The 144,179-nt window shown below is 42.3% G+C and overlaps 2 protein-coding genes across 2 annotated transcripts in view; one reads left to right on the top strand and one right to left on the bottom strand.

Moving 5' to 3' along the window:
* The first annotated feature begins 29,464 nt into the window (after positions 1 to 29,464).
* Positions 29,465 to 110,816, top strand: CPXM2 (carboxypeptidase X, M14 family member 2). Its single transcript, XM_054205790.1, has 13 exons — positions 29,465 to 30,064; positions 57,298 to 57,407; positions 64,700 to 64,839; positions 79,698 to 79,782; positions 80,306 to 80,456; positions 88,654 to 88,742; positions 92,497 to 92,620; positions 94,057 to 94,253; positions 95,153 to 95,332; positions 96,312 to 96,609; positions 101,238 to 101,377; positions 101,894 to 101,993; positions 107,748 to 110,816. The coding sequence occupies exons 1-13, from the start codon at positions 29,497 to 29,499 to the stop codon at positions 107,999 to 108,001; spliced, it is 2,436 nt and encodes an 811-aa protein (XP_054061765.1). The 5' UTR covers positions 29,465 to 29,496; the 3' UTR covers positions 108,002 to 110,816.
* A 28,207-nt stretch (positions 110,817 to 139,023) lies between these two features.
* GPR26 (G protein-coupled receptor 26) overlaps positions 139,024 to 144,179 on the bottom strand; it is a 14,287-nt gene continuing 9,131 nt past the window's right edge. Inside the window, exon 3 of the mRNA XM_054206446.1 lies at positions 139,024 to 139,255. Coding sequence (XP_054062421.1) covers positions 139,024 to 139,255 — 232 coding nt within the window. The remainder of the gene's footprint in view (positions 139,256 to 144,179) is intronic.

Below are 144,179 nucleotides of genomic sequence, written 5' to 3'. Positions count from 1 at the left end.
GGCCTCCAGGAAAGCTGAGGAGGGATTCTGGGTCAGGGAGGGGACCCATGGGATGAGGGGGAATGGTTTTAAACTGAAAGAGAGGAGATTTAGATTAGATATTAGGAAGAAATTCTTTGCTGTGAGGGCGGTGAGCCCTTGGCCCAGGCTGCCCAGAGAAGCTGTGGCTGCCCCATCCCTGGAGGGGTTCAAGGCCAGGCTGGATGGGGCTTGGAGCAACCTGGTCTGGTGGGAGGTGTCTCTGCCCAGGGCAGGGGGTTTGGAACTAGATGATTTTTAAGGTCCCTTCCAACCCAAACCATTCTGTGATTCTATGAATTCCATTGAGTGCGCATGGTAAAATCTGCAGGTCTCAGTTCTGCATCTTGGTCCCATGGCATGGGAGAGGGGAGGTTCATCGAGGCATGGCACAGCATGGCTGGCTGATAACAACAACCACAGAAGCAGAACGTTGGTGGTGGATGTAAAGGAATATTTCCCACACGTTGCAAAACCTGTGCCCCTTTGACAAAAGTTGCTATTTCCTTTCATGCTGGCTGAGTCTAGAGAGTCCCTGGGGCCCGCTGGGTCTCCAAGCTGGTGAGCTCATGATACTTTTAATAATCATAAGTTATTCCCATGTGGCTGGGCTGATCGACAGACTGACAGGATCTACCTTCAGGGTAGAAATTGCTCTGAAACTGTAACAGCAGCACTGAGGGACTGGTGTGGAGAGGTGCTGGGTTTTGACGGCTCCCCCGGAGTCTGGAGGGGGAGGATTGCTCTGTGCCAGTGCAGGATGGGAGGTGGGCAGAAAAACAGAGCTAGAAACAAACCCAGCATTTCTATTTTTTGCTTTTTTCCAGGAAGCAAGCCCTCTCGGCTGGGGGCTTTTGTTGAAAGAGTTCAAAGCAATGAGATTATTTTATTTCTTTTTCTTTTAATTTTGTATATTTTGGGTGTTTTGAATCACCTGGTGCAGATTTCTGCCCGTTACAGTCACGGCAGTGCAGGTGTGACACGGCTCAGCAGTGACAGCCACCTTGGGGCTCACGGCAGTGTCCTTTGGGGGTCTTCAAACCACTGTGAAATTCTAGGGGAACCATCAACCCTGCCCATTAGGCACCAATTTCAGATGCCACAAGAAGGGGGAGCCTGTGATCTGCAGCCAGCGTGGCTCGTGGACACGGGTTACAAGCTGGGGGGAACATTGCTCTCTTCTCCACCCTCTCCGCCTTTGTGTCCGGCCCTGGATGGTGGAAGCAGAAACTGTCCTTTCCCCAGTTTGTTCCTTCTAATTTCCAACATTTTCAGCATGTGGATTTTACTGTTAATTTTATCGCTTCTTTAGCTATGCTGTTTTCTTGTTATCCCCTGAATTCCCTAGGCTTTGTATCCTAGCAGGGTGCCTGTACAGTTTGTTTATGCTGGTAAATCTAAATTATATTCCTTAACCCTATTTGTATGGAAGATTAGTAGCAAAGCGGGCTGAAGAGAGGCGGTAAGTCAATCAATGAATTAACCTCCTGGTTAAACGCCATAGCATGTGACAGGACAAATGCATCTTGATCCCTCTTTGGTTTAGAAATGTAAATTTCAACAAGGGAGATTAGTGCAGTTTATAATGACCTAGAATGTTTGCCTGAAAAAATGATACCCCAGATGCTGGCCGGCAGACAAGGATTCAGTCTCTAGAGTCTCAACAATATGCTTGCGACATGAAAAATGTGCCCTTATCAAGGAGCGAAGACTCCAGGCTCAGTATGGATTTAAATTTATGAGCATATTTCAGAGGCAGCAGAGGTTTTATTTAGTGCAGGCGACCGGCTGAAAACAATATTTAGCTTGCTTCCCAGGGCCAAGCAGAGAGGTGCATGTGCAAAATTGTACATATAAAGCTGTTCCCACGTTGCTCAAAGGGAGAAACCCAAATCCTTCCATCCAAATGACGGAGAAGACAGATCACCCATCAGCCTTGAAGAAGCAGCTGTGGCACAGAAGCTTTGCCACCTGTGGTACTGGGGAATTAGCTGTGCTGACATCTGGAGCCTGGGTAACTCTTCACTTTTGCATCTGGAAGGTGAGAAGACAGCTGATCCGTGGTGGCACCTAGATGAGCTTTTTCCTTATTAATGAGGGCTGAAGAGAGCCCTATCCCGTTCTTTGCATTCTTGAAGAAGAGAAAGTTCATGAGAATGACTGGTGAGGATCAGAGATTTACTGTAAATGTCCCCATTCCCCTGTGGATAGGCCAGCTGTGGCAGGGAACTCTTTCTGAAGACACGTTCTTCCATAGTTGTCCATCATGGATTGTCTCATGCCATCCTCTTTGGCAGGCTCACACTGTTTACTTTAGCTGCAATGTTAACTGTCTCACAGGTCAATGTGACAAGAATTTAGGCTAAGGCAAAACGTCGTCTTGCAAAAAAACCCAACCCTTAGTATTTTGCTATTCATTGACTAACCCAGATTCTTATTTATATTTTTACATGAATGTTATGTATCTTTTAGGGCGGAATTCTAAACTTAAATGCTGATGGAAGCTTATACATTCTTCCATACATTTTTAAAGCTTAAGAGAGGGATTTTAGATTTTCATCACAAATTAGAACCTTCCTTTCTACTTTTCAAGATCTTCAACTACTGGTTTCCCCAAACTCTTCAACTTTCTAGATGTGCCTTATTTCTCTCCATTAGAAGACACACAGGTTTATCCAGGATAAAATACTGGAGCTGAGTTCTCAAGGATTAATCTGACCATTTTTTTTTTTATCTTCAGTTTGCATTTTTAATGAATATAATCTTGTTAGGATACTTTTTAAGCATCAGAAGCATTATCTACATTTTAAAATGTACAAAGATGTACACTTCGTTAAATACGATGACTAAAAGTTCAGATGTCTTAAACTCTGTTCTTTATATAATTCACACTGCACAAAATTTAGAAAGGTGACTTTGATATCTGAAGCTATCCAGGACAGACAGCTCTAGGTGGAGTTTAATTATAGACTCACAAGTTCTCCTGCTTCACCAGATAACTCAAAGGGAAAGAGAGAAATAAAAGATGGGAGGATAGAAGACAATGAATATAACTCTGACAGAAAAGAGAGAAACTGTAGAAGTTTCTCTTCTTAATGGAACAGCCTTGCTAAAAATTATATGGTCCTTTAAAACCATAAGATAGTTTTCAGGAACAGAATCTTTTCGGCTTTTAGAATGAGATTATTATTACCTTTAAGTGAAATTGAATTAGTCATGTTATAAAACTGGAGATCTGTAAAAAGAGATAATAATTTAAAGGAATTCAGTCCCTAATGGAGTCTTCCTGGAGAAATAAAATCCGGTCTGGCCACAGTGAGAGCCCTGGCATCTTCAGGGAAAATGGTCTGAAGGAGTTCAAAGCAAGAGCATAATATCACATCTGCCACTGACATTCTTCAATGTCCAAACAGAGACATCCACCGAAAACCACAGGAAACTAACTATATCTAGAATTGAATTAAAGTTAGAATTAAAACCCAACAGAGTTAGAATTTTTTAAAGAAACTAAAAAAAAAATTTAGCGGAAAACTTAAAGACATAGTGATTTAGTGTGCAAGAGTCACTTGCCAGGTAGCAAGATCAAGAAGGAAACGCTGATGAAAGTAATATGGTAACAAAGAAGAATGTGGTGGATGACGATCAGGTTGTACATAAGTAAATGAGGTGTCCCTTATTCCATGCCTTTTGTGAGTCCTCAAAAGGTGAAGTTTTTATTTGTAATCTCTTTGCCTGTATCCACACTGCCACACACATCATCACCAAGTTCTGCCTGAAGCTTTGTAGATTAAATATTTCTCAACCCTTCTGCAACTCAGAAAGCATTGACTGAAACTTGTCTTCTGGTCTGAGTGGAAATCCATTGCTGCTTTACTAGAAAAGTTGCTCCTAAGATCTATTTTGAGGACTTATGCATGAGAAAAATTTCAACCATCTCTAGATACATCAGAGGCACTATACAGCAGAAAATACAGGAGAAAACTTGCGGTTTAGATCTACACTTAGATTCAACATCTGGCGATTTAAGCTAAATGAAAGCTTTTGGAAAAACAGAGCATTTGGAGCAGAAGAGCCAATGACTTCTCTGAATTTTTCTAGACTATTTTAATAATTAAACAAGTATTTATTTCCATTGCTTACAATTAGGGAAAAAAAAATCTGGCATCTTTTTAGAGGCATATTTTCTCGTCGTAAATGCATCTGTAGTTAATACAAATCAAAAACCCCACAAAGTGCCTCATGGCAATCTAGGGGAGGTTTGGAGGAGCAGACAAATTGAGATTAAAAACATGGCATAAAAAGTTAAGCCTGTTACTTAACAACTTCATAATAAAGGTCTTTGCCGCTCACATGACGTTCATAAGAATGACAGGAAAATACAGCAACTCCGTGCAGTAGTAGGTACGAAGTGTCTGTCTTGTAGATTGGGAACATTCTCCTACGTTCCTGAGAAGTGTTGCAGCACAAAGACACTCCGAACTGAGCTATGCAGAGAGATGTGTATGATATACTACACTCTATTTCACAGAGAGACCCTGAAGTAAGAATTTCTCACTTAAAGGGAGACTAATTATATGACCTTTGTATTTTGAGGATCCATCTGGAGAATTTTAATCACTCAGACAGCATGAATGGTTCACGTCAGCTCTCCTTACAATCAATTACAACGCGTAAGCAGTTTTATCGTTAGCACAAGCCAACAGAAAAGGCACCTTGATAGAAACAATGCTGTTTACACTGCATGTTGTAACATGTATTAAGATTTATCTTTTTCCTGATATTAATGAGGAAATCAGGTTCCCAATCCTGACCAACATACAGCAGCCGGGTCAATGTTAGGACAAGCCGGGACTGAGAAGCAATGCAACATATTTTCCAGTTTAAGAACACTTACTTTTATTGACTTCTTAAACAACATTTTGTGGGATACGCTGTGCTCTTTTTACACAGCAGTCCAGAGCCATAAACCTGTCCAGCATCCTTAATAAAATCATCCTGTTACTCAGGCCGCAAAGGCCAAGAAAGCAGAAGGAGCCGACACTGACTAGTGCACAGAATCACGGAATCACGGAATCACGGAATCTTCAGAGTTGGAAGGGACCTCTAGAGATCATCTAGTCCAACTCCCCTGCTAGAGCAGGGTTGCCTAAAGCACATCCCTCAGGGCTGCATCCAGGCGGGTCTTGAAAATCTCCAGAGAAGGGGACTCCACAACCTCCCTGGGCAGCCTGTTCCAGTGCTCTGTCACCCTCACTGTAAAGAAGTTTTTCCGTGTATTTGAACGGAACTTCCTATGTTCTAGCTTGTGCCCATTGCCCCTTGTCCTGTCGCTGGGAACCATTGAAAAGAGCCTGGCTCCGTCCTCCTTAAACCCACCCTTTAGGTACTTGTAAACATTAATCAGGTCCCCCCTCAACCTTCTCTTCTCCAGGCTAAAGAGTCCCAGCTCTTTCAGCCTCTCCTCATAAGGGAGGTGCTCCAGTCCCACAATCATCTTGGTTGCCCTTCGCTGGACTCGCTCCAGTAGTTCCCTGTCCCTCTTGAACTGGGGAGCCCAAAACTGGACACAGTACTCCAGTTGTGGCCTCACCAGTGCAGAGTAGAGGGGGAGAATGACCTCCCTCGACCTACTGGCCACAGTCTTCCCTATGCAGCCCAGGATGCCATTGGCCTTCTTGGCGACAAGGGCACACTGCTGGCTCATGGATAATTTGCTGTCTACCAGGACCCCCAGGTCCTTCTCCTCAGAGCTGCTTCCCAGCATGTCCGCCCCTAACCTATACTGGTGTTTGGCATTCTTCCTTCCCAGGTGCAGGACCCTACACTTGCTTTTGTTGAACCTCATTAGGTTCTTCTCTGCCCAGCTCTCCAGCCTGTCCAGGTCACGCTGGATGGCAGCACGGCCCTCCGGAGTGTCGGCCACCCCTCCCAGCTTGGTATCATCAGCAAACTTGCTGAGGATACACTCTGTCCCCTCATCTAGGTCATTAATGAATATATTGAACAAAATTGGTCCAAGTATTGACCCCTGAGGGACACCACTCGTCACAGGCCTCCAACTGGACTCTGTGCCGCTGATCACAACCCTCTGGGTTCTGTCACTCAGCCAGCTCTCGATCCACCTCACTGTCACCTCGTCTAGCCCATACTTCCTCAGCTTCCTAATGAGGATGTTATGGGAGACAGTGTCAAAAGCCTTGCTAAGGTCAAGGTAGATGACATCTACGGCTCTCCCCTCATCCAGCCAACCCGTTATAACATCATAGAAAGCTATCAGATTGGTCAGGCATGATTTGCCCTCGGTAAATCCATGCTGACCACTTCCAATAACTTCCTGTTCCTCTATGTGTTTGGAGACAACATCCAGAATGAGTCGCTCCATTACCTTCCCAGGGACAGAGGTGAGACTAACCGGCCTGTAGTTCCCTGGGTCCTCCTTCTTGCCTTTTTTGAAGATTGGAGTGACGTTAGCCTTCCTCCAGTCCTCAGGCACCTCTCCTGTTCCCCATGACCTTGCAAAGACAATGGAGAGTGGTCTAGCGATAACATCTGCCAGCTCTCTCAGCACTCGCGGGTGCATCCCGTCAGGGCCCATGGACTTATGAATGTCCAGCTTGGCCAAGTGGTCTCTGACCCGGTCCTCCTCAACTAAGGGAAAATCTTCCTCTCTCCGGACCTTCCCCCTTGCCTCCAGGGTATGGGATGTGTGAGGGACGGCTTTATCAGTGAAGAACGAAGAAAAGAAGGCATTCAGTAACTCTGCCTTTACCTCGCAAAGGAGATAAATACACTCTCTGCGGTTTGCTCTGAAGGAGCTGGAATAAAAGGTTTTGTAGGGTCATCTATCCAAGACAGGCCTAGGCATCCTGCAGGGAAGCATTGCCTTTGGACAGAGAAAGAGAGACAGGTGAGAAAGGTAAAGAAGGAGATGAGATGTGTGTGAGAGAGGCACTGAATGGAGAAACTGCAGCTTGGATGGCAGGAGAAAAGGAAGAAGATGAAAGACATTAGTGGAAGTGTTGTGAAATGCTTCTGCTGCCTCCACTCTATGGAGATTTTATAGGCAGCTGTGCATTCCTCGGTCATTAATAGTCACCAGACTCAGAAAAAAAGGTTTGTATGTCTTTTCATGGGCTTGCCAGCTAAGGAGACCAGGAAGATCACTTATCCCCTTTCTAAACGTAGAATAGATTAGAGATAACTTATCTCGGTAGCTTACAAAGGTGTTTTCAATGCGAACAGGAGACTCTCAATCTTCACTTTGTTAAGCAGAACAAACATGAAATTTCTTATTATAAGGCACCTCTTCTAGGTTTTGAGTTATGTATTACTTTTTAGAAGTTCTGCTTCTTTTCCTTTTCTCTCTAGAACTTATATTTTGCTATGGAACAGCTTACTACCAATTCCCATTAAAATTAGGGCATCAAACTACTTCTGAAGATCCTGGATTAAGAGTTTACAGCTTTTGCCAGTGATTGTTACATTCCTCCTGATTCTTCTTTCTCTTCTGATACCTCACGTTCAATAATATCCAGCTACCTCAGCCCCATGGCCTGAGATTCACTGAATTATGACTGTTTAGCTTATTAAAAGGTATAACAGGTACTCTTATGTCTACTGCTTAACAATAGGTTATTACGGGCTTTCTGTTCCATTGCCCCATCAATAGTTTTGTTTCTTATTAAAAGATTATAAGTGGTGATGTGTAGAAGGCAAAGAGCATTTTACAGCGTCAGAAATGCAAAGTAGCTGCATTCTTTTCTTCTGGAGCGGTTCAGAAAATTTCCCTAAAAGATTAACTTGGCTTCCCCATATTTATAAAGATGAATAGATTTTACTGTTCATTGTCAGAGAAGCAAATAGTGACTCAGTACTGACTCACAGATAAGAAAAGGCCACGAAAGGACAATTCAAATCTTTGGCATTATCAGGAGCTTCAGACATGGAAACTCTTGCATTACTATTGCACTAATGTTTAATATAGGTTTTAAGAAGCACAAGACAAGCAGGACTGTATCTCCAGCCTGAGTCGATCCTATATTGAAATACTGAAATTTAGCTCAGCTCAGAAGTGGCAGTATCTCACCTTCCAGACACGGCAGATCCTTAGACCTGGGCTCATGTGATGCCTTTTCTTCCCAGATGAAACTAAGACAAAAGGGAACGTATCACACTATTCCGCTTGGACCACGGGTCACGAATCAAATTAATAGCTCATCCTTGAGCTTCTAGTAAAATATTTTTTTATATACATCATATTGCCAGCTGATTTCGCAAGAAGTCCTGTGTTATTTTCTTGCATATTAGTTCGGCCTCAAGGAAAAGCAAGAAAACATTTTGTAGACTTTATCATTATTTCAAGACTTAATTTTGATCCCAGTAACTGGAGCTGAACAAAAGCATATCCCTTAATTACAACTCCATGCAAAGATATTTCATCATCCTGTAGATATACTGACACAGAGCCAAAGAGTCTCTACCTTTGTGTGTCTCTTCCAACTTCTGCTCTTCTGGTGAGAACATGATGAGGTAGGACACTAAAAGATACAAATACCTACAGATGGTCTCTGAAAATTCACGTGTAAGTGATCTAAAAGGTTATTTCTTTGTCTGCCCGTTGTCCCCTTTGCTGTAAGAACTTTCCATAGCACATTACAAGGCTTTTGCCAGCTCTGCTACAATGATGGTGATCTGTAGTGACGCATTTTGGCCCCTGCAGAGTCTGCAGGGTGGAAGTCCCTGGGAATCGCCCGGTCCCAGGTATCTGCGTAAATATGGAGACACCAGCAGCAAAAATTGTGTGTGACGATTCCCTTGTATAGCGCACCAAACCTGTTCAAACCCCAAAAGGTGAGCACTTCCCCCTATTGAACTGAAGACTTCGATTTGATCCACTTCTGCATCCAAACCTAGGATCAGAAATTCTTATTATGGGCTTAGGGATATCTATAGTAGTAGTAAAAATAGTAACACATTGCTATTTTGCAATGCATTACAATTTCATTTCCAGAGACAGACTCTGCTATGTGATGGAGATAGACACGAGTGAAGCCAGTAGGTGGTTAAAAGCAGCATTTATGGGACAAGCATTACCCAGGCCTTATGTCCCTATCGCTGATCATGTTGAAAAACATGCTGGTATAGCTGGGGGCCTTATAGAAATTTGAGTCCTATATTCCTATAGGGGGAAATTAAATAAATAATTTTCTCTTTCAACAGCTGTAGGAAATGCTTAGATGTACCCTTTAATTTCCCTCATCAATCAGTTCAGATTGTTTTTAAATGGGGATCATAGGGGAGCCATATGCTCAGAGATATTCTTAACACATTGTTCAGTCGAACAGAACTGAACTTGCTCCTTAGGAGGCTAATTTTTCACTGTAATGCTGTAGTCCGACTGAATTTCCTAGCAGCTGGTGGTCCGTTACATTGTACGATGAGGGCCATTTCAATGAATTCCGAAATAAAGTGGCAGAACAGCTCGTCTTGCTTTCTTCTAATTGCTTAAAACATCTCCATATGCGAGCGACAGCGGAAAGATTTTGCGGTAAGCAGTGATAAGGGTAGCTGATCAGATCAAAGCAGAAGATTGTTGTAAGATATTGTATTCATTATTTGAAGAAAGTCTTTCCTTTGTCACAAGACTCATAAATGTGGCTTGACCTTCTTTTTGCTCTACGAGGGAGAATGGGTCCTTCTTAGGCAGGTTCTCACCCCTCTGAGCACCCAACAAAGTCTTTGAGCTCCCCCCTCTCTTTCTCTTTAATCTGCAGGGTCCTCTTCTGTGGGGTTCAAGCTCTGCAACATTAATACTTTGAAGGAGATCATATGTGCAGGTCCTGCCTCAGATCCCTTTGTGTGTGAAAAGCTGTGTGCTTCCAAAAAGAGCAGTTATCTCTGAAAAGTTGCTGGCGTTGAAATGCCCACTGTCGTTTTGAGAGAGAAATATTCACAATTGCCCATTTTTTCCAGCCTTCTGTTGCTTATGGAGGAGGCCCTTGGAAACAGAAGGGGACGGATCTTTCCAGTCAGTTGCAAAGTCTCCAGCTCCATTCCCTAAAGCCACCCCTTCCACCCTGGGAAGGTTAAAGACCAGGGTAGATCTTCAGCCGCCACCTGGCTCCGCAGCTCTAGCCATGAATGTGGCACCCAGGCGACAGCTCTGCCGTACATCGGAAAGGTGCAAAGTCTGGTGTCAAGTCGTCTGCAACGACATACCCCAGAATGGAAAATACTCAGTTTTTCTGGTGTTATTTCTTAATGTGAAAGTAGCAAAAGTGAGTCCAAGAACATATATTGAAAGAGTCAGCAACAAAGGCAAAGCTTGTGTCCCAATCTAAGGCAAATGACTTGTTCATTTTTGGAGACGTGCAGTTGCACCCTGTTGCCTGGGCAGGGTATCCCAGGAGGGAAGGACTTGTTCTTGAACGGGAACAGGTCCCTGGAAGAGCCTCAGTGCAGTGGCTGGGAGCTAAAAGGTGACAATACCTTGAAGGAAGAGGAGAATGGGCAATCTTCAAGGGTAATGGAAATGCTGGCACTGGGCATTGCGTAAATATAACCTGCTGCTTCTTTCAGGAGCGTGTAAATCAGGATTGAATCCATTCTGAGTAAGAGATAAAATCTTATAAACTGCTGTACATAGAAGGGAAAAAGGCAAGAACACTGTTTCTTTTGCTAACGGCATGTGCTCTTTGCAGCCTCTAGTTACAGCTCTCAGCATGGGAGATTTTATACAACAACATCTGGTTACATAGTGCAAACAAAACAGCAATTTACACAAGAGCATGTGAAAAGGTTTGACATATGGTATTTATTTACGAGTTTCAAAGAGCTGCCTGTATTTAGTTTACATTCAAATATTCCCTATGTCCCATGAAAAGACCCCACGTATAGGCTGTACACATGATTGGGTCATTTTGGTGTATTTTCGGATGATGCTGAGCTAAGGCAACCTCTAATTGGCAGACTCAGATTAAGCAGAGGTGAATCAAAACTTCCACACAGTACAGAGAGATACGGCAATGTTTTCCGCAATAAATATCAGTAACAAATTCAGAACTGAGAAAAAATTATCCCAATTCATAAAAGAGGATTATGCACCAAATACATGCTATTTACTTTATTGTAAGAAACTTCTTGACGTGACATTAAGCGCCAAATGTTAATACCAAGTTTTGATCTAGAAGTGGTATGGAGAGTCCCATTAAGTATGACTACTTTTTATTGTTTAGATGGAACATATATCAGAGCACTCCCCTGCTGAGAGAAGATGAAATGTGCCTAATAATACAGGAGTCATATTGATGCCAGTCATTTGGCTGAGGTTGTGCTGAACTCAGCCACCACAAGAGTATAAACTTTCTGCGTCTTCACGCACACCGGCTCATTTCTGCTCTTGTCTTTCAAGATTCTGAGTCTATAAAGGGGTCCCAGGAATAAAAGATGCATGACTAGGTAACTTTGATGTAACCAAATTGCAGATCTATAATGTCCACTTTGTGTCCCTATGGGAAAAAGTACATCATTTTCCAGTGGCCAAGAACCCTAAGTTAGCTGATCTCAACTGCTTTACCCTGATTTCTCTCCAGATCTTAAATTCAAGCCTCAGATGGTTATTTCCAAACACTTTGTAAACGTATCAGGCTGGTGAACTTGCATAACTAAAACCCAAGCAAATATGAAAATGCTGTGGATAACATTTCCATCAAAACACATTTCTAGAATACCAACATATAAACCCTAGAAATTAGAATCATGTAAACTTCCCATCCTCAGCTCATGACATTTTCCATAGTGGAATGAGAAGCTGTGAATTTGGGATGGATTTTTGTGGTTATCCATTTTGATCTACTACACAGTTCAGGCTAGAAAGGCAGTTTTATTAGGTTATTTCTACACAAAAATTCATAACTTTTAAAGACATTCTCACTTCTCTATCACATCTGTCACCAGTTAAGTTGTTCCAATGGAGTATAGCCTTGCCATTAAAAACTCACAGCTCATTTCTGTTCTGCTTTTTATTTGTTTTATCACTTGGTTTCAGCTACTAGGGCTGATAATTCCGTCATTTGCTGAGCCAAAAGAGCCCTCTGCTGTTGGAAACCTACTTCCACCCAGGGGACTTCTAGCCCACAGTCAAGTGTTCAGTTGCACAGTGCAGAAAAACAGACTTGTTTTCGGTTTTGGAAGGCAGTATTCCTTATGCTGGCATCCTTCTTGTAGTTCTGTTCTGAAACGTTCCTAAAATTGCCAACAGTTGCGTGGGTTGGCATTGCAAACACTGGCATTTCAATTGTGGCGAAATTCAAAAATACTTTCTCCCCTGTCTCCCTTTCTCAAATTTTCTAAGGCTCAGATTTCGCCTTGAAATAGTTATTCTTCAAAACAACATCGAGAAAAATGGCTCAAGTTGAGATAATGTCTTTCGTGTGAACCAGGCAGCCACAAGTGAAGATGTGTGGGTGACACTGTTCACTCTTACAGAGAAGGCACCTTTCTGTGGTATGGTCGGTACTGTTTTGGACTATATGTCATAGCATAACCGCCACCCAGAGTAGAATAAAGACATGAAGTTTTAAAAATGTAAGATGATAGTGCCTGCAAATGCTGTCAAGGCTAGCAACAGTCCAAAGGCTGAAGCTTTCTAATTTATTTTCACAGCTCTCATAAAAATATGGCTCTCATTACAAGCGTGGAAATGGACCTTTAGCAAAAGCTCTGCTTCTGCGAAGTGAAAGCAATTTGCTGGTTCAAACTCGGGGTTTATGTTCTTTGCTTGTTAGCTATGAGAGTTATTTCTACTCCGGCTGCTGCTACCCTCATCCTGATGGCTGGACCTGGATCCCCTTGAGCCTTCCGTTGCGTCACCTGGCTGAATGCTCCGTCCTCTTCTGTGGAATTCCAGGGGCTCAGTCGTGCCGAGCAATCCACGGTGAAGCTTGCAACAGAGACACAAGGACCCTTCCTGACAGTCAGAAGGAGTGTCACAGCCTGTTAAGCCCTCTGCCCACCACAAGTGTTGAGGGACACATCAAGGAAGAGAGAGGAGTGGACGGGGCAAGCTGGCTGCAGACACATCGGTAGGGACAGTCTTTCTTCCCTCCAACAGCTTGGAGAGTAAATTCACTTAGTGGAAGCCAGGACTGGGCCATCTATTCCAGAAAACTTAGTCAGCCAGAACAAAATAGTAATTTTCTGAGCACCAGATTTACAGCAATTAATGCCTACAGCTGCTTCAGTCTTGTGTGATCAGTTCAAACTAGCATCCCCAGTGGGGATCAGCCCCAGCTGAGGCACTGATGGGTCTCAGCATAGGCCACGCTGGAGGCCGGGTGAACAAACACGTGTGGTCCTTGCAGCTGTTTTCATTATTAATGATAATGGGCATTTATGTACAATCTCACTTAAATGGATCCACCACATTTGAAATAATTTCAAGGAAACGTTCAAGAAGCTGCAAGTAAATAGGCTCCCTCGAGCCGTACAAGCTGACCTCGGTTCAGTTGCTGTCACCGGTGACACTGCAGAAATCTCCCTGGGTCTTACTTTATAAATGTGTCTTGCATTAATTGATGCCCAACCATCGATCTGAGCGATGGCGCGGTCACAAGATCGTCGTCACCTTTTCCTCATGTTCAAAGGAGACTCCAAAGTATGATCCATCAGCCCAAATCTTCACAGCGTGTTAATTGTGCACATGTGATTAATTTTATTAGTGCTCTGGATGTTGTTACCAAATCCCAGTTTGATTCTCTAATTAGCCTGTTTAGTTAATTAATTAGGCTTTTATATCCATACTGTGAGGATGTTTTCTCTAATAACTTTTGTTCCAGTTGGCCTGGCTCATTGGATTTTGACAGAGAATATGGAGGCCGCAGAGGTTTAAAGTTACTACTGATTTCCTTCCCCACATTCTTATTTTTATGAAATACAAATTATTGGTGCTTTGGGGAAGGAACAGCCCATAGCTTGAGCCGACTTGTTAACAGACAACAGAGAATTTACATGGGGAGATACATTCTAAGTAGCTTGGTCACCATAAAATGGTATTAAACATCATGTTTATTGCAACGGGTTATTATGTAATGTAACGTAAACTGTCATAATTTATGTCCTGGTTTTGAGACAGATCTTTGGCCTGATCTTGGAACGCAGCTACTGCTTGGTGTCTGCCTACACGCAGCTCTGCTCAGCGTTGTCCTGGGGAGCTCCAAACCACCGATGTCCACGTGGTGAACCCCCGTAAAGCAGAGGGCTGTACACAATAACATACTAACAGAGGAGGGAAGAAAAAAGCAAAGGAAAGGCTGAAGGATTTGGGTCTCTTCAGTCTGGAAAAAAGACGACTTTGAGGGTGGCAGAGCCCTGGCACAGGCTGCCCAGAGAGGTGGTGGAGTCTCCGTCTCTGGAGACATTCCAAACCCGCCTGGACGCGTTCCTGTGCCACCTGCTCTGGGTGACCCTGCTCTGGCAGGGGGTTGGACTAGGTGATCTCCAGAGGTCCCTTCCAACCCCTACCATTCTCTGATCTGGTGAAAACGTATATCGTGACTCACTATTCCAACAACATGAGGGAAATAATGGAAACCTGGTGTTTAGCAACACAAACCCCGAGCTGCCACCATTAATTGCTCTTGAAAGAGTCAGGAAGACTGAAGGGGTCTGACAGTGATGCTCCACAGCACATCTGCCCCAAAGCGTGCTCCGAGGTCCTGGTGACAGCTCAGCATCCTGATGGACAGACAGCACTCTTGGGGTGGCCATCAAAAGCAGACAGGGTTTCACACTCCTGCAGCTATTCTTGCTTGAAGATGGCTTCTAGGCTCTTCACAAGGCTGATTCACTGCCCGTCTGGGGGATACGGTAGCATTTTCTGTGAATCTTCTAAAAATTCCATTTACAGTTCAAATTAATCTGTCAGCCCTGGGCTTGTCACATGCTGGGGGATCCAGGAACTCAAGCAGGTCTGGACAGGAAAGATTATTTTTAGAACAACTATCAACACAATCAAGAAGCAAGAAACCCCCTGAGATAGCATCTACCCATACAGAGAGGGACACTCACACCCGCTTACTAACGACCCAGGATCGCTATTTGTATTGAGCTCATTTGCATGTTCTACTTAAAGGTCGGCTTGGCCATCGCTGCCGTTTGTTTGGTGTTATGATCTGCATTTATTTAGAGATGCAACAGTAGCAATTTGAGCTAATCCGTGTTGACCGCTATCATGCGATGGAAGTGTTAATCATTAACTATCCAGAGCCACACAGAAAGAAGAGTTAATTAATTCTGTAGGCACCCACACATATCACTCTTTTATTAAGAAAAAGCTGCATGATGACATCAGCCTTCGAGAATGTCAACAGACATTTTTAAGAGTTTCTGCTGCTTTTGTCCAAGAGCGTTCGGCTCCTCTGAGCTTTTGTAAAGGGAGTTAAATATCCAATTATAACAATTTTTACCATCCAGATCATGAGCCTAGTCTTCAGAATTAGCCCGAATTAATGATAAGTGTGGAGAAAGGAGAAGTTACACATCATTATCAGCTGCATGTTTTTCTGGACGAAAACAAATCCCTGACCTCATTTTGAAACCCTCATTAGCAGCCCTTGTAAAGGAGGTCAGCCTGCTCCGCATCCAGCCTGTCCTGGCAGCCGGGGGCTGTGCTGCCCAGGGCACACCATCCATCCGGCTCGGGCAGCCGGTGGCTTTTGCTGAGACACCTCTGCCTGATGCTGAGCAGAGGAATAGCAATCTATCTTCCATCTAAAATGACAAGTGATTGACGGCCTGCACCTCTGGGAAATCAGGGAATGTTTTGGGTTGGAAGGGACCTTAAAGATCATCCAGTTCCACCCCCCCTGCCCTGGGCAGGGACACCTCCCACCAGACCAGGCTGCTCCAAGCCCCGTCCAGCCTGGCCTTGAACCCCTCCAGGGATGGGGCAGCCACAGCTTCTCTGGGCAACCTGGGCCAGGGGCTCACCACCCTCACAGCAAAGAATTTCTGCCTCAGATCTCATCTAAATCTCCCCTCTTTCAGTTTGAAGCCATTCCCCCTCGTCCCATGGCTCCCCTCCCTGATCCAGAGTCCCTCCCCAGCTTTCCTGGAGCCCCTTTAGGGACTGGAAGGTCTCCCCGGAGCCTTCTCTTCTCCAGGCTGAACCCCCCCAGCTCTCCCAGCCTGTCCTCACAGCAGAGGGGCTCCAGCCCTCCAAATCAGCGCTGAAAAAGCCAACTAGTCCAATTTATACAAATGTGGCCCTTGTGTGATATTAAACCTAAATTCAGGAACCACAAAGCTTTCAGAAAACTAACTTTTCTCTTCCTTTTCTTTCTTATACCCACCCCTTCCCCCTCCCAAGGTCTGTTGAAGAGCCTGTCTTCTGACAGCAGCCTTTATAACGTGGTTTGCAGGCAAACACAGGCCACCTGTGCCCTCCCAGCTTCATCCACACAATTTAGTCCAGATGTGTCTCCTAACGGCCTGTATTATTGTATTATTATATGTAGGGCACAGAATATACATTACAATTATACATTTACATATATATGTAAAATACAGCCACCGTCATATAACTAAACATTTAAGAACACTACACTTCAACAACTTTATAGCAGCCTGATAAAATCACCAAGTCATCCTATACCTTTCCATAGAAACATACGCACGTAACACACTTGCTGTATGCAGAATGTTACATTTGGAGTGTAACTCAAAAATTTGCGTGCTAAATTTCTCCATTAGGGAAATATCCTAATTTCAGGGAGAAGAATAAGCAATCAGTTTTGCCTCATTTGCTTTGGAAAGCACCATTTATAGGAATCAGCTGCTACTACAGCTGGTATCTACCTGTTCTTGCTTTCTTTTGTGGCAAAGGAAAAGCACGATTATGCTTTATCCCCATTTTAGCCAAGGAAATTTGCACTGAGATGAGGCCTCAAAAGTCGCACTAACAGGAGGGAGACTCTTACGATCCCGTTTATAAACAGGATGTCTGTAAAACTGGTTGGTAGCTTACAAGTTGTAGGTTCTTCAAGAAATAATTTGGAGAACAGACTGCGACCAGGCGACGCTATCTGAAGGGATGCCAAGATTTTTCCTGCCTTCGCCTTGTTAGGACGGTGCAGCACCGGTCACAGTCAGCTTATTAATTAATCTCCCTCATATAAATTTTCAAAACCAAAATTATCTGGTAATGTTGAACCCGTGTTCAATATAAAAATGCACGTGAAAGTACAAGTGAATAATGCTACTAGCTCTTATCAGCTGCATAAAAATGCACTTTTTTTTTCCGAGGAGAATAACTAGAGAAAGTGAGTTACAGAAAGTTTAAGCAACATGGTCGGGTTCACACAGCAAGTCAGTGCCAGAGGTGAAAGCAATGCTCAGCTCTGCTATTCCTCATCTTTCTGTGCTCGTGGCTGGACCACGTGTCATTGCTGCTGCGAAAAAAAAAAAAGAAAAAACCTGGACAAAGGGAAAATACGCAAGGAGCGCTTCAGGGCCTGGGGGAAAGGGAGAAAATGAGGGGGGGGCGGAAAAAAAAAGGTTTCCCTCTCTCTTGTGTTCTAAATCTGATTTTGAAAGAGTGCGGTATCACTGTTTAAAGATGAACATGCACTTCTGATTGTCCAGAATTAATAGCTTGGGATATTTTATTTATATAAGCACAATTACAGTCCACTCCGAAGAGACCAAAATCACAACTGTCCCATTTTAAACCTTTCTTTATAGCGCAGAGGTTTATTTTCTGACAAGGAAATGAAAGAGACTGACAGACCAAGCAGAAACGTCTGTCGGCAAAGGCAGTATTACCTCAATAGATTGCTGTTGGGCTGATAATAAAACCTTCTGGTTTCATCCTATTTTCTTAGCAAAAACAGCTCTTGGAAAAATGTGAGGCGCTGAGAACACCGACGCTGTAATAAATGGAGCAAGGACCCACGTGAAATGATGGCACAGGCACTAAGGACCAAGCTACACAATAACTGGCTTGCCTGCAAGGGAACTGAGATAGAAATTCAGGGGATCGTTAATTGACGTGGCCTGAAGAAAGTCTTTTTGGCTTGCCGGAGCCCGGAGCTGGCTGCACGCCCCGGCACGGCGGGGCTGCTCGCCAGGCAGGGCTGCACCACCGGCCACTGGGCTCCCCGGCACCCCCGACACCCACGGGCTGGGCTCTGTAAACACCATCTCATTAGAGCTTTTTATAAAGCAAATTGCTGGAAATTAGAGCTGGGAGTGATGTTTGCAGGAGGTTTGCAGCCAGTGGAGTTCACGTTCCCGGCAGGTCACGGGCAGGATGAGGATGCAGTTTTGCATCTGAACCCTCGCGCGTGGTTCATCTCTCCTGCCGTCCCTGCGGTAGGTGAGCGATGGCCATGCTATTTAAGCAGGAGTATTTAAATACTAGAAAGTTTAAATCAACGGCAACCACCCCCCTTCCAATAATCTTAGAAATCGCAAGGGGTTTTTTTCCAGATTAATGATTATCTGTGGAATCTGACTGTCTGTCTGGAATTTACTGTGTCTTGCTTTGCCTTTCTCTACCCTACTGTTTTATTTTAAGCTTCTGGTGTTTGCAGGGCATTTTCAACATTGCCTTTTAAGTATTTTTTTTTTTTCCTTTTGTGACAGTCTGAGACAAGTAGGCAGGAGGAATCTACACATGATTGGGCGAAATAACAAGAAACAAATATTTTCCATTGCAATTACAAGGTTGGCCTCCTCATACAAATTATTTATGGAAAAATACAGTTAATGCCATTACCCAGATTTTCCAAGATAAAGGAAGACGAAGCTGAAGTTGCTGCGCTGTAATCCATTAGTCTGGTATGTATGATGGATCACAGTTAGACGCGAACCGTAAGTGATCCTCCAGCTGACTCCAACTTTTGAAGCTAATTTTCCACTACCAAGGTGAAGACACAACTGCTACAGCAGAAGAAAACTTTCTAGGCACATCACATCCTTCTTCCCTGCTGTGCTGGCCCTCAGGTTGCTTAGGCACAGTTCTCCGTGCAGCACTGGAGGCAATGGATGTTTGTGGATGTGGGAAGGCTCATGACATGGAGCATTTCACACCAGAAAATATGCCACTGGAAAACTCTTCGTTTGTCTGAGCGGAATCTTGAGTGTCTTAAATAACTAACACGAACTGCCGAGACTTGGGAGGAGTTGTACGGGCATGTAGGGGAGATGGCCACTGGTGAGCATCAGGTCTATCTGAGCATTCTCCTCCTCGTGGCTCAGAGTCCTTCGCCTGTGGTCACAGGCTGCTAAGCCTGGGAAGGTGGGAAGGACTTTCCCACCCTGCTCAAATGATACTCACCAAGGTCTCGTAGCAAAGAGCCTGCTGAATCAAGAACCAAAACAATTGCAATTCTCGGATTGAAGAAAGAAGTGGCTGGCAGCTCGGCTCATCATAAAAATTCAGGGAAGACGATCTGCTGCCAATGACTGTATTCATATTAATATAGGAAACTAATCACGATGCATACTCACAGCTGTTAAAAAGCCCAAAAGTTCTTAGCTGCAACCTGAACTCCACATATGGCAATTTCATTGGTAGGACAGGTATTGTGAGTGAAGTTTCCTTTTTCCTCTGCAGTAAAGATGAATATATGTGATTTAAATCAAAGGTCCCTATAAAACTCCCTTCCATTTGGTGATGTGCTGCCTACATGTCTGGAAGCTGACTCGGGAAGAGCTTTCAGCAGTCTGCCCTCCTCCCCTGCTTGTCCGCCTTGCGAGGCGTGTGGAAATCACACCCCAGAAGTGTTGATGCAGAAATGGGAGCTTTGGACCATCCTTGTCCCTCACATGAAAAGAGCAGCAGTGCCTCCCCTCGACAGACGGTGCATTTTCCCCCAGGGGAGACCTATGATACGATATTTTGGCCTAAGGCAGCAGGACTGGAAGACCTTTGCAGCCTTTGGGAAAAGAGATGCTGATGCAGAAATAGGAAAAATATCTCCAAGTTTGCAGTGAGTGTCCGGGGCGGGGCTGGGGGCACAGGTAGCACGTGCAGGCAGAAAGGATGATGAGCATAATTTCTTCTGGATCTCCATTCTGTCTCCCCTATATGGCACTTCTCTAATGACTTGGTGCCTATGGCTGCTCATCACAGTGAGTTCTGTTTTTCTTCATATCTCCTGCTCCCCTGTCCTGATGGAGTACCTTTGGCTCTCTTCCACACCCCCAAATTGCCGTCTTGGCAAGAGGATTCACACGCTTGGATTGGTCTGAAGTTATCTGTATGTTGAGAAACCAGCTAACTAAACAGAACAGAAAACCGTTAAATTCACAGTGCAGTTTTCCATCTCTGGGGTTACTAATTTGCCTGTGTTTTCACTATTCAGCCAACGTTCATACTATGTGAAGGGAATTTAATTTGCCATCTTGATTTTTCCATTCAGTTCAAACGAAATCCATCAGGGATTCCAGCACCACTAGCGACGAGGGCGCTGCAGGTGGACAGGCATCTGGGAAGACGGAGCGGACAGACAGCTTGGTGACAGTGCAACACAGTGGGACAGGCGTTTCCAAAGATGCTAATAAATACATTATCTTTCACTGTGTTCAAGGGAGTAAGGATGGAAAAATGATGCTTCTGTAACACCCTTGGCAGTTTGCATTTGTTGAAGATAATCCGGATGTATAGGAAGGGTGTGATATTTTTGATCTAATCCCAGTCTTTGAATGAGTGTTTGCAAGTGACTTCTACAGTTCATAAAACATCATGACCTCATATGACTGTAATCTCATTTAAAATACATGTAAAGTACACGTAAAACCTAAAGCTGTCACTCAGCATTAATTAATCAAAATATGTGAGTGCATGATGGAGTTCTCTGGAGGGAGAGGAGCTAAATTTTCATTTTTCCTCGTTTGCTGGCAAAGAGGCCTTCGGTAATGTTCCCTGCAAATGATCTGGAGCCTCTTGTGAGTTTCTGCCGGGATTTTGTCCGAAGCGAATAAAATACAGATGATGAATGCATTTGAAAATGCCTGTTTATATTCAGAAAAGGCATCTTATTTAATAGAGCTTCAAATCACCTGTGAAACTAGATAGGAAAGACAGTTACGGTGCGGTGTTACACCTACATAAATTTCAGGCCATCCTCAAGGCTCAGGTCTGCAGACGTCCAGTTCCCAGGTTTCCAGCCTGGCAGAAGGTCTGCTGATCTCCTTCCAAAACCACTGCAAATCCTCTGAGATTTCCCATGAAATGGAGCCCTGAGACTGTGGCCGCCGAGAAGCAGAAAGGAGGGATGAGGCAGAACACGATCACCAGTGTGAAGGCAGGTCTCGGCAGCGATGTTTGTATTAAAATCTGGGAAAGTGAAAATGAAGAATCGGGGATCCTGCTTGACTCTATAACCGTGCGGAGAAGCAGCGTGGTCATTGCTCTGCCAGCCCTCCGGGCTCAGCCGCTCCCCCGGTGCGCTGTGGTCAATGCCGTACAACACCACGGCCAAAGAAGAGGAAGCCCATCCCAAGGCAAACGTGTGGGGACCACCGGCAGGAGGGGAAGAGAACATCATAAACAAAACCAGCACGTAACAGCATCCTAAAAAATTCCAGTCACAAGTGATTTCCTGTAAAAAACATTATTATCATTATTTCTCAGATAAGCTGTTTAAGTCCTGATGGATGCTTCTGGAAATTACTCCCCACTCAGCTGACAAGCTTATCTGGCCTCAAGTGAAGCCGGATTTTTGTTTTGCTTGGACTGCGTTTGCCATAACCAGTACGAAGTAAGCAAAACCAATCTGAACTGCACTATGGGGTGTATTTAGCTAAGTTTCAATGTTTCCAAAACTAAACTTTGGTAACCCAAACGTTAATGATACTTTTTATGATATAAGTCTGTTGAAGTCAATAACATCTCTAACAGTCTTGACTCATTTAATGAGTGGAATATGCAACCACACTGTGAGAAATAAACTCCATCTTAGAGATCTTACAGTTTAAACACACAAAAGGGATTTAAAAGGGAGATGCTGGTTTCCCAAAGGTGCCTTTCAACGTAAGGTATTCTATGATTTTTTGAAACTAAATACTTAAAATAAATTCCAAAAATGCAAGGCAATTTTCACCATCCCGCTTCCTTGGCAGAATTAGTGCCCAGGACCCATGCGGAAAACTATATTAGTGCGTTTCAAACAGTTGGGCATTTGTGGTATGAGATGGCAAAAAATTCTCTGGAACGTCATAATTTATATTATGCCACATATTAGTAAACATCTGCATAGCCTTAAAGCTTCAGTGCATCTTTAGAGCCTATCACTTCAGCTTTCAAACAGTTTTATCCAACACGCTGGCGCAAGCCCTTTTTCAATGGCTATAAGTCAAGTTTGAACAAGTTTATTACATAGCTGTGAAATTATATTGGCATATCCGATAATGTACGTCTGACACAAATCTTTCATGCCTTCTGTATGACAAGTGAAAACTCATTTCAGAGCTTTTCTTTCCCATAAATTCTTGCATTTTCACTGTTTTAATAAGTGAATGCACTACGGAAGGTACTTCCAGCATATTGGCAAAATACGTGATTATGAAGATAAACAAAGCCAGCTTTTCCCATCTTCAAATAAATGCATTACCTATAAATAATGAAACTTCACTACATTACTCTGGATCTGTTTGGATTTGGACATAAGATATGCAGAGACATAGTTATCATATGGAAGATATCACATTATGTATTTAAGCACCTAAATGAATCACAGCCATGAATACTACTTGCATCTGACAGGAATAATTCCCTGCTGTTCTGTCTTGAAAACACAATCCATAAATACAGAAATTTTAAGGACTACTCTCTGATGACGCTGCATTTGCCAGCTCTATTGCCTTTAGCATGACAAAGGCTACTACCTATATATGTGTCATCTTCAGTTTCCACCGGACTTTTGCCCGTGACTTCTCAGGCTACGCTTAGGCTGTGGATATTGAAGAAATCCCGTTAAAAATGGCCTTTGAGTAGGTTTCAGACAAATTCCGCATCGCATTTCCCTGCTGCTGCCTGGGATGTGCTAAACACACTGCTCACACTCCGCATGGCACATGGACAGCAATTTTGGTCCAGGAAATACCAGACTGAAATGTGAGAGAGTCATTACTTTTTGAAATTCGAATGTTGGCAGGCAGGTGATGTCCATGGGAATTTGCTGGAAGTGGCTGCTTTCATACAAGTAAAGCGAAAAGGACATTCCAGCCGCACATCACCCGCAGCCTGGCTGGGTGCACAGCAGGGGCATTTTGCCCCATTTTCTCCAACTGTTCCATAAAACTACTGTCACCCCATCGTCTCTGGTGTCTTAATGTTGGCTTTTTTTACAGTTCAAATAGAACGTGCATAAAATTTGCCTATTTTTGAACAGTGCAAAACCCCTCTACTTTAAACTGTTGACTAATGCAGACCTACGGTCTTTCAAATGCTGATAAACCAAAGAAAAACAGTATTGGAAAAAAAAATATTATTATTTCTCCTTTTTGTACTGCTAGCATTACAGAATTTTTAATCACAAGGCAGCCTCTTCAGCCTAGTGATAATCCTGCTGGCTTTGATCCAGCAGTGCCTGCCAAATGCCAGGGCAATGTGTTGTCAACATAAAATCTACAGGCATTCTGGGGCATGAAGAAATGTAGTTCCCATCATAAAAAAGAAAAAAAAAAAAAAAAAAAAAGAACTGTTGCATTCTTTACAAAAATGCCAGAAATTCTTTTTTGGCTTTGTTTATGTCCCTGGTTAACATCGTCTTTCTTAAAATGCTGTTTCTTCTCAGCTGTTCAGCACGGAAGGAAAAAAGTAAAGAAAACTCAGAAAAAGAGTATATCTCTATTTTTCATTTTTCCAGCAGAAACGTACTGATGCAGACGTATCTGATCGAAATATTTCTAAATAATAATGATGATGGGTGCAGTCTCTGCTCCACATTCAAAGCGTTTCTGCCATGGACTGAGCCATCACCTAAGTCATCACCTGGTGACTTTGGGATGCTCAAAACATGAAAATCCCACAGTTCCATTTGTTGCTAAGTGAAGGGTTCATCTAGTGAAAATAATATCATAGCACAGGGAAGAACAAGAGAACAAGGAGCCTTTGTTTCCATGGCAATCCGAGCTCCTTCTTCAGACACGAGCACAAAGGCAATATGCTGACTGATTATCTGAAGGTCATGTTGTTCTTACGAGAAAAGTTAGAGAGAATACACTGGGCTAATTTCCCCAGTCAGGACGCAGGCTGCATTTCTAACCAGTTAAAATAAGCAGTTGCTGAAGGAAATAATTGCCTTCATTAATGTCATCTGTTTATTTTAAAATCTGTTTTCCTAAAGGAAACAGCCACCGGCTCATGAGGGAGGGGAGCACAACTGGCGGCTCTTTAGACTTACTCATATTTTGTGTCATTATTTGACGTGCTCAGAGACAAATGTTAAGATCCCGTGTGTTTTTGGCATCCCTCACCTGGTGAAATAATGACACTCCCTTTAGAGTCAAATGCCTCCTAAAAATGAGTAAAATGCCACCATATGAGAGTTTGGTTTTGTTTCCAGTCATTTTTGCAGTAAAAGCTGCTCTTTCAAGGATCTGCCTCACCAACAAGTGCAAATAGGCTTTTAAATGCCTGGACACCCCAGGGATGCACGCAGCGTACGCAGGTAAGCAGAAGGACAGCTAGCCAGTATCTGGCTCTGTTACATATGTAAGAAACAGGCATCTGAGAGACACATAAACGTTAAATGCAGTTTACTTTGTATTTCCCAATGTCAGTTTTGGGTTTCCATTTCCTCTGAGATGGTTTGACCTTGTTGACAGCAGGGGTAAGTGCTTTATGTGGAAAAGAAAACGACTGCTTAAAAAGGGTAATTCGATTTTCTTGCTCCGTTCTGTGCTCCTTGATTTACTACAGATCTGAAGTACAAAGGAACAGAAACTTTACTGGTGTTTGGAAGGAAAGTTATTTTTAGCGTTGTTTTGTTGCCAAGGCATATAGAAACCTGATGTGCTACCTCAGAAAGTTACCGTGGAACGGCAATAAAAGAAGGATGCCTATTTCTTCATCTTTTCTTTCCAACCACAAAGCTTTTCTCCGATTTAAGAGTGATGCACGTATTCCGGTGGAGAGGTTGCAGAAGTCACCAAGCAGTCTGAAGTTGAATTAAGCATAAACGTGCGATCACTGCTTGTGTAGTATACATACAAATGAAGACCTTGAAGCGGGACAGTGCTTACACATACAGCTCTGCCTCTCTTCAGTAAAAGTGCATTTGTGAATCTGAACTCCATGAAGTTACGGTTGGTGACAACTGGATAGGGAGAAACAAGGCTGCGGAGGTGGGAGGGGAAGAGCGCAACGCGTAGAGCCCAGTTCTCCCAAAGACAAACCACTAGTTCCACTAAAGCCACATATTATCAAAGTGGTGTATGTGAAATAAGAGCTGGGAAACACCATCTTGAGGCATAGGAAGGGCAGGAAAGGGTGGCTCACGTGTCCTCTTGCTGCTGGCACCTGAGCATCTCCAGCTCGGGGGTGACATGGGGACTGGTCCAGCTAAAGAGAACTCTGCCTGTGGGTAGGGGCGAGGGGGAGCTGGAAGTGTCTCTTTTTCCAGGGGCGTTGTTGAAATTGCCTCAAAATACACAGCTTAAGAAGTGTTAACTCAGCGTAGCGGGTAAGCCATCATCTTTCAAATAACTGCTTCTTGGGAACGGAGGGGGAAAGCCCTGCTCCTTTGCAGGTAACAGCATGTTGTGTTTCCCTCCAGCAGGACAAAGATTTAAAGTGAAGTGTAGAATGACTTACACGTTACCGCTGGCATCAGTTCAGGAGGGGAGGATAATGTAGTTGTTCTACAAAAATATTAGTTTGCTTTATCTCCTTCCACGTCGACTGCAAGTTTTTAAAAGCTATTGTGATACTTCACGGGCAAAAATAAGGAACAGCCCTTAGGCCATAAACATCTGAGCCTTCAATGAACTTGATAGTCCTAAGAAGAAAAAACATCTCCTTTCCTGTAAGTTGTATGTTACTAGGATTCTGACTGAGAGAAAAAAAAATGGTAAAAACATCTTGCAGTGAGGAAGACCAAAATTCTGCCTAGAGACAGACTTTTGTGGGGTCCCAGCTGGCTGGAGGCATGCAGACCCCAAAAGGAGAGGCTGGTGTGGAAGGAGCAGCAGCGCATCCATACGCACAGAAAGTCTTAACATTCAAGAGAAAGAAATACAGGGGAGCTGGTTATTGACGCAGGTCGAGACCTAGGAATAGGTATTGATAGGTATGTTTGGGTGAATCAGTCTTTCTTGAGGTAAGTACAGATGGAGAGAAAAAGAGTGAGTTGTTTGTGGTGACTACAGGAGGTGAAGGAGTGGATACAGCCCTGCCTGAAGTTCTGCAAAGTTCTTACCTGCAGAAGTGGAAGTGTGCAAGGAAACATGCTGCTCCTTGAGTCTCTCGCTGCCTCCTGCTGGGTACATCTTCATGTCTGACCATGAATTCCTCACCAAGCTTCTCTTCTGTCTCGGATGTCCCCCTGCCATGCACACTTGGGCATGGCCTCTTCTGTTCTCCTGCAACATGCAAGCCCATGTGGTGGCCTTTCACCTCAGATCACTTGGTGAGGGGGCCCTTGCAGGGACTCTTAGCTAACTGCAGCGCATGGAAACTTCACCGAGAGCTTCACTGCCTTGATGAGCTTGCTTGTAATCATAGAATGGTTCGAGTTGGAAGGGACCTTAAAGATCACCTCATTCCAACCCCCTGTCCTGGGCAGGGACACCTCCCACTAGACCAGGTTGCTCATAACCCTGTCCAACCTGGCCTTGAACTTCTCCAGGGATCTGCCAATGAATTCAGAACTTATTAGGGGTGAGATGAAAGAATGAGATGAAACACAGCTGGCACATGATTTGGCCCCTAATGTTATGGCCAACACCTCCCTTAAGCAACATGAACAAATAGCCATGAGTTGTTTGGTACACGGATAATAAGGTGCTGTGATGGGTGATCTGGGTGACATTTGGGTTGCCGTTTGTATCACTTAAATGTATATTTTGACATATATTAAACAAGTACAGGTCTGATCTCAGCAGGAGAAGATTCTTGCTGCTATACTGTATGCAGCTATAGTCACGCATTGATGTATACACAGCCACTCTGCATACTCACCTATTAAAGACACCCAAATCCAACATGACACATTGTTATAAGATATAGTATAAATAAAAAACCCGCAAACACACAGTTGTCTCTTTATAGAACCAGCCTGTTGTATGTGAAAGAAAATACATGATGTTTACGTACATTATTGAAATGTACACATGTAAAGTTGCCAAAAGGAAATAATGTAAAATTCCCCCAAATCACATTCCTCGGGTCTTTAATTAATGTACACTTGACTATATTTTATGAAAATACTTCTTATTATGCTTGGAAATGTAAATCCTCTTCTGTTTCTCTGTATCCTTCTTCACCCACTGCAATGAGTTAAATAATAATTTGCTCCTTGAGCTACCGAAAAAATAGGTCATTAATGATGTCATGGAAAAGTCTATTTTTCTATTCCTTCTCCCCACATCTGTGAACGTCCACAATATTTGCAAAAGAGTGACTGTGCTGCAAATTATACACATTTTCTGTAGCTTGTGCTACAGAAGTTAGGACCAAGGGAGGAGAGGACGGGATACTTTGGAAAGGGAGAACAGCACAGCTGTGAAATCGCTAAAACGGGATATCCAGGATATTCAGGCTGCCACTGGATCCAGAGAACAAGCAGCCTGTTTCACACACCGCATCCAGCAGGTCTCGGCTCCCACATCGCACCCACACTCGGTGCCAAGGGCGACCAAGCCATCTATGCCAGATAAAACTATCTGAAAAGTCTGATGGGAAGCAGTTTTCCACTAAAGGACTTTAAAAAAAAAAATAAATCCAATTCAGTAAAGCAGTGAAAAAGTAAAGTATCTTTTATTCTAGTTTTGGGAAATGAAAATTCCTATCTTTAAGACAGAAAAAGTCATAGTTTTCAGATTTAAAAAAAACTTAAACTGAAGAATGAAAACAATTTTGCTACCAAAAATATATTTTGATCTGTCTAAAAGGAAGGACAACAGACACCATATAATCACTAAATTGCTTTTGAGATAGTGACTGAGAAAGCAAGGATGATCATTAAAAATATGGGACTGAATTACCCACAGTCTGGAAACCAAATATACCAAAAGATATAGGTACTGCGATATGAAATTATGCTTATTATAGTATTAAAGTTATGAGAAGCACACACGAAATGTGATGGCAGAGGCAGAATAAAGTGGGGTAACAGATGTAATACGTTCTCCTAGATGACTGGACAATGGCAAGAAATACAATATACATGATGACAATAAAAGTTGGTATTTTCAACACGGGAGGACGGATTCATATTTCATGCGAGCCAACTGCGGCCCATTTCCTTCAGCACTGAAGGTTATTTTTGAGGTATTAAAAAGATGAAAGATAAGATTTTATTCTCGGACAAATTGATTCCATTAAGGACAGGGGGTTGCCTGTGTGCAGCTGCTAGCACAATACATCCCAATCTGTTTAGAAGATGTTTCAGAGAGAACAAAAGTCAGGATCATTCCAAAAAAGAGTGAGAAAAAGGGTGACGGATGAAACATGCCCCTCCTGGTTGTCAGCTGGGCTGAATCCAGGGAGCTCCCATGTACCCTGGGAGAAACCTCTTATAAATTGGTACATGCTATGTCTTGGGTTATAGTAGTTATATATAACATATATAGTTTTTATATATATATATGTAAATATATATAAAACTTATATATATAAATTAATATAAGTATATATTTTTATATATAAACTAATATAAGTTATATAAACTATTTTTAAGTTATAGATATATAAATTAATACAAACAAGGAAGGCTGAGATGGGTGCTGGAGAAGGATCCTGTATCTGTAAAAGCTAAAAATATAGTAAAATGCCCCAAAAGGGAATATAGCGGAGCATATATGGAATGAGGATTATTTGCCATGGATCCACATCACGTACGCCCGGTGTCCAAGCGCGGGCGGATGAGCCCTGCCAGATGCGGGCAGGGTTCATCCCCGGCTCCCTGTGCCCACCCCCAGCTGCACAGCATCTCCGGGGGGAGGGAAACACTTTTCTACCCAGGCTGGGAGGCAAAGGCTGGCTGCCAAGTTTACTTTTCTTTGAATAAATGCTCTCTCGGATCAGCCGCGTGCGGGAAGACTAAAGGCGCTGTTAGGGGATTTAGCTCAAAGTGCCTTGCAACTCTGTTTTTTTTGGGGAAGAAAGCAGCAAAAACAACAACAACAACAATAAAAAGAAAGGCAGGAGAGGAAAAGCAACGAGTTAACGGCGCTGGAGATCCCACCTGCCAAACGCCGGCGGAGCGGAGAGCTTTGTCCGTCTGTCTGGCTGGTGAGCCGGGGGATCACATGCGTCCCCGTCCTGCCCCCTCCCTCCGCAGCCCTCCGTCCCGCTGCGCTCCTCGCAACTTTGGCGAAACTCGCCCAAAGCGGAGGCACTTTCCGCAGGCAGGCTCCTCCAGCCCTCTGCGGCTCCTCGGGGGCTGGGAGGCGGGGGGGGCGGTTCGCCAGCTGCCAAGGCTCTGTTTTCCCTCTTGCCAAATAAAGTTCTGGGACTTGCAGAGGAGATTTCTGCACAAGCAAACGATAATGATTGCCCTGAGCAAGAAAAGCTCACGTTCTTCTCAGCTCTGCCTCGCTCTCTGCGCCTTTGGGCTGGCATTGCTGGGGGACGTGTCCCGGGCTGTCCCCATGGACGATCAGGATTATTACCTGCAGGAGATTAGCAACAGGGATCATTACTACTCCTTTCCGTATCCCGGTGAAGAGTTTTTTCCTTTCACGGAGCAACCTGGAGAGGAAGGACCTGTTCGCGCTGCAGAGACAGAGGAGCACCCAGGGTTCAAACCGAGCAGGAAAGAGTTAAAACCGAAGAAAAGCAACAAAAAAGGAAAATCCATTCTTGAAACTCCACCAGGTAACTTTCCACCTCCTCCTCCAGAGCTCGGAGTCTGCTGAATCTCATGCTGACGGTGACTTTTAGCATTAATGAATATCCAGCTAATGGCAGTCTTGGTAATAATAACAATAAATGTGCTCGTGGTGATGATGATGACAAGACATTAATTTTTAATAGCCCGCAGAACAGATCTACAGAACTTTTATAGGCTTTTTAACCCTTTCCTCATCAAGTAAAGAGATGTCAGAGTGGTAATGTATTAATTATGCTGCACTTTAACGAGTATACTGGCTTTACTTTCTTAATTACACTTGACAACTGGCTTGCTGTTAAAGCTGCTGTTCTGTAAGCAGAAGAAGAGACAGATTCCGTAGTAAAAGTGGATTGTATCTGGTGACACCTTACTTTAGCCCTTGTCATTTTCATCTAAGAGAGGTTCCTGAATTAATTTTACATCTAAACCTGTGAATTTCTTTGGGATTTCACTTTAAAGCCCTCCAGAGGAAGATATGTAAACAAAGATCTTCCTGTAAAAGCCTAAGCCACAACAAGCTCAATTTAATTATTGACCTCTAAAATAAAGGCATTAAACAGCAACAAAAATGCCTTATAATAAAAAAGGCCACCCTTAATTCCATTTTCTATTGTCTGCATTCGATTGGATGAAAATATGCAATTATAAAAGTTTGCAGAAACGTGATCAGCTTTTACCACCAGTTGTTCCCATTAAGAGCTAATTGCACCACCCTGAAGGAAGAGTCATTTCTTTCCACGTTTCCTGATGTATGGTAGGTACTTTACTGGTTTGGGACACTTAGGAGGGAGCTTGGCCCATGAACTTTAGAACTGTGAAATTTCAGGCCAGATCCCACTCTGCTACAGCTGAACTCCCTTTTACTTCAGAAGGAAACTTTTAATGTTAAAGGCTGGAGCATATGGCACAAAGTTTGCCATTTGGAGCCATTAATACATGCGGTAGAGCAAAACAGAGGAGCAAGGGTTGCAGAGCGGCTTTCACTTTTCCCGGTTACATCTAGAAGATAGTGAACAAAATATTTTCAATTTAATTTTAACAGTAACAGAAATTAATTAGCCTTTGATTAGCAAAGTCAAGGCGAGGTTGGATGGGGCTTTGAGCAGCCTGGTCTAGTGGGAGGTGTCCCTGCCCAGGGCAGGGGGGTGGAACCAGGTGATCTTTAAGGTCCCTTCCAACCCAAACCATTCTGTAATTCTGTGATTCTAAGATACGAACTTTTATAATAATAAATAGTGATAAGAAAATACCATTTCTGAAATTTGGAAAAACATTTGTGTGGCAGCCGGTTCGGATTGCCAGAGTGACCCAAGGCCAAAACCATGGAAATCAAGGAAATACACCTTGTCTAGGGGAGCAGAGACATGAGACATCTGTGCCTGTGGCTCCTGCAGGGCCTAGCAGCTAGGCAGCAGCTTCCCAAGCAGATGCTACTGCCTGGACCATCTCAAGGATTGGTTTATTAGGTTCATTATCTAACCATGGGCAACACGTGGATTTTAAAGCTACCTAATTGGGTACCTGGATTTTTCTTCTTGAGTGGTGGAGACAATGCAGATTTCCAGCCTGCAGGGGGATGTTCTGCAGTTCAGTTCTGCTTTCATCTTCCCTGTTGTTTTTTTTTCCCAATTTCCCCAGCACCATGGCTTCACGTATACTCCACCAAATATGACAGCAATGAGGACGGTATCCAATCTGTGAGGCTAATGTTCATTTATCTTCACAGCCAGGCATCTTCCTTGCTCCCCACCAGCTGCACTGAGCACCTTATAGGTGGAGGGAAGGTATCAGCCATACCAGTAACTACATTCATCATTGTGGAGCACTCATCCCTTGCAAACCTGGTTTGGTTTATGCACTGTAGACACAACGGTAGAAAATTCAAACTATATCACACTGCTGAGCTGCCAGGGAGCATACTGAGGTCTTACAGGCAGTCTGAATTTGGTCATTTCCAAATGGAATCGCATTCATTTTTCTATACAGGAAATTATGGAATTGAAAAGGGAAAAAAAATTACCTCCTCAAAGCTTCCCCAGGAAACGCTCCATTGCGTGCCAACCAATTGACTTGTGCAAGACTCATCTTCTAATGTACTGCTTTTTTACTTTCCACCCTACCCGACTCTCTGAGCCCAGGGAGTCATTTTATTTCTGCATTCAGTCAGGTGAGGTCCTTCCTCAGCATGGCCAAGCACAAGGTCAAGGGGAGCACAGAAGAGGCTGGTGATGCGCCACCAAAAGCAGCTGTAAATAGCTCAGTCCCTCCTTCCACAACAGTCGTTCACTCTTTTGGCACAGCTGACCTACCAAGCTTTCACCAGCCATGTGCATTAAGAGGTTTTAAAGTCTATGAGCTCCTAAAAAAATAGCCAGGGGTACAATAAACAACTGATTCCATCCACCAAACTTTCGTTCCTTGCTCCAACACGTGGAGGCTTGACGCCAACTCAACAAACCGGCTGTTGGGCTTACTTTAATATGGGAAAATGCAGTGTATTTCCTCGGGAGCAGCTGAACTATTTTAACTGAAATAGCCGTAATAAGGCCTAAGGCAAACACCCAGCAAAGAGAATGGTTAGCATTTGTTAAAGAAGTAAGTGAAAACAGGAGGTTTTTAGCAGGAAGGCAACTTTAACTGCAAGCAGTGTTAAAAGTTCTGGCTATAAAATTTGAAATTTCTCCTTTCTCCTCTCCCAAAGGCAGGCAAGGGCCAGGTCCTGCCGGCGCAGTGATTGCAATGCTTAGTGCCATGTCGCCATGTCACCAGGGATCAGTTTGAAATGAAGATCTGAAAATTAGGCCCCTCCCAGAGGTGCCTAAATAATAATACATATCTATCATTTCTCTCATCTGGCCTGTTAAAAGGACAGCTAGAAATAATAATAGCAGTCTCCAAACAGTTATCTATGAATAGTAACTATAAATCTGGCTGTGTATATATGTGTGATGTGTATATATGTATACATTTTATATGTGTTTATACATATATCCGGAACCGGGATTAATTTATTGGACACGCAGTAAATACAAAAATTTGCTTTTTGTGAGGCTCGCTGGCAGCTGGGCATGCGGGATTAATTAATTGTAACAAACAATAGTCTGGCTGGGAGCTGGGATGAAGGAAACGGAGGAACAGGAACGTGTGATCTGCCCTTTGGCTGAGCAGCTGGTACTGATCAGCCCCAGCTTTGAATCAAAGTTGAAATCAAACATAGCAGTCTGAAGGACACGGCACGTAACAGATGAGACAGACTCTATTTATTTAAGCTAATTACCGAAGGTGGTGAGAATATAGATATTTTCAATCTGTGAAATATTAATGTAGGAAGAAATCCTATTGATGCTGCTGGGGTTGCAATGTGGTTTTTAAAATAAAAGCATTAATAGAATTAATATTTGCAAACACTCGATTCAGATAACAGTTAAAAATACCCGTCTGCCTCCTTGCCCTTTAAATGACTTATAAATGAAGTGGTACTAGGTCACCCTTGGAAGGTAAACGGTTGGATTGACAGGTTTCTGTATATACATATTTCCATTTTCTAATTCCATCCTTGTTTGTTTAGGCCTCTATCCAAAGCCCATTCAAATCAGTGGAAAGAGCCTTGTTAACGTCAATGTTTTTCTTTTATGGGGCTTTTAATAGAGTTTAATATACGTCTCAGCTACCATCTGTGGGGCAGACCCCTACAGATGCTTTGGGGGTCTGTCTGCAGTCCCCATGAGCACTGCTCAGTGTTGCTCGTTGCTCTGGATTGTGACCGAACAGTTCCTATTGCGCCCAAGTCTGCCACAATTAAATCTGTAATTATTTTGATTTGATTTACAAAACTTATACTTGTTACAGTAGTTCTTGTTCTGGCCATGCCTCAGTTCTGGCTGCCTTTAGAAAATAAAGGGGTGATGTTTATTTATATGGCAGTGCTCAGAAGGGGTTTTAGTGCACATTTATTTTGTATTTCACAGGCCTTCCAGTGTTTGATCTCTGTGCAATCCAACGTAGCATCTGTGTACTAGTCATGGTTTCCTTTGTCTTGTCTTATCTGCTGATTTCCCCAGGCTTGATGAAACTCTTCAGATGCATCACTGTATACTTGCCTTATATTTGTTTATTTTTGTGTAATGTTGCCACCTGTTCAGCAATGTAATTCTTAAGGATTTTGGTTTGTTGGGGTTTTTGTAATTTACGTAGGGCACAGGAATCTCTTGGACGGATCAGAATCTCACAGGACCATGTGTCTGAGGAGTCGTCAGTGAGGGAAGGCAAAAAGAGGATAAAATGGCCAATGCAAGCAACCATGAAAATTATCTTGTGGAAAGAATTTGAATGTATAAAAATAGACTGATAGCACATTAAATGAGGCATTTATCAAGATATGAGATAATGAAGGCTTGGAGAGAGATCAATGAGTGAATACGGAGGAAAAGCTGAATCATAGAGACGTTACTCAGGCAAAACTGGAAAGATTTAGTTGCAAAATGGTGATGAAGACCTGAAGAGAGTGCGAAGTTAAAAACATGACAAGTTTATGGTGTTACTGGCATTTGAATGGTGAATGTGTTTACTAGGGAGAAGACAGGAGAGAGTGATCTGTAAGGCATTGAACCGATAGCTGAAAGCACTTAAGAGGTCACCAAGATACATCAGATTTCCAGCTAGAACAGAAGGAAACATAGAAGGAGAAGGTAGCCTGTGAATCCACACCGCTTGCCAAAATAGTGGCTTCGGATGGGATTAGCTAGAGCAGAGATGGAAAGGGGAGAGACTGGAAACAGCCAGGCAGGCTGAAGGCCTACCTAGAGTTTGGAGGAAGCGTAGGAGCAAAAGGAGTCATCAAAGTCGAAGTTTTCCAAAGACATTTAAGTCCAGCATGTTGAACTTTGCTGGCACGTTGAAGGGGGGGTAAAGCCTCAGAGCTCCGGCTGGGAAGAAGTCACTGGAAACGTTGGCAAGGTGCCTTGGAGTGGAACGTGAGGGCCGTAAGCCAGACGGCGCGGGCAGCTGGCGCGGGCCTGGCCGGGAGCAGAGCCAGCAGGGGCTTTCGGCAGCGTGTCGGGGAGCTTAGCGGGAAGGTGTGAAGGGAAACGGGAATACAAAAGAGATTCAGGGGGAACAGGAAACAGGCTTTGGGGTTAGGGAGCTGACTCAGGGTAAAATGAAGGTTGGGGATGACCGTGTACGTGGGCTGGTATTTAAGTGAAGGCTATGCGGTGATAAATGCCTCGTATAGGAATTAAGAAACAAGCACAGAATTACCCGTATGCTGGGTAATTACCAGCGCTGCTGTTTTCTAGCCCACGGGTATCCTCTCTCTTAAACCTTGTAGCTGGCTTCCATTCCTGAGAAGCCCAGAGAAAGTGGAGCACTCCTGTGACCTATAATGTTGATTGTCATTTTAAAGCTTTTGCTTAAACTTCTTATACTACCAACTTGTACGAACAAACTCGTTGGCCCTAGGTGCATATCCCATGAATTTTAATATGACCTGTATCGCGTCCTAATTGCCAGATGTGACAAGCAAAGATGAAAACATGTGGCTTTTAATGAGCTTGCTTTCATCTACCAGCTTCTATTTTCTCCTCAGCACTTCTACAAATATGTAGAATAATGAAATGTAACATAGGCATTCCATTTAAGAGCTCATCCTTTAAAGAATGTCACAACAAAAGAGGACAAAGGATGACTAAGAATGAATAATGAGCAGTGCCCTCAAAATTGGCCAAACCTTTTTGATTAGCATCTTTCCTTATCCATGGCTTCAATGAATAATGTAACATGAGAAAAAAAATACAAGAATAAACACATTTGATTATGCTCGAGAAAACCGGTTTCTACAATAATCCTCCTAGCAGTCTTCTCTGAATTCAAACTAATTTTTAAGGTGAGAAAAATACCTCTTTAAAAAAGGGATGGTGTCACTGGATTGATTTTAAGAGTATGAACCTAAGTCTAGACCTGTTCCTGAAATGCCAGCATATTACAAGTCACTCATCATTTGAATTCATTCTTGGTTTTTAATGTTATTCTCTGTTCAGTGAGCTGGCTAGACAGGTCAATCCGATGGTTCAAAATCATATTTCACTTATTTCTTTTAGCTTTGAAATGAAGACTTCTGTCAGCTATGTGAATTTACAATCTATCAAAAAGATGAACCAGCGGAAGTTATGGTGCAGAAGAAGAAATTTCTTGAATTTTCAGTGTTTGAGCCTTTTCTTCCTTGGATTTTTGAGTCTTGTCTAATGCATTGTCTATGTAAAAATCAGACTACCAAAAGATTTGTTGTCTGGGTACAGAGTTGAGATTTGATTGTGATATTCACAGATTTTTTGTGCTTATAGTGTTATTACACAAAGGGTGCATCAGATCTGGTCTTCCTGTCAGGCCTCTGGTGAGGTTATGTCTTGTGGCACTGCTTGCTTTATAAAGCAAGGCTTTTTGAACTGAACATATAAATACATCCCTTTAACACTAGGGTTTTGGGTACTCAAGGAAAATGGGAATAAGGAAAGCTCTAATGCAGCTGAAATTATTTGCCTTTTAAAATCCAGTGATTACACATGCAAAACACTCCATGGCTTTTACTCAACTCAACCAACCATTCACCGAGGGAATGATAGGAATAATTACTCATGTTAGAAACAGACAATCACCTTTAATCTTTCTGTCCCTGGGAGCTACCTTAGCAGACAGTTTGGTCCTATTTAATTCAGTAGGCTGTGAGTCAACGACGCATTCGAGTTTCCTGCATTTTTGCATGGGATTTCATTCAGGGATGGTTGTGGCCATCATGTCTGTGCAGTTACATCTCCAGTGTAGAAGTTACTTCTCTGTAACCTACCCGAACACACTATCCGTGCCCAGGCAAGAATAAAGTGCATGGACAATGGAATAAGGGTGTTTAGAGGACACTGTGGTCAGCACCAAGATGGGTATCTAACACTGCTGCTGTCTGGTTATTCTTCTGATGGGGACTTCTTTTCCTGAGCCATGGATGATGCTGATCACTGAGCACCAAAGCTATCTTTTACAGAAGCTTGCCTAGCTCCTCTGGATGCCTTTCTGTGGCTTTTTCTGTTGACTTCAAAAGGTGTTTGATGGGGTTTTTACATATCTGACCAAGCAATGAAAAATACCTACATTAAACCGTTAGTAAAATACACTGCAATGTTAATTCATTGCTTCTGATGCAAACACATTTCTAATTTCCTTGTATCACAGCAAAAAGAACACTTATTATTCCAGCCCTCTGTGGTTTTATCATCCCAGTGTGGGGAAGAACAGGGTGCTCTGGGTGCCTGCTGCGTGCTGGAAGGAATGGAGCACCACCAGAGAGGAGCAAGGCATTTTATTCTTCGTGCAGTCACCAGGCAGTGCTAAATCAACTTGACAGGTGTAAAAGGAAAACTGTTTCTCTTTTATACCCGTAGCTAAACATGGCAACAAAAAAAAGGTGAGAAAAACAAGAGGGGAAATGAAGAGATGCCAGATGGTGACTCTGAGAGTCAGAGTGCCTATGAAGACACCAGAGGAAGTCTGTGGGGATCATTTAAAGCATCTTTGGAGTACTTGGGTTCAGCTGTTAATCTCTCTAGGCCTGTTTCAGTTAAGTTGCAAAGGATATTCTGGGGAATCTACTATAGATATCTAAGTCCTCTTGTGGACATAAAGGTCCCTTTCAAGGTCCCTTCCAACCCAACACATTCTATGATTCTATGATTCTATGATTCTATAAAATAGTTCCTTTCTCATGGGTAACATACTGGCATTGGCAAGCCAGGATTTGTACCGTATTATCAAAGGTTAAATGGCAATGAGGAAATATAAGGGGTTTATTCCATATTTCCTCAGTGATCTGCATCATTTTTCTAAAGAAAAAGAGGCATTGAAGTGACTTTCTGATTCTCAGGGGTGTTTAAAAGACCTGTCTTACAAATAAGAATGAGGCCCAAAAGTATATTTTACTAGAACGTCTTGGAAAAAAATTATGTGAGATACTACTAATATGTCAGAGCTGGAGAAACATATTTCACTCTTGGATTGGGTGGAGTGAAAGATTTCCTATTCTGACACATGTGTGAGCCCCAAACCTGCAGCGCGTGGTCTGTGTGGGGCTGCGTGGCGGATTCAATATTGCAGGCAATGGCACAAAAGCTGGGAAGCTTCAGCGGACCGTAGTGACTCCCCGTAACTATTGCCCACGGGTGAAGTTAGGCATCTGATTTAGTAGCGAAAGCCCCCAGATACAGGATTAAACTTCTATTTACTTGTGGGTATTTACAGTATGGGAATCCTGTAAATGTACAGATCTGTAAATAGTAAATAATATAGTTCTGCTCCGGCTTTCACACAAGCATTTAGCAGGATGCTGTATTTGCAAATTTGCTGCTACATCCAACAGTCCAAACAAGGAATGTAATAAAAGTTGTTGTATACATAAATTAAACATAGTTCATGTACTGGCGGCTTACGCATCTTTTTACTTCTTTCTGCTACACACTGTATTTATTCTGTAGTTTCTAGCTACTGACATAGAGAATATTACTTTCAAATCGAATAGTGTACCTGATTAATGGAGCGCTCTCTCTCATTCTTTTTTAATTAATCACGTACAGATCTATTTTGTGTTTTATCTTTTTTTTTTTTTTTAATGAATTGCCTTCAAACTTCTTGGTTTTTTTAATGAATTGCATACAAACTGCTTGTATGGCCATACGTCAGCTGCTTGTGAAATATGTGAGGTATGTACCTGGCGATAGCGTTATTCTGCTCTAATCAACATGATTCCCGAGGACCAAGTTCAACGTACAAAGCAATTTAAATCTTCAGGAAGTCAATATTAAAGGGTTATGTGCATTTTTATATTGAAAAACTGGTAAACATACAGGAGTTTTGAAAGAGGTGTGGTCTGGTGCTTAGGACAACAGATTAAAATCTAAGAGAGAAGCTCCTCTCCTTGAAGTCTGGCCACAGGTAGTGATCGTTTTGGTAGCAGTTATTGAAACTGTAGTTGATCTTTCTCTATTTCATTCATTGTGAATTAATACAAATACCAAAATAATCATCAGGGCAGGATTTCTCATGCCCTAGCCCTTACGTTGGAGAATAACATTCATCTTAGTTCTCTGGCCCCCATTCCGCTCCTTCTGAGCTTTACAAAAGGAGGATTATCTTCTGCAGCGCAGGCTGAGAGCACCTCTGTGCCTCAGTAGCTTCATGTTCAACAACTTCCCCTGCGAGATGTGCGTTCACATCAGCAATGAGAGTGCATTAGCCATCTGGGCAATCGTTTGAAGTTAGATAAAGGGAAACATCCTGTTCCATTGCCATGTCTGGTGGCCATGTTTCACCCAGAGCCTGCAGTGTTGGACGTGTTTGCAGTGTACCGATCTGTTCGGGAAATGTGGACAGGCAAATGCTCAGTTTTGAATCCCAGTACATGGTAGACAGATCTCATCATCCAGGAGACACGCTGGATATGCCCCAAAGCCGAATGCTGGGTACTCTAATGGGACTTGGTGGAGCTTAAGCACCAGAGTCCTGTGTTCAGCTTGTTCTTTTGGTCCTCAATAGCTCATCCAGACATCCAGCTCATCCAACCAAGCTTCTGAAATCTAATTTGATTGCTTAGATTATGGGGCTTAAGCACTTCCTGTAGATGATTTCATCCTCACACTCCCATGTTGCACAAATTTATTACTTTTCTTGGCATTTTCCTTCTTTTTGGCTCTATAAGATTGATCCTCCTGGCTGAGACCTAAAAGGGAACATGAAGGGGAATCCCAAATGCCCCTGCTTGACTTCCAGAGTTTTCTTTGGCCTACAGAGGGGCTCAGAGCTCTGCAGTCTCCGTTGTCCCCAGATTTACCTTTTACGTGTTTCCTTATATGAACTCTAGAAAGCAAAACAGTCTCCCATTCCAAGGGGAGTTACGTTTGACAAGAGAGTACAGAGAGAGGCCAGGTATCTCCTTCCTCTAACACATACAAGATTTACTACAAACTGTCTGGGCGCGTTAATCATCGCGGTGTGCAGGGAGATGGTGGTGTTTGCAACGGGAGCAATTGAAAACCCTCTTTCTCATTCTTTCCCAGAAATTAGAGTATTTTTATGTTCTCCTCTTCAGAGATATAGTGTGTTAGGGTGACGGATTTATGGCTCCTCTCCACAGTCAGGGTCCTCCTAAAACATCTGTCAAATCAAGGGAAAAGTTCAAAGTATCTTAGAAGACCTGATCTCAAATCTGGACGTAAGCACTCCTTACCACCAGCATTATGACCACACCTTATGCCAGATTTGGCTTTAACACACTCTTTTTTTCCCCAAGATAATTTTCAATTGTGTAATGAGTCTGCCCCATACACATGACAGAGGAGGTCTGAACACAGGTCTGGATTTCAACCCTCCCAAAGATTTGTCATTGGCTTAGAGTAGAAATTTCGATTTCAGCCGAAGGGCCTTGCATAAGGAGGCTTGCCTAACTCTTGCATTGCCTAAAAGTAGAACTTAAAACTTCAGCCTTGGACAACATGATTTTTCTCTTTTTCCCCTTAATTGCTCGTGTACTGAGAAATTACAGAAAACATTTCAGAAACAGTTGGAATTACATTTGCCATCACAAGCTGGGTGGCAAATACCCTACCAAAACCGATAGACCCAGTTTTATCCCACAGAGTATTTAAACCGTATGTTCTTTATGCACTTAAAATTCCAAGTAAAAATTCCATTTGCCAAAAGTATGTATGAGTTAACATATGGCATATATACATATGGCTGGAGCGAAGGCTGGAATTTCCCATAGTAAGTCTGGATTCGGATCTTCTCCAGGATGCAGGTGACCCAACAGCATTGGGATGGGACACAACAGCATGGGGATGTGCCCCAGTCTTCAGTGCATGCCACTGGAGCAGGAGACTTCCCCTAAGGTGATGCGATAGCTCTTACACTGCTGGTGAATAGAGGACGAGAGGAGAGGAGAGGAGAGGAGAGGAGAGGAGAGGAGAGGACAAGGAACCAGGGCCGGTCATTGCCAGGGTCCAGCACATACCCCAGCTAAGACAAAGAGAGAAATATCTTACAGCTTTTTTGGAAGATTTTTTTTTCCTCAGGCTCCTCTGGATGCTTTTGATCCCAGCAGAGGACTGCAGTCCAAGACTCTTCCAGGCTCCTCAGATGAGTGTCTCACATCTAGTCCAGTTCCTTTGCATCAGATATTTCATTAGATGCATGTAAGTGACAGAAAGAGGCCCCAAAAAAATCTTGTTACCATCTTTTAGTGGAATAAATGATTGGGGGATCACATATAGAGGCAGAAAGCTATGAGTCTTTTTCCAAAGAGCTTTGAAAATTCTGTCAAGGTGAATCCAGGTACTGCAGAAGCCCAGAGATGGGTGGGATGCACGAAGCTCAGAGAAGAAAATGGATCAATTCCTCGGTTGCCAACTTGCAGCCCAGGAGGAATGAGGGTTGAGGTATCTGGTCACTGAAATCACAAGGTATAGCATCTATTCCCTGCCTGAATAACTGAATTCTTTATTTAAAAAGAGAAGCAAATGCAAGGGGTAATATACCCTTGATCCAGTTTTTCTGCAAAACTATTCCTTGTTGCTTAGGATCTGAAAACACTTCTACAAAAAAAATAGGGTGATGTCTGTCTGCAAGCAATACTTCAAGTCCACAATGAACAGAGAGCAAAGCTCTCAGCCAGCAGCTGAAGGCAGTCAGTGTTATTTTAAAGTATTAAATGAAAAAGGGGGCAAAAAAAGTCTTGTAGGTCTACTTTCTAAAAGATACAAATCATGATGAAGGCTAGTAGCATGTGGAATACAAAATATTACAGACACACCTGAATTGTTTCATATTGCTAATATCCAAACAGCAAATATGTACTTGGGTTTTTTTGATGCTTGAATGCTGGTCAAATGGCAATGATACTGACTGACTGACTCTTACAAGAGCAACAGAACGGGAAACTTTTCAAAGTGTCAGTTATGCAGCTAAAATGTCACAGAATCCTTTGAAAAAGCGGAGAGAAAATAGCACAGAACTATTCCTCTGCAAAACCGTTCGGTATTTCTGTTCATTAGTCCTGAATCAGATTTTTTTCCTCCCAATTAGCAAGTTGAAAAATGGGTGTTTTTTATGCTCAGGGAAGCTTGCCTCGAAGCTTTCTCTGTTCCATGGTTTTTCAAGTGCAGCATAACTATGCTTACTAAATACTTCCAGCTCCTGTGTGTGGGAAGGAGGATGGGCTCTCCAGGGCAGCAGCTGAGTTAATCATAGAATGGTTACAGATGGAAAGGACCTTAAAGATCATCCAGTTCCAACCCCCTGCCCTGGGCAGGGACACCTCCCACCAGACCAGGTTGCTCCAAGCCCCGTCCAGCCTGGCCTTGAACCCCTCCAGGGATGGGGCAGCCACAGCTTCTCTGGGCAACCTGGGCCAGGGGCTCACCACCCCCACAGTAAAGAATTTCTTCCTCTTATCTCATCTAAATCTCCCCTCTTTCAGTTTAAAACTGTTACCCCTTGTCCTGTCACTCCACTCCCTGATCCAGAGTCCCTCCCCAGCTTTCCTGGAGGCCCTTTAGGGACTGGAAGGGGCTGGAAGGTCTCCCCGGAGCCTTCTCTTCTCCAGGCTGAACCCCCCCAGCTCTCTCAGCCTGTCCTCACAGCAGAGGGGCTCCAGCCCTCCCAGCATCTTTGTGGCCTCCTCTGGACCTGCTCCGACAGCTCCATGTCCTTCTTACGTTTGTGCCCCCCAGAGATAGACATAGCACTGCAGGTGGGGTCTCACCAGAGCAGAGTAGAGATGGTGAATCCCCGCCCTCACCCTCTTTGCCACGTTTCTTTTGATGCAGCCCAGGATGCAATTGTCTTTCTGTGCTGTGAACGCACATTGCCGGCTCATATTGAGCTTCTTATCAACTCAATGATAAGCCCCAAATCATAGCCTGCACTTTGCACATTAGCCAATTCATGTCCTGCAGCGGAGACAAGGGCTCCGGTGGTGCCAACATGGGCTGTCGCTAGCATGACACTGTTCTCCAGGGAAAGGATGTCAAACCTCACTGGGCAAGGAGTATAAATTAGGGTTTATTTGGATGCTTTCCTGAGCAGCCCTCATGGGGTCCACGGTAAGTGCATTGTAAGTCCACAAGTGCATTGCCTTCAGTTTGGATCTTTGGGCTTTCAGCCTTGAGCAAGCAGACATGCTTGCATGCAATTTTAAACTCCCTAATAACTCAAATTTTGTATTATTTGAAGCTTCTGACACACTTAGATCTTAATCAGTGAAACCTCCGATGTGGTAATATTTTAGCCTGTGATTATAAGCCTTTGCTGGACCGGGGCTGAGTGGTTGAACAAAGCAGGAGAGATGTTTAGACAGAATGAATTTTGGGAATCTTTTGCGGGCCGCAGAAAGCTGCAAGGTCGTAGGAAGCTGGAATAAGGAGGAAGGACCTCTGAACACTCAGTCATTTGAGTTGGAGAGGTGCCCACCCCTTGAGATATTTGCCTGAACCTTGCTTGAACTGTTTCAACTCTTTCGCTCTGTAACATGGAGCTGGAGCTTCCTAAGAGCTTCCCTGCTGAACCTCTATTTCTTCCCTCCGATCAGCTCAGAAATATCAAGAGCCATATTCTCACGATATTTTTAGCATTTCTCTTTCTGTGGGCAGGAAGCTCAGAGGCTTGTGAAAATGCTGAGTGCCCAAAATTTAAAAGATACTAACTGAGCTTTTAAAACCACAGAATTCTGGTGCTTGCTTGGGCTTGGGGCATTTTTTTTAGAAATTATTTTTTTTTAGTTCCCTAAATTGGCTTTTCCATGACTAACGTGAGGACAGGTAGAGAGGAGGAAGTAAAATGGATGGACTGTGGTATGTGCCATTGCCTTTTGGACGATGAACGTCTGAAAGCTTAAAAGTCATCTGGAAGCTGAAATCCTTTGGGAAGTTGAGCAAAAGCTCCTGGGAAGCACAGCTGGTGAAATGTGGGAAAGGGAGAGCCTGGCTGCAGAGCGCGTGTGTGTTTTGTGAGCTCCTTAAAAATCATGCCTTTTCCAGAAATTACTTTAGGGAATAATTAATCGCCTGTGAGGGCTGGGCTCTGTGCTTGGATTTCTTCATCCGTGGTGCATTTTCCAGTGGGATTCCTGTGCTCCCCTGTGGTTTTGTGTCCTCACAGTGAGCCCAAACACCATAGACCTGTTCCCAGGGGGAGCATCCCTCCTACAACCCTCCGTGCACCCCAGGGATTTGGAGTTCCACTCCTCTGCTCTTTAGGCTTTTCCTTTCCGTTTTTTTGGGGGGTTTTTTGTGTTTTTTTTTTTAAAGGGTAGTCGCATTTCAATCCAGGCCTGGATTTGATTTTCGCAAATCTTAGAGATTTAATTGTTTCTTGAAGTTTTACTTCCTTTTGCTTTGAACTCTGAAATACTCTGCTTTCAGGGTGCTTCTCAAGGGTGCAACAGCTTGGACATAGGGTGCTTTAAAGGAAAGAAAAAAGCTCTGTTATGTGAGTTGCTAAATCTTTTGCTTTTCAGGACTTCTGGGTATATCCAAACAACCTCCAGTTATTTTCTGTGTGCACTTGGCCAATTTTTCATCCCTTCACTAAAACACTTTTCCACTGTTTGGGACTTGAAATATATCCGCCACTTTTGACTTTTTAGTACTGTCTTAGAGCTGAGCTTGAATCAACCAAGCAATTAAAAAAAAAAAAAGTCCATTAAAATTAATAATTAAGTAAAAAGCAAACAAGCTGCCTAAATTATTTTTTCTTTTACTGTGCTCTAGAAAATACAAACTGATTCCTTTTTCAGGGCTGGGAAGAAGCACAAAGTTTGAGTTCAGGTTAATTGTAACCACACAACTTTCTTCTGAAATCATTGCCTGAGCAATAGCTCCAGGCACTACGGTGACTTCTATGCTTTATGAGAAAGTGTTTGGTTTTGTTCATTTCTCTTATTATTTCATATGAAATAATAACAACAGATGTGATTTCAGAAAAGAAAAAAAAAAGGTATAAATGTCTAAACTCACTGGTAGAGCAGACACACCAGGTCTCCATAAAACTGAGACTTACACTTTATAAAAGGTTTTAAACCCAAGTTGGATAGATTTTAGGTATTTCCTGTCACAGGCTCTCTATATAGGTCAAGTATTCAGCCCAGATGTGCAACCTGGAGGAGGGTTAGGCAGCAACCGAGACCAGCCTCTGCGGGGTGACGGCTCCCAAACAAACGCCGGGGCTTGGGCAGTCGCTCCCACCCCCTCCGAGATGCTTCCTCCTGGTGAGCAGCGCCGATAGCGCTGCGAGAGGAGGAGGGATATTCATTGCAAGGGCTATAAGCACAGCTGGGTGCCTGGGTGTGATGGTTGGCTTGGCAGCCTCTGCCGAAGCCGTCAGCCTGCCTTTGAGGGTCTTCTTGCTTGTGCACGGAGGTGTCTTTGCAGCTATATGTCTACATGCAGAGGAGGCAAATTTTAAGGTCACTTCTGATTAGCGGCGTGTTCTTTGGGAAGATTTAAAATTGGCGAGGATGAGTTTTTTACAAACCAGCAGGGGAGGAATGACTCTCGGAAGGACGATCCTGTGCTATTCACCCAGGTCTAGCTGCAGATACAGGCTACTTCTATTCTACATTCTGTTGGTGAATGCGTATTTTTAATCATGAAAAAACAAAAGATGACATTTCAACTCATAGCTAAGATGACTAACAACTGTCTGCTGCCGAAAGGCATAGCTCACACTACTTCATCATGCTGGCTCTGAAGTCTGCTGGTGCCCACCAAGAGCTAAGTCAGAAAGCTTAACAGCCTACTATGAAACCCAAAACTCAATAGCAAAGTGATTCTCTCTTCATTCCCGATTTACTTGTGTCAGGCTTTGGATTGCGTCATCAAAGGAAGCTAGTGCTAGTTTCAATATCGTATACACCAGATTTTCCACCTTACAGAAAATTAAAATAAATAGTTTGGTCTATGCTAGAGCTTAACTTGATTCAAAGCTGGATAACATTAAGTAGTGCTGACTGGCAAGTGGCTGATTTCAGTCTTTCTCAAGTGTAAATTTAGTACTTGGGAAGGGAGGTAACTATAGCAGGGGTGATAAAATTTAATGGCTCATCAGTACTAATGAGACCTCCTTTACAATCTCTCAGGTTTTTCCTGCTGTCTGTGTGTGGGCTTCCTGTGTGCACTGGGGAGAGTGAGAAGTTGAAAACGGGGTGATGTCAGAGTGGTGCCACCTATTTCAGTGAAATTAGGTGTGTTTAGAGGACTGCTGAGACTGTTTGTGTGCGTTTCACCACTAGTCTACGATAGCCCCAGGTGTGTAATTCTGACCCTCGTGATGGAGCATATACAGCCCCTTTCCTACGTCCTCCCACTTGGATACTTCCCTTGTGCTCCCTGGGATCCCTTTTCTGCTCCAAAAGGCTGGCTTTGCTGCAAAATCCTTAAAGCTGGCAGAATTCTTGGTAGATGTATGTTTCCAGTGCCCGAAGTTATGGAAAATTTCTAGGTTATGTACGTTTAAGGAATTTCCTGACTATGCTGTCACTCTCTACAACTGCATAGTGAACGTGCTGTGCCTAACTATGGATATATTCACTTCTGCATAAAGTTGCTACTACAGCTTTCATAGAGGGGGAGGAAAATAATTGCACCACAAGCCAATTTTACATTCATACAACTGTTTTTATGCAGTTGTACTGTTTTTGGTAAAATACACTCCAATCGAATTGTTAAAGTGGTTAAACATCAGCACTTTAAGGTGTCTTATTTATTGGGCCAGGGCAGTATCTTAAGGTAGTAACTATTTTCTGTCTTGATTTTATATTTGTTAATGGTATTCCAAGTTTCAATGTTTATTTTTAATGGCTAGACTTAATGTTCTTATTGTAGAATCTTTGGTCTTGCAGTATACCTCAGTGATTTGATATTTTAAGCTATTTCTGGCATGGACACATTGGGCAGATATGCGTTTTTAATGGTAATTTTAGTCCTATACCCAGCCATTGTGCGAGCGGTCTGTCTCAGTTTTTTTCTCCATTGTTTGGCTAAGTCTATTTGTTTGGCTCTGGAAAAAAAAAAGGATAGTTCTCATTTTTGATGGCTGTACTCAGTTTTGTGGCTTTAGCTGGAATTACAGCAAGTCTTCATCGGGTGCTTCAGAAAAACAGCAGAGGAGACATTTTAAAATTAATAGCACAGAATTCAGCCTTAGTCAAAGCTCATAATAAAAAGTTAGGAATTTATATGATATTTTTCAGGCCGTATTTTTTTTTTGGCCACTGAAGATAATAATTTGTCTTTTTTCAGAGCAATCAAATACACGTATTCCTTTGTAGATAAAGTGGAAGACTTGTCAGGTTTGGATATAAATGAGAGGGTACCTTGTATTACCAGCATCTGGAAACCTTTCCTAGGGCTATGCCTACAGTGGTAATTAATGCCTCCATGTGCTGACGGTCTGCACAGAATACAGCTTGTCCTCGCATCGTTTCTTTTGTTAATGGCCTGGATGCCATGAGCAGGTTTGCAATAAATTCCACCCTCCTCCTTTCTCATGTCAGGTCAGCCAGGTGGTGTTCCCGTGGGCAGGAAGGAGGAAACTCCTTTCCTTTCCTCTGCCTTTCTCTTCTCCCAAAGAGATGCGGGGTAAGGGAGAGGAGGCCAGTTTAACACATGCAAGAGCTATGTTTCCGTGCCTGCCCACCTCTCCACCTGGAGGAGGCTTCTGTCTGCAGGCACGGAAGTGTATGGCTGCTTCTTCCCCCTGAGCAGAAGGACAGAGCCAGGAGGAAAAATGGGAAATGCCTCATGTGCCCAAGCACGCAGACTTTGTGCATGTGGGATCGGGCTCCTGTAGTGTCCACGTCATAAATCACGTCATCAATCGCGTCATCTCCACGACAGGCTGTACGATGGCAGCTGTAGGCAGCTCAGGGAATGTCACATATTATCTGGAATTTAGCTGAGCCCCTTGAGCCTGAAAGTTTGGCCAACAATCTCCCAGAGAACAGGCTTTTTGGAAATTCCTGCTCCCAGCTGTGCCAGGAATAATAGAAGCTCTTCCTGCTAAATGTGCTGTTTTGCTGCATCTAGAACCAGCCACAAACTGGGTTTGTGAGGGAGCAAAAAATGTGAGAAGTAATGCAAGAAAAAAATAAGAGTATACTTTCTGGATCTCAGAAATATTTGGTTTCATCTCAGGCCCGACCTGAAGGATCAAGATAATTTATTCTTTATTTGTCTTTAATTGCTGAATTTTCCCTCAACCTTGGAAGCAGGAGAAGAGACATTTTTACCTTCGCATAAAGTCTGTACCCTGCAACTTTTCAAGAAACCGCGGTGCGCAAATCCTGCCGGCTGGTGCACAGCGTTTAGGTGGCACAAAGCAAGCATGGGAGTGCTCCGTGTCTTGGTATCACAGGAGGGCCGTGTGTGTCACTGGCATAAGGTATGGTGCGGACACAACTTTGGTGGCCTTGAAACCATCGCGGGGCTTTCACTCTTGTCTGCTGCCCATGACTCCAGCGGACACGGGCTTTAAACCCACACCTTCCCTGCCCAGCACTGCGTTGCCTTGTGCCATCAGGCAGGAGATATTTGCCACTTCTCTGTAACTACCTCCCTTCTGAAAGAGCTGGTTTAGCTGTTGAAGTGTGTGTAGCGTGGGACATATGAAACACGGTTGCAGCAAATCTTCTGGAGAGACTCCTAGCAGGGAAAGGAGGGCTAGAAGAGCCAGCCTAGGCAGCAAGCTAGGATTAAAACCACCTCCCCTCCCTCCAAGCTAAGAGGCTGCCAAAACACAGCTCCTTGGCCCAGAGGCAGCCCCTGGAGAAGATGGTTGCAAAGAAGAGGCATATTTGATCATCAAAAGCAGCTCTGAGATACCAGATGGGTAACGTTTGTGGGACCCTCACTCAGACTTGGTTCTCACCCAGAGCCCATGAAAATGTTCCTCCTGATTTAAGGAGGCTTTGGGTGAGACCTCCTAACAGAGATGGATTTTGGGGCTTCTAACCAAAAGCATTTGTGGCTTTTTTTTTTCTTTTAATCTTCAACAGCAGCCATAAAGAGAAGAGCGTGTTGCAGTGCTGTGATAAATATTGCCCTTTCCTTCTGAGAGAAGTCCCCAACGTCTTAAACCCCTGTGCAGTATTTGTTGCTTGTCCTAGAAAAATGTACAGCTTTGATGCAACATTAGAGAACAATTAACGTTGTCTTAGGGTAGAAAACTTTGGCATCTATTTAGTCCTTTATTTGATCTTTGATCTGGGACTATAATTCAGTATTTTAACTTCTGCGTAGGGGATTTGTTGTAAGTGCACATTGCTTGCTTTGTTCTCTTAGCGCCCTGGGAATGGGTTTATAAGAAAAAGCAAATAAAAACAAACTGCGTGTGCTTGAAGAACCTTCATCTGCCTGTACTGCTTCAATTAACCTGGGGTGCATGGGGGCTGGTGGCCTGAATTCAGGCCTCAGAAGAAACTAGTATGTATTGCCAGCAACCCTTGAGACGTGAACAAAGTCAGAAAAGCGCTCAGACTGAAATGCACGGACCCGTTTCCAAGGAAAAGCTGGGCCCTACCAAGTATAGAGTGTGACTCATGAACATCTGCGGAAATTTCACACTTCCACGATCGCATCGTCAAAACAGCAAAATTTAGCTAGCCCGCGTTCCCCCCACAAATGTCTTCAGCCTGTAAAGATAACAAATTATTTAGAAAAAGGAGAACCTTGTTCAGTTTAATTCAGGCACCCCACAAAGGCTGTCCATCGCAGCAAAGGAATCAAAAGATGTTTTCAGCGAGTAGCAGGTCAGAAGAAATGTGCTTTTACTGTTACTTCACCTTTTAGGTGCATCGCAGTATTAAAATACTTTGCAAAATACCTGTGACCTAAATATTACTTGAGACACAGGAATTAGACTGCCAGAGTTTCCATTAAAAGTTTCTGCTGTTGGAAGATGAATTTTCAACTTCACTTTTTCGTAGGAAAAGCTCTAAAGTTAGCTGTTAGGATAAAATGTATTATAATGACCTCAATTTTTGTCCAAGTCCATAAAGATCTAAGAATAGTATGAATAATAGGATAAGTGTTAAATCTTCATCCCCCCAAATATGTGTTTAATTGTGAGCTTAACTTCCCTGCATCTGTAGTTCAAAAATTGCTTCAAAAATGTGCATCTTCTTCGTTAACTATATGTTTAAGTGTTTTGCTTAAACAAGGCCTAAATTCTGCATCTGCCCTGGGATGGTCCAGAAAAAGAAACAGGGAATCAAAACCTAAAGCTAAATCTTCCGTATTACAATGGGATTTGCCATGGGATACCCGACCATCCTGTGTTGGCAAGGTATGTGTTGAGTCCTCAGGGAAGAAGGTCTCCAGAGTAGGGACAAGTCTCTAGCCAAGTCTGATGGGCAAATGGGTTGACAGAAGGAAGAAACAAGTATTGATTACAGTGATAGGTTGTTACTAGAAATAGAAATAGCACCCTAACGCACATCACGCTGGCGCCGTACCTGCTTCCCTTCCCAGCAATGACAGAACATCTCTGTTGCTGCAGGTGCCCGCTGGCCACTGTCATCCCCCAATTTAGGCAAATTCTGGCCAAGATGTACAACACGTATTTTTGACGCTCTAAACTGACCAGTGTCACTTCAAAGATACTTCAGTGTCCTCTGGTGCTGCTGAATGCAGTGATAACTGGGGATGTGCTGCATTACTGAAAATCATACCAGCAGTGTATGTTTTCATGGAAAATGCACTCCTTACAGAAATCGGTTACACTGGAAGGGTGATGAGCTCTTCATATTTATCGTAGTGATGTTCTTCCGTTGACTTTGGTGGTGCAAGCTCAAGCCCCAGACGCAAAGCTACAGACACCAACAGCAAGAACGAAAAATCCTGGCCCTAAACCCATTCTTTGAACAGAGAAAATTCTGTGTTAACTCACCGTCACACTGCCTTCACCTCCTCGTGTCTTCTCTGAATTGCTGTACCTATGCAGTGTGACATCCTTTCTCCCCAGATGTTTGGAAGCGCAAAGGGATTCTTATGTATTTAAAAATGACAAAGCTCCTGAAGCTAAAACACATTTAGAATCACAAAAAATAAATAGTCAGAGCACATTCTGCCTCCAAACGTGAAGGAGACTGTCAGACTGCACAGGGCTGGTGTTTCTCCATTTCTAGATCCGAGTATCACGGTACATGAGGAGTTAGATAAGAACAGACTTGAGGGAAATGAAAAGGATTATAGGTATGGCTTTTAAAAATGTAAGTGAAATCAAAACATGATGCTTCTTTTTTCTTTCCATTTGAAAAACTGTACATATCCCTAAATTGATGGAGAATATCCTTTAAATAAAACAATAATTTGTCTGCTATGCCTCCAAAAGAACAGTACAGAATGATTTCCTAAATGCATCCTTATTAGATACAAAAGCTATAAAGACAATCTGTGCTTATTTGACAATCTTTATTTAGACTACAAGAAAAGAAAATAAATTAATAATATAGGCAATAAAGATGAACAGAAGTGTTTTCCTTGCCCTGCTCATACATATATCTTCTACTTATGGAATTGATATGTTTCTAAGAATGCCTGCTAATACAATTTTATCATAAAGAACAGAATACGTTGCAGCAGAGCAGCTATAATTATACTGCAGGTGTAAAGACAACCAAGCAGGCTCTGCAGAAGGTGGGTTTTTTGGCCAGAGTTTCAGTGGAAGATGCTGTATCTGTAGGGCACAGCCCACCACAAGGCTGAAATTGCTTTCGAACCTGGGCTAATTAATATCCTTGCACAGAGGGATGCTGAGACTGCAAGTTGAGTCGATGTTGGCTTGAGAAGGGAGCTCGGTAGCTCCTTCAGGTAGAGGCAAGCCGTGAATTATAACTGGTAAATTGAGATTTCAGGAGGTGAGGTTGTGACTGAAGTAATTCTCGAGTCTTTCCCCCTCCCAACTTCAAGGGACAGGCGAGTGCTGTGTTGAAGTATCAGAAATGCCTCGGTGCCCTTAGCTGGGATACAGTTGTCTGTCTGGCTGGCAGAAGCATAATTGAAAATAATGGTCAACTGAAATATTGCCATTTAACATAGCTGATAGGAAAGCTATTTCGAAATGGAAACCTTACAAGAGCGCTGTTCCAGGTACAAATGTTACTAAGTCTGAATCCAAGCCCAATCTCTTTTTAAGTCTTGGAATTAATGATCTAGACATCTTACTAATGGCTCGTTTCTAAATCATGGTTGCAAATCACAGACGAAATCATGGTTGGATATGGGCCAGGTAGAGAGAAGTGTCCATAACTCAGCCTCTTCCTTGCACCTGCAAGCTTAATGCTTGCATTTCGGTCACTCTAAAACATAAATACTCTAGCTGCATTTTGTTAATAGGTCGTTAAGTATGTGGATTTAAAGGTCTTTTAAAGTCATGGTTGAATTTCCATTATTTTATAACAATTAGTTTTTCAACCAGTCAAAGAAAATACCAAATGACAGGGTCGTTTCCAGTTGAATCTATAAGGTATGAACTGCTATGATTATTCCCGCTACCCAATTTCTGTAGGTTCTGCAAGTGTTGGAGCATGGAGAATACAAAATACTAGCACGGAGAATACCAAAGCATTAAGACAGTCTTATAGATTGTGTGGCAATTATTTTCATTGTTATAGGGAAGATTTCTTAAATAAAATATATTAAAACAATACTTTAAAAAGTGCAGTCTTTATGAATGCCATAAATCAGTTTCTTTTCCTGTATGCTTTTAAAAAATAAATTGTCCTGACACACACCAACAAAATAATTTATCTAAAATTAGATTCACAGTATGACGCAGAATTAGTATTTTTTTTGGTAGTGAAACGGCAACCTTTGGTGGATTGTGTTGTATTATAATGAGTAACCGGGAGGTAATCAGATGAGGTCATACTGAAAACTTTTCCCCCACCACCTCTGTACATTAAAGATTGATGGTTTGTTCTAATATGCTTCTCTTTTCATCCCTTTATTGATGCTGGAATTCATGTGCATGTGGAAAAAATTAATATTCCTGAAGCGTTAATAGCCAAATATTATGGCTATAAATAGAAGACATAATTTCATTTAAAGGCAAAATCAAAGGCCTTCTCTTGTGGAAAACAGCACAAATTCCATACGTCAAAGCTACTGCAAACAATAGGCTTGATGACTCCAAGAATATCATCCTGGTGCAGAGCGGCACAGACAGACACATCTAAAGGTCGCTGGTCTTTTATGGAGAATCCTGCTGCTCTGTCCCCGGTTTGGGATGGTCACGGGAGAAAGAGGGGCCAACTGCAAAAGGAATGCTTTTCATTAATTTTCAGTTGAGTGGTGGAGCAAAATATTTGATTTTTCTTACCAAGTTGCAAAACAATAAATCTTTATGTGATTCGGTAAGTTGTTCGAGTGACAGGTTAACGTCTACTTCACTACCAGAGAAAGCAAGTTAGGTGCTTCTCGTATTAATTTACATAAATAACAATAAAAAATAAATTCCTGGACACTATTGAATGGATGGTAAAGCTCCTAATGATTTCATTTGAAATATCGTAAGGCTTGAGCGCATTGAGAAAGGACAGCGTATTGTTAACAAGATATTGCCCAGTTTTCATCAAAGGTATCTATACTGCGTATCGTAGATAGCTCCTGCCTCCTCTTAGATCCTAATCTTGCTTTCATTGAAAACTCACATTAAATTGAGCATTTCATAATATTGGCCTGGTAATCCGATGTGTTCACAGACAGTACAAATTATTTATCCCTGAAAAATAAAGAGCAGTCAGGCATGTTTAACTGAGATCCGTGTGAACTTTTTGGAGCCTTAGGATTAGGCTTCAGTTTCTCTAGAAACAGAGATAGTACACAAAAATACATACAGGCAATTTTTTTCAGCTTGCAAATACCCATCCTGTAGTTTAAGGAACCCCCTCTGAAATCCACAGGCAACCCAGGAATATTGCGGTTTTATAGTAAATAGGTAACGTTTCAGTCTGAATAAACGCAAACCCACTTCTTGTACATTCGTTGGCAAGCATATGTCATGCCAGGAAACTTCAGCCAGGTCTGATGGGCAGCTGCCAGGCTCAAAAATAGGGTCTTTCCAACAGGTTTCATGAAAACAGATCGCTGTAAAGAAGAGCGTGCCCTGCAGTGCCCCTGGGGCGGCTCCGTAAGCTCTTGCTCCTCTTCGGTAGTGGAGAACAGGCTGTGAGACACAATCTGGAAGAGGTGGAGTTTCGGTGGATGTGTTGCTCACGGAGCCGGCTGTTCACTTTGTGGGAGATTTTCTACTTTTTATTAATTCCTAGCAGTACCTCTACATTGCCCCTTAGCCTTCTTAGGTGCAGTAAAACCATCGAATTAAATGATATTTTGTGAACTAAGCATGTAAAAGCAGCTTGCTTTTATTTCCATCTCAAACCAGGCAGGGGTGTTTCTGGGCGGCATTTGAGTGCCTGGGAACAGTGAGACTATCCACGGAGCAAAATATACCAAAGTGCAAAAAATTTTGCAGGATTACACCATGAGACCGATTTCCAAACCTGTCTTGAGCACTGAATTTGTTAAAGAAAGGCAGGCAGTTCCCAGCTCTTTAATTTACTCCCAGTAGAGATCTGTCAGTGCCCGAGTCTTCTGGTCCGAGTATGATGAAAGACGAAACACTCTATAGGGAAACGGGATTAAAACAATCAGCCAACGAAACAAGAATCCTCTGAGCTACTCCTTCCTCTGCCTTTCCTTATTTATCCTGTCTCTTCTCTGTTTTAGATAATTAGATTGAAAGCTCTTCGAAATGAGGAACTGTCTACATTTTGTCTCTTGTGTAAGACTAAGATCGCTGCTGGTACTTTAGAAAATACGTTAATATTTAGCATTTGGCTTTACTATTAATATGTAGCGTTGTCTCTGATGGAGATACAAATTTTGGCCCTGGACTCCTGTGAGAACTTTCCTTAGGATGAACAAAGAAATCCCAGCATGAATTGACAACAAGTAAAATTTTTCCTGAGGGATTTTAGGTTCTAACGAGCCAAGGAGGAGCATTGGCAATCTCATATGTTTTGCCAGTTTGTGCAGGGTAACGCAAAACTACATGTCAAAGTTAGACATGGCGATGATGAGATTCTCAGGTACATACACTCCTGACGTTTTGGTGAGCAATTGAAAATATATATGTAAGAGGGTTACAGGTACAGACCATGGGAGTGAGCTCTGACAATTCTCCAGCAACCGTGGCGCAAGTGAGATGGCGATCCCAGCTGTCAGGCAGGTGGTGAGGAAGGACGGTTTGGGGACTGCAGGTGTGGCCTGGGGACTGGAAATGTGATCTGGGCTTCAGACCACATTTCACACAGGAGAAGCTCAACACGAGCCAGCAATGTGCGCTGGCAGCCCAGAACCCCCCGCAGCCCGGGCTCATCCCCAGCAGTGTGGGCAACAGGGCGAGGGGGAGATTCTGCGCCTCTGCTCCGCTCTGGGGAGACCCCCCTGCAGCGCTGCCTCCAGCACTGGGGCACCAACAGCAGAAGGACACGGAGCTGTTGGAGCGGGGCCAGAGGAGGCCCCGGAGATGCTGGGAGGGCTGGAGCCCCTCTGCTGGGAGGACAGGCTGAGAGAGCTGGGGGGGTTCAGCCTGGAGAAGAGAAGGCTCCGGGGAGACCTTCCAGCCCCTTCCAGTCCCTAAAGGGCCTCCAGGAAAGCTGGGGAGGGACTCTTCTTGATCAAGGAGTGTGGCAATAGGATGAGGGGTAACAGTTTTAAACTGAAGGAGGGGAGATTTAGATTGGATATCAGGAAGAAATTCATTGCTGTGAGGGTGGTGAGCCCCTGGCCCAGGTTGCCCAGAGAAGCTGTGGCTGCCCCATCCCTGGAGGGGTTCAAGGCCAGGCTGGACGGGGCTTTGAGCAGCCTGGTCTGATGGGAGGTGTCCCTGCCCAGGGCAGGGGGTTGGAACTGGATGATTTTTAAGGTCCCTTCCAACCCAAACCATTCTGTGATTCCATGATTTATGACTAGTGCTCGGCTCCTGTCTCTGTCACCGGCCGTTTTGCAAGTTACAGCAAACCACCCACACTCAACCGTAGGAAAAATCTGGCCTCTATCCAAAACCAGAAGTGATATGGCCATGGCAGTGCAAAACCTCGTCTAACCTAACAAGTACCCAAGCTAAATAATAAGTAGGACACTGCTTTCCACCTCTGCCCTATGCAGACTTTCCAATTCCAGCTGGCGCTGACTTCGGGGTCTCTAAATTGTCCTCTGTTGTACAATTTAGATGCTCCCAAAGTGTCTCTCTGTGGTTTTGTTCACCTTCTCTGAACACTGAGAGTGAGTCTTCCCCATCTCACCGTGGCATTTTGAGGATAAATAATGGTAAGCATTGTGAAGGGCTTAAATACCATGGGGGCTGGGGTTATTTTAGAGCAGAATATTTTTTCTGATAAACATGAAGTAGCCTCTTTCCAATGTCTTCTCTTCCAAAGCCAGAGCTCCAGGCTGTAGTTTGATCCATTGCTGGCTAAAGTAATGGCATCTGCTTTTCTTTCTTCAAAGCTTTGGAGCTTAGAGAAATGCCCCCTTGTTTTCAAATTGCCCTTTTTGTGCTTAGTCATTACCTCTCTGGAGCTGGGCTGTCCGGCCTCCCAGACCCCTGTAACAGATGCTATTGTGCAACGTGAGGGACTGTGATTGAACTTTCCAGAACAGATTTTAATTAGAAACATAACTTCATACAGTAGCTTGGAATGACTACAGCGGGGGGAGGGGGGGGGGAGGGGGAAATTTCAAAACAAGAGATGAAAAAAGAAAATGCCCAAAAAGAGAGAAAAATAAAAGCCTGTTTTACTGGTATTTTGTACTCAAGAGCACTCGACGGGAAATACCGTGCATGTCCGTGAAAACCAAAGCATATAGCAAGCAGGAATAACTATCTGAGACCCTCAAAAAGCCAGATCCTCAGCTGGTGTAAATCAGCATTGCTTCATTGATTTTATGAGAGCTGCCATTTCTCATTGACCTCAGCAGTTCTGTGCTCATTTATACCAGCTGAGGACCCCAGCCAGCTTGGCACAAGTGGAATCCAGAAACTTTGAATACGTGTTTGTTTTGTGTTGAGTGGTGGGTTGTTTTTTTTTTAATTAAGTTTTAATCAATCTTTTGTTTTGTAGATTGTCCTCCACTTGGTCTAGAGACATTAAAAATCACTGACTTCCAGCTCCATGCCTCTACAGCAAAGCGGTATGGCCTTGGGGCCCACAGAGGAAGGCTTAATATTCAGGTAACATCAATTTTTTTTTCTCCTAAGTGGGAGAATGGCTTAAGGTTGTACTGTTGTATAAAGAGAACCAACGGATGGTTATTGCTTCTGACTACTTTGTCAGCTCATGTAACTCAAATGAAGGGGAAACACTGGGATTCTAGAAGTGACTAAGGCTGATGGATAACCTTTAGATTCGCGGGGCTTGCTTAGGAAAAAAAACTCCAAACTTAGTGTGCTGAGGGGGCAAATCCACACCGTACTCTAAGAGCAAGCAAAGGCAGGGGCAGCCCAGAACTGCTCCCTTCCCAGCTCCTTTAACAATCAGCTGGGAAAGAAGCTTACACTTACACGCAAGTTGCTTTTCTTTTTGTGGTTTGCCTGTGGTTAATGACAATGGCTAATTGAAAGTGTGGTTTTAAGTGAAGCATTTGCCCCAAGGCAGCTTTTCAGGGGCGATGATCACGCTACCAAAAAAAATGCTTCAATTCAGAAGTCACTAGCATACAACCTGGTTTAGCTTCCTTTATTTAATATTAAAGATGTGCTTAGGTGCCTCGCAGGACCAACTGCTATTTTCCCATTTCTTGTGTTTCTGGTTTTCACTATATTCGTGCTATTTTCTGAAGTACAGTCTTTTCCAGTGTAAAACTGTTACTTTTGCATAAAAAGTACATTTGAAACTCAAAGTCATAAACAGAATAGCAGCACCAAGTCAACAGCAGAAAAAAAAAAATCTCTAAAGTTTATTTCATTTATTAGTTATCTTTCATTATTAGACCAGTCATTAGATTTTTTTCTTTCTCCAGCTGAAGGAATTTGCTGGTTAACGAGCTAAGACTGGGACTAGGAAAGATGAGCTCTAATCAGCCATGTAATTTCACCTGGTGCCCACTGCAGTGTAATGGTGGGTGGCCACTGGAAGGAGGGACTGCTTTTGGTTGAAGAGTTAAAGTTGCGCCACTGGGCAACTGTTCTCCTTTGCTGCACCTTCTGGTGCCTCTACGCAAACAGCTCTGTGAGCTTCTCTATGGGGGAAAAAGCTGCCCCCCCCCCTTTTTTTTTCCTTGTTATTTGTTTAAATGAATTAATTTTTGTCCGAAAGCTCAGCAAACCACTTTGGTATGCAGCCCCATGAGCAGCAAAGCCAGCTGGAGGTGAGTAACAGGAGCCTGCAGCCTGCACAGAGGTGGGAATTGGGGTCTTGGGGTCTTGGGCTCTTCCTTTCCAAGCCTGGGTGCAGGTACAGGGGGTTGGGTACAGCGTGAAGTCTCATCTGCAGCCTTCACATTTAATTCCTTTTGAGATCTGAGTGAGGTGATTTGTTTATTCATATGCTCTGCTAAGAAAAAAAAAAACCCAACCCTTATGAACACAAAAATGGTGTGTGGATGATATTCATATGAGTTCTATAGGAATACTTAATTTTTTTATTATAGCTTTCTTTATATAGTGGCATAAGGCCAAGGGCTGTGATATAAACCTCTGAATTCTCTGTTGGTTGCGGTTTCTCATTTTTCCTGGTGATGTTAAAGTTTAATTTATTTAAACACAGGAATGACCATACTGGTTTAAACCAGGACTCCATCTAGCCCAGTGTCCTGTTGTCACCAGTAACGCTGACTTAAAATAGGTGGAGCAGTGTAAGAACCTTAGTTATGAATGTTTCCCCTCAATATAGTCCAGATCCTCCAGCAGGAGCTGAGGAGACAGTATCTTGCTGGGAAATAAGCTGAAGCATGGTTGAATTATACCAAGTGCATTTCCTTTGGTGTCCTGTCTCCTAGGACCTCAGAGCCTGCACTTCTCCCATCCCACCTTCACCTGCTGGGTAGGTGCCGTGCCCAGGCCCTACTGGTTACAACCATAATGCTTCTGACACTTCTGTGGCAGTGGTTTCTTTTGTTTTTATTGTGAGAATAAGGTCCCCACCTCTGCAGAGCAGGGGCTGCTGTCTCCTCCTTGGAATGCTGTGTGGAGTCTTGGGTGGAAGGACCTTCTGTCCCGTGCAAATTGGGTTTATGTTCTTCTTTGTTCAAAAGATGGTGCTTTTTTTCCTGTGAAGGAAGGCTTCACAACGTCACTCTTCTGCTTGATACAGACTGACATATTGTCATTTTCTGGAGCTGTATGCGTTCTGCATGGATTGTCTCCCCTTATTATCCAAAAGCTGGTTTTACTTTTTTCTAGGATGGAGACTTACCTGAGCCCAGGACTGTGGGAGGCTCATATGCTAGTAACCCAACAACACCTGGCTTATGGCAAAGTTTGATTTCAGTGACTCATCTGTTTTACTTTTCTTGTTTAAATGTAGCCCTTTTTCTTAAGGTCAGGTTGGATGGGGTTTTGAGCAACCTGGTCTAGTGGGAGGTGTCCCTGCCCAGGGTAGGGGGTTGGAATGAGATGGTCTTCAAGGTCCCTTCCAATCTAAACCATTCTGTGATTCTAAGAACTTCACCCCTAATAGAGATTTCTGGTAATCCTCCAATTAAGAGCTTTTACTGTTACTGAAAACTTATCTGTATACTATATATACCATAATTCCCTAAATCCCTTGCCCACTTAGAGTTAATGTTATGGCCGGCAGTGTTAAAAGTGTGGGCTTGCATTTATTTTTCTTTAGAGGCTGCTTCCTTTGGGACTAGCTTAAAATTCATAGAACGTTGAAAAAATTTTAAGGTGCTAGTAATTCTAAAGCCACTTAGAATTTGCGGACCTCTTCCCTGCCACTTGGGTTTCAGTACTTAATTGCACTTTGCATTAAGACTTCTGAATTTCAGTAGTGTTTAAAAGATAGAAGTTTATAACCAGGAACAGGTGCTAAAGGGGATTGATGTGTCAGATGGGTAACAAGGTTCTTGGTGGCTTCTGTTTGCTGCTCAAAAGGGCAGGTTGCGGCATGCTGGGGAAAGGCAAAAGGCAGAGGTATTTAAGCTGTGTTTTCATGCTGTTTAGTAGCGTTCACGAAGAAAAACGCTTGGCCCAAGTCAGGGAGGCTCCGTGAGGTCGATGTGCCGCTCAAGTTTCACCAGAGCACTCTGCTAATCTAACGATGAGCAATTTTATGGGCTGCTGCCCTCGTGGCCTGGTCTGGGTATCGCCAGAGTGCCATCACGATATTCATGTGACTATTGCGTTCCTCCCCGAAATAAGGCGAACTCCACTCTCTGCTCAATCTCATCATCTGATGCGAAGTCAGCTGAGAAGCAGCTTAGGGCTCACCCCAGGTAACTGGCACTACCTCGGCTCGCAGGGAATTCACAGAATAATTAAGTTTTTCAAAGGCTTCTGGGGTTATTTTTTTTTATTCCGTTTAGTTTATTTGAAGCGTATGAAGTGAATCAGTTGCTGTACACTGGATTCCGAAGAAGGACAGGTTTAGCAGGACTGGATAAGACCTCCTAGGTTCTGCTTCTCTTGAGACCCTGCACCGCATGGGACCTGATTTTGCTCCCAGTCCTGTGTGAATGTGGGGATTCAGCTGGGACCTCTCGAGAGACGGAGCTACTGGGGCCGTAGAGCCCCATGTTTTGGAGATCTAGCCTGCAACTGCAAAAGTGGCATAACCGGTAGTAATTTAACATCCTCAGGAAAAATCATAGCAGAAAATAATATACAGTGAGGCGCTCTGCCTTCAGGGATAAAAGTCATTAGTATCTGTCACTTGAAAAATAATTAGCAGTGGTTAAAACCTGAAAAAAAATTAGTCAAACTATGTTTCTTCCCTTTCCTCATTTTCCTGGTTGGAGAAATCCAAATTACACTGAAGATTAACCAAGTAACGCAATCACGTGTGTGCAATTAAGCAGGACGTATGGCTTTTAGTCTTTTCAGTTCCTTGTTTCCCTAGTTCCTTTTGAAAAGCTCCATTACCAAAACATGAGCAAAAGACAAAATTATTGAAGTGCTGCTTTCAGCCCGTGTGCTTTAATTCTTCTCTTTCCTACTGTCAGCGGTTGCTATAAATACCTGTGACGAGCAATGCTTTGTTTTTGTATTCCTCACAAACGTCCTGTGGTAAAATAATGTTTGTGATCACCTTTCTGGGAATGGATAAGAATTTAAGCTGAAGTGGTTTGCTATTGGGTATGTGGCTTGGTTTTTTTTTTTTTCCCCTGCTGTTCTAGCTGTCTTGTGGTAGTAAACCGAAATGTCTTTCTTCATTTTAATATATTTAGGCGGTAATATCTTTCGCCTCATTTTAATATAAGTCTTTTGGACCAGTGATAACGTAAGCAAGTGTTTGTCCAGTCTTGCACACATCTAACTCTGAAGGTAAACGTGAATTAAAATCAGAAGCCATATAATTTGTAAAGGGTTTGTAACCTTTCGATTTCCCTTCATCTTGGCTTCTAGGTAAATACTAAGCAGTTGATTTGTTTTATTTGAATTACAATTTTCAACGTTGACATTTAGAGATAACTTATTCAGGAGTGACAGGAAAAAAACACACTCTTTTCCTATATCAAAAAGGTTTTTTTTCATAAGATGCTGCATATTGAGAAATGTTTTTGCATTTGGCTGCAAGTGAAATATAAGCTAGATTAAACTTTGAGTTATTCTTGAAAATTTAGTGAAGGAAAAAAGGGTTTGCTTAAGACCTAGTCCGTCCTTCCAGTTTTCATTGTCTCCTTCTTTCTTCTACTTATGAAGGTAAAAGTCAATGTTTAAAATGTATAGCTTTAAGTTATGTATATCATAACTTGAATCGGTTATCTCCACTAACTCAATATACAATTTTTAAATTCCAGTAAGCATCTTACTGAGAAAAGGTATCTCGATCTATATTCTTTGTTGATAGCTTTTCTCATCTTTCAGGAATCAAAACTTTCCAAAGAAATTTAATAATAATTTTAACTACTAAATATTCGATTGCGTTCATAAGTGGGTTTTTTTATGGAAATGATATTTTGAAGGGGCCGTAGGGCAAATTCAAAACTTGAGGTGCCTTAAGGAAATACGCAGACTTGAAGCTTGAAAAGAGAAGTTTCAACATAAATTTATCGGAATTCTTTTCCTTTGGAAATGTTTGTAATAAGAACTTCTCATTGATTAAACTCTTCTTTCTCGCATAGTACTCTGTGATAGTTACACACAGACACCTGCTTCGTTTTGCCTAGTAAAAATATTCTTTAAGCTTCAGAGAAGCTGATGTCAGGAAATAAGAAAGTAGCAGCACAGTTTCTTTTTTCTTGCGTAGTCTCTTTGCCCCTATTTAAGACCATCGTATTTTAAGCTGTCCGTATTTGTAGAGTCCTTTAAAATCTTCATATTTGATGTAAAACTTAAACACATGCTTAGCTTTATTTAAGTCTGGTTGAAACCATGGAGACTTCAGTATGTAACTTAGGGTTGGGTTTTGTGGGGTTTTTTGGTTTTTTTTTTTTTGTCTGGGTTTTTCTTTTTTTTTTTTTTTTTTTTTTGGAAACAAGCTCTTTTTTTCTCTCTCCTGTTTCCTTCAACCTCGCTGTAACGTAGAGGAGAGTTTTACACCTTTCTGAGCATCACACCGATGGGAAATATCCTCAGTCTGAATGAGGACCAAGGATCCCAGCTGAAGCAATGAGACATAGAGGTACTTGGTCTGTAGAAATTGGTGGAATTTCGTCAGTGTGAAGGGGATTAGCAGGCTGCTGGTTCAAGGTGCTCTGCAGATCTTAACGCTTCCTGGCAAGCGTTGGCTTTAAACCCTAAGGCTACTTCAAATTCCATCTTATTTTAAAACGCAGTGAAACCTTTTCTTGAAAAAGGTTATAACTCAGGTCAGTGACCATATTTGTATTCTCATGTTTTCCCATTCTTCAGTTCCCCTTGAAGAATTTATCTTCCATTGTTAATAGAGTTTTTCTCTGTATCTTGTGCTTCAACTCTTACATGACCTTCGCTTTAAAATATCAGTTAATGCATAGAAGTAGGTGGCTTAATGTAAATTTGGTAGATGCAGGACAACAAGTAATTTTTAAGCTGCCCTGCCTCAGATTTGAATACCTGAGAAAACGAGAAGCTTTAGGATTTGAACCTTTGTCCATGTTTTGCAGCACTTCCTCCGGATGCCACCAGACTCCCACAGGGAAAAGGGATTAACAACTGCATCGTTTCTTTGCGTTAGACCCAGCTGGTGCCCGTTTGGGTAGAAACCATCTGTAAAAATGGAGGTAGACAGACCTGTCAATCTCTGTCACTGTAAGCCAGCTATGGCTGTAATATCTGCAAATACTGCTCAGTGGGAAGCGGAGGGATAATTCGGGACATTTAACTGACAGTTGTATTCTTGGGTACTTCACCAACTGAAAATGTACCACTGAGCATAAAATAACTGTATACCAGCGCTTTAAAATCTATCTTTAAGATAAACTTACAAAGTTTTCCACGCTCTCCATTTATATTTGGGAAATGATCAAGGATATCCATTCTTGGAGTTATGTGGATGGCAATGATAAATCCGTATTAAACACAGATGAAATATCATAAAAATACATGTAGCCTCAGAAAACCATATGGCAAAATCTTCTGTGCCCTCCATGGCCGTAGCCGGTTTGGTGCTGAACGCTTCCTGGGCTTTAGTAGTAAGATAAATATCCGAAGACCTCAGATGCTATGTGTCGTTAAATGCTATTTCGGATACGTTTAGAATACAGCTTGCTCAAAATACCTTGCAGCTATTTCTTTGAAAACGTTGAGAAGGCTCTTTGTGGTGGTTTTGCCTATATATATTGGGGTACATATTGGGACACAAGTTGGAGTACAGCTGGGCATTCCTAAATTTTTAACCTTTGGTATTAATTTGCTTAAGGAATATCCCTGGTGATGAAAATTAATAATTCTGGGATTGAAAATTGGTGGGAAATGGTATTACTGCTTCCATGTGGCCTACCCCCTCCTTTGCTGCTTCCGTGGGAAATGAGATAGTGCTCCAGTACTGACCAGTATTTACACGGGTTGGAGCTGGCTTTTTAGGACTTCCAGAAGACCGTGTGGATAATTTGTTCTGCATAAAGGCTCTACCAGGCCACAGGCACAGACAGGTGGACTGAACTGAAGCTCTGTTTATGCTCTCTCACTCCAACTTAAGTTTATACATAATAGTTCTTAGTTTTTGAAGGGACTTTTCAGAATTTCCCTCCCCGCTCCGAGGAAGAAAATATTTTGGTTGCTCCATATAGATGTTGAGTGTGACAGTCTCGGGGGTCTTAAAGTGGAGCCAAAGGAGTAAGTGGAATGAATGATGACTTCATCTGTTCTTTCCTTTTTCCCATGAAAGACCTTCAGTTTCTTGGTTCTGATTTATGAAGACAGTTTTGCCTTCTTTTCAGGCAGGTGTTAACGAAAATGATTTTTATGATGGTGCTTGGTGTGCAGGAAGAAATGACCCGTATCAGTGGATTGAAGTAGATGCTCGAAGGCTAACAAAATTCACTGGAGTCATCACACAAGGAAGAAACTCTCTCTGGTCGTAAGTACATGCTTACTTTTCTACATGAGATTCTGAGCTTTCTGACCAAGGAATTCATATTGTATTATCTTTTGGGTTTTCAAGGAAAAAATAAAGAATAGAAATGCTCTGTGATATCAAGTAACGGAATGGAGGAACAGTAAAAGGTGAAGTGCATATATATATGCCATAAAATACAAATTTAAAGGTAGTAGACTTCCATAGTCACTATCTACATCTGGCAAAGGAAGCAACACAATTCACTCAGATCATATGCCCTCATACTCACCTTGTCAAATTTGCTTGTGTTAAACTTCCTAATTCTTTTCCAACATTAAATTTGATTAGTTTATCATCTTAAAGAATGACCAGTGACCTCTGAGATTTTCTAAGACATAGACAATCACCAAATAAATGGTAAAATTCTGAAAAGACGTGATTTTTAAATGAACTCTTGAAACAAAATTTGATCTGATAGTACCGATGACATCCAACACTGAAATCATTTGTGAGCTTTTTGGTTACTGCTTGTGTTACAGAATGAGTATATGGCACTGAGAAATAAGTGGCTTGCACAGACTTGTGTGCATTTACTCATTAGTGACCTTCTGAGTGTAGGTGCCCAGATTGCTCTATAAGACAGCCAGTGTGAATGAGGCGAGAATTGTATAGGAGGAATGCAGCAATCAGCTGGCAGCAACAGGAACTGGAGGTGGTGGTTTATTTGTTTTCCTGATCTTTACACTGTTTGTTCAGTCTCTTAATTTCTTGTTGAGTCTCACTGCATTATGTGAGCAAATAATCCCACTTGTACTGCTAAACCTTGTCACCAAGTATGCAGGAGATGCCCAGCCTTAGATCCGTTCTGGTCAGATTGCACAGAATCACAGAATGGTTTGGGTGGGAAGGGACCTTAAAGATCATCCAGTGCCACCCCCTGCCATGGGCAGGGACACCTCCCACCAGACCAGGTTGCTCCAAGCCCCATCCAGCCTGGCCTTGAGCCCCTCCAGGGATGGAGCGTTGACAACTTCCCAGTGCCTCACCACCCTTACCATAAAGAATTTCTTCCTGATATCCAACCTAAATCTCCCCTCCTTCAGTTTGAGACTGTTACCTTGTGTCCTATCATAACACTCCCTGATAAAGATTCCCTCCCCATCCTTCCTGTAGGCCCCCTTTAGGGAAGGCTGCTCTAAGGTCTCCCTGGAGCCTTCTCTTCTCCAGGCTGAACCCCCCCAACTCTCTCAGCCTGTCCTCACAGCAGAGGGGCTCCAGCCCTTTGATCATCTTCGTGGCCTCCTCTGAACCTGCTCCAACAGGTCCATGTCCTTCTTGTGTTGAAGGATTTGATTCTATCTTGATTTCTCACTTAAGAAAATGAATGTGCCATATAATTAAAGGCAAACCAGAAAAATACCATTATAGTTAAGAAAAAAAGAAGGGAGTCTTTTCTTTCCTTCTATAATTTAATTTTCTGGAGTTTTTTTATTTCTCTTAATATTACTGCGGGAGCAGGAGTGTTTTTGGCAATAAGGTTTCTATATTTATTCTACATTGTTCTGTGTTAGGTAGATAATTGCTGTAGAAAAGTCTTATTCTTTTCTATATTCATACTCTTGACACTGCTGTTCCTATCAACACCAGTGCTGCACTGCTTCGTTGTAGTGTTGCTATTTTTAGTTCAGCTCTATTGCGAGTTTACAGCAGGATTTGACACTCTATTTATAGTTGGTATTCATAGTTGTCGTCTCTTTTTTTTTGGTTTGTTTTTTAAATTACTGAATCTTGCTTTTGCCTTCTTCCCCCGTGAAGAGTTGTTGGGCAGAACCCTGAGGGTCAGCAGGAAGAGTGGGGTTGGTTCTGGGAGAGCGGGTCCAGGTTCCTCCTGGCTTGTTACTCAGATTTGTGGAGAATCAGGCACATTTCTGCCTCGTAGGAGCAAAGATAGTTCCAGCTGGACTAGGTACATACTGGGGTGGGCTGATATCTCCTGGAAGACATGTTCTGTAAGGCTGGCCCATGGAGGGGCCAGGGGAGTAGGGAGAAATAGTCCCAGGAAGGGGTGACCTCCTTCGCTACTTCCAGCTTGCACATGAGGGACTGCCATGGAAGTGGGTTTTCTTGTCAGGGTGTGATGGCCTCCATCTCGCTTGGTGTCTGTTGATACAGCCTTGGCTGTGGGACTCCCGTCCCTGGAGTCCACTTCATTTTTCTCTCTCTCTTCATCAGATTGAACAGATAAAATCAGTGTAGTCAACGTTTCTGTGCTCTGCTTCTGCATGTGTAAGTCCTTAGGTGTCAAAAATAACTTGGAGATGCTCATGCTTTCTAAAAAGTTTAGGCTGATGTGTGCAGCCCCCACTGCTGGGGCAAGAGTGGTGTCCTGGGCTTTCCAGAGTCTCAGCACCTGGGAACAGCATGGCCATCAACCACGTTGTTGCTTCTGAAAGGTGATCCTCTCAGTATGACTTTCTACCCCGATTCCTCCAGCAGTCAAGAAAGTGAGAAGAAAGGAAAAATGAAATCCTGGTGTAGAGAAGAGCTACACAAAGGGAAATTGAATCCAGACAACAGCAGAGACACCGAGCTTGGAGCAGAAGTTGCCTTAGGGTGGGATTCAGAGGCACTGGTGGAAGCTTTGGTGCTTGTGGCAAACTCAAGAGACAATGACCTGACCACAGTCATAGGGCTTGCACGCAGTAAATGGCCTTTTGTGAGCCAGACCAGGAGAAACAGGCTGGTAGGACTTTTACTGGTGTGGGCAGGTTCTTTTTTGATGGTTTTGCTACAATGGGCACTACAATCAAAGGAGACTCATTAACTTCCTTCTCTTCTACTCAGCTACTGACTGTGATGGTATCAAAAAGGACTATTTATGATATTAAAGTTTGTACAAAAAGATGCCATTCTGTTACCTGAGGCATCTTCCCAACTTCACGAGTTTATATGACCAGAATATACTGCTTTCATAACTAATAGAAACATATGTTGGAGAAGAAGCTTATTTCAGGTAGGAGAGCCAAAAAACACCCCTCTGATCTCTGTTGTATTAGAAACAAAAGCCTGCTAAGCTTGAGGGCCAATGTAAGATTTTGTTTTAGCCTTGGAGAATTTCCCAGCATTTGATTTTAAAATAAAAATAAAATTAAAAAAAAAAAATCAAGACACTGGGATATATGCTAAGTTCAACAATGTTATGATGTGATAGTAACAAAGAATCAGAAAATCAACCTTTTATTTTTCTTTTTCCCTCTTTGTATTGAACAAGAAACTTCTGCAAAGTGGAAAACTTAACTGAAAGTTCTCTCTGAGCTTGTGCCTAGATCAGATTTGTACCTGTCTTGGTCCCTTTAGCTGCCTGCTGCCGATTTAATGAGGACATGTAAAATGACAAGGGAGGGCAGGCAAGGACACCCTGCCCAATCCTGCAGCAAATAACTTTGCCTTTCATTGCAGGGCTGCAACGTTTGAGTTATTGGCAGTCTGGCCTCTGGTTCTGCGGGTATTTCTGATGCTGTAGCCAGAGCTAGTGTAGTAGTGGTGGGAGCTACACTTTGCTCCTTTACAGCAGCACTGGAAACTCTAGTTCTGCTGATGTCCTTCTCCACCCAGAGACAGTCTATTCACATCAGCCTGGCTTGTTGTCTTTTTTTTTTGTTGTTGTTGGAAATTTATAGGATAATAATGGATGAATTGAAGGTTACACTTGACTCAATACAAAGAACATAAAAATGCATGGGATTGTCACCTACTGTGTGCTGGCAGAAACTGTTTCACCTCCGTTGTTCCTTTCCCAGTCTCACTTGAAAAGTTGCTATTTCTTGTCTGTCGTCCCCTGTGGCTCTGCGTGCCCGTCCAGGGCGCTTCTGCTTGAGACACGAGAGCCTCGAGGAGGAAGAAGCCAAGGTGCAGAAACAGCGCTTAAAAACACAGATGACTCGACAGAAGGAAACCATGCTTGGTTAGGAGTGAATACTTGAATTGTTTAATAATTTCCTTTTTAAGGGGGAAAAAAACCAAACCAAAACAAACCTTCTGAGTCAAATTTTGTGCTCAAACTGCCTGGCTGTGAATTCCCTGATAGTCACATGGAATCAAGTGTTTCTACTTTTCTTTTTGCTTCCTCTAACAAGCAAAAACCAGGCCTTGACCAAAAACTCCTGAATTTGGGGAGTTCTTCCTTTTATCAGTCAAAGTAAGCATGGGGACTCAAGGGCTGTTGCTGTTCAGGCACCTCCGGCATTCTTGGGAAACCTGAAATCCTGGCAAAGTGCTCTTTTACCGTCATAAATGGCAAACTCTGCTTACATTATCCAGAAAATCTGCAGATGTTTAAATTTCTCAGGTAAAGTGGGGCCCAGCTGTGAGAACCAGGACTCCTGGTTTTTATATTTTTTTTACACTGAAGACAGCCAAAACTCAGAGGTGCCACAAGTGTGGGTTGATGTGAATAAGAGCTAACACCTTGAGACTGGGCAGAACATCAGTTTCTTTGTACGAACAGAGAACATCTGGGAATCAGTGTCTCTGGGCAGATACCGCGCTGTTTCTCTATGAATATCTAGTAGCTGATAGATGGATATTAGAGACTCGTAGAATCGCCCAGGTTGGAAGGGACCTTTCAGATCATCTAGTCCAACCATCAACCTAACTCTGACAAAAACAATCACTAAACCGTATCTCTAAGCGCTATGTCTACTCGTCTTTTAAATGCTGCCATAGATCAGTGACATCTCTTTGCAGAGCTATTTTGTTTGCCTTCTCAAGATAAAGTTGTGGGAGTGATGTGACCTTTTAGAAAGGCACGTGACATCCTCTTCTGAGAGGTGGATGGTGCCATAGCTGGCCTACAGGAGGGTTTATGGCTGAATATTTGGGGAAGAAATACAATATATAATTCTTTGTATTGTTGCCAATACAGCCTTCAGTGTTATGAACCAAGCAGCTTTAAACAACTGTCCAAGGGACACTGGAAGCATCACTGTGGGATTGTGCCATATATTTAAAGCAATGATGTGATAGTTTAAAATATGCATCTCTTGACAGAGGGAGAGAAAATATTAATCACTCTTAGCAGTTTGGCAAGAATCTGAAAAACATAGGAAATGTGTTTCCCACAACCCAAACAATCTTTTGATAACTCAGCACTGTCTTTTGTATCAAGAGAAAAGCCACGTCTAAATAGACTCAGCGTGTACTGACTAATATAAAGCCTCAGACTGTTTCAGTGCAGAGGATGTTTTGATTTTTAGAAGAGGATGCAATGTTTCAGTGAGTAAGATGTATTTGTGACAATGCATTTTATTAAAATTAATCTTTCAAGCATGTTAAATTATGCACTATCACTGCATGTCACGAAATAACAAAACCAAGAAAAAGTGTGGATGAAGTAATCTGTGCAGAATGCTCGAATTCCAAAGCAAAATTCTGACATCTTTAAAAAAAAAAAAATCAAAATAGACTTATTTCCACAGTGTGTTTTCTTTAAGGCCTTTCAGCCTCATGAAAATACTGAAGATATTTTAATTTTATGCAATATATTGGTCTTTAAGGAAAAAAAAAAAAAGTAGGGGCGGCAATTTTCAAATTCTCATTTGGAAAGAGGTTAATCCATGTGCCTTGCAAACCGGCAACAGGGCTTAAGAGGTTAGTTGGTTAGAGGAGACAATAAATCAATAGCGGTGCTGGCTGGAAGGAATAGTTACAATGACTTACACATATTGCTTGCTTCTAAACTGTCCCACTTTTAAACTGGCCATTTTAGTTCATCGCTCTTGAAGCCATGTTTTGACTGGGAGCTGGTGTAGACACCATGACACACTCCCTACTGTGTCACTTGTTGGACTTCCTTGTGCCACTCCGTAGGGATAGCAAGTTGTAAATATCCAGCAGATTTGATTTGTGCGTCTGATGGTGCTTGTGCTAAAAATCAGATATTTGTGTTTGAATAGGGGAATAATTTTACATTTTTCTATAGTACACCCTCACCCTCATCCTCCTCTGTGAGCGGTGTGACCCTTCGTGGTCCCCCAACATCCCTTCTGAGAAACTGTCCTTAGGGAACCTTAGGTCTGTAGCAAGCTGGGTACCTTCCGGAGATGCAGGTGAGGAGAAATTTAGGTCAGTGCAGTTGCTTCTAATTTTGGCCTTACAGCATTCTGCTCTTTGTTTTGTCACAAAATGAATGCGTTGTCCCGAATTTTAATTTATTACCCCAAATTTAATTTATGCTCACTGGCAATTCCTGAGGAAATGAGATTTGCTTTTATGGACAGTGTGTATGTGAGGATTGCAAGGTGGTAAACTCCCTTGCTTGCCAGAGGATAAAAATCCTTGCTTCCTCCCAAGTTCATCAGCCATTCATGGTATTAAAAACATGGTCTTAATAGTAAGATTGGCCTCAAGAAGAGCTAATCACATCAGCATCTTCAGCGTTCCAACAATAAGAGTATAAAGAGCAGCGATAATCCATTCAGTGTAACTGTGTTAGCATTTGGGATGCTACAGTGGTTACTCATAGGTATTTGAGTTGTTTCTATAGACATCTAAGAAAACAAAATTTTGCACTGTATAGACAAAGAAGGGTCAAAATACAACAACACAATGCTGCTTTTGAAAGCAAAGTAGAATAAACTCTAAATCCTGTCCAGCTCACAAGGACAACATTCTTGGCATTGGCTTTCAGAGCAGTACCTCCTATCCCCACGCAAGGGCTGCGAAAACACACCCCGATGAAACTTCAGCAAATTCAACGAAAACGTCTCAATGTCTTATCCAAATCATGTAATTAAAATAAGCAGCTGCTCTGTGCTGACGTGAATTGTTATGGTGCATCAAATCAGTGCAAACTGTTGTTTGCCCTGACTAGGTGACAGGGCTGCGGAGATTATTACAGCTTCCCCGAGGTCAGACTCCCAGGGAGCGAATTGTTCCCAATCCACGGAAATCGTATCAAGTATATTGATGGGAGTTACAAAACAACCTGAATTCAGTGTAGAAAAAACTTCCTTGATATATTAATGTCCCTCGTTACATATTGTACTAACGTTTATGATTGGTTTTCTTAATAAGTTATATTTTCCGTTAACTCTGGCTTGGTGGAGCCGTCTCCCGGGCTTTCCGTTGTTGCAGCGCTGAGAGTCAGCCTTCGGCAGCTTCCGCCTCGAGTGCTGTCCGTCCCGTTACTTCACTTCAGTTCCTGTGCCATCTTAATCTTCCACCTCGTTTGCTGTGCCCTACGTGGGATTTTGGCACAGTGTTCATTGCTGCCGATGAACGCTCGCCGTCCGCTCCTGGCGTTGGGGGGCTGGGTTTGTGACCAGCTCCGATGATCCCGTGTAGGTGGAGTTCTGACAGCGTGCCCGGGAATGTATTTATACTTTCACAAGTTTGTTTGACAAAAACGTCAAAACTGATGCTGTTCTGTTGCGGGTGTGATTTGTCACGATGCTCTTGCTCCAGTTACGACTCTCCTGCCAAAGGCTCGGTGACTCACCGCGCAGCGCGGGGAGGGAGCAGGTTGCTGCCGTCCCCCCGAGGGGATGGCCAGCAACTCCTGCATGGTCAACCAGGGCTTTGCACTGGGGAAGGGCGGTGTTGTGTGGGGAGAAGCCGCTTGGCACAGTGAGCCTCCCCGGGAATGCTCAGAAGAGGAAGGGAAGCATTTTAACCTCTGTGGAAGGGGCTACAATGGGCAGTTTGAAACCAAATGAGCTGAAGCCTTCAGGAAAAGGATACCTCCAATGAATACAGGCATCTGCTGCAACAGATTACTCACGCTTGTTAATCACAGCCTTGATTTGTATATTTTTGCATGTGTGTTATGACGCGTCGCGATGAGGATGATTGTGTGTGGGGTTACCTAGAGGACATGGGGCAGCTGCTCCTTCCCCCCACCCAAGTGTCCTCCCCAGGCCAGCATCCCTTCTGCACGCACCACGCCGAGCTTGGCCACATCCTTGTGTGCGCCTGGTAGATGTGAGACCTTCAGCGGCACTTCAAATATGCCCACAGCTGTGCACACAAATGGCAGTATTTGCTGGTTACTGCCGGAGCTTTTCACTTTCCATTGTTTTAATATTCACGGGAAGGAGGCAAAAAGGCAGAGCGAGGCAGTGCCTGTATAGTTCAGATTTTTCTCCTCAAATATGTGACTAATATACAAAGGTGTGATAGGCATGAAGAGGAAAATTTAAAATGTCCCAATAGGAGGTTCAGAAGAAAAGGAATCACAGCCTGGTTGTGTTTAGAAGATACAGGAGATATGGAAGAGGAAAGCTGGGTGGAGGAAGAATTTCCAAAAACATACAGCTCTCTTTGGAGAATGGCCTGTAATGAAGAGTGGTAAGACCATAAAATCTGTGTGGCAGAGGATGTCTTTAACCCCACGCAGGAGGCCTGGCATCTTCAGGTGTTACTGTCTGAATGTCCAACAGCAAAAGGAAACACCTGCAGCCGGCACCGGATTTTCGAGAGAGGTCAGAAACTCAGAGATTAAAATCTTGCAAAAACCGGGCTGTAAGTGGCCGCTGTTGGGTGGGAAATGCATTTTCAACCCCAACCCCTCCAGACTGAGAAGAGAGCTTTGGAAAATCTGTGTTTAATTCATTCTGAGCAAGTGAAATGCTGGCCCTGAGCTTTTCTTCGTAGGGCCTCGGAAGAGCTGGATTTCACAGCAGTATATTCATTTAAGTCAGCTAGAAGCAATTTTAAAAATTAAACATTCAAAGATTTCAATTATTAAAAAAAATACCCTTGCTTGCTAGCCAAGCTCCATCTCTTAAATCATATTTATTTTAATTAGTTTGTAAAGCTTGCTGGGCTACCTGTGGTTAGCCTGAGCGGTTTTTGACTTGGCTTGTGTTTGAAACTGCTGGGCAGTGGGTGATTTAAAATTTATCGACGTAAGTATTATTTTAGAATATTAATATTAATGGTTTTATATTTAATTGCATGAGACTACAAATTACTTTTTCAAGCAGAAAGCGCCTTAATTGCCAGCATGCTGATTCTGTTGCATGATTACAGATCAATCTAAAGTTTGCTTAGCAATTTTTTGATAAAGAGGTACCGTTATTTCCAGTATTTTAGCTTGTCAGTTTATATATTCTTGAAAGATACACATTTGTGTGCCCGTCTGGTTCCATTTTCTATTAATTTGGGGGTTTTGTAATGGAGATAAATCAGATTATCGTGACAGCAGAAGATTAATATGGTCAGCTGGAGCCGGGTCCATTGGAGGTGATGCTAACCTGAACTCTACCAATGTTTTCTGGTCTCTTCTCCACCATCTCTGCCGCTGTGGGCTTGAGCTTCTGCTGACCGGCACCTGCCAACCTTCCTCATTTATCTCAAATCATGTGGGGTTTTGGTGATGTGGAAAAGCATCCTTAGAGAGTAGGATAAGGGTACCAGATTCGTTTCACTTGTTGCTTATTCAGCTTTCTGTAATTGAGAAGCTTGGCCTTAAAATGTTGCATGCAGCAGATACTGTTCAAACAAAAATAAAACCGTATCCAAACAGCCAGAAGCCTCGGCCGATGTACTCACCTGCTGGAGGCTGGGCAGCCAAACGCCTGGCATCCCTCCGCTGCTTCTCGTTTAGCACTCGCTGCACGTCGTGCCGAGTTGGGATTCATCTACGCGTCTAATATACATGAAGAAAAATAAGGAAATTAGGTCGGGGAAGGCAAGGCAGAAGTTCTGTTGTTCTCATGCTGTTGTGATGTCTTTCCCTGTGCTCAGCAGCCTGATGATGTACAAGAGGGACATTGAAGTGCTGGAGCGTGTCCAGAGGAGAGCTACCAGGCTGGTGAGGGGTCTGGAGACCAGGTCACATGAGGAGAGGCTGAGAGAGCTGGGCATGTTTAGCTTGGAGAAGAGGATGCTGAAGGGAGACCTCATTGCCCTCTACAGCTACCTGAAAGGAGGGTGTAGAGAGGTGGGGGTTGGCCTCTTCTCCCAGGTGAATAATGACAGGACCAGAGGAAAAGGTCTGAAGTTGCGGCAGGGGAGGTTTAGATTAGATATTAGGAAGAATTACTTTACTGAAAGAGTGGTCAGGCACTGGAACAGCCTGCCCAGGGAGGTGGTTGGGTCACCATCCCTAGAAGTATTTAAGAAACGTCTAGATGTGGCACTTCAGGGCACGCTCGGAAGGGCAGAGATTGTACGTTGTTGGTTTTGGAGTTTTTTTTGTTTGGTTGGTTGTTTTTTTTTGTGTATAGTTGGACTCGATGATCTCAAAGGTCCTTTCCAACCATGAAGATTCTATGATTCTATGTGCGTAGATAAGGAGAAGCTGATCCTCTGGACAGGAACCTGCCACAGCTGTTGGAGATCTGCTTTTAATTCTCCATTTTGATTCAGATTCCTTCTCTGTCCCTGGGCAAGTCACTTAATCCCTCAGCTTGTCCATTTCCATCCAAAAAAAGGCAAGCTGGGCATTTCCATGCATCACAAGAAACTGAATTTAAAATCCAGGATGTTCAGATAAGCCTTGTCTAAAGCTAATGCATTACAGATAAAAACCAACTAATTAATGATAAAACCTCATCACATTAAGTGAACTTTAGCTGTATTTCATTTTTGCATTTGCTTTGTGTGAAACGACTTGATTAATCTGGGCGATAGATACGGAGCTTTTTCAGAGAGGCTCTCCTCCTGAAGAGTTAAGGCTGGCATAAATTTTTGAAAAGACTTATTAACGGGAAGCATCTGAATCCAAAATGATTCCTCTCAATGCGTATCTCGTGATCCTTTTCTAGCACTGATGAAATTCATGAGGCATGTAAGTAGCACTTTGTGCTCGAGCATGATGAACTGGAGGCAACCTCGCATACTTTTGAAGGTACTGTCACGCAATAACTTCTGTACCGCCTAGCTTCCTGCCAAGAACGAGCTCGGTAATTAACGCACTCTTTTCTGAATGCTGGCATAGGACTTTCCCTGAACTATGTCTCCTTGACTCTTTAAAACCAACAAATATCTGTATTTTTGTCTGCCGAACGTAATAGTAGTTTCAGGGAGATTTTATAGAGTGAATTCGGAAGAGCTTCTCTAAAACATCGGTAGGGACATCCAAAGAACTGCAAAGCTTTATAGCTTGCTTTCAGCTTTCCTTAGACAGCTTTATTGTTCAGTGCTGATGGGCCCCGAAAAGATTCGATGTGACGCGCTGCAGAAATTAACGTCTGCGAATCCCCAACCCAGCGAGACGGATCCTCCTGCCGTCAGGTAACAACACAAAGCAGACGACATCCCCCGATCCTCCCCCTAGCACAAGACTTTGCTTTAGCCGTCGTCTTTCTGGGACGGATTTCCCCGAAAGCTTTAGATTTCTGTGTCTGCACAAATCAACCGAGCACCACGTACGTATTAAACTCTCCAAATCCGGGAAGCTCCGAGCTTACTGTAAACAGCCTGGCTGGGGATCCCAGCGTGTGCGACACTTCCATCTGCTTCCTGGAAACATCGACCTCCTGTGCCGCACACGTGTGGAAAATCTGCAGCCTTGGAGAAGATTTAGGATGCCAATGCTCTGCTGCTGGACTGTATGTTTAGAAATACCTGGTATTTACAGATAATCAGCTGCCTGGTCGGCAGCCCTGTGCATTAACTTCTGCCAGTTTCCCAGATACTCTGAAAGCATGAATGCGTGCAAAGTTTCCCTTCCCCACCCCGAGGAATGTGATTTTAAGGTAGAAGATGCCATTTCGGAGGGGAATCTGAATGTACAGCAGCCTTTTTCATATTGGCAGGAGCTGTTTTTCTTGTGACAGTAAGCCCCTAGAGGCAGTTTTGCATTTAGTGCCGGTGGGAGAAGGATCTGGTCACCCGCGGTGTTTTTATTCTGCATCTCAACAAATGCAAAGTGGATGCTTGTTCCTTACAGGCGAGCACAGTTAATGGGATGTGGTGTGTGACCTAATACATTGCGCTGATTTATCTCCTCCCATGACCCTCTGCAGTCCTTCTAGACCGCAAACGTACGAGGCTGGATGTAGTCCTGTTTGTATTTTAATTGGCAGGCTGCCACCGAAAAGCATGTTACTTGTTGTCACTCAAGATGGAATACGTGTACGACTGATTAGTATACATTTTCCTTTGGGAGAAGTTTGAACCTTTGTAACTGTAGGGAGTGAGAAAATTAAAATATGGTAAATAAAATCCTGGCTTGGAAATATTCACGTATCAGCAACATTTTCTCATACCAGTAACATGAGCTGGTTCTTTTAAAAACGTCTTTTGTGCACCATGATTTTCTTACAAAATTCTCAATTATAAAGAATGTCCACTGTTGTCTTGTTTTTATGTGACCGTGATATTATTCTGTTTGGATTTCTTTTCCAGGCATAGAGTAATGAATATGGATGTATTGTCGTTGCCCTCCTAATCTTATTTGTGTAGTTGAAGTGAAGAAAGTTCTGTAATACTTCAGAAGCAATGACGTTACTCGGTTTGTGACATTGCCTCTTTTGGCTGTTTAACCAGATTTTGAGAAATGGCCAAGAAACTTTTAAGAAATATTTAAAACAACACCAATAACAAACCAACAACAACAAAAAAACCCTCAACAATGACAAAACAAAACAAAAAAAGCAACCAAAAAACCCAACACCATTTGACGTGAGCTGAATATGTGCGCTACTACCTCCACCACCATTCAAGCCCGTGAGTTTTGGTCTCAAGCTTGGTTTCATTTTTAATTGGAAAAAGTGATTATTTCTTTTTCCTCTTCCTGGAATTTCGATGTTGGCCGTTTCCAAATTTCCATCTTTGCTAGAAGTAAATCTGCTTTCCTTCAGCTTATGATCACAGAGAATTTGAGGGGAAAAAGGTTAATTTCTTGACAAGAGTTAGTAGAAACTTATATACCGTGCTGAAGTCACTGACTATTTTGTTGTATATCATTTTATGGCCACAAAGAATTGGGATACCAGCATAGCACTTCACAGATCTCCAGTAAATCCTGTACCCCAGGATACCTTCCACTGACAGGCAGACAATTAGTACATTCAGTGTGCTGATAACTTGGTAAAGTTGTTAAACTAATGTTGAAGCAGTGTGCGCGTTACAGGTGTATTCATGCTTTCAATGCAATAATAAAAAGCTCAGGCTGCTTGGCGATAGTCAAGATTTTTTCCATTTAAAATAACAATATCAATTCATTGAAGAAGGCTGGTGAAAGGTTTGCAAGGGACAGGTTTTGTGTGTAAAGCAGAGCTGGGTTTGTCCAGTCATTTTTTCAAAATCACGTGATATCTCATCTTTGACTTTGTGGGGGTATTAGCATACTACATACGGAAGTGCTTTTCTAAATCCTACTAAACATCTCATCTTTGGTCTTAGGCACCCTTGTAAGTCTGGACATCAGTTTGAATCTTTTGTGAATCTTCACCGTTACTCAGAAAATGAAATAGCAGATGGAAATCTAAAGTTACAAATTTTCTGCTGCCCGTGCATTGACATAGGCGTTATTTGAAGGTCGCTATTTTGTACAAGACGAAGCTGGATGAACTTGGGCTGATCTTGTGGCTGATGAATTTGCTCTCGTTCTGCCCCTGCCCCTTTTTTGGTGTTTCTTGGCTAGTTGGTCCCTTCGAACATAAGCGCAGTGAAGCCAAAGTGTGTGCTCACAGGTAGTTGCTCGTATTGCTTGTTGATTTTAAAAGAAAGAAAAGCAAATAAAGTTGCATTTGTATGGGGGAAGATTTCTTAGGTGCGTCTGTCCTTCCAGGTAATCTCCGTATCTCCGATCCATATGCTCTGCTGCTTCTCCCATAACTGCCCCTCGTCTTCTTTCTAGTCCCAAGAGCTTTCCTTACCCTGGTTTCACTCCCAGCAATCTGGCTGTGCAGCTTAGCTAAGAACCAGCCTTCAAGAATGGCTGCTCCAGAGGACAGCTGGTTATGCACGATCAGTTTATATACATGAAAATAGAACTTAATCATCCTGGACTGACTTTGAGGTACAAAGATACCTCCAAGCCACAAATCTCCTCCAAGTCACTGCCTGTTGAAAACAGGAAGGTGTTAGAGGAAAAAAATAAATTATTGCTCCCCTTTCAGACCAACAAATATGAAAGTCAGGGCATTACCTTCTCCATAGCTATATGCACATTACCATAGGGAATGGCCAGACAGCGTAAAAGCTACGTAGCTTCAACTCAGAATGTCGGAAGCAGCACTTTATTTCTTCTCATGCTCTCCTTCAGCTGAATACAGACATAATTCAAGTATGAATGAAGATTTTGCTTTTTTAGATTAAAGGGGATTTTGCAGTATATTGGATAATGGGCCGCTAGAAAGATCAGCCTACTGGAGACTGACCTCGATATTGTAGTAGTGGGCTAGTACTGTGATCAGTTGGGCTCTGCGTGACAGGACTGTCTCTTCGTTCCTATCTATTGCTGATAAATACAAGAACGACTGCAGGCTCCAGTCATTCTTGTATTGGAAGAAATGGAAATTTTGCTGGTTGAAATTCATAGACTTTTCATCCTAGAGGATTTATTATTTTTTTTCCCCATCCTCTTTGATGGTAACAGCAGAAATAATAAATGTTCTGTTGCTGAAAAGGTAAGGCTTTTAATGCTGGATGCATCTGGTCTAGATAAGCCATTTATCCCAAAATCTGCATATAAAAAGAAAGAGAAATATAAAAGAATCCCAGAGTATTATCTCGGCTTTTTGCTTCTATGCACTAGGCTTTTTTAATTATCTATTGAATCTAGATTTGCATGTCACACTTTCAGCCAAGTATTGACATGACTTTGCCAACTGGGATTTCCATTGCAAGCTTTATTACATTAAACAAAATTTGCAGTCATTCTAAGTTATGGAAAAATAACTTAGATACTCTTTGTCTTTTTCAAGGAGTAACTGGGTGACCTCTTACAGAGTGTTGGTGAGCAATGACAGTCATGCGTGGACTGCTGTCAGAAATGAGTCTGGAGATGTGGTGAGTATCGCGAAACAGATGTTTTATGAAGAAGAGCAGAGGTGGGAAAGCGGGGGCTGTTCACATGGAGTTTTCATTTCCCAGATTAGTCAGCGTAAGACTACAAGGCAACGTCTCTCAATGGTCCCACTAATTTTAAGAGCAAATCACATAATATAGAGAGGGTCCCAGGATATTCTATATGACGAATCTGCATATGTCTGCCTGTGGATGCGAATGCCACCCTGGAAGTTGTCTTGCCTGAGATGAGATGTGTTCCCTGTTGCATGGCCCATGCGAGGGTTAGTCTGCTGGTCCCTGGGGACATCTCATGCCCATGAGGTGCCTTTTGTTGGAGAGAGGGTGTGGAGCTCTGGCCCCTTTGCCCCTCTCTGAGGGACATGGGGGGATTGTGCTCTTTGAAGAGCAGTTCTGGCCTGAGCAACCATCAACCTGGGGCCGTACCAGGGGACTTTATCTGATTCTGTTACCAAAGGTGCTAAAAGACTTTCTGAAGGACTGATCTTGCTCTTTCCATACGTAGATTTTTGAAGGAAACAGTGAGAAAGAGATCCCGGTTCTCAATATGTTGCCGGTGCCTCTGGTTGCACGTTATATCCGTATAAACCCTCGGTCCTGGTTCGAAGAAGGTAGCATCTGTATGAGACTGGAAATCTTAGGGTGTCCTTTGCCAGGTAAGAGTCTTTCTCAGTTGGTGATGACGTGGCTGCCTGTGTCAATACTCTTAAATTTTATTTCCTTTGGATATCTTTGCTTTTGATATGATACCTGCCTTTAGGGAGTAGAGTTATGCAAAAAGAAACAAAAATATCTGCCCAGGTACAGGGATGGTATCAGGATAACTCTTCAAATGTAACCGCATGGCATCTATAAGTGGCTTTATTAATAAAACAAGATTGTGTGGATGATCTAACAAGATATTCTCCGTTGTTCGGGCTGAAGTGCAGTGCAATTAATCTTACTGAGTGCACATGTACTAGTGAGGCAATAGGATTACATATTGGGACAGTCACTTGCAGATGTCCTGAGCTTCTAAGACAAGAAAGAACCATTATAATTATGCAGTCTGGTTTTTTTGGTTTGTTTTTTTTTTTTAAAATTAATTTCATTGTACAGGCCATAGGACTTACCAGGCAAATATTGTGACTGAACTAGTGCTTATCTTGTAGGGGGAGGGAGGGGAGTTGAGGTTGGAGAATTTCTGGCAAATTTCAAGTGTTATTGCATCTGAAATAATCCGTGGTAAGTCGCAGGTGAAGGTAAAAACAGTGGAAAAGACACAACCTGATGTTCAGCACAAGCTTCTGGTGTTAGCTGTTTCTCTTATTGTATGAGTGCAAAATACAGTTAGGGTTTTGCTAAACAGGGTATACAAAGTGAAAATTTATACGAGGCCACTTAAAGAAAAACTATGGCAACACCATGTTTCCGTTAAGCACGTTGTAGGTACTGGCATGGTGGATTTGTGTCTTCATATGTGTGTGTATGCATGTGTATATTTGAAAAACGGCTTGTTTTCTAAGTTTCCCACTACTCATTCCACTTCCCTCATCTGCTTTTTTTTTTTTTTTCTTGTCTTTTTGATCTTAAATTCTGGCACCTTGGGGATAGGTGTCTCTTTTTTTTTTTTTTTGCAGGGGGCTATGAATAGTATTTTCAAAAATACTAGAGCCAGAAAGAGAACAGCCTTTCCCGAGTCTCTCATTACTGCTTTAACTGTTCCTGCTGCTGTTCGGGGACTTGCTGCCTCCAATTCCACTGCTGGTGTAGGGTCTTCACGTACCAAGCAGAGGTAGCCTGATTTTTGTCCTTTAGATGTTTAAATACTCAGCAAAAAAACAATCTGGGGGACAGAAGGGATAATTATCTAATAAAGAGAAATACGGGGCAAGTACTGTCATAAAGCTTAGTCTGTAGATGTATTAATGTGAAGCAGCGAAAGGTCGCAGCACTTAGAATCTGCTTTTCTGGGGGTAACAAACACATCCTGGACTCCAGTGGCAGTGACCAGGGGGGTCCTGCCTATGTGAATGTTCATGTTTTCAGTAGGACTCTGATTTATTTCAACCACGAGTTCAGAAAACTCCAGCTCTGTGGGTTCTTTGTTTCCCATTGTACTTTTTACACTGGAGGGGCAATTCCAGAGCCAGTATTTCCCCTCAGGTCTTGAAAGGACTGAGGGGCTGTCAGAGGGCAGTGATCTATCCCAAATTCCTCTGCGGGTTTGCAGAGGATCCACTCTCTGTAAAACAGGGTGAGGCTGAAGGAAAAGCGTAGCTTTATTCAGCACTGTGAAGAAATTTCCTGGCGTGCAGGACATGCACGGAGATCTCTGGGGAATAACAAAGGTGACAGTCAAACCATTTTGGAGAGCGTTTTGTAGGGAAATTCTCACGATCCTTTTCTATTCCATAAAACTCTACCTAAAGAGGAAAGAGCAAAAATGTCGATATTTGCAAAGTGTTTGATTTTTGATTTTTATTAAGTGCAGCAGTTATTTACACTAGACTCTTGTTGGGCGTACGCTCATACAGGGCCAAATTCTGCTTTGCAGCGTTAGCATTTGTCACCCTTCAGCTTCACGGGGTTGTATCGGTGGGGGAAGGTGCTGCCGAGGTGAGAACTTATCCGCAGTTCCACCACTGTTGCAATGAGTGCTGGCGCAGCTTGTTGCAGGTCTTGGATTAGCCTGGAAACAGCATCAGTGCTTCCTGCTGGTAGTCATTTATTGAGTTAATTGCCTGCGGTGGCTGATTCAGTTTATTTCTGAAAGAAAATACCAGAATCATTCATTGAGAAACACAATGGGAATGGGGTGGGTTTATGCAAAATGTAATTGGACTGAAAGGACTAATAGATTTTGGTAAGCTGCTGACCCATCCTTTTCACTCAGGAAGAACTGACATTTCTTTCTTCTAGCTCATTTATTCATCGCACGCAAGGCGCTCAAAACAAAGCTCTTCCCCAGGTTGCAGAGGCCTTTCCATGCATGTCCTGTAGGACATGACTTATTTTTTTGCAGTTCTCTGTAAATGGACTTCTTCGCCCTTTATTGGTGCCATCTTACTCATTCCAATCTAGATAACCAACAGGTTTGGCCATGGGTCCAGCCTCGTTGGTAGCGCTGCTCTAGTACGCTGTATCAACTGTGCGACCAAACAGTGAGGGTTCTTTCCTGACAGAGGTTTCCTCCTTAAAACAGAGCAAGTCTCTTAAATTCATCAAAATCAGGAGGTGGAGCTCTGTCAGCTCAAACAACTCTAGCCTTTCCAAAGACCCATGAAAGAAGTTATATGATGCTCAGTTTCCTTCAGTCCCTGGTGTGTTTTTGATTCTATTTGCACCCTGAGTGTGAACGTACAAGAAATCAAGTCGTCAGGAGGAGCCGTTTGGTCGTACTTTAGAGCTCCCACGCACCGTGTCCTCCTGAGGCAGTGACAGTGCCCGGGCAGATGGGACGTAGGGAAATACCCTAAGGAAAAAAAGTGGAGCGGAGGGAAAGTAAGTCATTTTTCATGACTCTGAATTTCTTTTCTTGTCTTTTAAACTTGTAATGTTAGCGTTTGTGTCTTTATTAATCCCTGAATCAATTAAGTGATTTGCATTCAGTCTGTACCATGTATCAGCTTTCCATCATGTAGGCTCACAAGGGAAGGTAAGAAAGGAATACCAGATAAAAAAGAAACCTGAATAAGACATTAATATTCTAGGAAAGCTCATTGGCACTGACAGCGATGAAATTGCGTCCTTCGGCTAGGACCTGTTCCTGTGGGTAGGGCTCTGGTAATAAAACCTGCTGCATACGCTAGATGGACTAGAAGTCGAACAAATCATAAGAAAACACTAATTAGATAATCGGAAGAGAGAAGTTACTGATTATCTAGTTGGTATTATATAAGATGATTGTAATTTTTATCAGTGAGATGCTTATCTTTTGTTCATACCATACATTTTTGTTGTGTTGTAGGCTAGCTTTGACAAACAATCTTTTCTAGACTATTACAGCAGCTCTACAAAAAAAAGCTGTGTTATCCAACTGTGTCAGTACCGTCTTCCGGGCAACAAAAGCGCTTTGCTGTTTCACCGAGGGAAAAACATTTAGCTGTGGAGGAAAGGCGTCAGAAAATCCTACCTGTAGCAGAGGATCAGTGCTGCCATTTCTCGCTGGGGAAAACCAGGACAAAATCACCAGTGTTTAATTCCTTCTCCAGTTTCCAAAAATGTTGGTATTTGCATAGATGCAGACTGACCTGCGTAATCTTTTGCAATTGCCTCAGAGGGATGGATGTACTTTCCTTGCCTCTTCTTTCTCGAACCTAAGGAAAATCAAAAAGAAACTGCATATGATCAAAAGTACCTGGAGACAGAAAATTAGCTGAGCTCTTCATGCATTTATTGATACTGTGGAGTATTCAAGGCAATGGTCAATTATTTTAATGGAATAAATTTGTGATTAAATTTAATTTTTAATAATTCTTATATAGAAAACTATCATTGGTATCGTGATTATGCCATCTCTTTCAACCCAGGACAAAAGACGAACTGCTCTGCAATGGGGCACTGTGTTTTTCAGTGGGCGCATCGTTCCGTCCTATTTTCATTGCTTGTCTCTTCTTGCCAGGCACCTGGTTAAGGCTAGGAGTCCGCTCATTTTGTATAAAACTGTGACTTTCCACAAGTGTCTTTCACTACAAGTGAACGTGTATGCAACAGTACTAAATTCAGCCGATTGCACGTGAGAGTAAATTTTTGCTTAAGAGTGACAATCTGTCCTTGTGCTCTGCTTTTATCATTGCAAAGCTAAAACTTAATCTTGGGTGATCAAAAACTTTTTTTTTGGAAGTTTGCCTGAGCAAAGACTGAATAAAAATGACACCAAATTCAATAACTCTCCCGGGAAAAGCCGATACAGTATGTTTCTCCGTACTCATCAAGACGGATGTGTAACATTCTCCAGCAATGCAGTGGGTGTCATTAAAAGGTCTTCTTTCATATTTTATTTGTACAATCAAGTGTATTTTGGAAGAGTATTACCAGTCCTCAGAATTACTGTTATTATTCGAATCAAACTGTAGGAAATCGTTAGAAATATCAAACATGGTAGAAAACCTTTAGGGAGCAACTACCCCAGGTTAAGGGTTTGTTTTTTCGCTTGCAGATTATTATCATTTATTATACTTAACTGGAAAGAGTTGTGTGGTATTTGAGTATACATCAACATGTAGAGACAAGAATCCATATATAGTTGCAGAGTACTATTTCACTGCTCATTTAATGTGTGATGTTAATGCTCGCGACTGCCATGAAATAGATCACGTGGAAAAAAAATCACAATCATCTGATATGTCTGCCAGAGGATTTTTTTCATGATTACACACGTGCTGTCTGTGACGTGTTCAATTTTGTGAAGACAGGTTGAATTCACTTATATTACACAGAAATGAAAAAAATCAGTCATTTGCAAAATGGCACATTGAGGTTTTGAAGGCAGTCTAAAGGATTTAGATTAGACTATCTTTTTATTAAAAACTTATCCAAAAGCCTTGGATCGACTTCATTATCTTGTCCGTTTGGAGTACACGAGCTCCACTTCTGAGCTTGCAAGCTCCATCAGTGTGATACCATGCAATTCACTGTAGGAATTAGGTGAGAATGAAGCATATGAACAAATCGTGTTGGGAATGGATGCAAGTTTTACTTAACTAAATGAAAATATTTAGATCATATTGTTTTCTGAGTGTTGACTGCATCTTCGAGTCATTGCAGAGCTCATTTCATACCTTTCCATGCAAGTTAAAAGGACGTTGAAAACTAAAGGAGGAAAAAAAAAGACCAACAGATGTAGTTGTTGATAGCACGATAACTGGAAACCCACTGGAAGCATCGGTGCTCCACTGCTGTGTAGAGCTGTAATGTAACAGAAAATATGCCAAACTGCTGAGCAGTTGGTCTTCTCTGGTACTTTTTATGGGCAGTCCCCAGAGATTTCATGGTGGAAAGCAGTTGGGCATTTTAGAGTTGATCTCATTCATGGAAATATCCAAAACCCACCCGGACTCGTTCCTGTCCAGCCTGCTCTGGGTGACCCTGCCTTGGCAGGGGGTTGGGCTAGATGATCCCTGAAGGTCCTTTCCAACCCCTGCCAGTCTGTGATTCTGTGAAATGAAGATAGAAAATGCTTCCTAGTCACTTGTCCATCTTTACGAAGAATAGAACTATGAAGGTAACAAGTTACCTTTACCTGCAAACTTAATTAACTCCAGATTAGCATAGATTAGCAGTAGAAAAAACTAACATATTCCTCTGTATGAACTGAAGCACCATGCTTTTGCAGGATCTTTTCTCCTTAGCAGAGAAAAAGACTGTCTGAGGTAGTGCCATGAATAAATGAGCGTGCTTCGAATGGAATTCTTCTGTGGTTTGAGATTCTTGGTCTCTTATGCTCTGTTTTATGAAAGAAAATGATTTTTGCCAAGGTGGGCCTAACCAGCTGCGCACAAGATTTGTATGCCTTTCTACATTTTAGCTTTTAATTTTCTAATCTGTATTCCTGCTGCAGCAGAAATCCAGTGATCCAAGCAGACCCACGGTAGAGCCTGGCAAAATATGAGTGTTAGTTCTCTAGGGAGCTGTCAAATTGTGCACTGTTTTTGAGGACGGACCAGAGATACAATCGTTCTCACTGTACGACTTTTTTAAGTTTCCACCAACTCTGCAGCATTCACAGTCATTCCCATGATATTAATGTTTGAAGTGTGGAAAACGTGCCAGACTTTGAAAGGATTAAAGTACTAGGAAAAAAAATCAGTTGCTGTATATTTTGGCTCGTGGCACTAGAGAAAGCCTTCAACATCCTGGCAGTTTTATGATGTTTATTTTTATATTTTTACAACGCAGAGATATTTTTACAATGGCGAAGATATTTTGTGTGGCATTAAACGCATTGTGTTTATCTAGAAGAAGTGGGGGGCGTTTATTATTCCTATTTCTCAGTCATCAATATATTAAGGAATAATTTCTAGAAATGAACGTGGGTTGACCTTTAAAAGTTTGGCATTCCAGAGGCATCTGTGGGGTCACTGCAGCATCCCTGTTGTCAGTGGGCTTGTATCAACTTAGCCTGTGGTTATGTTGGAAAGAACACCTGAAAATGCAGGGGAATTATGTGAACCTTAACCCACTTCATTCTTCAAAACTTTTTTTTTAAAAAAAAAAAAAAAAAAGGAAAGAAATCTTGTTTCCTCACCTGATTAGGCTCTAATTGAAACCCATTTCCAGATGGTCTTGTTATAGAATAAGTTCTCACTGGAAAGGACAGGCAGCATTGAACATCCAGATTTTGTTGAGGCAACTGTGGAGTTTTTTGACATTTTTCAGTCATATTTGCAGAGCAGCGTTCAACTGGCCTTCCAGCATTTCTGCTGTAGATTAGGGCCTGGAATTGGAGACAAGCGTGTGTACGAAGAGTAAATAAGTGGTAGAGAACGTGGGTAATGTCGCAGTGAAGCTTAATGGAACTTGCATGTTTCATTTCATAAATAAGTGAAAAAGTTCAAATTTTGCTTTCCTTCCACATAAGAACAAGACCCGAATGCTTTTAGAATTTTTTGGGAAGAACAAATTTGAGAATTTAGAGGTTTTAATGTCAGAAATATGAAGCTTAAAAATGTTAAGTTATAAGGTATTTTTAAGTGTTATGAATTTTCCATAATTTCATTAAGTGTTTGTTGCAGAATAGTATCTACATATTCTTCATACTAATAATTATGCTTTTTTCCCCAAACAAAATCAAAACCGATAGTTGATAATGTCAAAAAAACATTTTTTTCTTCTTTAGGGACAGTGTCTTTTGTCTGTGTCACAGTAAGACAAGAAGATATTTAGGCTTTCATATTTGGCTTTTTTGCCCCCCATAATTTTAAACCAAATGAAGATGATTTTGTGCAAAGGGGGAAAAAAAAAATTTCATAACAGCCTGACTACCACTGGTTTGACAAATTATTACTCAAAATTCCAAGCATCCCAGATATGGCAATTTAAGGAATGCGTCCAATTTTTTTCCAAATAGACCTGTTTATCTCTAAAAATAAGTCACACTAGATTACGCCAGGAGCACATCTATCAGGAAATACATCGCTGAGCCCTAACAGTCTTGGCCTGGTTTTTTTCCAGGAGAATGGCCTGGAAAATCAAGGAAACAAAAGGTTTTTATTCTATCCACATATTCTCCTTAGCTACTTCAAAACATACATACTATAAATATAGAAATGAATATGCTAATTTTAAAGTAACAAAGACCTCGGACTTCTGCAAAAAATGTTCAGGAATGTAATTAGGAATGCTTAATATGCACAGTAGTTCTTTTCTGTATTTTGTAGGCAGTGCACAAACTCGGAATATACTCAAGAGAACTAAAAGATAATTCCCCTTTCCTTGTAATAGTAAATTAATCAAGCAGACATAGAACATTTACTGGGGCTTTTTCCTCTCATGCGATTTTTTTCCACTCTTTTTATCTTGCATCTGACTCATCATTTTCCAGTGTCTCTTGCCCTCCTCTGTAGCCTTAGGATGTCCTTCTGCTTTTCTGCTGGAGTTTAGTTGTTCACGCAGAGTAGCTGTCAAGCAAGCCGATGCCTGCTGCCTCCTCGCTTCTCTTTGGATCTACATGAGGTGATTTGTGCACTAATTAGAAATATTTCAGATTTGTGTTTTTTTTTTTTCCCTTTGAGTTTTGCTTTTAAAAACTGTTTTTAAATACACATAGGACAATGGCATTCAGATTTCTACGCTCCTTGCACGTATTATGGCTAAGCATCTTTATGTCTGAAACGCAGAAGCACATGAAAATTCTTTAATTTCTTTTCTCAGACCCAAATAATTATTACCACAGAAGAAATGAAATGACAACCACAGATAATCTTGACTTTAAGCATCACAACTACAAGGAAATGAGGCAGGTAGGCAAAGAGGCTGGTGTGGGACCTCCTGGGTGGAGCGTGGAGGGGTGCAGGCTTTTGAGCTCTTGTGGGATCTGAATTCTACCTTTAAAAAAATATTATTAAACATTACGTGCAATCAATTAAAAATTTTTTTTCCCTGTCTGTTTTAATCTGTCATAAAAAGTTGCAATTTATCAAAGTCCCCATGCCGTCCTTTTGCTTCCACGTATATTTGAGTGGTGAAGGTTGTGGTGGTTTCTCCTTTCAGATTTAGCCATCAGAATTCTCCTCTACTTCAGTGGCTTTGGATAATCAGAATAAAATTTAAAAAATAAAATAAAGGGTATTATAAAAGAACTTAAAAAAATCCTGTTAATATAATTTTAAATCGACCAGCCTTGTTATAATCTTGCTTCTTTAACCTCAAACAGGTAACCTTGTTGTTATTTTTGTTGTTGTTGTTCTTAATCTTGCTTCGTGTCACCACAGACACAGGTGTGGGTTGTGCTAAAGAAATATTTCTTCCTGCTTTCTCTTCAAATATAAAGATAATACGTTTGGACTTGAAGTGCGTGAATCACTTTCCCTGTGCGGAATTTTCAGTGTATTTATACTGCATGAATCACCACTCATTTTTATTGAGCAATTGTGTACTGAGTCACACGTTTATTTCGGTAGAGATTTTGTGGCCTATATTTCTTAGCACAAAGATTAGACAAGTACAAACTCAATTGGCATAATTACTGCCAAAACCAATAAAATAAAGTGGATTTTAGACTCTCATTGCAGAAGGACAGGTTAGAAATGTCTTTGGGGAAACAAGCATAGCTTTAAAACAGAATGTTTTTCCACTTTTCATAGAAGCAGAAAATTTGCGACTGCGGCTGAGAGCTGGTCAGTTGTGAACTGTGTTTGACTGTCCTTGCCCAAGTTTTGGTTTTCTGTGTGTCAAAATACTTAATTTATTCAGATTATATTAGATTCTAATTGGGTTCTTCGTATGACTCGGAAAGTAATCACATGCTGGCAATTAAAGAGATGATGAGGAGTTTACTGAGGCCAATACAAATATTTCCACTGTTGTAATATACTTAGAACTTGGTTCTAGGCGTCTTTCTCACTAGCAATGAATTTTTAACACAACTTTTAACTGCTTTCCTCAATCAGTGCTCTGGGGATCCTGTGCCCGCGGTAGTGCCAGGCAGGTTAGAAAAGCTTCTGCGCTGCAGCCTGGTTCCAGAGACAGCCCTGGGAGGACAGGTTCATCTCCCCCATCCCACATCTTGGGACCCGCATGGATGCAGGGATAAATCAGCTGGGAGGGACTTTCCTGCAGTTTGAAGAGGGTAAACGGAGAGAAATTAGTAAACAGAGAGCTGAGACAATAACATTATTCATACATTACAGAAAGCAGTTTTTAGCCTGCTAAAATAGACCTTCTTTTGATGTTTGTACTCATTATCAGAGTGAAAAACGTAAAAATTTATTGGAAAAAAACCCCCACAGTATCTGATGCAATAATAATCCTTTTCATCCTCTTGTCAGTAGAACATAAATCTATAATCCCCACGCAATCAACCTTGGATAAGTTTTGACTTCTAAAAAGTCAAAAAGTTGACTTTGACAGTCTCTAGTAAGAGGTCCAGAGCTCCATATCCATTGACAGCATTTGTGGTTCATTATGAGCAAGTGGATCATGAGGATTTTCGGCAGTCTGTCTCAAAAAAGTTACTAACTGACTCGCTTAAATCAAACGCTAGAAGATAGAACCCACTGTCCTCTGGCTTCAGATATACGTTTCGGCTGGAATAACAAATGATGACGTACTCACTCCCATATGCCCAGAACATTAAAAAAAGTTCCATGGAATAGTTGGGTACCCACAATACCAGCACACTGGTATGATGACGATGATGATGATGAAAATATTAGATGGTGAAAAAAAATAGATCTGAAACGAGACAATACACTGAGCGAGCATAACTGATTGGATTATTCAGTGCTGAGTTTACATCTGCAAAAGAAATTCTTTCTCATATGTATAAGACCAACGTATGAGATGAACAAATGTACAAAAATAGCATCTTTTCAGTCTCTTTGCAACACGATTATAAATAGAAGTGAAGCCTTTTATGAGAGGAATTTTAATGATGTTCTTCCCAACGTGAATTGTGTTTCCACTTATATTTGCTAAATGGTGGCATGGGAATCGGACACGTCTAATTATTGCATTTTTTAAATTATCGGTCATGTTATCGTCCAATATTGTTTCTAAATTAACACTGTGTGAGCAGAGAGTTTTGTTATGCTACAGTATTTCTTCAATAATGTATGCACCCTTGTTTATGAAAAGATTGTCTAATTAATAGTCCCTAGGGCTCCGATTTACAGTAAAGTCCTTATTTCTTTCTTTAGTGCCTCGCAATACAAAAAAAAAAACCAGACAGATAAATTATTGTCATTTAAAGCGATTTGCAATAACTTCTAATTATTAACACACAATTTTTCAGTTTCGTTTGTAAATTTTAACATTAACCTGAAATGTCACACTGGAGTGTTTGTGGGACAGTTTAGACTCCAGACGTCCTTACCTGGCCGACATCTGTGTGGCTCCGTTGGTTTAAACAGAGCTATGCCCTGAACCGTGACCTTCCCTATGCCCTTTAGCGAGCACCGCGGCAATTTGATTATATTTTTACTATGTCGTGCAGCCTCTGCTGAAATAGCGAATAGAAGAGATTGTGATGGAAGGGAACGCCTTCAGCCAGGCTGTTGGCATTTCCATTATTAATTCTATTTTTTGTTGAAACTTGGTAAGCAAATTCTGAGGAGTCTGTTATTCACTGCAGGAGGTTGTCCTGCTGTTTTTATGGAGTCATCCAGATTATATCTATTTTGTTATTTCAGCCACACCAACACTGCCTTACCTAACGATTTTCCCACGTGAGATTTTCACATTGTAAGACAAGAAGGGTGGGCTTGGTTTCTACCTCAGCAGAAGCAGGTGTAATCAGAATTCACTGGGAAAATCGTGTTTAAATGGATTATATCCTTCTGTCTTCATTTGTTTCGAATTAAGTTGTTGCTGCATAGGGCAAAGGAGAGAGAAGTCTCCTTTACTGGGCAAAGTGTGTCTGTGGCAACCTGTAATGTACCTGCCTTGCCGTGCCAGTAACACCCCGGCTCATGTCAAGTCACTTCGCTATGGTAAACCATCGAGTGTGTAGAAGGAAGTTTTAAGGTGCCTAATTACCCTCCAATGAATAACGTTTTGAAAACGTGTTTTACCGACTCTTGGTAGTATAGTAGTAATGTTTTTGCTGGTTTTATTCCTACCGGGCTTCCCCCTCAAGTCCTTCATTTTGTGACGATATTTTACAAATATATCTCATGTAAGGAAGATCTCGAACCTCACCTGTGTTGTGGCGTTTCAGCAAACATAAGCTGAATAAACGTTTTTTCAAGGCCAGGCTGGACGGGGCTTTGAGCATCCTGTTCTGGTGGGAGGTGTCCCTGCCCAGGGCAGGGGGGTTGGAACTAGATGATCTTTAAGGTCCCTTCCAACCCAAACCATTCTATGGTTTTACGTTGTGTGATAGCAGCGCTGTAATTCGTGAACTAAACATAAAGCTTTTACAACTAAGAAATAATGAGAAAAGAAAATGAGGAGCATTCGCCATAACCGATTTGAAATGAACTGGAATGAAATAATTAATAGGGGATCTATTTTGATGCTGCACTGTCTAACTGTATGTCATTTTTTTGTTGGCAGTTGATGAAAACTGTGAATAAAATGTGCCCGAATATCACAAGAATTTACAATATTGGAAAAAGCAACCAAGGACTAAAGCTGTATGCTGTCGAGATTTCTGACAACCCAGGAGAACACGAAGTTGGTTAGGATTTAGTCTAACTAAATCTGTTGAAGGGTGTTCGATCTGGCTCTTTTTTTTTTTTTTTTTGCCCTCATTCTCTGTATCTGCAGTAATTATCACTGATGGAATTATATTCATGGCAGCAAAGATTTCAAATGTATGTGGGAGGAACTTCAGTGCTATATTTCTAAATTGGGAAGAGGAGGGTGAGCACAAATAGAAGGCATTTTGAATGTGGGATCAAATTCTTTAATGATAATGAGTTTTATTCTTTACAATAACAAAATAAAAGTGAATTTCAGTACCGGGGAATGGATTTTAGTTGTGGGGATTTATGTAGCTTTGGGTGGAAATTTCCCTTTTTTATATGGAGTGAATGCATTACAAGCAAGGATAGGTCAGATCTCCCCGGTCATCTTCCCCCCGTGAGTGTTGGGGTACAAATTCCTATGGTGATATAATTCTTCAGAATAGAAACTCATTCAGTCTTTTGTCCTTCTGTGGAAAAAATAAAGATATTGCTATGATAGTGCCTGAGACAGACATTGGAATAAAGGCATCTTGTGCTTTGCCATGTCCATAAATACCCTGAAATGTGTTCATCCCACCCAAGGAAGAACACGACACACTCCAAAGACATTTCTCTACTTCGCCACAAGGGATGGAGCACAATTGATGTAATCTCTCAGTTGACTTGGGGACGATCTTAGACTGCAGTCTCTGAATCTCAGATGTTCACACCAGAATTATTCATCTAATCTGCCTTCCCCACTTACCTATGTCGGAGGGCCCTGCAGAAAACATGCAAGGAGTTCATCACGGGCCAGGCAAACTGGGAGGGTGGATCCAGCCACAAGCCATGGCTTGGCCAGTTTGGGTCTGTCCTCTTGATGTTTGCAAGTGTTATTCTGACAAAGGAAAAACTAAATTATGGGGCTTATTATTTTTAACAGCTGGCGCTATTCCTAATCATCTTTGAGTGCAGTTATTGTGGCATTCAGTATAACCTTGAAAAACGCACGTGAACCTGGTTTTTGATTAGTGAAGAAAAAGGAGCGTATGAAGTCAGAGATCAGTCATGTACAGTTACTGACGGTTACCTTTTAAGAACCTTAGCACCTGTCCCAGTGAACTACCAGCAATGTCTTTTTCATGTTATTTTTAGACTATCAGAACTTTTAAAATCTACTTGTAACATGCTGAAATTGTGAGGGTAATTAAAAATCTCTTTAATGAAATATCGGTTTTGGAGGTTTTACACAGTGACTTTAGATATCACTGGTACATAAGCCTGTTCCAAAATGAAATAGATAGTAATTATTTGTTTCTGTAAAGTTACATCATCACCTATCACCTGGTTAGTTAAGGCATTTCTTCAACTCTCCTGAAGAGTTGTGGATGGACATCAATGAAATTTGCTGCTCTGACTACACTTCTCCCCCTTGTGTTTTCAACAGGTGAACCGGAATTTCGGTACATTGCAGGAGCTCACGGGAATGAAGTGCTTGGACGTGAGCTAATCCTTTTGTTAATGCAGTTCATGTGTCAAGAATACCTGGCTGGGAACCCGCGCATTGTACATCTCATTGAGGATACCAGGATCCACCTCCTGCCCTCAGTCAACCCCGATGGATATGACAAGGCATATAAGGCGGTAATATGATTATGAATATACCAAGGGATTATTTTAGTTGTGTTAGATTAATGAAACATGCTCCTGTTGTCTTCATTTTTTTCAAAGGTGATATTTTCCAAGCAATCAAAATAAACAAATTAAAAAATAAACACATCAAAGCAAGCATAAGCCACTGAAAACTCTTACTCAGAAAAAAAAGCTGGAAAAACCAGTATTCTGTGTGACGCTGGCTAACAGGAAGATATGTATGGAAAGGAGGGTCACTGACTGCCAGAACAAACCATACTGAGGTGTATAGATCAATGGGAACACCATCATGGAAAATGGAAAATTCATGCAGTCTGTTTCTTGTGAGAAACCAAGCTAAGCACATGAAAATTTGCATTCCTCTGCTGCTGAAATTTAATAGTGTGTCTTTAAGGGGAGCACAATGTGTTGAGCATCATAATAATTCAGTCTGGAAGGAGACAGACACCAGGAGGAAAAATTGCAGGGGCTGGTCAAATGCACTGGAAAATCTTCCAGGGCAGTCTGTAGAAGACTGGAATACCAAAGTTGCACTCACAGCCATGGAAGGGAATATATGCCATCTCCATTGGAACCCAGGGGAAAACCAGTCTTAAATAGAAACCTGGAAAACCAAACAGAACATTTTGGCTAACCTCAAGTAATTTTTCATAAGTTTTGCTTCAGCTCATTGAAGGTTTCATGCAAAATAAAAAAACAAAACAAAACAAAAACAGTCACTCATTTCAGTTAATTAAATAATTCATCCTTCCATTTCTCTGTATAGAATTATCTCTGACACATGCCCAAACGCTTTGCTGAGGGCTCACAGGCTGTCATGTTCAGAATTAAAATTTATCTCTTTTTTTCTTATTATTTTTCTTTTTTTTTTTTTTTTTTTTAAATCTAAGGGTTCAGAATTAGGGGGCTGGTCTTTAGGACGATGGACCCAGGACGGCATTGACATCAACAATAATTTCCCTGATTTAAACTCTTTGCTCTGGGAGTCAGAAGATCAGAAGAAGAGTAAAAGGAAAGTTCCAAACCATCACATCCCGATCCCCGACTGGTACCTGTCCGAAAACGCCACCGTGAGTAAGACCAGAGAGAGGGGAGTAGAGAGGCTGGGGCAGGCTGGAAGAGTGAACTTTCCAACATTCCTCAAGAAATGAGTAACTTGTAGGTGAAATTGCGTACCTGGTCTAAGCTGCTTGTCTAGGCTTCCTTCTTAGTCAATGGCAAAGAATGCTCCATAAAAGTACCGTTCACCCCCTTATCTCCCTCGGAAGGGAACCGCATCCCAGAGGATCCTCTTTTCCCTGGGCTATTGCGAGAACCCAGAGGACTCGATGCCCAACTTTTAGGCAGCAATGGGTAGACAAAGAGGAACCCACCACAGGGCTCAGTCCTGCGAATCGGGCTTCTCCCTAGTTTTGCAGTGTAGATGAGCTCTTTGCAAACTCAGTCGCTGTACAGATTTCTCCTGAGGTTTTCTTGATGGTCTTATTTGAAATAACACAGCGCACACTGAGGCATACGCAAAACCAACATGGTGGCTTATGCTAAAGTCATTGATTGCATCGTAGTGCCAAAAATGTAACTTACTTTTGCATGGCCTTTTAAGTATAATGGCAACTATTTATAGCGGCTGCGATCCCCCTAGTCTGAGGGGAAGGCACTTAACTGTGGTGGTTCTGTGGGCTCTAGAAACATTTCTGTGTTTAAAATCCCTTATTTCAAAAACTCATTTCAGCCGATGGCAGTGGGAGCAGTGTCACGGTCTGACATCTCTGTCGGTTGCTGCTCTTGGCCTCACCCTACATCGATGTTCCTGCTGTATAAATTACTAACATTAAGGTTTTGTTAGTTTTTATGGATTGTGGGTGACCTCCCAAGCACAGCTGGCAGGCACCGTAATTTAAGAAAGCCCTTCCCGGCCACATCTCTTCTGCTGGCTCCTCGCTCCATGCTAAGAAGCTCACAGCGGGACTCCCGCGTCTGCTCTGCCTTTGCAACAAGATGATCAGATTTCACGGGTTGGATCAAAGCCGCTCTTTCTTTTTCTCCCAGGTGGCCGTTGAGACACGGGCAATAATAGCGTGGATGGAAAAAATCCCTTTTGTGCTGGGTGGCAATTTGCAGGGAGGAGAGCTGGTGGTGGCGTACCCCTATGATATGGTACGATCAATGTGGAAAACCCAGGATTACACCCCTACCCCAGACGACCACGTCTTTCGCTGGCTTGCGTATTCCTATGCCTCCACGCACCGCCTGATGACAGATGCGAGAAGGAGAGCGTGCCACACGGAGGATTTCCAAAAGGAGGATGGCACTGTCAACGGAGCCTCCTGGCACACCGTGGCTGGAAGTAAGTGTCTGTAGAGGCTGCAATTAGCAATTACCTTGCTAAATATGCTAATGCCATCACTGCCGGGTGTACGTTGCAGTGGCAATGGTGGTAAAACGTGCACCAAGAGGAGAATTTCCCCATCTGAACGTCAGTTCACTGCATTTCATCTACTATCGGAGGGTTGAAGGAGACTGTGTCACTAATACCCGGTGGCCATTTCAGGTCAACCTCAAACCTACTGAGGTTTCCAAAAGCACATGTGCAATACGCTGGTTTTATGGATTCTATACGTGCAAGATGGTTTTTCAGGACAAAGCCAACCCAGTCCAAACCTACTGTCAGAGGGGAACCTGTGAGTCTTTGCCATCTCAGAGGGTACCAACAGAAAAATGCTGCCAAACAGCAGAGACACCCAGTGTCAGAGCCACAGCAGCGACTCCCAGACCAGTCTGGGAGCCTGGGGAGAGACCAGTGGCCCTCAGATTAGAAAATAAGGATTTCATCCTCCTGCTCGCTGAACTAAGTAGCAGATCAGCCCCCACTCACATTCACTTTGAGTTGTAAAAACATGCCACCAAAAGCTGCTGCTTGCCTGCTACCATCCTATTTTTAAAAATACACTTAATTACACTTAAACTTTGCATGGTCTCCATAGGCATTTCTGCTGCCAGAATAAATTACAGATTGCATTGCTCACCATATGCCCAAGCCTGTCGCCCTGTCAAGGAGCACGAAGGGGAAGCCGTGTCCTGTAGTGCAGGCAAAGCATCGATTTCCAGGAAAGCCCAATTAGAAGCACATTTTTAGCAGCGACAGGCGCGGTTATCTCTATGGGGGTACACTTCGAGCAGGCTCGGAACAGGGACTCTGCTCATCCATCACGGCTCTGCTCAAAATCTTTGGGTTCTTTTTATAAATGCATAGGTTGGGCAATGTATTCTATAAAATCAAGCACTGAGCTGTGCATCTGCCGTCACATGAATGACAACGGGAACAACTACAGCGGTAATGGCAAACAGATGCGAGCGCAGACCACGTTTTATTGGAGCTGGCTCTTGTTTTTAACTTGCAGGTAGTTTCACTGCATAAACATTTCTAAACTTTTGGACAAAACTTTTACAGCTTTTACATTGGCCTCTGTGAAGTTAAGGCTGGCCAGCCTTTAAAGGCTAGAGCCAAGAAATAACTTTTCAAATATTTTTTCAGGAGGTTAAAAAGTGCTGGGTGAATTCGGGGGGGGGGGAGATTAAACTGCTTAGATCACAAGGCCAATGCCTGACAATACATTTCTACGCATTTCTGCAAGTGCTAAAAAAACCCCTCTCAATGCTAACTTGAACGCTTAATTACCTAATTTATGAGCTTAATTTTCCTAAGTGCTGTAAGAAACATGATTATGAATCGATCCAGAAAAGATGACATTGGCCATGTCACTAACAGCTGTCACACTAAGTTATATTAAGTAATGGTGTACAATATAGATGTTGAATAGTATCTTGATTTCTTCGTAACAATTGCATCTTGGATTTGGTTCATCTGATTTGTTTTGTTGCTTTATGATGTTTCTCCTTACACTTTAACATCCTGCTCTCCTCCATTATAATAAGACTTCGCCTATAAATAGTTGCCATTATATTTAAAAGGACATGCAAAAATAAAAATATTGCTTTTACTTCCAATTCTTTACACCTTCTACCCCAGACTAAACCTCAAAAGATGTGGTTTCCATTTGAGCTCTGCCTCCGGCCTGGAGGCGGGATGGTTTTAGACCTCTTCTTTACATAGACAAAAGGAAGAGAGGGATTTGTGGTGCAGAGATACATGTGCATGCATATATATGTGTTGCAGCTGATGGTTAACCAATGGCACCTTGCGTTGTACAGGGCTGTCCAAACGTGATTCTAGGTTTGGAGATAGATTTCCCTTTGTTTTTTCACTCTGTAACTCCATGACTATATAGATTGTATACCTCGCTCCGCTTTTGCTGCTTATTTACCTTTTAGATCAACACGCAACACTTTTCTTCTCCTAAACCCCTGCTTGCTTAATGCCTGACCTGAAGGTGACACCCCAACACGTTGCTTGCAGAAAGCTGCCCCCGCTGTCCTTTGATGTGGGTGGCATCTCCTTGCTGTACCACACGTGTACCACGCGTCCTCTCCCTCCTCACCCTCCTGCTGCCACGGCCTTGCCGTCGTCATCCGTATAAACCTTTCGCTGTTCATGCCATGGGAAAATGTATGAGGGATTTTTCTAATTCCTTTTCGGCACCAGAGAGTCCCCAGAGAAGTGCGTGCACCACAGATTCCTTGCACAGATCTCAAACGCCTCTGCATGCCTTTGAAACCCGGCCGTACCACTTCCCGCACGTGTTTTGGGCCGCAACGAATGCAAGTTCTTCGGCCATTTTACATCTGACGTTTCTGCACCAGGTGAACTGCACAAAGGCGAAGAACAGACAAGTCTCATTTTATTTCCAGTGCTCTCGAGGCTGGATTTGCATCTTTCAGACCCTACGCGGAGAGTTGCTCTTGGCAACGTTAAGCCGTTTTCTTAAATACATGTATTAAAACAGAGCAATTACTGTGTGTCGCGAAACATTTCACAATAGATTAATCAGGATGCGATACAGCATGTGAGGGGAAAATAATTGTGGCTGTTTCTCAAACAGCGAGGAAGCACCTTTATGCAGAGTAGCATATGCCACTGTCTGATATTTAGGCTTTCCCCATCACCAAAAGTGAAAAGCTTAACATCTGTATTATAGAGTCCTCCCGCTCGGCATCCAAAAGGCACCGAGGGCTCGTTAAATACTTGACTACTGCTCTGTGGTAATTGGACAGGACTAGGTTTTGGTTTTTTTTAACTCCTTTCAATCAGAAGCACGTGGTTAATGCATTTCCTCCTAAACTTTGCCATTGTAAAATATAACAATTAGTGATCATTAATAAACATTTAAAGTATTTCGTTTTTTTTTTTAATTCAAAATGCAGATGGCTGAAAAAGAAACGAGGTTCCCATCATTTCTTCCTCCAGTGTTTCATGTATCGTGTTATTGGTGTGATTGTGGAGAATGAATAAATGGAATTTTCCAAACAAAAATAATCACAAGAATCAGGAGAGAAACCTGGGAAATAGCAGTGTTTGAGATCTGTATGTCAACACAGTCTTCCTTAGTGCTCAGGACCTTTGGAAAGTGGAAATGTAGACTTAAACCACGGCTCCTCAGAGGTCGGAGACGCTGAGGTTCCTGGGGTTTGATTAGGATGTATTTCTAAGGGAAATCCTTATTGCAGAGCAGTGGCGCAGATTCTGGCCCTCTTTAAAGCCGTAATAGGGAGCAAACAGAATAGATCCTTTCATTCCTTACAAGCTAACAGGCACCATATATAACTTAAAAGAACTTTTACTACCTTGATTTTTCTGGCATTCCTATTACCTAGATTACTTACCCACGAAAACATTTAGACCGAGAAACTATTTCATCATCTATTCTGATAAGTCATTTTTACATAACGATCACTGAGCACCCGTTATTGTGTCCTGGCATTCAGAGTTGTATAAATTTGGTTAAGGGCTGCACATCCACGGAAGCTAACGTAGACCATCCCATTTCTACCCAGGGCAATCAGAGGTGAGAGTTGCTCCAAGGGAATATGTCCAGGATTGGTGAAGTTTGGTGCTGTCTTAAAGGCAAAGCACAAGGTTTTTTTTGCTGTAAAGGGAGACCTCTCCTAACATCTTCCTGGTGTGAGGAGGGCAACGGAGCTGGCGAGGGGTCTGGAGCACAAGTCTGGTGAGGAGTGGCTGAGGGAGCTGGGGGTGTTCAGCCTGGAGAAAAGGGGGCTGAGGGGAGACCTTCTCGCTCTCTACAGCTCCCTGAAAGGAGGGGGCAGCAAGGGGGATCGGTCTCCTCTCCCAAGGAACAGGCTACAGGACAAGAGGAAAAGGCCTCAAGTTATACCAGGGGAGGTTTAGGATGGATATTGGGAAAAATTTCTTCACCGAAAGGGTTATCAAGCACTGGAACAGGCTGCCCAGGGAAGTGGTGGAGTCGCAATCCCTGGAGGTATTTAAAAGCCGGGCAGACGCGGTGGTTTTGGCAGTGTTGGGTTGATGGTTAGACTCGATGATCTTAAAAGTCCCTTCCAACCTAAATGTTTCTATGGTTCTATGATTCTACCTGTTCCGTCAGTATCAGAGAAACTTCATCTGGAATGAATTTTATTTGTTGTTGTTTCTTTATTTTCTGCTAAATGTCTATTTCCTTTAAGTTTTGTGATAGCAAAAGGGCGCCGCTCTTTGCAGCAAAGGAATTGGGGATGGTGGTGCTGGGCTGACAGGGTGGGCCGTGCTGTCATGCTGCAGTCTTGCGTCCTCTGTTTCGAACGTGTTGATGGGACGCCGTCTTTAGAAAGCCTTGTTCTGTTAAATGTATTGCCGTGATGTTACTCTGGTGCTTTATTACAAAGGACGTGGCATTTCTAAAATGCTTTTGCCTAGACAGATCTGCAGACTAAACCAGCTAGAAAAATACCCGGTTTGTGTTTAAATAAGTTACATTACTTTGCAGAAAACAGTCAGATCTGATCAACAGATTAACAGAGGATGTAAGATCGTTGCTTTTTTTTACCTCCTATTGACAGGCATAAATGACTTCAGTTATCTGCACACAAACTGCTTTGAACTGTCCATCTACGTCGGCTGCGACAAGTATCCCCACGAGAGCGAGCTACCCGAAGAATGGGAAAACAACCGCGAGTCCCTGATTGTCTTCATGGAACAGGTATTCGACAGAAGAATAACTTCTGAATAACTTGAGGACTCCTTTCGGATAGAAAGGGAGTTTAAGGTTTCTGATATTTTCTTTGCGTCACTAATTACATGATATTGTTATGTGATAGAAACCTTACCTACAAGCAATACTGGCATATCACTTCAGCCAGGCTGTTTTAACTTAGGAAGGCAAAATAGTGAAGGTCGGTAAAATTTGACATGAGTGCAGAGCTTGCTAAAAATGACAGAAAAAACCCAAACCCTTACGTCTGCTGCTTTATCTGCTTGTTTCATCTGTCTCTCGAATTTGATGCCTCAGGAATTCTAACAGAATTTGTACACTGGCACAGAAGCAGTTAATGCCTAGAAGGCTGAAGCTGGGTTAATAACGATATTTCAAAATTGCATGAAGTAGGAATGGAATACACTTAATTCACACATGGAAGTAGTGATTTGTTGTGTGTTCCTAATGATGGTACTGTTCATTGCTGTGTCATATATACTTGTTTGTTTATTCTCTCAATAGGTCCATCGGGGCATCAAGGGCATAGTAAAAGATGTGCATGGAAAGGGAATCCCAAACGCTGTTATTTCAGTAGAAGGTGTTAACCATGACATTCGCACAGGTAAAAAAAAAAACAACAAAACAAACCAAAAAAAAACCCAAAGACAAAACCACCATCAGTGCAAATGAACAGAGGTATGGCTTAAAAACAAAATACAGAACTTTGGACTCTTTTCTCTGAAAAACCAGCAGACAATATACAGTCCAAGCAGCGTGTTGCAGAAGGAGTGGGACATGAGGAGGGAATCACTTCTTCCCATGGTTCAGCGTCGTAGACAAGAGCAGAACCATGGCTTTCCTCTCTGCTCCTCTGCCTCTTTCCACATCCTTTAAAGTATTGAGCAAATAGCCTTTTATGTGCCCAAAATCAATAGCCTGAGTAAGGTTGTGTCTAAAGAACTCTGTTGCTTCTTTTCTCACGTAAAGGTAGTGCAAATCTAACACAAAATAATTATAGTACTGTAAAACAAGGGTGCAGGTAATGCCTTGGTGGGCGAAGGGTGTTTCTTTGGCTGTTAACAGTTACGGGACTGTGAATGTGTTGGAGACGTGATTTAGAGCCGTGTCCAGAGGAGGAACAGCTGTTGCAGGGAAGGGGGAGTTTCACAACCTGAAGAGTCTCCTGCAAAACATCACAGGTTTATAAAAGATCGTTTAATGGGGCTCAGTGGAGACACTGCTTTGTACGGGTGAATCTCAGCCCGGAGAATTTCTTTTCAATATGTATAATTTGAAAAAAAAAACCCACACAAATGGATATGTGCCCTCTTAGCACGGTCTTGATCTATGCCCAGACACAGATATGTATACTCAGAGTAAACTCTAAGCCTATTTAATGGCTGGAAAGTAGTTATGGCACTAAATAAAGAACTGCTTTAAATATACACTAGCAACTACAAGATTAATAGTAATACCTGACAATTTTTGTTGGCAGATAGCAGGCGGGATAGCGTCCAACAGCCATTGCGTTTGTGTAGGGACTGTATTGTGATTTAAGACATAACGGTCATCTTAAATAGAGAAACAGAGGGGACAGAGCAAGGAGAGGAGCACGTGGAAAGAAATACCCAAACAAGACGTTGGCAGGAGTCTTTAGTGACGGCAGCGGCGCTGCCTAGCACGCAAAGTGCTGTTTGCAAGGGGTTAACAAGGTTTCTGTTGGATGTTTACGGAGAAGTAGCATCATGGTGAATAATCAGACAGAGCACATTGTCGTGTACTCGAGGTTTGGTTCAACGTTAGAAACAGGAATGCTAATTTTGTGTATTTTATAGGTCCTCTCTGACATTCTGGGTCTTTCATTAGCTGCCACTTTGACTTGCTTTGGTACAGTATGGCACAATTTGTCATGTAAACTAATTTCAGGCTGTGGAATATTACAGAGCTTTAGATAAGAAACTTCCAAATCTATAGTGTTTGCTACAGTAGATTATCTGAGCCAATAATAAATCTTGGAATATCTAACTTAGTTTACATTAATTTTATTTCAGTGCTACCGTGTCTCTGTTGTAAAAGAAAACATTAAACGACAGATATTAAATTAGGCAATAATGATTCTGCCTTAAATATTTCAAAACGGGACCACTGGGAAATGATAGTGGGAATGACCAAGTAAATGCAATAGGTGATTCGTCTCCAGCTCTCGGTACACTGGATTGCCACGTGAAAGAAAATGCAACAGTTTAAAGACAGCAAAAGTGCACCTGGAAAGGAGCCCAGGTGGAACGTGTAATACCTGTCCCAGAATCCACCTTGTAACACTTCGGGAATCTTACGGCTATTTATATCCAGACTTAAAGCGGAGCTTCTATGGCTCAGGGCCATCAGCAGTTGTTAGCAAAAATAAAAGTACTTATTCTTTTAAATTCTTCTTTTTAATGAGGCGTGTTTAAGCTGACACTCTGTTTGGGAATCACTTTGTAGATGGGAACATAAAAGCTCTCTATCTTGTTTTATATTATACAGATAACAATGTATGTCTCATTAGTCTTTGAAACTGAAGAATTTATGTTGGAGCCAAAAAGCTAAAACGATACGTATAACTCCAGAGAAAGAAGGCAAATTGTCAGCAGTCTTCTTTCATTTATAGCTTTTTAAATGAAAAATGTATCCTTTTAAACCTCCGAGTTGCCTTGATATAAAAATAGGCCAAGCAGGAGAAGAATTACGGCCACTATCTCTATTCATATAACTTTTGTTTAAAGTGAGCGAGGCTGTAAGGTATCTACCATTTCTTTGATAACATTAACGTGGTCGACTACCCTGTAGAGCCAGACAAAAGTTGTCTGTAAAGGCCTTCTAATAACATTTACTTGTTTGAGAAAATCTCTGCTTCTTCCTGTGGGCAAAAAAAAGTGCGTGGAAAGCACTTTTTTTTTTAACTTTCTCTTGGACGTACAATATAACTTATGGGAAGAGGGGGCTGCTGACACTAAGCTGACAATATGAATAGGCTAATTGGAGTCATTGATTCCAAGAGAAAGAGCTTTGTGGAAAATTATTCCATTTTCTCTTGATGCAGATGTAACTATTGATTAAGTAAGTCTGAGTGATTACGTGTTGTTACGGTTAGATGTGGGCTGTGCTCTACGAGATAACCTTGGGAAAAGAGTTCATCCGTGGGATGACCAAAGGCACGTGGACATGTTTTTCCCCATGGTGCAAAGGCAGTTTTGTGGCAGTTTTGGGAATCTCAAAGCAAATCTCGATGAAGAAATATACCATTCCCTTCTAGTGAAACACTCCTGTATCACAGCTGGCACCAGAGCCCAAAGGAAGAGGCACGTTTCTGTGGGATTTTTTGCAATAGAGCATTAATAAATTTAATTTGGCACCTTGTTCAGAGAAATTTTTATGAATATTTTGGTAAGTTTCGTATGGTTTCAGTATACATTATGTAACGAACCCCAAAGATTTTGAAGCAGCGTTTAGTAATATTTAATCACGTTAGTCTACGCTAAGGGTAAGTCTGGTATAATAACTCTCCCGGCTCATTCCTGGCTGCCTGCTCAGTAGAGAAAAGTTAAGTTTTAGCTGTTACACGCATTGGGTGTGCAGCACTATGGCTAGATCTCCTGGATTTTTATAATTTTTATTTATATAAACTAATTTTATATGATTAAATAAATTTTGAATTAGTAAAATTTGGTACATTCAAGTGCAAATATGACACTTAATTGTAACAAAGGTCTGTCCTATCGGGCTCAAAGAATATTCCTCTTAATTGAAGGGTTTATGGAGTCATCTGGCACAATTTATAATAATACTATCTTCATATTTTTATGCATTGCTATTTTATCTGAGAAGACATGACAAATTCTTTTCCAGGCCCAATAGGAGGAGATAGATGCAGTCTGCCTCCAACCTGCTCCCCTGGAGCCTATTCTTTTAGCAAACCTATTATTTACTAAATTTATCTGTATTTTTAATTGTGTTTCTCTTGCCATCTGCTCTGAATTTTTTTACCTACTGCATTTAATCTGATTTTAAAAAAAAAAAAAAATCAATCCTTTTAGTCTGGTATTAAATTCTGGGCAATGACAGCTGACAGAAATACTAATGTCTGCTGACTTGTAAATGGGAAGGGGTTAAAGTGCATCCTGCTAACAGTTTAATATCCAGCTTTGAAATAATTTTTCGGTGGTGTGTGAATGTCTAGATGTTCTCCTGGCCTCGCGTGCAGGGTTGTGATGAACCGCCTGTTAAATGTGTCAGGAAAATGTGGGTCAGTTTTGAAATCCAGGGGGTAAAGCCGAGCTCCGAGCAGGGATGCATTCACAGCCATGCATGGGGTGATGCGAAGCCTTTTGCCAGCCCTCTAGAATCTCCAGAGCATTTACAGCTAAAAATGAGCCCTTAGGGATAAATTCAAGACACCCGGGCAGCTTTGTGGTTTGTGTTTTAGTGAAGGAGCCAATGGACACAACAGTAAGGGAGAACTGAATAGAGAGCTTCTAAGAGAGCCCTTCCTAAAAATTCCTGAGTCCTGAGATACAGAAAATCTGGACCTTGATCATCACCCCAAACAGGGTCAAATTAGCTGAAAGAAAAACCGGAGCCATCTGCTATGCAAGAACTAACCCGATGGGGTCTGCTGTGTGCACAATATTTCACGCTTGCCCCCAGAGGCTGCCGTATCAGGTTATAGTTGATATTGCTGTTTTGCTAACACTTGCTGTTTGCAAACATGTTTTTTATTTTACCAGAGCCTAAATTAAAACCCTCTTTCTTTAAACAGAGGCTAGCTAGTCTGATCTTTTCCCAAGTATAATATTTTTGTGCAAACCATCTTTAGTTTTCGCGACAGGCTGCATTGCAAGGAACCCAAGGCTAGTGAGAGTAGGGCTGTCAGTTCTCATCAGTGCTTAAAAAAACCAATTCCTCTTCATACAAAAGGTGTTGCATTTCTATTTATACATAGAACTGCGTATTTGAATATGCACTTCCATTCCACAGTGGGTTTTCCCAGGGCAAGGTGCAAAACTATTTTTAGATATTAGCGTTTCACCTTTTTCAGCCCACAGCTGGGCATACTTGCTAGTTAAAATAATATTTGAAAAGAAGTTTAAAACTGTCCTTAAGTACATGTGGGTAACCTGAGATCATATATGGGATAAAAGAAAACAGAAAGTCCCAATTCAATAAGGTGTTAAAATACATCTCGCTTTATGTGTGGGAAGTTGAGTTGATTACAGGAGTTCTGTTCATGCATTTACAGGTAAGCAAGTGGTTAAATACCCTGACGAATTATAGTTTGTAGGAAAATCAGTGTAATAAAACCCAATGTAAGATTTTATAGAAGGGGATATTTACTTAGACCTCTAAGTGAGTCGATATTATGCGTTCACGTGCTTTGCATACTAAATAGTACCAAAACGCATGTGTCCAGGCGGTCTGGCCAGGATCGTGAGTGCGATGTGGGTACCCCACTGGGGCTCCTCTTGATTGCTTAGTTACAATTAGTTCGGGGAACATCTTTTATACCCCTCAGGAATCACCAACGATTACAAGGGTGACCATTTGTCTCAGGATCTTCCTGACTTCAGCAGACAAAAATCTTAGACCAAATTGAAGGCTGTTGTCCTTTTTTCATCATTTCACAGAATCGCGGAATCACAGACTGGCAGGGGTGGGAAGGGACCTCTGGAGATCATCCCATCCAAGCCCCTGCCAGAGCAGGGTCACCCAGAGCGGGTGGCACAGGAACGCGTCCAGGCGGGTTTGGAATGTCTCCAGAGACGGAGACTCCCCCACCTCTCTGGGCAGCCTGTGCCAGGGCTCTGCCACCCTCAAAGGAAAGAAGTTTTTCCTCATGTTGAGATGGAAATTCTTGTGTTGCAGTTTGTGCCCGTTGCCCCTTGTCCTGTCACTGGACACCACTGAGAAGAGTCTGACCCCATCCTCTTGACACCCGCCCTTTAGATACTGATCAGCATTGATGAGATCCCCTCTCAGTCTTCTCTTCTCCAGGCGGAACAGACCCAGGTCTCTCGGTCTCTCATCCTCTCCTCATAAGAGAGATGCTCCAGTTCCTTGATCATCTTTATAGCTGTCCACTAGACTCTTTCTTGAACAAGGGAGCCCAGAATATTGGAAAACTTGTTTGAGATGTGTTTTCCTGTAGGTTTGGCTGGACGAGGAGGGGTATGTGTGATGGGTGGTGGCTGCCTCATTGACACCCTCCTGGTGTGAGGATGCTGCGTTGCCGCCTGTGGTGTCATCTTATCTGTGTGGAGCCATTTCTGTATTCTCATAAACAACACCCTCTTCAAGGAGAAAGAGCCACTGTCCTGAAAACCACCTCTTTTCCTCCCAGGAGCCGATGGCGATTACTGGCGTCTTCTCAACCCGGGGGAATACGTGGTGGGCGTGAAGGCGGAGGGCTACACCGCCGCTACCAAGACCTGCGAAGTCGGCTACGACATGGGAGCTACTCAGTGCGACTTCACCATCTCCAAAACCAACCTGGCGAGAATCAAGGAGATCATGAAGAAGTTTGGGAAGCAGCCCATCAGCCTGTCCATGCGGCGGCTCCGGCAGAGGGCTCGGCAGTGGCAGCAGCAGCGATAGACCTCAGCCCGGCAGCCCACGGCGTCCACGAGCTCTGCTTCTATCAGCCTGGCGGTAGTCGTAGTGAGAGTTACATAGCCCACCTCTTCATGCATATTTCTCTGCACGAGGCCTTTCTGTTAGTGGAGCTGGATGAACAGCGGAGGGTTTTCGGTCTGGCAAAAAATCAGAAACAAAATTCGAGTTGAACCGAAATAAGCCCCGGCTTGAGGGGGAGAGGTAGGAAGAATGTAGAAAGATGTTTTGAGTTAACCTGGAATGAATTTTTTTGCTTGTTTTGGGTTATTTAATCCTTTGTAAATTTGTTTCCTTTAAAAATAGACAAAAAAAAGAAAGGGAAAAAAAAGAGATACTTATAAAGGAGAAGTGTTGTTTTGAATGAAAAACTGAAAAATGTTTCTAAAGTATAAAATTGGTATATTTTTGCAATTCAAAAAAGCTTTGACACTCTACGTTTTATTCTCATATGGGAGGAAAGCTGAGAGGGGAAAACTTCTGCTGAAGATCATTAAAATTTGTGTCAAAATTTCAGTCCCCCTTTCCCTGAAAGTCCCCCTTTGGACAAGCACCATTATATTTGGGGAAAAAACCTGAAGCGAATAACCCACCTTAGCTTTCCTGCTCGGGTTGTTTATATTTAAGGATGTCTCGTGATTCCAGAGTTTAATGCCAGGAGTGTTTTCTCCTCTGGCTTTTTAAGGCTGCTTTTTGACTCCGTGAACTAAACCTAAGGAAAAGGGCATGGAATAAGGACCACTGCAGCGCTGTGGCATGGCGTCCCTCCTCTAACCTGGGAGAAGGACTTGAAACAAAGATTTTCTCGTGGATGCAGACAGTTTTATCGTGTGTATGAGAGGAGAGGCTTGGTCATTGATAAGTGTGTAGTTCAGAAATGCAGTGATATCATCTTTTCTTCTTGATTTTTGGCCTGCCTATAAGTGCCTTTTGTGCTCATGCACACCTTGTGCCACAGTCTTCTACGGCATGCCAGGGATTTTGTATTGCTCTGCATGGTCTGCTCGTCTTGCCTCTGCAGCTGGTGCTGTTTTTCTGGCCTTATGACTCTATGGGAGCAGGATTTGTGCTTCTTTATTGGCTTTTAAGTAACCAAATTGTACGGCAGGATAGGATTGAGGTTCAGGAAAGATGCAGATTAGATCAAGGAAAGAATGACCTAAATAAACACTGGACAAAGTATCAACTGGTAAAAATCAACTTTGCTCCCTTGGCTTTAATGTTACGACCTTAATCATAGCAAATGAAAGGTCAGCTGCATGATTTTAGCCAGTCAAGAGGCTGTGATTAAATAAACATCTCTTAATATGCTTGGTAGAAAGACTGCAGCGTACACTTCCAAATGCAATTCTACTTAAAACATTTTAATTGCTGTTACAGTTTTTGCCTGTTTGATATGATTCTTGGAAAAGACATTCACCAACATATCATTCAAAACTGTGGAAAAATAAAGTGCAAGTAGAAAACTTAGGGTAAAAATACCACGTGCCATCTGTATTAAATCTTTTTTTCTTGTCAACGAATCTTGTAAACACATAAAAGGCGAAAGATTGCGGAATGAATAATATAATCATGAACCTTTGCATTATAAATAGTCATATTCTTAAATTTCTTAGACAATTCCAGCCCGTGCTTGTTCTGCAGATACCATTAAATAACAGCAATGTGCTTGGCAGAAAGGGCTCAAAGAAAATACAAGAGTGCGTACATAATTTTCTATAACTGAAATTATGGGACCCCGGCTCCCAGTCAGCATCATTTCAATTAAGTAATAGAGGTAAACAAATAATCCAATCATCACATTAGCATTTGGAATTACATTTTACTTATTTCACTCTATTTACCACCCTTACAACATTCTATAGGTCATATATTTTTGTATAGCAAATATAACAGCAACTTGTCAAGAAGGGGTTTTGGCAGCTGAGAGGGGATTAATGATGTCTTTGTGCAGGTAACGATGTGAAATAATTTTGGAATATGGAGTTATGACAGCAGACAATTTGTTAGCGGTTTAATTGGGCTTGTTCATTGGCATATGTAGATGTTGTTACCGCCACAACAGATGAGGGCCGCACACGGGTTTTTATGTTATGAACTGATGGAGTTTCTTAGGTGGCTTCTCTCTGGAGTCCCACGAAGGCTACGCAGCCGTCTTGCTGGGGGTGGCTGGCACGCGCAGGTAAACGAGAAACTAACCAGCCAAATTTAAATCACTGCGATAATCAGATTGAAGGTGGAAACCACTATCTTAGTCCTGGCAGGTCAATTCTTTCTACTTTGAAATAACGCTTCAGGCTGAGATTTATGTTAACAAACCTAGAGGTCCCTATGCTTGGTTCTCGGGTATGAGGTTAACTCAACGAGAAGTTCGGTTTTTATTTGATAGCAAGAACTGGATTTGATGGGAAATTCTTCGATGTCTATTAGTTAAAATTAGATGGACTCTGATTGCTGAAGACCTGAGTAACATCAGATGCTGAAGACAGTGGCCTTGGTGCTCTTTACTGGTCCTGACTAGTGCTTACACGTACTTGGGCACAGCAGAACTATGACTAATGCAGGTGACCTTACTCCATTTTAGTCCAGGCATTACTAAATAAATGGCCTAATAGCTGTCAAGTGTATTTGTCCGTGCAATTATTTGTTGATTGTCCAGCACCTTTACACCGGAAAACACTCAAGTTGAAAGTTACTAAGAACTTCAGACATGTGAATATCTCGTGCTGAGATCAGATGCTTACGCCTGCCCTGAATCTAATAATACTGAACCGATGTGTGCTCTATTTACTGCTATAGTTATGCACTTGGGAGTTTAAATGTTGATTTTCTTTGCAATACATAGTACTGCTATTTAACCTTTAGACAGATCGAAACCACAAACCAATAAACTGGATACCAGTGTTTTCTATTTATCTACCTTTTCCATGCCTTTAGAAGAGATAATTTTTTCTGAATTCTCAGCCTTTAATCTCTTTTCCTTTTACTGTTGTAGGAAAACAGGCAACCCTGTAGAAACGCCAGGAAATAAAACTTGAGGATGGATACGATCCTTTTATAATCACAGATGCATTTTAGCAGCTGCTTATATGAGGACGTTGCTAAAGTTTGTTCATCCCTGACATAAAAGGAAAAAAATACAATCCCTTCCAAGTAATAAGAAATTCAGCTGCACAGTCGCACCCACACAGTAAAGGTTAAACAAATAAAAGGTTAAAACGGGACATATTCCACTCTCCTTGATAATACCAGCCATCAGTCATGTGCTCCCATGCAGACCCCTGAGAATCATAAAGTACAGTGGGAGCTGGACGGCTTCTCCTTGGCTACCTATGTGATGCTGTCCAGCTCTTCATTTTTTATCCGTTTAATTATCGTATCTCAGCTTTTCTCATCCATCTCTAGTAACTACAAGTACGCTAACCTCTCAAAGACAGATCTCGGTATCTGCAAATCAGCCTGGGAATGCTGAATCCAGTAAAATTTTATCTACTAAAACTATATCTGCTTACCCACGTTGGTACGAGTGTAGTGAAACCTGGCAATTTCCAACCCAAATTTAACCTGCTGCAGACTGTTAGGAGCATCTGAGTATCCCTTTTACCAGGAGGCTGAGCTCTGTGTGGGTAAAACACACTGATAAAAGCGAATGTAAATGAAGTTATTGACTACGCCGGTGAAGAAATGCAATTTTTCATCGGATATTTTAAGCCTGTCACATATTTTCAGCTTCTGTCACCAACTACTTTCCCTTCTTTTATCCATGTATACTTTGTGGGGTTTTTTCCTCTAACTTCAGCTTATTATTTTCAGTGAATATGGGACATCTTCCCAAAGCGTGGATTGACGGAGTTATCCAGCCAGATTTACTCGCCTCTTTTATCGTGCTGTGGTAGGTGGTTGACCTTTTTGAGAAACACCGGCACAGAGATGAGTTAACTTGAAATAGAGTACAAGTGGTTTCACACCAACGACTTTCCCTAGTTAACCTTTAAAAATTGGCATATACGATATTCGCTATGGGTCTGAAAATGCCCGAGTTTGGAGGCAAATGTGCCTCTCTACCATTTATCTCTGTAATCGATCTCGGTGTGAATTCAGTTCATAATACCATGAGCCCGAGGGAGGAGGTATAAAAGCACATCCAAGTTGTATAAATTGTGGTAGCATCACCTCCTGCTGCAGTACACTGCTGTGCTGGCATGGAAACACCCCAGGACAAACAGCTCTGTCTACACCTACCAACTATCCGCAGGAGCCCAAAGAAGCTCTATTTCTTACTCACTAAGAGCATAAAACTTCCCAAATGTTGTTTTCCTGTCTTGCTGGAGCAGTTGCATACATGGAAAGAGGGTGGAAAGAGGGTCAGTGATTTTTTACAGTTGATTTCATGGATAATTTTAGTACCACTTTCACCTCTGCCGCTTTGTGCTATCATGGTGGCAAGCAGTTTTCTCAGTCTCAGTCCTTTTCAGTCCTAAATAAATGGTTATGAATGCTTTTTGGCTTCAGGTGATCAAGTTATAGAACTTTTAGATCTTTATTCTGGTATTTCCTTAATTTTCCAAGTTTAAATCACATCTATACACTTAGCCTAATGTGCTTACTAGTCTTTAATTTCTTTTTAAAGGTCATTTAGGTTGAGATGGCCTTTTTATATTTCACTGTGACACTATAATACGGTTTTCGAGCCGCAAAATTTATGTTCAATGAAGCCATCACGGTGAATGCAATCTTGTGCCTGCAAGAGTAAGTCACTAAATAACCATTCTCTGCCCTCTTCCACTGATATAATCACCGTTTTACAGCACGCATAACCAGTTTAAGTCTAGGTGAGACTTAGAAACCCACCAAGTCCACATTCAGGTTTGCAGGACAATTTCTGATGAGTTTTTGGCGTAGATGATCTCTTCTCTTAACTGACAAGTGACCTGATTTTATTTTGATGGAGATTTGGATTACTGCTTCACGGGAAAATTTGAAGCACTGCACCCACACTCATTATCCGTTCCTTGCTCATTTGGCAGAAAAAGGACATTTTTACGCCTTCCGTAAATTTCAGAGGGGCTGTATTGACTGGACAATTTTGGGTATAGCATTTCAACTTACGACTACCCGAAATAAATACATTTGTCAGTAAAAAATGCCGAGAATGGAATTCTGGAAAGCCCATGAAAAGAGTTTAGGCAGTGAACATAAAGGTACTTTATAGCTTCATGTTTACATACTTAATCTGCCTTTTCAGTTATATGAGGGCCTTTAATCATCTGCTGTCGTGCCAGGCTCACAGAGGTTAAAACCACCTTCCCCTCCCCTGTGTCTGGTGGTTTGTTCAGGCTGAATTAAGCAATATCCCGCACAGTTTTCTGCTCAGGCTGCTTTGCTTGACTCTCTTTACTAAACCGATCTTCAGAGACCTTTCTAGCACTTATCTCTCCCCATTAGCCAGGCTCCCAGATGAAGGTCCAACCTTCTTCTGTGAAGGTCATCAGAGCACGGCTGGAGTGCCAGCATCCCGTCTGGAGATGGCACTCGGGCTCTCGAGGTACATCAGCGCTTCTGAAAGTGGGGGGTTTTCAGCAAAATACAACAAATTGCACTGCTCTGCGAATGCCTGCTCTTTTGGTTTAATATTATTCTTAACAGAAGGTGCGGACAATTCAGAAACTCTGTTTTCCTGATCAGGACATAGGTAAAGAAAAAGTTGAAGGACTGAGGAAGAGCGAATATTGAAGAAAAATAAGATGAAGTGATAGGTCCATACGGAATGCTTTGCATTTAGAATTATGAAGCTTTTATGAAGTTATAGATGTCTTTAAAGTTGTCCTGCAACGCCTGCGAATTCAATGTGAAAATGAGCACTTTTCACCAGCGGATTAAATAATAAATCATTGTGCCCTTCACTCCATACCGAGGAATTGCAATGTCCAGTGTAGACGGGGCCTGAAAGCAGCTGAAAGATGCCGTCTCAGAGGGTAAAGCATCACTGTGCACAGCGCCTTTCAAGGCCAGATGGAGTTACATGGAGTAGGACATAGACAAATCTAAAGAAATCTGTAAATACAGAGACCCACGATGTAGCTTCAAGCATGGCAGCTTGGTAAGTGCCCATATGGGGGAAGCCCAACCACACTTGTGATAAAAAAATATATATACAGAATGGGATGCTCCATGAGAAAGAGATGCAAAAAATAACCAAGAAAACCAACACTTTGCTTTTTGCAAGCAAAATAAGCAAATAAAGTTCTCCTCTGCATGTTTGAAATAATATTTATGAATAGTAACATCAAATCACAATTATGAACAGAAAGCTTTCTCTTTTCTCTTGAATGCTTTTCCATTCCAAATCTGTGCTATATATTCTGAAATACTGATGTTGTTTAGAGAAAGCAGCTAGTAACAATTCCCACCTATTATTATATGAAGTAGTATCAACCACCTGATATTTTAATTATTCTACTCATTAACTCCGCATAATTTGTAGCAGCTTCTTTCTAGAATTCAATACAGCACTTATGTCAACAGCACAATCATTCTTATTAACTCCGCTCTATCCCAAGAGCAACAAAAAAGAGCATTCAGAGTAACCCATCATTTAAAGATCTAATAAAAGTCAGCCGGCCTTATTGTCAGCAAGTAAAAATATGAAAAATGGAATTACTTTTTTGTGGTTTGGATGTGACAGAAATTCAATATTTGGGTTAATAAGGACCAATGGCAGCCTAATCTCACTTGAACAGACACGGGGGATTTAAATTCGAGATCTATTTCTTGCCACGAGGATCTGGATCTGATTACATGGCTTGAGGGGTTTTTTAATGTAAAAGGCGCTAAAGTCACATTCCTATTCTTTATAGTGTTGTGAGCCCTCTAACTCCTGGGTGGACGGAATCCTTCCTTTGGTTGTCTCCTTGCGGCGTGCCACAGCTCTAACCCAGCTCACTGGTCACCTCCTGGTGGCTCCAAGGTCGGAGCAGGCTCTCACGGGCAGAACTGGTAGATTTACAGTATAACCTGGAAAAGAGCGGAAAGTGAATGGAAAAACAGACTCTGCTTCTACGATCTGCCCTGTAGCTGCCTAAATGCAAAAGTTTATTTTTCTATATTCGGCTAATGAATGGCACCAAGTGCCGCTGTAATGAACGTAACGGTTTCTGGGAACACTTCAGCCCCCTCTGGTTGCACTGAAGGACCAAGACCACCGAGTCAACAGCTCCACCAGAAAGAAAGTGTAAGTTAAACCTACCTAAACAGTTTTGCTCTTGATTATTGCTATATCCTAATTTTGAAATACATTGCTTGAGTGTTAGAACTTTGAGAGTTATTCTTCAGACACATATAGTATCCGGTTTTACTGAAATTTCACAGCAGTGTTTTCTTGATGCTTTATGCAACTTTTGCCCTAATAAGGTCATCGAGGATCAGTTTAATGACTATGAGTTGCTATAAAGTTGAGTACTGGTGGTATTATAGTGTCTATAACCATGCCACCTTCAGCATTAAGTGATCTGCAGAAAATGCAGCATTATAAAATCCGTTCCTTGCTAATGAAAGTGTTCATACAAATTAATTGATGAATTTCCATCTCGGCTTCGGAAGCAATCTATCATTCTTAAAGCAGTATGAGTCTCCAGAGAGTACTTTTCACATTATCACATTCTTTAAATGTATTATTAATTCCTTGACTGCTGGATGATTTGCTGTTAGCAGGCTGAAAATCAAATGTAGTAAGTGCTTGAGAATGATGGGGTTTCACCTGGCCACTTGCTTGGTGGCTGCCTGGTACTAGCTCTGGGGACAATAATGAAGAGCAAACTTCCCGTGTTTTAGAAAATGCACCTTTAATGCTGCTTTAGAAGAAATACTGTGACCAGATACACACAAAACATTAATCAATAGAGCTTCCCTGGACCTCATCCTTGTAATCTGCAGGGAACGTGTTAGTTCCCTGTTTGAGAACCGAGAATAGAAAATGCATGAAATTGGGGCAGGGAAAAAGATAACAACTTTTCCAGAGAAAACCTGAAGCATGGAAAAGAGGATTCAAGTTGAAAGCTTCTACTCACCTATTTGTCCCGAAAAAACCTCCCTGAACTTGTCTTTTCCCGAATTTTCAAATATTCCTTGTTTTTGAAGCAGTCGGTGAGACGACCAACAAGCCTAAATGGTGGCATTTGAAGATTTCCAGTCCAAACCAGAGAGTTCAGAAGCAGACGCTGGCGTTTTATTTTTTTTCCCCAAAATGTTGATAACTGTAATTTCTCAAATAACAGGAAATGACTCTGAATTTCAGGATCTGACAGGAAGGAGGAGACTGAGTATTTTTTCAGACCAAGGAAGAGAGCTGGTAAAAGCTCAGGTTAGGAAATGGGATGGTCAAAGAAGCATTCCTGCAATGAGTTTATGCTTTGACGTGAATTTCTTGTTTGGTGTGAAGGAGAAAATGGTGCTATATCCTTTTCAAGGCAAGAAGATGGACAATTAGTGGAGCACATGTGAAATAAGCCAAGCCAGGGCTCTGTTTGCCTCCTGTTGTCCAGAGTATTCGACCCATACCAGGCACAGGCACTTCCCAACCATCACTGTCCCGTAGCAGACAATCTGGAGAACGGTGTTGAGTTTTTAGGAAGGTATTACAGTGGTACCACGAACTGCTGAGGATGTTGAAATGACCCACTCCCAATTTAAAATAAAATAGATGTCTGTTATTAGAGGTAAAAAAATAAACTCTGGAGGGGGAGGAAGGAGCAAAGAACGATGTTAAAAATAACAGAGCAGAAAGGAGTCTCTGTGACCCACAACAATAGCGGTGTGTGTGTTTACGATGTGCCTTGTGTGGGCATGTTGCGTACACTTCATATGTTTACTTTCAGTACACAGAAGCAATTACACGGACAGGCAGCCCTCGGGGGGCACCAGCACTGCAGAGCTGCCAATTGTTTGACATTAGGAGAGCCAAACTGTACGAGTGTAGCCTTATTACAGCAACAATCAGAGCAGGGTGTAGGAGGCTGTAGTGTTTTTCAGCTTTCCTGGCTATGTCTCCTTGAATACGTTTTAGTGATGAAGCTGCAGCCTAAGAACTCAAGATGTAGAACAGTGGTTTTAACATCCCTCCAACCCTCCAAAAAAAGAAAAGAAGGAGAGGAAAAATAAAAATAAATAAATAAATAAAACCCAAACACAAAACCCACCCTGCAGAAGAAAACCCCAGAGTCTCCTCTGACTTTTGTATCTGAAAACGCTACCTTGAAATATTTAGGAACTTGGCCATGTTTATATATGAGTCAGGTTGTAAGGAAGTTTTAGAGAGGAAACAAGAACAAATTCTCATCTCTTAAAGCCATACAAAACCTACCAACATCGAGATAAAATTACCCAGCCACTTTATCACTGCATTTCATAGACTTCCTTATCAGTAATCCAGAGAGTGGGGTCATGGCTTGCCAAGAGTTAATTTTTATCCGATTCCTGTTGTGAAATTATGATGATTTTCTGCATCAAAATTTATGACGCATCCACACTTGAATGTTTATAAAAGGTCCGGCGCATTGTTGGTGCTGCTGTAAACAAAATACTAATAAAAATATGTCACTTGAGCTCTGGTAAAATGCTGCCAACACTTTTATTTATACTGCAGATCTCCCTGGAAAAATATCAGATTTTGTTTTTTAAAAAGAAACAAATTTCTAGCCTTCAGAGTTGTAGAAGAAGGAGAAAGATTAGAAGTTTGAAAGCATCTGGAGAAACCATGGCCAAACACCAATGCCCCCAATTATATTTTTCTGTTAATTTTGTAATTTTTAAGCTGAACTCATGTCTTTTGCATGGACCAGACTAGAAATTTTTAAGACATTGAACTGGTACTACTATGAGGATATTTTGACTTTCACTCGTTGCTTCCCAAGACTGCCTTTTTTATTAGGAATTTTGTGTTTAACATTAACATGTAGCTTATAGGAACATTTTCTCTACTTGGGAGATCACTTGAATGGCGATGCCCATGGTACCCTGTTGCCTTTGCCCTTTCTTCTCTCTCCAAGTGGTGTGCACAGTATCTTAAGCATTGAGCGTTAGCCTGCTGGAGACAGACCCATAGTCCAAGTCACTGCTGAAAGTCACCCTGTTTTGGTGAGAAAAAAAGTTTTGTAATGTTATTCTCCTGGCAAAAGGGTAGAAACGGAGAACAGTGACAGTCCCAAGAGAGACAGGAGTCACAGTAAGGAGACATGGGGACTGATGCGGATAACCAGCACGCCCAGCATTGTATATTTATTATGGTTGGTACAGAAAACTCCCTGAAATTCTGCTGTAGATTCCTCCCTTCACGAATTAGCCATCTCTCAGAAGCTGATCGCTTGTTTGCGATGGTACAGATGACTGGGAGAGAAACAGCATAAAGGGCAAGAAAATACCAAGAGAAAACCTAAAAGAAACACAGCGGCAGTATGCTCATGCAAAACATCCCAGAGGGAGGGTGGGCAAGAGAGAAGAGACTTGGGAGCAAGAAAATGGTCTCCTTGTTTTTCATTCCTTCAGGCAAACGGTACTTCATGTACAAATAAACTGAGTAGCATCACCGGTCCCTGTCTCTATAACATTTTTTCTTGTGAACGCAAAGTGGGAGGGGAGGGGATGGTGGCAGCAGTATTGCCAGCAGTGTTTGGTAGGTTTTTTCAGCTCACTGATACCCTGCTCCAAAGGCAAAGGCAGAATTTTCAAACTTCTGCAAGCTAAATTAGCTTTAACAATGCACATAGCTGCATGTTATAAACAAATGTGTTTTGGAAAAGCTAAGAGACTAATTCAAAAACAGGACTTGAGTTCATGGGAAGCATTCCTAAACAGGAGACATCTTCTTAAATTTATACAGCCTTTCAAATAATGCATGTGCAAGCACATTTCTTACTTGAAGGCAAAAAAAACCCGGAGTTCTTGAAACCCAGATAAAAAAAACATGTTAATTTAAAAAACAAACAACAGAGCAGGAGAGGTTTCATGGTCAGTGTGATAGCTACTATCTTTTTCTTAGCACTGATTCTTAAGAAGTACCAGCAGATATCTGAGATACCTGAGATGATCATCTTCACCCCTTTGCTCCAAGGCAAGGGCAATGCACACATCTACCCACCCTGTCCAGGCAAGCAAGGCATTTAAAGCAAACAGTTACAGTACAACAAGTGACACTAAACGGCTGCCTGGAAGAGCCCATGTTTTATGCACATCAGCCAGTTGGACCAGAAGACTGAAGAATGTTGTATGGAAAGACAAAAATGTACAGGCTCTACATAAACAGCAGTTAGGACATATATCTATTTTGATGGCTTCAGTGCTCTATCCATAGAGGCTGCCTCTGCCAAGCTAGCACGGAGGTGGTTTCTGTTATGCTGCTGCTGTAGGAAGACTCCATAGAATCATAAAATGGTTCGGAAGGGACCTTAAAGATCATCTCATTCCACCCCCCTGCCCTGGGCAGGGACACCTCCCACCAGACCAGGTTGCTCCAAGCCCCGTCCAGCCTGACCTTGAACCCCTCCAGGGATGGGGCAGCCACAGGTTCTCTGGGCAACCTGGGCCAGGGGCTCACCACCCTCAGAGTAAAGAATTTCTTCCTGATATCCAATCTAAATCTCCCCTCTTTCAGATTGAACCCATTACCCCTTGTTCTGTCACTACTATTAACGCACACATGCATTAATGATGAGAAAAACTCTGATAGCCTACTGAAGACCAAGTGTGCCACCAGGTTGGGTGCTCCTCTGTAATGTGACCCGTGGCATTTCAGATCAGCTCACTGTAAGCACTAGTGTTCGTGCCCCCCCCAGCCCAAAATATCTGAAATATCTTGAACAACTTCAGTGACTCAGCAGCTCCCTAAAACTCCGAACAGGCAGAGGACAATTTGTAAACAACAAACAGAGCTAAATTCAATCAGCTGTTCACAACAAATAATTTGAACAGCTCTGTGTGTGCAGTTAAAGCAGATTATTTTAATGTGAAAATTATGGCAAATACACAATCGCTTTAATAAGATGATTAAGAACTGCGGGCTCCTGGGGAAAACATTTCAGCAGCGTGTGCACCTGCATCTATTAAAAGAAGTAAAATATACAGAATAACAAGCAGTAACTCGTCAGCCCATCTGTAGGTCATGGCATGGGCCGGTAGGAACTGAGATGGAAAGGGGAAAGAGAAAAATCATTGTAAGGGAGCCTAGGACCCGAAGGTCTTGAGCAAAATGCAAAACACAAAAGGATGTTGCTAGTTCAGGCCACGGTGTGGAAGCTCATGGGTGAGCCAACACAGGATGCTTACCTCCCTCAGGAAACGCTTCAAAACCAATGGAGATTTTGGAACACACGTGGAATTTGGGTTATGGAGGAAGAAAAAGTAAATTTAGAAAGGCACAGGTAGTACCTTCGCCACCCAATCAACTCAATGTAGTCTGCTCAATTTTACCATAGACAAGAATATGACTCAGCCCTTGGAAGAACTCTGTGCAAGTTGGCCAAAAAACAGAGGAAACAATCTAAAGTAATCAGAAGTTCTTCTGAGATGATGATCTCACTGCCTGTGTGTATTCATTGTTTGCTGGTGGGCAGCAATATTCTTTGGGTCCTCTTGACATAGGAGAAATGAAAATAACTATAATTTCAAAACACTAGTATTTTTTATGAAAATAATTGACTAAGTTTTATCAGATAATGGATTTTATTGCCTTTGTAGTATTCCTTTGGAGGAATACATTTCTAAAACACATACATATGTGTATGTGATATAAATAAGTAAGTATGAAAAATGCATAGATATATATTCCCTTCCTCTTCTTTCTTTTGCATTGCAAAGGAGGAAAAAAGTATGAGTAAAAATATCTTTAGACAAATACTGCCTGGCTCTACAGAGTGGTCGTACATTGCTGGTTCCAGAATTATAACAACATGAGCAAAACAAGGCCCAAGAAACTTATTAACTGTGTTTATACACACCCAATAATTCATAGCCGGGGAGAGGCTTTTAGGTGGCTGGCTGGGGGTTCAGCCAACAGTTTATCAGAGCTCACACACAGGCTTTCGCTGATGAAACATTTGGGCTGCACACATGCCCTGCTTTCTGCCCTTCTTTAAAAAAGCTCTTCTGCAAGTCACAGAATCACACAATCACAGAATCACAGACTGGCAGGGGCTGGAAGGGACCTCTGGAGATCATCCCCTGCAACCCCCTGCCAGAGCAGGGTCACCCAGAGCAGGTGGCACAGGAACGCGTTCAGGCGGGTTTGGAATGTCTCCAGAGATGGAGACTCCACCACCTCTCTGGGCAGCCTGTGCCAGGGCTCTGCCACCCTCAAAGTCAAGAAGTTCCTCCTCATGTTTAGGTGGAACTTCCTATGCTCAAGTTTGTGCCCATTGCCCCTTGTCCTGTCGCCGGGCACCACTGAAAGGGTCCTGGCCCCATCCTCCTGACACCCGCCCTTTCAGTATTTACAAGCATTGATAAGATTCCCCCCTCAGTCATCTTTTCTCCAGGCTAAAAAGACCCAAATCCCTCAGCCTTTCTTCATCAGAGAGATGTTCCAGTCCCTAATCATCTTGGTAGCCCTTTGGTGTCCCCTCTCCAGCAGTTCCCTGTCCTTCTCGAACCGGGGAGCCCAGAACTGGACACAGCACTCCAGGTGTGGCCTCACCAGGGCAGAGTAGAGGGGGAGGATGACCTCCCTCCACCTGCTGGCCACACTGTTCTTGATGCACCCCAGGATGCCATTGGCCTTCTTGGCCACAAGGGCACAAAGTCAGCACTTCGCTGGCTGGACCTGCTGCCCAGCTCCTCTTAGCCTTCCACCTTCTATTGCAGGCACGGACACAGGAAATTGGGGACACTTGATTTTCCCATTGCACTTATTCACATCACACTTTTATTAGGATGCTGAGCAGCCTTCCTGGGAGCAAGTCCTAAAACACTGCTGATAATTTTTTTTGGCTTTCAGTGTTATGTTTGTTTTCCCCGCTGAACTAGAGACCAGCTACTGCTGACTCAGGCTGTGCCACAAATAGCCATGGTAAGGCTGCTGAGGTCACAGAAGAAGGGGAGGTTTTGTGTGCCTACTGGTGACAAACATCAAATCTAACCTAAGTCTATTGGTAAGCAAAATTGTAGAGATGGCCAGGAAAGTGAGGTGAAGGCCCTGCAGTACAGAGCAACTGATCAAATGCTTTCTCATCCAAATAAAGAAGGCTGGTCCATCCCTCCTATATTGGATGTACGTCCTTGAATTATCAGGCAGCACTTCTTTAGGTGGAACATCTACCTGCTGCTAAATACACCGTTATTTAGAGAATGATCCGAGTTCAGCATCATTTACATTTTCCTTTAGATTTAGATACCATCTGCTGCTCTGTTTTCTTTTGCCTACTGTCACAGTCGTAAGCATGTAATTACCATACTCCCACTCCTTTTTTCTTGTTCTTTTTCATTACAAGCTTAATTTCAGTCAGTTTTTGTCTTTAGCTTTCTTAAAACCTGCAATTATTAGAAGACACTTAATGAGATCAACGGCAATGTTTCGTTCTCCGCGGATATTTTTGAAATGGATTAAATAAGGACAGATGATAAAGCGCTGAAAGCAATCTTTTGTATCAGAAAAATGGAAGGAAAAAGCAGCCTTGTAAAAATTAACATCCTTTGTATGTTGTATTAACATGACTTTGCGTGTATTAAAAACTTTAAATGAACTTTTTTTTTTTTTTTCCTCATAGTGGCACAACAGGAATTTGCCATCCCGAGAAAGTGTAGACTTTCTAAGTCTACACTGTAGGCTAAAGAATCAGTGCCGCAAAATGCCACCCTGGCTCTTGCTCTTCCGAACTCCCGAGTTCAGAAAAGTCTCAACTCGGTTGAAGCCTGAGCCTCGGAGTACTGCCAGGTGTGCTGGGAGCTGCTGCTTTATTCTGCTCTTGGCATTTTTATAAGGTTGACTGTTGACTTTTGTGGCATCCTCTCTCTCTCTGAATCCACAGCAAGCAGGTGGATCTTTTTCTAGCAGAACACCTTGTGATAATGATTGCGGTAATTGCCAGCATTTTAAAATTTTTAAAAGAGCACCTGCTTTTCAGAATTGCTATTTTGATCTCCAGAATATCCTGGAATTTCGAGCATCTGAAACTACTGAGAGGACGATCTGACAAGCAAAGCCAGCACAAGACCTGTGCTTCGCAAAGAGCAGGAATTAACTGAATTTGGATTGAACGTAGAGGAATGGCTGCTTAGAGGGTGATTCTGCACCAGCTCTGGCCTGGGGACTGTGGCAGGCAGGGCTGGCCTGGGGGAGCAGGAGCCTTGTCCCCGTTCCCCCTCAAGGGATGTAGGGCTAGAGGCTGGAAAACATGTGGCTCCTGAAGGACTTTGGGATAGAATCATAGAATCATAGAATTTTCAAGGCTGGAAGGAACCTTTAAGATCTTCAAGTCCAGTCATTAACCTAATGCTGCGAAAACCACCACTAAAACATGTCCCACAGCACCATGTCTACACGTCTTTTAAATACCTCCAGGGATGGGGTTTCCACCACTTTCCTGGGCAACCTGTGGAAGTCTTGGAGATGGCTTCTGCTTGAAGGCTCAGAGATGTTACTACTTACACATCTTATAAAACAAAGGGAGACGTAAATGTTCAAAAAACATACAGGAGTTGGGGGAGGAGATATTGTTTTAGGACACGTTCATTCCATTTAGACAAGAGTATCCACCTTAGAGCAATATGGGAGCTCTCGCAATGTCATTCAGGGAGCTTTCACAATGACATCTTTCAGGGAGCTTTCGCAATGTCCCTCGCTACAAGAGGGACATTGAGGTGTTGGAGGGTGTCCAGAGAAGGGCTACAAAGCTGGTGAGGGGTCTGGAGGACAAACCTTATCAAGAACGACTGAGGGAGCTGGGGTTGTTTAGCCTGGAGAAGAGGAGGCTGAGGGGAGACCTTATCACCCTCTACAACTGCCTGAAAGGAGGTTGTAGAGAGATGGGGGCTGACCTCTTCTCCCTGGTGACAAGTGATAGGACGAGAGGAAACGGGTTCAAGTGATGTCAGGGGAGGTTTAGATTGGATATTAGGAAACATTTTTTCACTGAAAGGGTTATTAAACATTGGAATAGGCTGCCCAGGGAGGTGGTGGATTCCCCATCCCTGGAGGTGTTTAAAAAAAGGGTAGATGGGGCACTTAGGGACATGGTTTAGAAGTGGCTTTTGTCAGGGTAGGTTAAAGGTTGGACTCGATGATCTTAAAGGTCCCTTCCAACCTCAGTAATTCTATGATTCTATGATCCTATGACATTCAGCTACAGCGTTTCAGGACCAACCTGCCAGCCCTGGTAGCTGGCACCGTTTAAAGGACGTGAACCCTGGTCCTAGCTGTGGGGAACTGCAGAGGAGCTGTCAGACGGTGGCAAGCGGGATATTCAGCTCCTGTGTTCCCTGTCTACCTCATTTTGGGGTCGTGGGGACTTACGTGTGTGGTGGAATGTGCTGGAGGCATCCCAGCATGGAGGGAGGCAAGGAGGAACCTGACACCGCTGCCCCTCTTTGTACCTCATCGGGGTTTACATATAACATAAATATTGTAGGTTCTGTATATTTTATGTATAAAATACCACCAACACCTTTCATCTCTAGGGCACTGAGTGGGGAAGAGCTAAGATTTCTGACTGATTTCTTTGGTAACCAAAGTTTTGAAAATGTGGAGGTTTTACTGTTGGAGATTTTTTTTCAATTTGTTGGTGTCCTGAAGTCTTTTCAAAAATGTGGTGCGACACTGTTACTGTTGACTCATTAACAGCTTGGAAATAACGCAACTGAACCGTGCCAGCATCCCATCCATCTGCATGGAGATTCGTATTGTGCAAATGTTTATCCACTTCAAAGTGGTTTTGTGGGAGGAAAAGGCTGGGGAACTTTACGGGGTTTTTTTCTGAAAGTTTCTTTTACATTTTTAGTTTCTTGTAAATAGGCTTTAACTCTTCAAATTCTCATTTATTATAATGTTTCCTCCTGTAACTGCACCTGAGTAAAATAGATGAAGAGCTACACAGTTTGCATTAAGATTTGCAGCAGTAAGGTAGGTATTATAGAGCGTAACCTAACTATAGGAACAGTAAAACTTTGAAATAATCTGGAGAGGACAGAAGAGTTGTGGAACAACCACCACTGGGACTTTTAAAAATCAGGTGAGGCCATCCTGTGCTGGAGCTGGATTAGTTATTACTGGGTCTACCTGGGGGCAGGGAGCCCCAGATGGCTGATTCACTATAATATTTTCCTTAATAATTATTTTATTGTGCTCCAGTCCAAAGCATTGCAGCTGGAAGTGATTGTTTTAGTGTCCACAAGACAGATTAGCCGTGATGGTAAATCTAGTGTTTATGCTTCCTTGATTGCAAATAGGGAATTTGGTAGTCGAACTCTTTCAGATCTGGGACTTTACTCCAAGGCGCCTTGGACTCGGTGGAAAGTCTCTACAACATCCTGTCCATCAGGTCCCTTCGGGCTATCACTTAAGAACTTTCTGCTATCGTTTGCTGTAACGTTTTATTTTAAATACTTCCTTATGGACCTATTAGAATTTTAGCTGTTTGGTACTAATAATAGTTATGATAGAAGTTTTTTTTTTAAAAAGTGTGGGGCTTCTATAGTAGGGTTTTAGTGATTATAAACCAATTTTAGACAAAAAAATTTCCAGATTTCTTGGAAGACTAGACATTTCAACGTCAGGCTGTGTCACCTTACTTAGCTGTGTCCAGCATGGGGCTTCTGAATTACCCTCTGGAAATGCATCTCCATTGATTGGAAGGGCCACCCCAGGCACGAGGAAGACAAATCACCATGTCAGCTGGCATGAGAAGCAAAGCACGCTGCTGAAAACCAGCCTACCACCTAGACTCTCCCAAATAGCAGTGAAGGCTCTCATGCAAGTGCATGGTCAGTAGACCAGTTTACATCAATTTATCAAGAAGTATCAAATTTCCTAAAGGTGGAAGGAAAATTGAATTCCTAAATTCTCAAGGCGCTGGACTTCCTAAATGTATCTGATACATTTATGGTTATTGGCAACTCTTACACTGAATAAGAAGATGAAAATGCATTTAACATACTCTGTCCTTTCTCGTGTCCATTTGAACGATGACGACTTGGGAGCGGTGGCTCGAGGACTTGGTGATGTGGATGATAATGTGGAGGAACATTCCTTGCAAAACAGAGGTGCTGAGGGAGAGCCTGACCTGCAGCCCAGGTGTGCGTGGGCATCCCGAGTGCCGGGTCCTTGCCTGGGTGCTGTGCCCTGCACAGACCCTGGGACACAACGTGAGCTTCCCTGAGGTGAGTATGGGAAGGCTGAGGATGAAAGACAGCCTTTGAGGGAGAACACGCAGGTTCACTTTCTGAAATGCGAGGCTTTAAGCACGGTTTGTCTAAAAAGTGATTAAACTGATGAAAAACCCATCAGACTGATGAAAAACCCATCAGACCAGAGTGAGTTCAGATGCTATCGCTTTTCTGGGCTGGCTGTTCGTATCACGTTTATTTTTATGAGCAATACAAAGTTGTATGGATTCCAGAGGAACCTGCTTTTAAATGAAATCATTTTATTTTGACAGTTTGTCTGTGGGGAGTGGAGGGTTTACAACAGGAAGAAGTAGGAATGATGATAAACCCAACATTTTTGGCTGGATCCTGCCCCAGTGGGTCTTTTCCTCAAACACCAGCAGGATGACAGGTTTATCTCGTGATGTGAGTGAAATCTTGTGATGGTCAATTTGGACAAAGGGTAAATTTAAGATTTTGGGGGTATCAGGTTCAAGCACACAATTTCAGAAATGGAGTTAGAACAGAATGAATCAAGCCAACATCATTTCTTCCCATACGTCATGAAAGTTGGGATGTTAATACATAGCAACAGGAATTACTGCTCTGTAGAAAAAGTACACATCATCATTTATTTTACAGCTTAAGAAGCTTACAGAACTAATGAAAGCAAAAGTGACACCACATATAGGAAGGTATAGGAAAACGCTACGTAGCTGAAGTTAGCAAAAAGGGAATTAAATGTGATACCTGGACAGCTAAGGTGCAGTATTAATTCTTAAATTATTTAGTTGGATGTAATGATGAAACCATTAGGAAAGATGTCAGAACATCACTTTTCATCTGGGAAATAGATTCTCTAAAGCACTTTCAGGAAGTGCTGAATAGAAAAAGAAATCCGAAAAGAAATATTTGCAATTTAAAGTGATAAAACTCCTTACCAAAAACCCAGAGGCAAATGGCATTAGCCATGTCCAACCTCTACTGGAAAGCTGAATCATTTAGACTACTTAAAACTTAGAATGATATGCAGTGTTTCCTTCAGCTGGAGCCTCTATGCATGTTCAAAATTACCATCGAAGTTAATTGATCCTAATTATCAAATACAATGGTTTGATATACGCATAATCAAATACAGGGCTTAAAGATTAATAAAGAAATTACCTGGAAAATGCCACACTGCAATGATCTGAATTTGTAGATTTTATTTTAAAAACAAAACAAAAAAACAGACCAAAACAAACAAATAAACAAAAAAAAAAACCAAAAAAAACAACATAAGAGCTTCCTTATTTCGGTGTCAAGCGAGGTGCTCCAGTGCAAAGCATGTGCCAGCCAGAGCAGAGGCAGGGCAGGAACAGCTGGAGCTGCTGCTCGCTCTTTTCTCTCGCTTGACTGGAAAAGCATCTCCTGAGTTGCATCTCCTTTGAAAAGCACCTTTTCTACGTTGAAGGGTAGTTGTTTAATCTTCTCTTCCTCTGGAATGCTTTTTCTTTCTGTTGACACAACAGCACAAATCCAGGCTGGGCAGAGAATGGATGGAGAGCAGCCCTGAGGAGAAGGAGCTGGGGGTGTTGGTGGATGAGAAGCTCAACACGAGCCGGCAATGTGCGCTCACAGCCCAGAACCCCCCGCAGCCTGGGCTCATCCCCAGCAGTGTGGGCAGCAGGGCCAGGGGGGGATTCTGCCCCTCTGCTCCGCTCTGGGGAGACCCCCCTGCAGTGCTGCCTCCAGCGCTGGGGCACCAACAGCAGAAGGACACGGAGGTGTTGGAGCGGGGCCAGAGGAGGCCATGGAGATGATCAAAGGGCTGGAGCCCCTCTGCTGTGGGGACAGGCTGAGAGCTGGGGGGGTTCAGCCTGGAGAAGAGAAGGCTCCGGGGAGACCTTCCAGCCCCTTCCAGGCCCTAAAGGGGCTCCAGGAAAGCTGGGGAGGGACTCTGGATCAGGGAGGGGAGCCATAGGATGAGGGGGAATGGCTTCAAACTGAAAGAGGGGAGATTGAGATGAGATGTGAGGCAGAAATTCTTTGCTGTGAGGGGGGTGAGCCCCTGGCCCAGGTTGCCCAGAGAAGCTGTGGCTGCCCCATCCCTGGAGGGGTTCAAGGCCAGGCTGGACGGGGCTTTGAGCAGCCTGGTCTGGTGGGAGGTGTCCCTGCCCAGGGCAGGGGGGTGGATGATGATCTTTAAGGTCCCTTCCAAACCAAACCATTCTATGATTCTATGACACAATGCTAAACGTGAGTAGCCTTTTATTTACTGCCAGGTGTTTGGTTTCCTTTCTTTAATTTTATCTTTCATTACAGTCTTTCTGCCTAATACAGTGGGAATACTCTGGGAGGGAAATTAACACAAATAATTTGAGTACATGGCACCAATATGGGTACTTCTGCATTGTTTGCATGGCATATCTGCACACACCCATTGGAAAACGGTCCGTACAGTCACACACAGGGATATAATGTCAGTTTAGGTCAGCTTCTTGTTATCTAATGGACCATAAACCACCAAATAGCTCACAACTTTTCCTCTTCAGAGGCCTCTTGGCCACCTGGTGATGTGCTGAGATTTACCTTCTCACGTACTGCTCCAGTGTGCGGGGACCAGATTGACTCAAGGGAGGGACTACATCTCTGGGAGCCGACATACATCTCTGCCTTTTGTGTTGGAACTCCTACAGCTTTGGCTGGGCCCCTTTTCTGCATTATACTTGCTGCTAGATACAGAAGAATAAATAAGTAGTTTTATTGTTTGAGATGTCTTGCCACGCTTCATGCATGTCCACTCTGTTGCGGACATTACAGCTTGGTCCCTTCAAAAGTCTGGGTAGCAGAAGTTGGCATGAAGCTTCTAACTGGGTTCTAGCACGATGCTGGCAAAAGAAAAAAGTTTTATAAGCATGTGGATGGGAAGTCCTTTGAAATTACATTTCCTTGCATTTTCCAGGATAATTATTCTGTCTCTGCTAAATCTCAAGGCAAAACTTTCCAGGAATTAATATTCCTTTGCATCAGCCTTTGCAATGTGAAAGGCAGTATTTAGGTCCTTCCTGAGGGATGAAAAGAAGCGGTTGTAATGGAGACCAGAGCGAAATAAAACCTCCCACAGATTCAGAGGAGGCAGCCTCCCAGAATCTCTCACGTTGTGTTAGCAGGTTTCCTGTGAGGGTTTGTTTGAGCCTGGAGCTCAGGACGGATCCGTTGATGCTGGGAAATGTCTTCCCCCCTGTGAGAGGACGTTACTGTGGCACTGGGGGTTTGCAGAGCCAGCGTGTCTCCAGCTTCTTCTCCCAAAGACGACGGTGAAAGCTTTGCATTTGCAGCCTGATTTGTGCACTGCCCTCAGCGTAAATTGAAAGCGGGTATGAGCTGAACGTGGATAAATGATTTACCTCGTCCAGCTCTGCCGGCCTTTCTGAGAGCGTGTGGAGACCATCCACGTGTGTGTGTGACAAGACGGGAGGGGACGCCCAGAGAAAGGTGGAAACCAGAAACTTATTTGCTGAGCTTTTTAAAATAAAGGGGGGCGGGGGAGGGGGGGGGAATGGGAACCGAAGACATGGCACGAAGTATTTGTGTTGGTTAAATCAGAAATTATTCGATGCCTGAGCATTTTGAGCTCCTCTGGGGTCTCTTCTGCTTTCCTACAGCGGAGATCGAACACCTGCAAGGGAAGCAAAAGTGCCCTTAAAATGCCTAATTTGCGCACGGGAGAGGAATTTAATCTCCAACCGAAATCTCTGTCTGGAGATCACAGGGAGAGGGCTGGAGTTATTATTGTTGACTTCAATGAGTGCTTACCCACACCTGAGTACCGAAGTTATGATGTTGTTATTAAAGCGCAGTTAATGATTAAACCCTGTGAGTCAGCGGAAGAACACACTTGGGGACCAAGAGTTTGGACTTTACATAGATAATAAAAGATTTCTGCTCTGTGAGGACTACCAGTTATTGCCTCTGCAGGGTGTGCCTTTTGGCTGGTCTTCAGGATGAGTCTGAAACCTCTGGAGACCTTTCTGTGGGAGCGCCGGGTGGGCAAGGACGCTCCGGGAGCAGCAAGAGGGAGCCCCCACACTACCAGCTCCCCCCCAGCCTTGGTTTCGCCCCAACTGTGAAACCAGCTGAAGATGTCAAGGAACGGCTAAATTTAAGTAGGATCGTGTATATTAAGACTAGACATCTGCATTAAGGCTAGACGACAGGTTCTCCAATTATTTCACTTGTGTTGCTCATATTGCCGTGAAGCAATATTCTATTGCATTGGACTTTGTAGTTATTTTCCAAAAATGTGCAGGAATGATGAGGTCACATCATTGCAATGACATTAGAGGCTTGACTTTTGCAACAATGAAGTGAAACAGACGTTTTAAAATGTTAACTTTTATATGAAAAAATAGCTCACACCAAGTCATTTAGCATAATCACATTTCATTAACAGTAAATTTAACAAAATCACAATATACATATATAGTATGTATTTATTTATATATGTATTAACCATTAACTCTATGTAATAAAAATATATGACAACATTTGATATGTATTCACAAAGCACAAGCCATTGTAAACAGAATAGACAGCACAGGCCCCATTATTCAAAAATTTGAAGGAGTCAGGTTTAAACTGGATTTTATTGTATTCCTTTAAACTGGAGGTACTAATATAGCAGAATTTTATGTATCTGCCTTCACATGAATTAGTCTGTATCTCTGAAATACCTGTTGGGAGTTGTTGCAGTTCAGCTTACCCGGGACCCTAAAGTCCATGTTAACCCACGGCACTCTTGGGCACGTTGTCATTGCAAATTGGTTTGTGCATCTCCCTGTCCGTGCAATTTAGAAAGATTTATATTGCCATTTTTTTTTCCTAAATAAATAGCCCCTGCAATTACATCCCATTGTTATACACAAAAAGTAAAATGCAATAAATTATAGTGGTATATTTATAACAACATTATCAAAACATGCCCTATCTACAGCAGCTATTATTAACGTCCTTTCGGAACTATCTTTCTTCAAACTGGCTAGGTGCTTTTAGAAATAGGAAACCATCTATTTCCATTATTTGCAAAACAAAACAAAAAAGTTTAAATACACAGGCCAGACCTTTTATACCTCTCATTATATGAATGGTCCTTACTCATCCAGGCAACCCCACTGTCCTTACAGCAAGGATTCGCAAAACCAGTCCCTAACAATTTTTTAAAAACAAATAATCATCTAATAATCTAACCTAGGGGAAAATGTTTGCATCTAACTGTGTGTGGAGAGATTGGCAATACATTACATTCCTGCAAGAATTCAGAAGGGAATGATTAGTGCTTGCCAAATAGATGGGATTTTTTTATCCTAAAATGATCTTCAGAAAATAAAAACACTGTGAAAAAAATCTGAGGTTTAGAAAAATGCCCTGTGTATAAATGAAGGTAAATCAAGGCACCTTTTAGTTATCTATTTTCCAAGGCAATCCGTGATAATGATTTTTCAAATGTCTTATCTGGGAAGCCCTATGGTTTCTTTACCCTGGCTGATGCAGGTAGCTTATTTTTACTTGAGTGAGATCGGGCTGGATGGCAGAGCATGGAGAGCTTGTCCCCAGCCTTGGCACATGTTTACGGTGTGGCCAACGGGCACCGAGTATTTTACTGATATTTTTTTCCTAACGGAAGTCATTCAACTCATGAGATTTCTTTCATTTTTTTTTCTCTGTTGCTCATTGATCACATTAGCAAAGCAGGAGGAGTAGAAATTGGCCGTCTTTGCGCAAGCATTTCGTTATCAGAATGTAGACCGCTTTGATACATAACAGGGTTTTTTTGTTTTGTTTTGTCCGAGATCTCAAGCTAGTGTAATATAACAAAACAGGACTACCCGTGGTGGTCAACAACAGGAAGGCTGTGGCCAACTTTGCACCCTGGGCCACGTTGCATTCCCACCAGTATCTCACCAGGATGAACTAGCATCTCATTCGAAAGCACTACTCTTCTTTTTCCTCGGGAACTCTTTCTGGATCGAATCCCAGGAGGATGGTGGCTTTCAATTTTTTGCTATTTGTGTGATTTTTAAAAAAGATTCGCTTTGAAGCTCTGATTGTATAACTACAGTGACTAGAAAACGATTTTCTAGTATTCAGTAATAACTCCAACTGGAGATCTTTTTCCTAATACATCTTTGTAGATTATTAATAACCGTGTGGACTCGTGCCTTTGGGTACATTGAAACCATGTGCAATAGTATTTCTTCAACCAAAACCTCATATTTTACTCCGCATTTACCCCGCGTGCATGCTGTCATACACCTGATGCATTGGCTTCTCGATACGCGCGTTTCCGAAGTGCACTTACAGTCTGTAGGGCTCATCATCTTTCTTATAAATATAGACATTTATGGTAAACTATAGCAACCTCTCTAGTTCAGCATTATTTACTTAAAAACCAACAATCCTAAATACATATTTACATGATACACACCAGGACTACAGGTAAGGAACAGACATTTTACAAAGACTGCAGCAGCTCTTTTCTCCGTGTAAACTTTTATATCCCCCAACAGGGACAGCTGCCTTTTTTGAGCAGGATGGTTTTCCTAAAGAAACTTCACCCATCAAAAGGTTTTTGACATACGTACTGAATGCTGAAAGCATAAAAAGCAAATTTAAAAAAAAAAAAAAAGCTTTAAGGCTAAAATGTTATTGTTTTCACTTATTCAGGCTCGGGTGACAAAGATAGCATCCCTGGTTCTGCAAACACAGAAGCAAACACGTAAGCCTATGCTTAGCCCTAAGTATCCAGGACTACCCGCTGAAGCAAACACGAAGCGGCCGTGGCATCAGGATCTAACTGAGCTTTCTGTGCTGAATGTCATGTGCTGAAATATTTAGTGATTATTAGGGTCAAGTAACTATAAGCTGAAATAGGTGTGAAGTCCCTGGCTTTTCTTTTAGGCGTCATTTAATCACAAGAACATTGAACGTGGGGAGAAGACAGCTCTAACTAGTAAAAAGCAAATAATTTCCAAAGGGTTGTTTCAAAGATATTCACTGCACCTATTTGGGTTGTTCAGCCTGGAGAAGAGAAAGCTCCAGGGAGACCTTAGAGCCCCTTCCAGTCCCTAAAGGGGGCCTATAGGAAGCATGGGGAGGGACTCTGGATCAGGAAGTGTAATGATAGGACAAGGGGTAACAGTTTTAAACTGGAAGGGGGGAGATTTAGATTAGATATCAGGAAGAAATTTTTCACTCTGAGGGCGGTGAGCCCCTGGCCCAGGTTGCCCAGAGAAGCTGTGGCTGCCCCGTCCCTGGAGGGGTTCAAGGCCAGGCTGGACGGGGCTTGGAGCGACCTGGTCTGGTGGGAGGTGTCCCTGCCCAGGGCAGGGGGTTGGAACGAGATGATCTTTAAGGTCCCTTCCAACCCAAACCATTCTATGATATTTCAGAGCCCTCAGAGCCTTCTTCATTTAGGATTAAGAGGGGTAAGGGAACTACGAAACCTTAGGCATGTAAAGTCAAGAAAAAAATTACTTTCTGCAAGTTACCTAGACCTCCAGGGCTTTACGAATTAGACAGTCTCCTAAGGTTAGGCTCATCCAGGTGTAGGTGGTTTATCCTCATTCAAACAATGTCAGTAGTTTCCATATAGCCCATCTGAAAACTATTAGAGTCTTCCCAACCCAATAAGGATCCTCCTATGGAGGCTGTGCTGTTCTTGTAGCCTCAGACCACTCTGGGGTGGCTACTTGGCTTTGACAGAAAGTTTACCTTTCTCTTTGAGGTAAGAGGATGTCTGAGAGACCTGGAGAGATCTCAGCGTGGAAATAGGTCTCTAGGAAAAGCCCACTGCAGCCAGGGTGACACGTCATTGCAACGGCAGCAAAGCCAGTTTACAGTTCCCAGCCTTCCTGACCCTTGGCCTTCCATTCAGATCTATTTCTGCCCCACTTTCGTAACCTCTAAAGTTGTTCTGATGCAGCTGGTTTGCAAGTTAAGTCTAAGATGTCCTCCCAAAATTAAAAAAAAAAAAAAAAAAAAAAAAAAAAAATTCTTTCCTGGAAGATTGTATTGTTGACCTGAAGTAGAGCAAACAGATGCATGAACAAAATCGAGGCGGTAAACTACAGCGAGAGGCAGTGATGTGCCTCTTGGGGGCTGGGCAAGACAACCTCCAGTGGTCCCCTCCACCCTCGGCTGGTGCGTGATGCTGTGATATGCGTGGCTACTGCTGCAGCAGTCGTCAGGCTTCATAAGGATTTGTCTGGAACTTTCTCAATAGCTAAATTTGATTTTTTTCAGAAATAAGAGAGGTTATAAAAAGTCTGATTGAGGGCTACTGAAAACAGCTTGTTGGGGTCTTTTACCCGAAGAGTATTTCTTATTATTATTTAGAGAAGAGCCATGTGGTTGCCTGATGTTGCAAGCGGGCACACAGGCACATGAGGAACTCCCTAAATCCTGTTTACATCTTTCCATTTGTAAATACCATGAAAACAGGGTCCTACACGTTTAGAGGACAGATCTATAAAACCTGGGTGTAATTATCTAATGGGACCCGATTCTCAGGTGAAACAACCAACTCTTATGTAGATTTATGTCAGGAGAAGACCTGGTACTTGTTATTTGCTCAATAAACTCTGCTAGTTTTTGCAATTACTCAAATCTTTACATTCAAACTGGCTCAAAACCACAACAAAGCCCAGGATCCTAGTTCACAGTTAGGGCTCTGAGATTATATAAATAACAGTAAAATGAACAGAGGAAAAAGCTCAGAATCCACAAAATGACATAGTGGACTAAATTCTCTTAATCATCTGCCGATGTTCTGCCTGCCAAATTTACAAGACACGAAGAAAATGTTAATTGAACATGCGTGTGAGAAATAGATATTGCATATGGATCGCGGACACCAACAAACAGAAAACTGCATATTGCCGAAGCAGCTGCACAATATTTGCACATGCAGTTCCGTATTTTGGGCACACATCGTAGCCACACTTTACAAACTTTTTCAAAAATATTTAAATAACAAATGGAAAATCCTTTCCCCCCCGCCCCCGCCCCCGCACACACGCGCATTTGTGTTAGACAAGAGAACAGTGCCGCTTCGTGATCAGAGATACTAAAGCATTGTGCAGGACGTTTACCATCGTTATTCTAACTCACTCAAGTGAAAGTGTCGTATAGTACATATAATACTCAGCAGACAAATAGTTACTCATATCTACATTCATCACTTAGACATACATTTTAGAAAATTTTGGCAGTTGCCTATAAGAATTCAGCTGAATATCTAGCACTTCATGAGCCACAGTATCATATTTCTAGTATCTTACAAAACGTCATCAGGAAACGTTCGGGTGTTGCTGCTATTTTGCGTACGGAGCCAGTTTGTCAAGCACCGGCATTTACAACTCTCGCTTGCTTCAAATGGTAGAAATATGACAATGTGTCAGAAAGCCGATGTAAGTAAGGGGAAATTATATTTATTCTCTGTTATAAGATTAATTCTAGAAGAAAGGCACCATGAAAGACAGACAAATTTTTAAACACATACAAGGGGAGAGATTTATTGCTCATGGTGACACATAAATCAGCCACTGAGTGACTGTGATGCACAAGGATAATGAGACAAGTCCAATGCTGTTTTCTTCTCCATCTTTTACTAGCTGTCCTAAATTTACAATGGTTTGGATTTTTTTTTCTGGGAAATTATCTTACTCTATCTGAATAATTGATTTAAAATTTGAAATCCTTCTGGGGCTAGGTTTATCGACATACAAACCCCCCATTGACTTTGGCAGCAGCCCCATGTGTTAGTTGACAACAGTTGTGGACTTTAACAATGATCCTGTTGCAATTTACTTAGATAAGAGGGGTCTTAGTAAAACGTATAGCATTCTGATATAGAGCTTTTTACCTTGTAAAGCTCACCAATAATCAACTTTCTAATATTCTGTATTATGATACAATCGAGTCATCAAAATGACCTGACTTTCTTAAGAAACAAGTATTGAACTAGGTTTTACCTATGGCACCTGAGAAAATGATGTTCAGCCTAAAAAGTAAAATGATTAAAATGAGGTAGACTATTTAATCTGGCTAAGGGCTAATTTTGACCGCAGTGTTGTAAACACTTGCTTAAATTGTGTGATTATATTTGTGTGTATGTTTTATTCTAGTCGTGCTGTTGTGTCATAACTAAAACGAATAGTTCAGCTGACGATTTTTATTTATATGGTAGTTGATGATCTTCGTTATATTAATTCTTTCAGTTATAAAGCAGGTGAGGACATGACTTTATGGATTAAGATGGTTCCTTGCAGCTGTAGTACCATGCCAGAGCGTGGGCTAAGGGAAGGCTCTCCCCACTGGCCACTGAGGTGTTACCCCCCATCCCGTGACTTTGGGGTGAGGCCCCTCTCCGAGTTACTTCACTGGGCTTTGACCCACTGGCCAGGAACTTCAGCAGAGGAGGCTTTTTGCAAGGGATGAGGGAAATTGTCGTTGCTATAACGCCTGTTCTCTCAAAGAGCTTGCAAAACGGAGCATGCTAATGCTTGCAAAATGACATATTGATCATTTAGCAAAAGTGATGGGGAACATAATAATTTATCTCATTAACCTTTGCTATCAGGGATTCGGCAGAGCTATAGGCACCAAAAGCTGGCTTCGCTTGGTGGACACAGGAGATGGCAACTAAAAAGTAATCCCACATTTTTAATACTCGGGGCCTTACTTTCTCAACGTGGTTCTGACCATATTTTCTAACTGTGGTATTGACAGTCAGAATATGAGCGAGGATAGCCCGTTATGTCAGCTTTTATTAGGCATGAAGCCTAATTAACCAAGATTATTCAACATCTAGGCATGTATTTGCCATTTAACCTCAGGAAGGAAAGTGTGTACTTTATGGCCACTGGACTTTCTTGATCTACCCAGCAAAAATTAATTTCATTTCTGATGTTAACTTGCAGCTGCCTTATGGACTTTAAGTCACTTATTGGAGAATAATGCGTGCAGAATTAAGGTCAGAATCGGTAGTACGTCTTTTGCCAATCAAAGTATAAGTGTGAAGCCTTTGAAACCAAGAGTTTGAAAATAATTTTAAGAATTTATGAGGATGACAACGCTTTTTTAATGCAAGATGGTTTAGAAATTGATTCTTCCTAAAAATCGTAACAACAGAAATGACAACTGAGCAGTTATTGCTCTTCATATTCTATGCCTTAATTAATAAGAAAACTCCTGAAGAACTGTCTCATTTCATAGCGTTTTCACTGAATTGAGAGAGAAGTCACTGAAAACTACCAAGGAAAGTAATTCTTCATGAGTCACTGGAGGATGGCTTCAGCATCACGTGTCTACATGACCATTATGAAGCCATCTAACAGCTGTAGCTGTACTTACAAGGAACTAAGTAACATTTACAAAAAGTAAGATACTGTGGCAGGGTCTGAATTAACGTGACATGTAGGATTGTCCTGGTTTTGAAAATTTTACTGGCATTTAGACCTATGTTAGCTGCAGGATGAACTGAATGCGGGGTAAATGTTAATAACTTTGCAGAGTTACAGATTTTGCAGCTTTTGCAGAGCTACAATCTAGTGCTAGAAAGATCTATATTGAAACCTCCTGAGATTTGCATGTTCAGATATGGATTTAGATTATTGGCTGCACTTTCATAGTGGGGAGGGGATCTACTATTTCCGCCCCACTTGCTTTGGAAACGGTGCTTTTAAACTCAGCTTTGGGCTCATTTTTCCTTGAAATAACATATCTGTATGAAAAAAAGCACGATTAATAACACTTCAGAAAAATATTATTATTTTTTTTCCTGCCTTGGCACAGGGCCCAGTTCTGCAGCTTTGGGCAAAATCCCTCTCTTTGTAGCTCAGATATACCGGAAAGTAGGCAGGAGACATCCTGACCTTTCCATCCTGTCTACCATTTTTACTTTTCTGAAATTTAACGGGGAGAAAATTAATGGGATTCTGTGGAAGCTACTTAGAGAAGATATGGCTGAATCCAACCTGTAGCATACTTCAAAAGTGATTTTTCTCTTCATTCAATTCTACAGGATTGTTCGAAAAATACGTAAATATGTATCAGAAGTGGTTGAAATCTATGTTGGACACTGTACGAGTATCTGGGTAAAGATTTTTTTATTAAGTTTTTCCTATTAAGAGTTGTTCTATACATGACCTACTCAAGCATCTAAGTTGGGGTTGTTTTTGTAAAGCCAGGTTGGCGACCCTATCAAAGGGAGCCTTACCTGTAGCCAGTGAAAAATCCAGCACAAATATTCCTGTGCAGCTTTTTAGAATAATCTTATGATGGCACCGGTTTGCTCCCATTACTTTCATGAGCCCTTCTGCTGAGGACTAGCTTTTTACCCTATATGCATGTCTAATTGCTGATGGAAATCAATGGGAGATTTGTATTTTTGAAGCCTGCAGGACCACATAGCAATAACACTCTTAGGTGGAGGCGGGAGGTGCAGAGCAGCCTGTCTCCCTTCGGTGTTACGTGGGCTACTGGAGGGACACGAGCTGGGCTGCAACCTGTCCGTGACTGCCTCCCAAAACCTTGACAGCTGAGAAAAGCTACTAGGGATGTGCCAGTTAGTTTTGTTTCCCATATATTGTTTTACGTGTCTTGTAGGTCCCATACCAAGCTCCTCATTCGTTCAGCTGCAATATATTCCGATTGTGCGATTCGCTCGTGAGGGCAGAGGAATTGATGGAGCTTCTTTTGAGGATCTTGTTTATGATGTCTTTCCATGTCTTCCTGTACTGATGCCGTAGCAAAGAATACACAAAAGGGTCTGAAACAGCTTTGCTGTAAGCTAAGCACTTGGAAATGACTCCCCAGTGGGAATTGATGTGGACCACAGAGGATAATTCAACAAGTCTGCGGAAAGAGGGTTGAAAGAGTGAATATTCATATTAAAAACAGGGAGTAACAGCACAATGTAAGCCACTGTAAGCCCCTCAAAACTCAAATTTATTCCTGGGCAATTGCAAGGAAACAAAAGAAGAGAAAACTATACTCATGAAAATGCGAATGTAGTGTTCCCCCCATACATTTCTACGACTGAAAATGTAAACCTGAGGTCTGTTTCCCAAGGAAGGGACCAGGCAGCTCCTATCAGAGTGTCTTAACCTCCAAGCTTCAAGTTATCCATAGCTTGGGATGTTTAGCTGTACATTTACAGAGGCTGGAAGTGGACCTTGGATGTGTTGCCTCAATAAATGTTGAAGAATTTAGTGCAAAATGGAATAGCTCCAGCAGGACATGAGGTAGTCTTCAGAAGAGCCTATTTATTTTTTATTGGAATACACAATTTGGAGACAAAAACCTGACTCAAATCTCTGATGTAGAGCTGGGTTTTGAACTCATTCATCTTACTCAGGCGATGAAGATACTTGAAAAAGGGGCATCGCTCTCTCTAGAGGACTGTTACCTCGCCCTATTTTTTCTGTTTAGTGAACACCCTGTTCAGGGTCATAAATACTCTGAAGTAAGCAGGTCAACATTTCACAGGAAGTTTACTGCGGATGAAAAATATTATGCGGCATCTGCTCATAAAATCATAATCATTTCCTACATAACCTGTCCTCAGCCACTACACTTTTAGTGTCTGTACCAAAACTTATCCTTATGGATAATGTAGGTTGCTTTCTCTGATTATGCTAGGGTTTTTAGTCCTAGTAAGATCTCCTGTTAGAAAGTGAAGTTTCTCATTTGATATTTCACTTCATTTTTTTGCTTCATTTAGTGCTTTTGCTGTGTCCATTTTTCTGGTAGTGTGTGTCGTAAGATCATGTTTCTGGCAGCTGAAGTTCATCACAGACTGAATATAACTCTAAAGAGAATGAAAGGAGAATAATCACCCCAGGTATGTTACATACCTGTTGACTTTCACACTTTAACTACAAGTATTATAAAATATTTCTGCATAGCCTAATTTAATTTATGAAGTATTGATGCCAAACCATCCTTTGAGCACTAAAGTTTGAACTCGGGACAAAAAGTGTCATTGCTTGGTTTCAGGAGAGTCATATTCCCCTACCATTTGCTATCTAAAAAAACCAACTTTTGGTCTGAACTCAGGGTTCTGGGTCCCCTCCGTAGTTTCTGAGAAACCACCTCACTGGTGCTATCAAGGTTTCTTAGCCGGTCCAGCTCCTAGAGAGAGAGTTTGAAGCCTTTAAACAGTTTGCCTGGGTCACAGGAGAAGCACACAAGGAAGGAAAAATTGTCATTGAGAGATGGCATAATATATCTCGAATTTAAAAACTAGTCATTTGAAAGGCCAAACGTATCCATTTGTGACAATTTTAGCAAGGCAAAACTTTTAACTCATTAGGGCAGGGAGGAAGAGAGGGAAGAGCTTTAAATACTCCTCATACCTACACTAGCACAGATAGTTCACTTGTACCGAGACTTAGAGTATTTTTGACAGTGAAATAGTGATAACTCCATTAAGTTTTCTTTCCCCGTGTCTCTGAGCAACACTGAAGGGCAATTCTGTTCAATCTGTCTGTACAGCTGTTGAGCATCTATTGATTTTTCCAGAGGAGGAAGAGCCGCATGTGCTGCTAGAGAGCCCCACTATGCAATGGCAAACGTGGTCTTTGCTGAAACTGTCTTCAGCAGCAGGTGCTCTTAAACCTGCCTGCAAAATACTTCAATTGCTAGTGTTTCTTCGGACCAAGCACCATTTCCAAGGAGCGTTCTGAAGCCTGGTTCCTGCAGCAGCAATGACAGTAGCGTTGGTACTTCGAGCAGTTCGGAGATGAGGATTTTTTTCCTCAGTCATTTTATTCTCATTCCATGAACTTTCACTACATCGTGTTGTTTAAAATAGCGCTGGCAGATGGCATGGTCCAGTCATTCGAGCACAAAAGTGGGACTAAGGAGCCTTAATTTGTTACGCCACTGACTATGAGCTTCTGTCTTCTCTCTCCGTTCTGGCTTGCCTAGACTCCAAACTCCGTGGCAAAAACCTTGTCTCTTCCCAGATATGTGTTCTGGGCTTAGCACCATGGGTCTGCAACCAGTGCTGGGGCTTTAGCCACTGTCACGGTATTGGTAATTCTAATCCTGAGCATAGTTTTGTGTGCTTTGTGCTAGCAATCTGAGCACTTTGTGTATCACTTCCATTGGAAGAGAGATGCATCTGTACAGTGATGCTTTTAGGGGTGGTGGCGTTAGCCAAAATGGGCTCACAGACGTGTGAGACGTTTGAGTTGACCAGCCCACGTTACTTGACAATACTTAGGAATTGCTCTTGCCCCTCCACTGGTGCCGCTTGGCTCATCTGATCACCATAAGCAACTCTGAGATACCAAAGAACTGCCATCTGTCCCATTTCTCTTGCCTTTCATCTCGACTAAACAAGTGTTGTTCTTTCAACCCCTCCGTGTAACTCATGGTTGATATCATTCTTACAAAGTTGGATCGAAACTCAGACATAATTATCATCTCCTCAAGCTGCCGGGGGGTCTCATCTGGTGTATTCTCTCTTGTTTAATAAAATGTAGCTTATGACACCCACGTTAATATGCTCTAAAATGAGAATTGACTATTTGGAAATTAATCATCTGCTGAGTCATATTTACTTTGTAATCTACCATGAGCCATCCTTATTGTTATTCTCCACTTCATATATTTGATGCCTTCTTTGCATTTGGAATTTCATCATGTTGAATCTCATCTGGTTGATTTACTGAATGCTTTCCAGATGTGAATTTGATTGTGCTTAATTAAATGCAGTGGATGCCTTGAATGACCAAAATATGACAAATTTATGTCTGAGGCTCTGTCAATCAGTTCTATGAGATGTTAACAATCTCCTTTTAAAGAGTATCAAGTAGACGCTTCAGGGTCACAAGCTTAGCCTTGCTAATTTTACCTTCATTGACTGAGAAGCTAAAAAGCCTACGTTTTTGTCAACAAAATTTAAAATATTTTTTTTATTGCGTTCCTTGAGTGTCCTTGATATTTACACATTTTGCAATTCTTGTCTGTTATTTTTTTATAGTAAATTACTTTTGCAGTTATCAAGCAGCAAACACACAACTGCAGACAAACCCCAAGCTATGCAATTCCATTTCGCGTACAAACAACGAAATGGCAGTCTTTCAAGGCACATCACTATATTGCCTTTGAAAGAGGGTTTTGTTTCTCATTTATGAGGGAAATTATATGCATAGCTTCCATTTTCATGAAACATTTCAGACAAAAAGAAGACATTTTCAGTGAAGGAGCATTAATATTTCAGTGTTACCTGTAAATTAAATTCAACGGTTTCAGCTACATAATTCCCTATCTTGCTTTCGTAAGCCACTCTTCTACTGTCTGGTCTTCAACACCTTTTTATTTCAAAGCTATAAGCTGTTTTGCTGTGATATTTTGTTAATATTTTTAGAAACTTATAATCCTGTAGAGCGTGTCACGTCACGTGGCTATCCGAGTATTTTATTTCACGTTCAGTAGACAAATGAGAATTCCATGTTGAAAATTAAGACTTTGATCTCTTATGCAGATAATACACACTGAAAACCCTTTATATACGTGTGCAGTTAATTGCTACGGTAAAATATTTTACTAAACGTGTTTACATCCAGCTGGGAGGCTACTGCAGCGGCAACATATTCGTTGTGCATCGCTTAAACCTGAGAACTTAACTGAGTAATGGAGAAAACTCTGAATAGACCAGAGTTTCAAACAGGCTAAAATGTCTTGTCATTCAGGAGTGAAACAATAAGCTGGCACTGCAATTTGGAGCTGGTAGATGACGAAGTTCTCACGAGAAGAAATTCGGTCCTTCCCCCGGGATTTTGGATCAGATCTTTAAGCTTGCGCTCCTAAGAGTTCTGCTTGTGTCTAATTCTGATTTGGTTTTCCCCACCCAAGTCCCATAGTATCAGAATTATACCCGAGTTGTTTCTTTTGCGTTAATGATACGAATAAGCTGACCGTGAGTTTTATCTTGACGTTGATTTTACTTTATTTTCACTTTGTTGCTTGGCAGACTGACTCTTCTGTATGCTGTCTTGCTAGTGAAAAAGCCCATATTAATAATTTCTTCCCGATACCAAAAAGGCATCGTGGTGCTCGTTAGTTGATTTACTCTCAGCCAGTTTTGCCTCTTAAGTGGTGCACGTATTACAACTGGCCGGCTTCTGTAAGGGAGCAAGCAGACTTTTGGACTCTCGTAGCTAATCTTGGACATCTCTTGCAGGAAATCTTGCAGACCATTGCTTTCAGCCGTTGCTGTTCCCCAGAGCTGTCCGGCTTGTACCAAAAGGTTTTTCTATCCCGGAGGAAAATACCTCTACGTCACTTCATCTGAGGCTTTTGACCGAGGCTAGAAAGCCACTTTCTTCTACTACGTCAATCTGAGATTGCATAGGAAAATCATGGATTTATATACGAAGACAGGCAAGAATATAACTTGCAGAGGAATTCTGCTTGTCTACACGAGCGGGATCCGCATGCAGAGGGCAGGCAACCAGTGAAAACCCACAGTTTGTTTATCCCTTGTCCCCCAGAGACGATACAAGAGAATTTTAATATTCTTCTGCCTGTTCCACCATCCTCCTCCGTAACCTGAGGGCTTGGGGCTATGAACTTCTTTCTGATGTTACTTTAGGATTTTTAATTAAAGGCTAATTTCCTCACACGTTGACAGCACTTATTAACTTGCATGAGCAAAGTTCTGCATTTCAGTATGAAACGCCTGGAGTTGGAAATGAATATTAGAAACCGGTATGGCTTATTTTAATTTTTCTTATGAAAAAGCTCCTTGGAGAAAATAGGTTTTGAA

This window comes from Rissa tridactyla, chromosome 6 (genome assembly GCF_028500815.1).
Source record: "Rissa tridactyla isolate bRisTri1 chromosome 6, bRisTri1.patW.cur.20221130, whole genome shotgun sequence".
NCBI classification, from domain to species: Eukaryota; Metazoa; Chordata; class Aves; order Charadriiformes; family Laridae; genus Rissa; species Rissa tridactyla.
Note: the sequence above shows the minus strand (reverse complement) of the source record. Positions and strands in the feature narration are given on the sequence as shown.

Coding starts and splice junctions, on each gene's coding strand:
- CPXM2 (XM_054205790.1), top strand. CDS start 29,497: ATGCGTCCCCGTCCTGCCCCCTCCCTCCGCAGCCCTCCGTCCCGCTGC. Junction 88,743..92,496: donor ACTACAAGGAAATGAGGCAG/GTAGGCAAAGAG, acceptor TTTTGTTGGCAG/TTGATGAAAACTGTGAATAA. Junction 94,254..95,152: donor ATGACAAGGCATATAAGGCG/GTAATATGATTA, acceptor TTTAAATCTAAG/GGTTCAGAATTAGGGGGCTG.